Here is a 111,276-nt window from a genome sequence, read left to right as displayed (position 1 = left end):
GATCGAAAGGCTCTCCAGCCTACTGTATTTTGCAATGAGCTTGGCAATGCTTGCTTCGAGGTGCTGCCACTGCGCATCTATGGTCAAGCTGGTGACGTTGGGGAGGTGTGGCACGGAGCTCATCATCTCCTCCATAGCCGTCCAATTCTTCGCCTTCAGGTCCTCATTTAAGGCGTGAGGAGAAAGATTCAAAGGCATGTTTGTTGGTGTGACGGAATGTGACATGAATATTAGTTGGCTATGACAGTAAATGGTTTGGTTGCATAACAACAAAAGGAAAAACTACAGTACTAGTGGGTAAATCTTGTTTCAAGGCATTCTTGAAACTGGTTTTACACATGGAGAAGTGCTAGAGTAATTGTCCTAGATTCTACATGAAAATGTTTTGATGTTGAAAATGTTTTAATGTGGTTTCAGATTGAAAAATAAGTTTTTTCTTGAATACGTAGGAAAAGTTTTTTCTTGAAAAATAAGTTTTTTCTTGAACTCCGCCTATGCTGATTGGAAGACTCTCTCTTCTGAGTCGTCTCAGCATAGCCGGTCCCAAGCCCGGATAAAAGAGGAGGGTTGCGTTAGTTTTTGGCAAACCAGCATAAAAAATAGCCACTCTAATGGATTTGAAACCCACAAGAAACTCGTTGGGGCGTAACCCTCTTAGCGACGCGCTACACCGGAACCCGTGGTGATAAATGGGCAAGGGCCGGGTCGCCATCCCCCCAAGGGCGCGTCGTATCGTGACCTGGGTACGATGATAAGTGAGCAAGGGTCGGGTCGTCACCTGAATGGCGCGCTACATCTACGCTCGGGTGTAGTGAAAAATGAGCAAGGGTCTTCGCACTTCCCTCGACGGGTGCGAAGGGTAAGGAAGCTAGCCGAGCCAACTAGGATTTGTATAGGTAGCTGGAACGTAGGGTCCCTAACGGGTAAGTTGCGAGAGCTAGTTGATGCAGCAATTAGGAGGTGTGTAAATATTCTATGCGTTCAGGAGACTAAATGGAAGGGCCAGAAGGCGGAGGATGAGGATACTGGCTTCAAGCTTTGGTACACGGGAGCAACTCCGGGTAGGAATAATATAGGCATCTTGATTGATAGGAGTCTTAAGGATGGAGTCGTAGAGGTTAGAAGGCAAGGCGACCGGATTATCCTAATCCGGTTGGTAGTTGGAGATTCGGTTTTGAATGTGATCAGTGCCTATGCCCCTCAGGTAGGCCTTAGTGAGAGCACCAAGATGCAGTTCTGGAAAGATCTAGATAGCATGGTTAGTACCGTGCCTACCAGCGAGAAACTCTTCATAGGAGGAGATCTCAACAGCCATATGGGTGCGACTAATGTAGGGTTCGAGCGAGTGCACGGGGGTTTTTGGTACGGTAGCAGGAGTCAAGAGGGGGAGGATGTGTTGAACTTCGTGTTAGCCTACAACTTGTTGATAGCGAATACCGTGTTTAAGAAGAGGGAATCCCATCTTGTGACGTTTCGTAGTGGACAACACTCGAGCCAAATCGACTTTATCCTTACTAGGAGGGAGGATAGACATGATTACTTAGATTATAAGTTGATACCTGGGGAGTGTGTTGTCCCTCAACACAAGCTTGTGGTGGCGGACTTTCGTCTTCGGGTACGTGTCCACCGGGACAAACGTGCCAAGATTGCGAGAACAAAGTGGTGGAAGCTTTAGAGGGGAAGCGGCACAAGCGTTTAAGCAAAGGATGCTAGGTGAGGGGCCTTGGGAAGAAGGAGAAGACGCAGATGACATGTGGCTAAAGATGGCAATGTGTGTTCGGAAGGTGGCCTCAGAGGTGTTTGGCGTGAGTAGGGAAGGCAAACAGGAGGGGAAAGACACCTGGTGGTGGAACGACGAGGTGCAAAGGGCTATTAAGGAGAAGGAGGAGTGTTTCAAGCGCCTCCACCTTGACAAGAGTGCAGCCAACATCGAGGGCTATAAATTAGCGAAGAGGGTTGCAAAGCGAGCTGTGAGTTAGCAAAGGGTAAGGCGTATGATGACCTGTATCAGCGGCTAGGCATGAAAGAAGGGGAGAAGGACATTTATAGGATGGCTAGGATCCGCGAGCGGAAGACAAGGGACATCAACCAAATCAAATGCATTAAGGATGGAAAAGATCGACTGCTAGTGAAGGATGAGGAGATCATGGATAGATGGAGAGAGTACTTCGACAAGTTGTTTAATGGGGAGAGTGAGGGCTCTACCCTTGAGTTAGATGACTCTTTTGATGATCCCAACAGATATTTTGTGAGGAGAATTCAGGAGGTAGAGACCGGGGAGGCTTTGAAGAGGATGAAGGGAGGTAAAGCGATGGACCCTGATGGTATCCCCATTGAGGTGTGGAGATGCCTAGGAGATAGAGCAATAGTATGGTTAACTAAGCTTTTTAATCTCATTTTTCGGTCAAACAAGATGCCGAAAGAATGGAGGAGAAGTATATTAGTATCTATCTTCAAAAAACAAGGGCGATGTTCAAAGTTTGTACTAACTACCGTGGGATTAAGCTAATGAGCCATACGATGAAGCTTTGGGAGAGGGTTATCGAGCATCGCCTAAGAAGAGTGACAAGTGTGACCCAAAACCAATTTGGATTCATGCTTGGAAGGTCAACCATGGAGGCGATTTTCTTAATACGACAATTGATGGAGAGATATAGGGAGCAGAAGAAGGACTTGCACATGGTCTTCATTGACCTTGAGAAGACATATGACAAAGTACCAAAAAATGTCATGTGGTGAGCCTTGGAGAAGCACAAAGTCCCAATTAAGTACATTACCCTCATTAAGGATATGTACAAGGATGCGATGACGTTTGTCCGGACATGTGATGGCAACACCACTGACTTTTCTATTAATATAGGCCTACACCAGGGGTCAGCATTGAGCCCTTATTTATTTGCTTTAGTGATGGATGAGGTCACAAGGGATATACAAGGTGAGATCACTTGGTGTATGCTCTTTGCTGATGATGTGGTGCTAGTTGACGAGAGTAGGGCGGGGGTTAATAGGAAGTTAGAGCTGTGGAGACGCACGTTAGAGTCGAAAGAGTTCAGATTTAGTAGGACCAAGACCAAGTACATGATGTGCGATTTCAACGCGACTAGGCATGACGGGGGAGACGTTAGTCTAGACGGGCAAGTGGTGGTCCAGAAGGATACTTTTCGGTATTTAGGATCGGTGCTACAAAAGGATGGCAACATTGATGAATATGTTAGGCATAGAATTTCAGCTGGCTGGTTGAAATGGTGGCAAGCTTCTGGCATCCTTTGTGACAAGAGGGTGCCACAAAAGCTAAAAAGCAAATTCTATAGGACAACAATTCGTCCGGCGATGTTATACGGTGCTTAATATTGGCCTACAAAAAGGTGACATGTCCAGCAACTGAATGTAGCAGAGATGCGGATGTTGCGGTGGTTTTGCGGGCACACAAGGAGGAATAGAGTCCGGAACGAAGTTATTCGGGATAGGGTTGGGGTGGCATCAATTGAGTAGCAACTTACCCAGTATCAGCTGAGATGGTTTGGACATGTTCAACGAAGGCCTCCTGAGGCGCCGGTGCGTAATGGAGTTCTTGAGCGGGTCGATAATGTAAAGAGGGGTAGAGGTAGACCTAAACTAATGTGTGACGAGTCGGTTAAAAGAGACCTTAAGTATTAGAATATATCTAAAAAGATAGCTTTGGATAGGAGTGCTTGGAGACTAGCTATCAATGTGCCTGAACCTTGAATTTATTTCTTTCGGATTTCATCTCTAGCCTACTCCAAATTGCTTGGGAAAAAAACTATATTGTTGTAGTAGGAAAAGCTAATATATTTAAAAAATATAGAAGTTAAAAGTAAATGCATCCATGATGTACACACCACGGGTGGTGATAAGTGCACGCCGAGGTTGTTGGCGGCGGTGCAATGCTGCAGGAGCCACACGGCGCCGGCGTTGCTGTAGACGCCGGGGCGGCCGTGCGACCAGAGGAAGATCTTGTCCAGGCGCCGGACGGTCGCCGCGCCGTCGAGACGCAGGCGGTCCTGGCGGCACGCGTCCGCGCACGCCAGCGTCTCCAGCCTCGGCGCCGAGATGGTCACCGCCGCGTCGTCGGACGCCATCCTGTAGCAGCCGGCGACGTGCAGCGCCCGGAGACCCGGCGCGTCGAGCTCCAGCGCCGCCATGTCGCGGACGTGGTCAAGCCGGAGCTCCTCGAGCGCGGCGGCGGCGTGCAGGCGGAGCGCGGCGAGCCCGGCGATGTGCTCGAGCCGGAGGCGCCGCAGCCGCGGGCAGCAGGCGGCGGACAGCAGGCGGCCGAGGTTGCGCTCGTCGGCGCTGGCCGGCACGATGCGCGCGTGGCTGAGCAGGAGGTCGGCGAGCGCGTGGAAGGCGCCGGCGCTGGCGGCATGGACGGCGAGGGCGGCGTTGCCCAGGGTGAGGCTCATCGTCTCGGATCTCGCCGAGGCCGGCATCTCGGCGTAGAGCTTCCTCTCAGTCTCAGCAGGCGGCGCCGCCGCCGCAGCCGGCGTCTTCTTCACGCGCCGCGGCAGCACGGGCACGGCGAGCGTGAAGCGCCGGGTTACCCGGCGCTCGCCGAAGCGCAGCCAGGCGGCGACGTGGGCCGACGTGACGCCGGCGGCGTGGCGGTGCCGGAACAGGTACTGCCCGCCGGACGCCATGTCGATGTACCTGTTCCTGGGGGAGCTGTAGACGAAGTTGATCTCGAGCTCCTCCACGTCGCCGCCGCTGCTGGCGCGCCTCGCGAGGGCGACGTCCACGGCCGCGATGAGCCGGCGGCCGTCCTCCGTGTCCTTGAGGCCGGCGCCGGCGCCGAAAGGGTTGGTCGTGACGGCGAACCGGAAGGCCCGGGCGTGCAGGACATGGCCGTCGTCGTAGTTGAGCCCGACGATCTTGCTGGGGCTGTCAAAGTTGAGCGGCGGCGTGGACGGCGCCAATGACGGCGCCGCCGCCGATGGCTGCATGCACCAACGCTCGCAGCGGAAACGTAGGATACAGGTGATTGGAAGCGTTGGAGGTTGGATTTTGGAATGTTGCAAAGCCACATTTTCAAATTGATTTTTCGTCCGGGTGATTTGATGGCATCTCGTCCTTGATTTGTTCCACAAGAGAGTAGTATATTGATTGCTTGGTTCACAGATGTAGCACAATATGTGGGTGTTTATGGCAGTCTCAATGTTTTCTTGGATGAAATAAGAAGGTTGTGATCCTACTGATTGACAATGTATTGAAGTTCAAAAAAAAAGAAGTACAAAGACAAATGAAGAAAAGAAAATGAAAAATAAAACTAACCAAATGATCCATTTCTTGAGGGGCTTTTGGATGACGACGAGAGGTTGTTATTAGCTGCATCTAGATCCAACAACGAGAAGATGTTTATAGATCCTAAAATACTTGAGGGTTCAAGTTTCAAGTATAAGAATGTACGGACGCTGCAACAAAAATGATCTCAATCAATAAGATATTGAAAAGACATCTTAAAATTTGTCTTGAGAATACATATCTCATACGGTTTCAAGGCAAATATCTAAACTACGGTGCAAAGTCTGACTGATAATCTTTTTTGATGTGAAGCACAATGCATACACATACTTCCTCACATACTTCCTCCATCCCATAAAAAATGCAATTATGATATGATGAAAAAAATCCAACAAAAGTGCAATCCTAACAATAACTACCTCTTTTAGAAATTAACTATATACACGCTTTAACTAACTTTGTGGAAATTGGACACCTTCTATGCCCAAATCATGGGACTAAGAGAATTAATAAGGGTAATTATGGTCATTTGACAATAACATTAGTATGTCTAAAAAAAGAAGGATTATGCTCTTCATGGGATGGGTGTGTGTGTGGTGGGGGGGGGGGGGGGGGTATGCATCACACACCACCGCATTGCCGACCTTCCTCCCCCTAGTCTTTCCTCGGAAGCTGACAATTCTCAAATCCCATATCCCAATCATCAATTCTAACCCCCTAAAATCCCCATATCAAGAACCTGAACTCACCCGAGAGGCTTAATCTTGTCAAAGATGGAGAGATGGAGGCCAATCTCTCAAGAGTAGAAGAGAGGAGAGTGAAGACAAAACTGGGTACTTCCTCCGTTCCAAATTATAAGACATTCCAACAATCTTGGAGAGTCAAATTTTTTTATGTTTGACCAAATTTATATAATAGAATAAGTACAATTAGATTCTTTATTAGTTATATTTTCATAGTACATCAATTTGATATCATAAATCTTTATATTTCTCTCTATAATCTTGGTCAAACTTGAGATTGCTTTGACTCTCCAAGATTCTTGGGGTGTCTTATAATTTGGATCGGAGGCCCTAAGTGTCATATAAAAAAAATCTGGAAGGAAACCATGCGAAAAGTTATGGCGCTAGGCTACACCTCAGGAATTCAGGTTCTTGAATTATATATGGAATTTGTGATGATGTATTAACTCTGCTTAACGAAATGTATTATCACTAATAAATACCTCAGCACGCACTGTTCTTGCGAGAAAACTTACTATGGAATTACACATGACTTTGCTTGCCATCACCGACTCATCTGAACAACTAAAACAAAAGTGTGACCCCAACCAAAAAAAAAGAAGAACTATAACCTGGACAAAGCAAGACTGTCTAAATCCTCTCTATCTTCTTCCCTTTTGACCTCAGCTTCCCACTCATAGATTGTGACATTGCCATGCCCCAGAGACCGTCCAACCACAGGAGGAGCCCATTGCCCTTTGCTAGGCATGTTGAAGCCAGGGTCCTCGCTGCCATTCTGCCCCTTCGACAATGGGTCCTTGATCAACTCCACGGTCATCTTCTCGAGTGCAGGCGCACCTGTGATCATAAGCTGCACGAGGCTCTTGTGGTACATGGATGATGGAGGGCGCCGCCCCCCTCCCGCCCGTCTCCTGCGGCCGCCCCTTTTCCTGCTGCCGTCCCTCCCTCTCGCCTCTTCCTCCTGCGCCCACGCCTCGCCCATCCTCCTGTACCCAGGACTCGCCCTTTCTCTCTTGCGCCTCACCAATTCCTCCCGGGCTGCTCGAGACCGCGGCGGCCTGTGTCCCACTAGGAGGAGAGGAGCAGCCTGCGACGCCGACAAGAAAGGGGACGGACCGCCCACCCTGCCGACCAGGAAGGGGAGCTGCAGTCTACACTGGCGACAAGGGAGGGGACGAGGTTGAAGCACCGGCTGAACCCACATCGGAGGAGGTATAGGCATGTTGCTCGAGTTTCTGCCCTCATGATGAACTGATGTTTGATTACCACTAAATCTTTTCTTCTCTGAAGTAGTTTGGACTTGACTGGTTGAATGTGTTGTGCAACAAATAGATTTTTCAGGAACATACTCGCTGCATCTTTGCTTCAGTTCTTTTAATTTTAGCATTTTAATCAAACATCAGTTCATGGGCTCATGGATTTGCTTCGAATCTTTTTGTGATAGTTAGAAGAAATGTTAGAATAATTGTTAATGATTCTCTTTGATAAATTACATTGAACAGGGACAGAATAATAGTTTGTTTCTGTTGTGTGCTGTGTTTGTGATGTGTTTGCGATCCACTTTTTTTCATAGATCTTGGACAGGGGTTTATTTCTAGCACTATGTCAGTAGCTGACCATAGTTGGATGTACAATGGATGGAATGACAATGGTTGTCATTCTCAGGATTGGGTGCACAACACGAATGCTTTTCTAGACCATGCTTTTAGTGCTGATCCTAATGCTGAAAAACGTGGAGTAGGGTGGATTTACACGAGAGAGAGTCCAAGATCCAGCTGCCTTTCTCCTTCGTCCACGGGCCCCCTTGGCCCCACAGATGATGTCGGGGATGTCCGAATGCCGTCCCCTGGTGCGGTGGGCGACGTGCGCTCCGATCGTGGTGCCCCGACGCATCGCGCGTAGCAGGCTCTGACAGGACAAGCCCCCCCCCCCCCCCCCCCACTTGTCGGGTGGCGCAGACCCCATCGTGGTGGGCGACATGTGCACTGACAGAATAGGCAGTAAGCCTCGACGCGCCGGGCGGTGGGAGCTTGCCGTTATGGCCAGTCACCTCCGCGGGTCATGTCCAGTTGGGCCATCGCCTACCCCTGCATAATGATGAATCTAGACATCCGAATTTTTAGAACAAATTTGATATTTTAAAATAGATATATTTAAAATTTTATGCTAATTTTTTTTTATATTATCAAGCATATTATTACACATAAGAATAAAATGTGAAAAAAGATTCGAATCCGTATCCGATCCATATTCGAATTTTTATATCTATTATTTGAGAATATATATGATAAATTTGAGGTTTAGTTTTTATGAATCTTTATAAGATCAATGTTAAATACAAGGCTATGAATTTACATAGTAAATTCTATATTTTATTTGTCTATAATCGAAGAAAAATGACTAAAAATCTAACATTCGAATAAACATCCGAATCCATCCTTACTCCTGCACCATAGTTTTGACTCCCGATGCGACCTTCTGCGCAATGGGACTCCGAGCGCCCCTTGTCCTCGAGGCGGGCGAGGCGGGCCCTTCCCCCTAGGGGTCGAGCGAGGTGGAGCCCTCCCCTGTGGGGTGGGGCGAGATACCATGTGCCTTGTGCCTAGGCCCGCTGCTGGCCAGCTGCGGCCGTGTGGTGTCCTGGTTGGGCCAGTTGCACAGATTGGGGGGTTAACCCTGTGCTTAGCGCTCCAATAACTGTGATTGGAGTATCCATGGTATTCGCCCCTGTCACCAACATTTTTTTAGAAAATCGGTTTAGCGATCTTCATTTTTATAATTAAATGATCAAATCCTGTACCATGTCATAGTCAATCTTATTGGCCCATTCGTTTGGCTTAGTTTCATCATCTGAGACTATCTCGGTTAGGTTTGATCTTTCATTGACGTGATTAAGCTAGACTCATTGGTTTGATTCAAGGTGTTATGGCTCGAGTTGTTAATCAACTATCTTAGTTGACCACCGTCACGAGTTATGACTAAACTCTGTTATAATTAGATTCGTCGGCGTAAATTTTGTTTATTTTGTCGCCCTGGTTGTTAGCATTGTCTCGGTTCGGTCTGATCTGACTAATGGTGATGGTAATTGGGTTCACCAATCTATATGTGTTTCTTTATGATTGAGTTTGTTTTTAATTCTAGCTGTCCTATGATAATGGGCTTTATAGGCGATGATCATGTTGACGCATCAGACTAAATGGCCGATATCATTTTGTGTAACTATTCAGAACATTAGCCGATAGGTTCATTGTTAATTACTGATTAAATTTCCACATCGACACCTATTGTGCGCCTGTTTTGGGTCTGCCTGTGGGCTTGTGTTTTCTGCTCGCCCGTTTAGCCTTTACATGTTGTTTCTCCGACTCCATTTCTCCCCTAGACCCTAACCGAACAGCTCCTCCCAGCAGAGAGGTTATTTTGGGGGTGAAAATTGGTGAGTGACAGATAATGAATATCAATCAGTAGACAAGTAGACGCTTATTTTTAATTTTAATAAAATGGAAGCCATCTTTCGAACTATTCAAGTTCAAATTTGCCCGTTTCAACGATGTATCCTCGTTATCTAATTTTATAGTTGAAGGTTGGAAATTATATTTTTATGTTAATTGTGTAAACTGAATTTTTTTGCTTCCTCGCAAAATAAATAAATAAACTGGACCTTTTTCCGAGACATTTAATTTGCACCTGAGCTGCCGAACTTGGCGACAACGGAGTCCAAGTAGTCGAGCGCTCGGCCGTTGTGGCTGTGGATCGCGGCGGCGGCCGTCGTGGCCGGCGAGTCGAAGAAGGACCCGTTCTTCCTTTGGTACGCCGCGGCCGCCTGGTCCCAGTCCAGCAAGTCCCCCAAGCCTTCTCCCACGTAGGCCATGAAAGCATCTTGGCCACCTCCAGAAGCAGCAGCCATGCTGTCGAGCTCGACGTCGCGCAGCCGCAGGACGGCGTCGACGTCGGCTTGGCGGACCAGGGGGATCTCCAGCCCCATGCCGATGGCCCGCGCGACCATGCCGGGGAAGATGACGTCGAACCCGGCCGGCGCGTCGTCGTTGCGGCTGCCGTCCGTCACGCTGGACCAGTTGCGCCCGATGAAACTCAGCCCTGGAGCAACGGCGGCGGCGGCGTGTTATATTAAGACGACAACGACGACGTCATCGCCGGCGGCCGGCGGGAAAGGGATCGGATATAGACGGATACCTCTCGCGACGGCATCGCCGCCGACGCCCCACGTCGCGAGCGCGAGCACGCACGCGAGTGTGGACAAGAGCGCGTCCTTGCGCAGCGAGGGGTCATCGCCGCCGGGCCCCCACGACCCGTCGTCCCGTCGCTGGCTCTGCAGGACCCAGTCCACGCACCCCGGGTACTGCGGCGCCGGCGGGGACCCCGCCCGAGCTGGCGCCGGCACCATCGCGACCCACGCCGTGTCGTACGCCGACGGCGGCGGCGCCTCGGCGCTCAGGAGCCGCTCTCTGATCACCGCCGTCTTGTCCTCCTGCTTAGTTACCCGCTCCAGCACTCCTGCGGCGCCGCCGCGTCTTGCGGCGGCCGAGCCGGTCCGCCGCGCGCGCGGCTGCACCGCCAGCTGCGGCTTGAGGCGACAGCGGTTGCTCTGCGGCGGCGCCCGCCCGACTCCCGATCGAGGTCGACGAGGAGCAGCGGTGGCCCGGTGCCCAAAGAGGGCGAGATGCTGAGGCGCGGCGAGGGCGAGCCCCAACGGCGTCATGGCCGCCATTGCACGCACAGCTCTCGCTAGAAGTTCAGACTACGCAGCAGAGGTTGATGCTTCGAGGACGGCGAGGACGCTACGTCGTTTTATTGTTTAATTATTTAAAGAGCCGCGAGGACGGTGGCGAGGAGAGAAAATTGCGAAAGATGACGGGCAGTGGTGGTCGCGTCGTTTGTTTATTTTTTCAGCTAGTACCTGTGGCCAACAACTCGGCTCGCCAAGGACGGTACATACTGAAGTGATTGCATGCATTATTGTGGGTAGGTATGTCAATTAACTTAACTTCCACGCAAATATGAGCTCGAGTGACTACAAAATGAGGTCAATCGGCCTCCCCTAGGCTAGCCGGCCTATGATTTTTGCTGAATTTTCACCGTATTTGCTGTGGACGCTCCTTAGGGGGCCGGCCGGCCTGGTCAAGGCTGGTCGGCCTAGCTCAATCTTCCTTTTGGTCCTCTCCTTGCACTAACACAACGATCAACCAACGAGTGCATGTTTCTTCGAGAAGTCGGTTTCGAGCTTGAAGGCCGGAGTGTCGCTGCATGTGGGTCCATCCATCCATGGCTCAACCCTTTCCATGTAGGATGTATTTCTTTGATGTGTGCAAGTTGGGATGGCTTGAACTTGTTCTTGTAAGCATACTGGTAAAATTTGAGACTAAAATTCCACAGTAGCTAGGCCGGTCGGTCTGAAATTTCTCCCAAATCAGCCCAATTTTGTATAGTGATGAGCTCCCACAATCACATAAGTACCAAAACTAGTGGAACCTATTTGTTTAACTCAATTTTACTTCTTGTTGGCTTTTTAAACATGAATTCTAGAGTAATATTGGTGGTCAAAATTATCAGAAATCAACCGCCAACACACCTTCACCCATGGACCTCTCGCTCTCGCTCGCGGGCCCCGGCCATGGACAAGGATGGGAAATGTGGGGAAGAAGGCACGGGGAACCACTATTTAGGGAAATCAGCTCCAGAAAGCTCCAAAAAATGGGGACGATCAAGGATCTCGGGGAAGACCGATTCCGCCCAAGCTGTCAGAAGACCCGATCTGAGCAGACGCAAGCATGGTGGAGATGCAGTGGTCAAAAGTGGCACAGCGGATGGACACGAGTACACGACTCTGACAAGAGAGTGACGTCATCAAGAGAATCTAGGAGCCCGATTGTTTTGGACTACTGGAAAAACGCACATTTGTTCGCGGCCGTTAGTACCAGTCACAGCTTTGGCTGGTACTAACGTGCAAATTTAGTACCGGGCCAAAGGAACAGTGGCCCTGGGAGCGTATTATACCGGCTGGTGGCTCCAGCCGGTACTAAAGTCCGCCACCGACAGGCTCTGACATCCGCCACCGACAGCTAGTGACAGTTTAGTACCGGCTGGAACCACCAGCCGGTACTAAACTGTCGCGAGGAAATTTAGTACCGGCTGGTGGCTCCAGCCGGTACTAAATGTGGCGCGTTTGTACCGGCTGGAGCCACCAGCCGGTACTAATGCGCCCATTATAAATTGGCACCCTTCTTCCTCCCCGAGCCCGAGCCAGTGCCATTTCACCAGAGAAGCTCGAGCTCGGGGTTGTTCTTCCCTTAGAGAGTTGCCGCCATTTGTTCTAGTTTTAGTGAGTGTTCTAGTTATCCAAGTACGCCAAATGTTTGCAACTTCATCCTCTCTTCATTGAAAGTCTTTATTCTTCGTTTTATGCTGTATAGTTAGAGAAATTTGTGACTTTTAGAAATATTGAGGATGAGTATGATTTCTTTGATTTATGCAATGATTTGAGATATATAGAACCGATGACTTGAATGTGGGAGTAGGTTTATTGGCTAGGTTGAATATGAAAAATTTATAGACATATTTTTCAATTATTTTCTATATATTACAAATGACCATAGCACATTTTTTATTTTTAGATTCAGATGAGCATGTGGATAGTAGAAATTTTTAGAATGAGTGTAGACAAAACATGTGATTGTAGTAGATATAACCATAATGTGGATAGTTAATTTTTTTATAATGAACTAATGAAAGAATTATAATAGATTTTTTTATTATGAATTGATTATTTTGACACTCTAGTGATGTATTTATTCAGGCTCACATTGAAACTATCTATAAACTAAAAAAAATCTTTATTTCGAAACAAGTATACGTCGTTAATCTCCATCCAATAGTGATGACACTACCTTTCGGGGAAATACTATGCGCTATATGGACGTCGCGAATCGGCTGGTCTCATCACCAGCACTTCCGATTGATACGAAGACAACATTTGACGCAGTCAGCGTGGCCGTTGTTGCACTGAGAGCATATCAACGAGCACGCTGCCTGTGCCTAGTGCTGTGTTCCTATTAACCGGAAATGTTGGTGCTGCGACTGGCCGATTGGTGACATCCTTGTACCGCACCGTGTCCCCCCGAAAGGCATTGTCATCACCGCAGGATCGAGGTTACCGACATATACATTTTCCAAAATAATGTTTTTTTTCTAGATGGTTTCTGGATATTGAAAAGAGTGTTCTCCTGGAATTGAAGGGTGTCAAAATAATTAGGAGTTATAGAGATTTATTTCAATTAATTAGAGATTTCTCTCAATTAATTTATTCAGGTTTTTTTGATTGAGAATTAATGTGATTTTGCATTGTAGTTCAAAGACACTTACCAGCAAGTGTGAAATGTAAACGAAGTAGTGTTGCTATTGGGGCATTAGTCACATTGTGCCTGCTCTGTCACAGCTCTTTCTAGACCCTTCATTATGTAGATAGGGTGAGGTCAAGACCGACGAAGAATAAGGGCTTAGAGAGAGCTGTGACATAGCACGGCACACAATGATGATTAATACCTCAATAGCAACTCTAATTTCAAAACATTTCAGACTTCATTGTAAGTGCCTGTGCAATTCGAATATGAGGATATAATGATGTACATATTTACATTGTAATTGTAAGAGTTTTTTCAATCAATTTGCAAATTAATGTGATTTATTTTAATTAATTTCTTCAGATTTTATTGTAATTGTAAGAATTTATAATGTTGTAAAAAATAATAGTGTTTTCCAGTAAAATATGGCTTCAGCAGCTGGAGGGAGTGGCACCGGTGGGGGTGATCGTTGTGGAATGTATGTGTCGTGGAATAAAATGTGTATGTGTTGTGGAATCTATGTATGTGTTGTGGAATGCATCGTTTGATATTTGTTATGCATTTAGTTGCATTATTTTGGCACTCTAATTATGTATTTATTGGGGCTCATATGGAAACCATCGAGAAGTTTAAAAAATGTATGTTTCGGATCATGAATATGTCGTTAACCTTGATCCTTCGGTGAAAACTTTGATATTTGGGGCTAGAATCGATATCCACGATGCGGTGCGGTATATATGAGGACGCGATGATGGAGTACGGTCTTGGTCCCAATAATTAAATCCTCGATGGTTTTAGAGGAAGTGACCCTGAAACAAAGCCTTTGCAACATGTATTTATTAATTTGGACTTCTATTAATTTGGTATTTCAATGTTAAATTCGCAAAAAATGGCTTTTGTATTTCATTATGTTATGTGCCAATTTAAATGATATGAATACAAGTAAAATAATGTTGTTACTTAATTCAAAATTGTAGATCGATGGACCGACAATGGATGTACGGTGACAGGTGCACCATGGCGTGAATTAATGGTCTAAAGTCTTTTCTCGATGCGGCGGAGGCCCACAAGTCATCGAAAGGTTTTATGTGTTGTTCGTACCGCGTTTGCCAAAATAAAAAGGAATACTCTAAGAGGAGCACTCTACACACCCACATTTATGAAAAGGGTTTCATGGATAACTATACTCTTTGGACCAAGCACGGTGAACCTGGAGTTGTGATGCAAGATGGTGAAGAAGATGATGATCATAATGTTGCAGACTGGGCTCATCTATATGAAGCGGGAGCCTTTGAAGATGAACCCATGGACGATGCTGAAGAAATGGACGAGGCTGGAGAAAATGTAGCAGAAGACCAACCACCTGATGAATTAGGTCAGGTTCTAGTGGATTCACAAAGAGACTATGAAACTTTAAAGGAGTCAAAGAAGTTTGAGAAGATGTTGGAGGATCACAAAAAAATATTGTATCCAGATTGTAAGCAGGGGCTTAAAAAGTTGGGTACCACACTTGAAATGTTGTAGTGGAAAGCAGCTAATGGTGTCACCGATAAGGGATTTGAGGAGCTACTTGGAATCGTAAAGAACATGCTTCCAGAGGGAAATGAACTGCCCTCTACAACATACGAAGCAAAGAAGGTTGTTTGCCCTCTTGGATTGGAGGTACAGAAAATTCACGCATGTTCTAACGATTGTATTCTCTATCGAGGCGAAGAATATGAGAAACTGGATGCTTGTCCTGTCTGTGATGCAAAACGGTACAAGATCAGGTAAAATGATCCTGGTGAGGTCGACGGGGAGCCCGTCAAGAAAAAAGTTCCCGCTAAGGTGATGTGGTATTTCCCAGTAATACCATGCTTGAAGCGCTTTTTCAGAAATAAATCCAATGCTAAATTGATGCGGTGGCACAAAGAAGAGCGTAAGCAAGATCAGATGCCGAGACACCCTATGGATGGGTCCCAGTGGAGAAACGTGGATAGAGATTTCCCAGATTTTGATAACGACCCAAGGAACATTAGGTTCGGTTTAAGTACGGATGGAATGAATCCATTCGGCGAGTGGGGCAGCAGTCACAGTACATGGCCTGTGACCCTCTGTATGTTCAATCTTCCTTCTTGGCTATGCATGAAGTGGAAGTACATGATGATGTCGGTGCTTATCCAAGGCCCAAAATAACCGGGCAATGATATTGACGTGTACCTAAGACCGTTGGTTGATGAACTTTTGCTGGTGTGGAAGGAGGAAGGTGTACGTGTTTGGGACTAGTACAAACAGGAGAATTTTGACCTGCGAGCATTTCTTTTTGTTACCATCAACGATTGGCCTGCACTTAGCAATCTATCCGGACAGTCGAATAAGGGATACCAGGCATGCACTCATTGTCTAGAAGAAACCGACAGCTTGTATCTAAAAAATTGTATGAAGGTCATGTACATGGATCATCATCGATTCCTTCCCCTCAACCACCCCTTAAGAAGAAAAGGAAAACATTTCAAAGGGGAACCAGAAACTCGTGCTAAGCCTATATTCTGAAACGGGAAGCGTGTTTTCTCGATGGTGAAGGATGTCCATGTCGTGTTTGGAAAGGGCCGTGGAAGCAAACAAGTTCCGAATGATGAAAACGGCCAAGCCCCAATGTGGAAGAAGAAGTCCATACTATGGGAGCTCCCATATTGGGATGTCCTGGAGGTCCGCAACACAATCGATGTGATGCACTTGACGAAGAATCTTTGCGTGAACCTGCTAGGATTCCTTGGTACGTATGGGCAGTCAAAAGATACACTAGAAGCAAGACGTGATTTGAAAAAAAACAAAACAACGAGAAGACCTACGTCCTGAGAAGAGAGAAAATGGACAGCACTACTTACGTCCTGCTAGCTACACTCTCAGCAAAGAGGAGAAGGAAAGCATGTTTGATTGCTTGAACAATATGAAGGTACCGTCCGGTTACTCCTCGAATATGCAGGGAAGAATTAATATGAAAGAGAAAAAGTTCACAAACCTAAAGTCTCAAGATTGCCACGTTTTGATGACCCAATTGCTTCCAGTCGCGTTGAGGGGTATTCTACCAGAAAATGTAAGATTAGCAGTGGTGAAGCTATGTGCCTTTCTTAATGAAAATTTGCAGAAGTCAATCGATCCAAATAAGCTCACAAGGCTACAGAATGATGTGGTCTAATGTCTTGTCAGTTTTGAGATGATCTTTCCACCTTCGTTCTTTAATATTATGACCCACCTCCTGGTTCATATTGTGAAAGAGATAAACATTTTAGGCCCTGTATTCCTACACAATATGTTCCCTTTCGAGAGATACATGGCAGTCTTAAAGAAGTACGTTCGGAATCGTTCTCGGCCAGAAGGATGTATCGCCAAGGGCTATGGAACAGAGGAGGGCATTGAGTTTTGTGTTGATTTCATTGATGAACTTAGTCCGATTGGGGTCCCCATGTCACGCTATGATGGGCGATTGGAAGGAAAGGGCACACTAGGTAAGAAATCTAATATGCACATCCCTGAAAGTGAAATCCTCAAAGCAAATTTCACCGTTCTACAGAATTCATCCCTCGTGGCCCCATATATGGATGAGCACATCAATATTGTCCGATATGAAAACATAGGGAAGTCCGAGGCATGGATTACACGTCATCACATAGATAGCTTTGCGGTTTGGCTGAGAAGAAAACTCATAGGTGACAGCACGATTGATGTACAACTACAATGACTTGCTAGGGGACCATTGGCCACAATTATGCAATACCAAGGATACGAGATCAATGGATATACGTTTTACACAAGAGCCCAAGATGAAAAGAGCACGAACCAAAATAGTGGTGTGCGTATTGATGCAATAGGCCATGATGGAAATAAGGACAGCTACTTTGGTGTCATAGAGGAAATATGGGAGCTTGACTATGGCCCCTTGAAGATTCCTTTATTTCGATGCCAATGGGTGAACCGAGCAGGTGGCGGTGTAACGATAGACCGGTATGGAATGACAATAGTGGACTTCAAAAAGATAGGATATAAAGACGAACCATTCGTCCTCGCCAAGGATGTGACGTATGTTTTCTATGTGAAGGACATGGCAAGCAAACCTAAGAAAAATCAAGGCAAGTCCGACGACGAGCCAAAACGCCACATAGTTCTTCCAGGAAAAATAAAAAACGTTGGAGTGGAAGACATTTCGGACAAGTCAGAAGACTTTGATCAGTTTTACGACCGTCCTCCATTCTCTGTCGATGTTGACCCTAGCATCCTGTTGTCCAAAGAGGACGCTCCTTACTTACGCCTCGATCATGATCAAGGGACATTCGTAAAAAGAAAGGTTGTCAATGTTCCATTAAACAATGATGTGTAATCATTATGTTATACTTTCATGTTCATGTAACCAAGTGATTGATGTAATATATGGTGTATGAAATAACTTATATTTTAATTTTTTATGCATTTATATAATAGTTTGCACAGAAAACACAATTGAAACATATATAAAAAAATTTAGATTCAATGCTACGTGAAAATTTTCCCGCCAGATGGGGCAGGTTAGTACGGGGCGATGCCCTTGACCGGTACTAAATGTGGCCATTTAGTATCGGGCCGTGGCTACGCCCGGTACTAATCTGCGCTGGCGCTAGTTTAGTACCGGGCGATGCCTTGGCCCAGTACTAAAGTGGCACCCCTATATATATAACACAGCCCCGGCCATTCCCCTCACCTTCAATTCTCACCTCCGCCCAGATCGATTTCGCCGCCGCTGCTGCCGCCGGTCGCCACTCCGCCTCCGCCCTGCCGCCGCGCAGTGCCTCTGTCTCCGCGCCGACGCCCCGTCGCGCCTCTGCCTCCTCCACCGCGACGCCGGGCCCTCTCCTCCTCGGAAGCGGGCGCCCCCGATCTCCACGCCAGCCGCCGGCGCCTCCTTCGCCTCCGGCTCCTGCGCTGCCCCGGGCCGTCCGCAGCGCCACCTCCGCGCCGGCCTCCGCACGATCCGCGCGTGCGCTGACGTCCGCCGCCTCGAACGCGCCGCCCTCCTCCGTGCCCTCCGCCGTGCGCCCTCCGACGATCCTTCGCGCCGTCCGCCACTCGATCCGCGCCGTCGTCTGGGGGATCCGGAATCTCGGGCGCCGCCGCCTCCAACGCCGCCGCCGCTACTGCCGCCGTCGCCATTTGTGAGAACTGGGGCTGACGTCAGCACGAGTACATGCTGACGTCAGCAAAACTATTTAATTGTTAGAAATTTGCAGAAAATTGATGAAATTGTTAGAAATTTATTCAAATCGATGGAATGTCTATAGATATTTATGAACTTTGTGAACATTTGTTAAAATCGACGAAATTTGTGAACTTTTGTACAAATTTGTGAATATTTATAGAAAATGATGAATTGCATCAAACATTTGTGAAAATTTGTGAACATTAGTAAAAATTTATAGAAAATAGTACGAACGGTTACAATATTTTTCATGTAAAAAATTATAGTAAATTTGTCGAACATTTGTTGATATTTATACAAATGAAGTAAATAGTGGAAATTATAGATATTTTTTCAAATTATAGTAAATTTGTAGATATTTGTAAAAATTTGGTAGATATATATGTAGAAATAATAAAAATAGTGTCGATGACCAAAATTGGCAGTAACCTGAACAGACCGGTCTGACCGGTGTGTCCATGCGGTCTGACCGGTCTAGGCGTCTGTAGACGGTCGGGCATGACCAACCGGTCTGACCGGTAGGTCCGACCGGTCTAGGAGGAGTCCGAGTACAATTAGAGTTCTTAATAGATTTAGATCTGTAAATAGGATTTCTTACGGGGTAAGTCTTCCCCACCCTATAAATATAAAGGGTCACGGCCGATTGAAGGGAGAACCCAATCGAATCAATCAAAAACACATATTTTATCTTTTTACCTTTACCCTACTTTTCCAACCTCGACATGCTGTTCTTCGCTCGTCTCCATGGCATTTGAGGACGCCCTAGCTGGCCTGCCGAGCCTAGGGCAACCCTACACGCGCTTGCCACGACGGGGTCCCTCCCGGGCGAGCGTTCGTAGGATCGTCGCCGTTCTGCACGGCGACCGGTCTGACCGGTCCCTCTGACCGGTCTGACCGCTCCACGCAGGAGGTGCTGCAAGGAGCTCCTCCTCGCGTCGCGCGACCTAGCGCGATCGTGTGTTGGCCCGTAAAAGGCGTCAACAAATAGTAGAAAAATGTTAGGAATTGATACGCAATAGTGAAAATTGTAGAAATTTTAGAAAATTATAGATATTTGTGCAAATTGTACTAAATTTGTTGAAATTTGTAGAAAATGAATGGAAAATTATAGAAAATGTAGAGGAATTATGGAAAATTATGGAAAATGTGGAGAAATTATGGAAAATTTTGGAAAATGTATGAAAAATTACGGAAAATGTATGGAAAATGTAGAGAGATTACGAGAAATTATGGAAAATCATGGAAAATGTATGGAAATTTATTGCTTAGGTATATTGTACAAAAATCTTCATGTCTTTACAGCTTTATTGAAGTTATATTGCTTAGGTTGAATTGTGTATTAGTAGAAAATCTTAGAAAATTTAGGGCACATTTTATAAAATTCCAGGGCACCTTTTATATAAGATGTATATGATGTAAATTTTAGAAATTTTGATCTTGTATGCGTTGTACGGCTTTATTGAAGGTGCACTTGTAAATTTTTTATACATTGTCAATTAGTACAAAATTGCATATCAAACATATGTTGATTCACATAGGAAACGAAAGTGGAACCCTTTCACCGTGATGACGACGAGGCCTTTCTTGCGGACATAATTGGCACGGGCACGCACCACTACGAAGAGGATGCTGCCGAGGACGATGGCAGCCAATACCTTAACGATACTGGCGATGGCGATGATAACCAGACAGAACAAACGACTGTGCAAGATGATAGCGTAGAGGTATATACAATTTGTGCTTATATATATAAACATACGCATTAATTCTGTATGTAAGTACAATGCGTACTAAATACATATTTTTTAGGCATCCGGAATGACTAGGAAACCAAAACGGAAACGAGGGTCGAATAAAATCATGGAGGGGCACACTATTATCACTTCATTGAATCCTAACGGTGAACCAAAGTCTCCGAAGGATGTGAAGACGACGGTGGTGAATCATTGTGGATGTTATGTCAGGGACCACATTCCCATTAGCTTCAAGCTATGGAAGAAAAGTAAAGCCACAGATATCGATGCTGACGTCGTTTCCGAGACCGAGTAAGAAATGTTATGGGCAGATGTCAAACGGCACTTCACCTTTTCGGAGGACAAAGAACAGCTGTTTAAGGATTGGGTCATGAAGAAGATGGCTATTGCTTTTCAGACGTTCAAGAAAAATTTGAACAAAGATTATGTTAAAAAGGGACTCACGCCGGACTTTGAGAAAAACTTCAAGAATCAACGTCCTTATTGGGAGGCATTCGTGCAGTACAAGTCGTCCGAGGATAGCGAGAAGAAGACAGCCCAAGCCAAGGAGAATGCGAGCAAAAAGAAGCACTTCCATCATCTTGGGCAAGGAGGATATGCGTCGGCGATTCCGAAATGGCAGAAGATGGAAGATGATCTCGTTGCCAGAGGAATCGTACCAGTGACTTTCAACTGGCCGTTGCGAGCAAAACATTACTTCTACGCTCATGGAGGCTCATTGAATATGGAAGATGGGTCATTCGTCACTAGCGATGCCATAAGGGAAGCGGCCGGCAGGCTCGATGTGGCACTAAAGGCCGTGTCCGAAGGCAGCTTCAAGTCAGACAGAGAGAAAGACGAGCTGATGTACGCTCTTGGCACACCGGAACACACAGGCCGTGTGCGAGGCATGGGCGTAGTTCCATGGAAGCATGGCTTCAGTGGCGACATAGGGACGTATCGAAGCCGATAGAGAAGAAAGGCTGAAGTAGCAGAGAAGGTGCGTGCCCTAGAAGAATGGGTTGCTTCGATCGAAGGTGCACTTACAGCTAGCCAACAGCAGCCACCAGAAGCCAGATCAACGGCTCAGCTGGAGACTAGCCCCGTCGGCTCGCAGCGTCGTAGCAGCGTCGCTTCAACGGAACACCCAGCCGCAGATCGAGAGGAAATGGTTGCGGAACATTACCCCATGGACGACATCGCCGTGAGGACCCCCTGTGAGCTTCTATTTCCGCTAAGGAAAAAACTGAAAGTAGTCGCTCACGGGGTTGCTGAAGTCCCTGTTCAAGGCAGGACAATCCATGGCATGACGATTCCAGAAGGATATGCTAGAGTCATGGTTGACCGTGTCGAGAAAGGATGGGAAGACCTCGACCTCGAGATCCCTGGAGGCGATGGAGAAGAGGAACTAGGACAGGCCCTCCACACTTGGATCTGTTGGAAAAAACAGTACATAAAAATTGCAGGAAGGGATCCTAGCCCGTCTCCGAGGTCACCGCCAGCTGCTCAAGGGTCTCCGAGGCCCAGTGTGGATCCACCGTCACCGCCCGCAGCCCAGGACCCCAGCGTTAGTCCATCGCCATCACCGGCCGCTTCCGAGGAGCCTGGTGTTAGTCCGCCTCTGCCATCTCCTCGCCCCGCAAAGAAGAAGAAATCTGCTTGGGTGCCGCCACCGCCACCTCCAAGATATAAGAAGACCCAAGACTGAAAGAAGAAAGAGAAGCCCGCGCCAGAGAAGTCAGGTTACGAAATGACTCCAAAGGAATTGGATGCTTGGGTGCAAGAAGACGTGCGCAAGCATTTGAAGCCAAAGAAGCCTCCGCCAAAGGAACCAGTGGATCCGGCAGGGAACAAATTCTATCTATCCATGATGTGCCAACCAAAGCCTCCACTGATGTCGGACTACGACCGCTCGATTACAAAATCATGGGAGAAGAAGAGTAATCGGAGCTACAACCAAGTCCCCCAGCTCGGCGAACAACCCAAACAAAGCGTACCCCCTCTAGTAGTGCTTTCAAAAGAGGATGAAGCTACTGCTGAGTTTGTCAAGGAAACGAACCTCACAAAAGCTCAGCTCCTAGGTCAGGAAAAAATCCCGGTTCACCAAGGGGTAGGAAGAAAGCCATTTGTACTGGGGGAACCTCTGATGTGGCCAGAGTTGATTGACACCCTACCAACAAGAATGCGTGAGTTACATCAGTGGTACTTGAAAGCATGTGCAGAGGGGTATATAATGCCAACTGCTCGAATTAAACATACCCATTTCTATCGGGGAATGGATGACATTTGGATTGATTTTGACCTTTTTTGGTTTCTATTCCATCAAGACGCCCTAGACAAGTCCCTCGTCAGTGTATGGTCTATGTAAGTGTTTTCTGTCAATTGTATACTCTAGCTCTACTAAGTCGTTTAGATTTTCCATTCCCTCCTTTTATTTGTAATCGTGCAGGATGAAAATGCAAGAATGCCAGAAGAGCGGGATTTACAACGTTGGCTTCATAGATCCGAATGTTATACATGAGGAGTGTGTACGCCAATATCCTAATCGGACCGAGAATAATTTAGTCATGTCCTTGGAAGGGCAGCACAATCGCACATTCATTCTGTTGCCGTACAACTTCAAGTGAGTCCTTTCACTTTTTGAGTCACTTCAACTAGCCAATAAGTGTATATATCTAACATTTCTTGTATCCATATGTATGTATCAACAGTTTCCCCTGGATCCTACTTGTGATCGAAATCGATCGGTCCCGAGTTACTGTGTGAGACTCCTTGAATAAGCCACCAGAATTATATCAAAATCTCATAGACATCATGCAAAGGGCATGGTCTCGGTTCCTCAAAACACAATTAGGAGTCACGTCAGCACCGACTGAGCTTGAATTCAACCATAACAAGCCGGTACGAATATCGCACATCTACTTTCATTTATTCAAACAGCATGAATATTTCATAACATGTATATATATAGTGTTTGAGACAGAAACAAGGAACCAACCTCTACGGATACTACGTATGTGAGCACATGCACTTTTTTGCAGAGATACCAAGAGGGTGACACAAGAAAACTTCGAAGTACGTATAACATTAGTAACAATTTTTTGTATCTAATTTCATGCAGGTACTAAATTAAACTATTGGTGTTTATTTGTTGTTGACAGATTTGGAGAATGAAAGAGAACCTCATCGAACCGGAAAGAATCAGGGCAATTCAAGAAGCACTCTGTGGATTCCTGTTGGATGAGGTGATAAATCCAAAAGGTGAATTTCATTCCGATCCAATGATAAGTGTGGCTCGAGCTGATAAACTCAACAAACGCCGCAAGAAGGATGCCGGTGCCGGTGCCGATGACGATGCAGATGATTAGAATTATTGAAGAATTTGTCGGAAAAAACTTATGAGAATTCATACTTGTAAATATTATTGTCTTTTATCCATGTATGTATATAATTTCTAACATTTCTTTTATCCATGTATGTATATAATTTTTTTATTTGCTTTGCTCCATATACAAATACGAATTCTAGATACGAGTACGAGTACGAATACACAAACCGCTGCGAGTACGACTGTTAATACTAATTAATTGAAATTGAAAGGAAAAGAGAACAAATATAAAGCATCAAAAAGAAAAAAAATCATTTAGTACCAGTTGGTATTACCAACCGGTACTAAACTGCTCGTCCTAGCTGCTGGCGTGGCCAGCAGTTTAGTACCGGTTGGTGTTACCAACCGGTACTAAACAGGCCGTTTAGTACCGGACCAGCTGACCGGTACTAAGTGCGCGTGCACTTAGTACCGGAGGAGCGGTACCGGTCGGAAAACCGGTAAAAACCGGGGGTTCCCGACCGGTACTAATGAGAGATTTTCTAGTAGTGGTCCTTCTAAATATAGTAGTGTTTGATGATTATTTTTCTATAAAAATAATGAGATGTGGCACAATATACATACATGATATGTAGGCATATACATACATTTATCAAGGTTGAGATGATACGTGTGCCCTACTTCTCCATGTTTCTAGAAGAGATGATCTTAAATCTTGCGTGGCTGCTTGAGGTGGGAGCCAAGTTTAAGGCCATATTTGTTTCCGATTATAATTGATTTATTATAGGTGGAAATAAGCAATAACTCCACCAAACATCTCGCTTGTTTTCGCTTGTGGTTATCCGCTTCAGAGATTCGAACTATGAGAATCGAGAAGCGAGAAAACTTTTGCTTCTCTCAACCACACTTAGATTATAAGCTAAACAAGGCCTAATTTAAGCTTGAATTATTGATTAGAGATATGGCTTCTAGAAAAGAATCGATAATATATGAGATCAGTTTGAGACTAATCATGCATGCATGCGTGGCGGGCCCACACATGTCATTGTCAGACTAAGCGAACCAGGCAAGGTACGGCTGCTGGCTGGCCTGATGGTACGCGGGCTGGACCTGGAGATTAAACAATCCACGGGTTCAGAGATATAGCGAACAACGAATCACTTGGAGATTATAAAGTTGACTTGGTTGGTTCAACCGAATCCGGTCTATATAATCACTAGCAAATATATCCGTGCTTTGCAACGGACGAATAATAATTCAATATATCATTACAGTCATAACACTAAATGTGATTTTATAAAAGTGTGACTGAATATATACTTTTAGTGCTATGTTTTGAACAACTAAGAAAGAATTCGAATTTCGTAGTACAGATATTTTATATACAAATAGAAGATACAAGCAATATATCAGAAAAGATGCAACGTCGAGCACTTTGTCTATGACAAGAAGTGACTCGGTGGCATGTCGGAGACTGAATTTTTGTTACAGGTGAGCTGCTTCTCACGCATCATCAGTCTGCTTCCTCTCCCCCTATCAGTCTCTCTGCCAAAGGGGACTCACTTGTCATCTCCCACCTCAGGCTCCAGCTAAGGATCAAGATTCAAGAACGTGAGTTCAGACTTCGACCGAATGGAGCAAGCTCTGGCCAGGGAAGCTTCGTTGAGCAGCGGGCCGTGAAGTATAGCCGTGGCGCGGGTCTCAGGTGGCGAGTGGCGACCATGCTTCGAGCTGGGTAGCAGCTGCGCAGCGGCGGTGCCCGGACTCAGACGAGAGCAAACAGCTTGCGGCGTCCACCCAATTCGAACTGCGGCATCCACCCAATTCGAACTCCTGACTCCTGAGAGTCTATTCAGCAAATGGATTTCCTGGTCCATGGATTGGCACGACAATCCAATCAAGTTCCATTGCAATGAATCAGCACCGTCCCATCTGTTCATGTGGCCTCTTTGTTAGAATTGATCTCTACCAGTTGGCCCAACGGCCAACTAATCCCTTGACCAAGTGCCCTGATCGGGGGCCCAGCCCAAAATGAGGCTGATGGGCCCCCGTCGTGCAGCTCTATAAAGAGGAGGTGGAGACTGGCAGCTCATGACACGAGGTTCACGGCTGCCGCCACGTTCTCCACCTCGTACCCTAGACCGATCGAGAGGGAGGGCGGTAGGCGACGGGAAGCTCCACCGGTGCCGGTTACTGCACCACACCGCCATCGACTACGCCATCACGATGCCGGCGCCCCTGCAAATCGACATCCCCGTCCGCGACGTCTTCTCCAACTACGGAGCCATCTCGTCAACCCCCTACGGCCACGAAGGTCCTCTTACATATGTCTGTCTCTGTTCCTAGTCCTAGATCTAGGACATGTTGTAACATTTGCAAAGAAAAGAAGAGAAGGAACCCCACTGATCTATTCACTGGTGATCCTAAAGTCTAACATTGGTATCAAGAGCCGATCTAGAGAATGGATCGAGTGTGGGAAAAGTGGATTCGTGCGCGAATTGAAAGTACCAGAAAGAAAAGATAAAGAAACTCGATGCAAATCGAAGAGCGCAGATCGGATACGGCCTCGAATCGAAAGAATCAGAGAAGAGTACATCGATCTCGGATTGAAAAAGTCAAATAAATCTCAAACCCTAACACTAGCAAGAGCAAAGACCGCTGGCCGCCGCCGGCCGCCCCGGCCGAGCCACGAGCTCGCGCGGGAAAGAATCGCCGCAAGTTTTTCCCCTGCGCGCGGAATCGCACCAACGAGGAGCCCCTCGACGGTGGCGCGCCCACACTCCGGTGGATGCGCGCACCGCCGAGAGGGCCCACGCCGGCGCCAGCGCGTCCTCCGCCCAAGGGCACGGGAATGAGGCTATAGGACAGGCGCACCCGAGCTGCCGCCGTCTTGCTTGGACGTGCGCGCGGGCTTCGGGCCTGGGGCACCGTCACCGGCCCGCTCGACGGCGGCGCGCTCACCGTCCGGTGAGCGCGCGCGCTGGCGACGGAGCTGTGACAGCGCCGCCACTTCCTCTCCGGCCAACCAGTGGCCGCCGCTGCTCGGTTCGCGAGAAAGAAAGAGGAGGAGTTGAGGCTTGGAGGGCGTCAGCGAGATCCTCCGGCCGCTGCCGGCGGTCATGGCGCCGCCGCCGTTCGGTGGACAGAAAGAAAGGGAGAGGAAGGAAGTGAGCTAGGTTTTCCGGGGGAACCGGTCGCCGCCGGGTTTGATCCGCGAAAATGCGCGGACAGCCGACGGATCTCATCCGACGGCCAAGGTCGGCCGGCACCACTCGAGCTGGGCCACCGGCACAGGCGGGTGCGGAAGCGGGCCGAGCGCACCGTGTTTGGGCCGCGTGCGGGGGGCGCTGATGGGCCAGTCCGCTCGCAGGCGCGCGAGCAGGCCATGGGCCGTTTTGCTGGCCGGGCCTCTAGCACAGTAAAGAAAGTTTTAAGTGTTTTTCTATTTTTCAGAAGCATTTTGACTGATATGTTAATGATTTTGATTAGAATTTGTTCTCTATTCAATTTTGCACCAACGTGTATATTGTTTAGAGAATTAAAGTGTACAATAATATTTCTGAATGTTGAAATTTTATCCGTTTCCGCTGTAAAGTTTCAAAGTTATTGCTTTTAATTTTAATTCAAACCAACGGGAGAATTATTTTTAAGAGCATGCTTAAAGAGCTTACTTTGAGTAAGTTTTGTATAGTTTTATCTCTATTCAATTTTGAACCAATGAGATAAATTGTTTAGAGAGAAAATGAGTACAAAGTACTGTTTCAGAAAAGAAAGAAAAGTTTTCCGCTGCCATAAAGAAAGGAAAATATTTCCGCTGTTATACAGTTGCTATCTTCCAATTAAGTCGGAACCAACGAGAAGATTTAATTGGATGAATGGTCTAAAAGTCTTAAATGAGTTTTTCCCTGTGGGTATAAGATAGAAAAGCTTCCGCTGTTTAAAGTCAAAATTGAGTTTTGGCATTTTTAGGCCATTTGAAGTCTCAAAGTTGAGCATCACTGGAATCATAAATATAATTCTCAAAGAAAAAGAAATTAAAGTTAAATTATGGTATTGTTATTTTCCGACCAACGTGGATGATAACGATATTATAATTCTTATGAGTCATAGCTTAAAATTTAAAGTCTCTGGTAAATGTTGCATCAAAGTGATCATTTACAGAACTGCTCTCAAACTAGAGAAATGTATTTTCTAGTTTGCGCTGCAATAGAATTGATTGTCCTCTAATTAAATTCGAACCAACGGGAGGATTTAATTTTGAGGAGCAGATATATGGTTTTAAAGTTTATTTGAGTTTTTTATACGTTAATTTTCGTCTCTGCCCAACGGTGATATAGAATAGAACTTAAAGTATTGTTTATTGTCTTTTCAGACAAAGAGTTCCATGTTGTCCTTGAAGGACGAAAAAAATTGAACTGGGTACTTGTGACTCAGAAAGAAAGAAGGTCATTACATGAGAGAATATATTCTCTGTAAAGAACGGCTTGAAAAGAAAAGTACTCATGGATATTGATTCAAGGAAAAAAAGATAGAGCAATAAGAGATTGTTTTGAGAAATATCTCTTATGTACTCTCTATCAAGTAGAATTCATTTTGAGTTCATTCAAAGTTGTGATAAGTCATACATGTTTAATTTGATCAACGTCGGATTAAGCATGTGTGTCATGGAATATTCAGATTTATTTCTGAATTTGATATATGCTAATCCTGACATTTATGTCTGGAAAAAGTATGAAATAATATCCGCATGATGGGGTAAAGTTGGCATAGTACTAATCCTGCATGGCAGGAGAAAGTTGTGATGACTCATGTGCTGGTTTATCCCACACTGGGAGAAAAGTTTGTAGTAGTTTTGCTATTCTAGAATTGATCGGGCACTTCTATTGTGTCACAGTGATTAAGCACTCAATGAGTGTAAGAAGAATGGAAAGTTACATGCGAACCTCAAGATAAGAAAGATATGCGAGCATGCCTTGCTAAAGTACTGGTAATAAAAGACTCTATTAAGTTCGTGAAGTGAATCGAGGAAAAAGTACTGTCATATCGAATAAAGGACTCTATTGAGTTTTCAAAGTAAAATGAAAAAAAGTACTCCCATACAAAATAAGAAATTACTTGATTCTGCATGTCGTAATCATGTGGATGAAATAAGAAATAAAAGTTTTCTCATTCACGAAAGTTGAGAATAGTTTTCGAAATTGTGGAAGAAAAGTTCATGCCACATTTCGAGGGGGAGAAATGTGAGATAGTTAGAAAGATACTCCTCTGTAATGTGCATTGAAAAGCAAGAGATGATCTATTAAAATTGAATGTGACCGTCAGGGGGAGTACAACGGTCACTATACTGATACCCCTATGTAAAGAAATGGCTAAATTACAGTATTTATGCTGGACGACCCTCAAAGATAGTAAGATGGTGCTTACGGAGCACATGTAAAGTTTTTAACAGATGGAACCCAAATAAAGAGATTTACTGATACGCCATATTTACAAAAGATGGCAAAATCTGGGGGAGTATGGTATGTATTGAAGAGAAGTAGGAATGCGTGTCCACTTCAATGATTCAAGAACAAAAGTTTCTCATGCCTACTGATGTTGCATACAACATCTGTTGTTAGCTGTCAAAGAAAATGAATAATATAAAGAATGATATAGTTATGCAGGACCTTGTCATTCCGTTGCCATTTGGCAAAAGGAGCAACAGCAGCCCTATACAAAATAAAGAAAATCAAATGGAGGCTGTTCACCTCATTTGAGGAAGTCACAAAAAATTTCACGGGTTAAGACCATGGAAGAAAGAAATGATTCCTAAAAGAGCCATCACAGTAGGTTATAATGGACCTACAAAAGGCAATGTGACTCCAGAGGGAATGTTGAAAGATATAAATCAAAATTTGTGACAAAAGTTTTAGTCAAAGAGAAGAAAGAACATACGGGATACCACAATGGTAAATTTAAATAAAACAATATGAAATTTTGGGTTTTCCAAAAGATTGAGGAGGACAATAGTTTTTAAGAAAAAGTTAAAGAATGGGGAATCTAATTTCCACACCTTAAATGAAGATAACATCCTACTTTTTAGTGGTGGTGTTAATATACTGTTATAGATAAAGAATTCTTGTCCTCAAATTTTTATCTCGGTGATGAGTTTTTCATTCTACGGATTGAGACTCATCGAGATAAAAGAAAGGGGTATTATGATTATCACAAAGGCATACTCAGAAAAGATTCTAAAGAAATGAAGTATGCAAAGGAGTAAATCTACGCCTGTTCCTATCGTCAAGGGTAATGGTTTTGGAAACCTTAATGTTCCAGGAATCAATGTGAAACAGAAATAGTCCCGTATGCTTCAGCTGTTGGAAGCTTTATAAGAGCGCAAGTAAAGAACTTACCCTGACATAGTTTTGTGTATCCGGGTTATTTTGGCAAAAGTACAATCCAGAGATAGATCACTGTAATTAAAATCGAGAATGTTGGCCTCATGCTAAGTTGGAAAGATCAAGTACTCTCAAAAGATTGTGAGTACAAAAGTAGAACTTGTGAAATATGTAGCGAAATCCACAATTGTCGCTAACTTTCACATTTGGAGGTTTTGTGTGGAAAAGCTCCAAAACAAAGCAATTATGATCAATGTGATGCAAAGATATAGTATAGCATGATACGAGGCCGAGGGATAGGCAAAATGGTTAAGAGAATCTGTACCCGGAGTTGATAATGGTTGACAGCAGCAATAACCATTAAAGTAGTTTGCTCTTATGACAACGAGTCAACTGTGATGCCAAACACGTTGACACAAAGTTATACGTTGTAAAGGAGAAAGTCCGGAATCATGATAAAATGCATTGTGAGTATAGATGACAGAAAGTGTTCGCTGATCCGCTTATTAAAGGCTTACCGCCCAGTGTGTATAGAAAACACACAGTCGACATGGGTCTATGGTATAGCCTATATCTTCCGGACAATAAAGGGCCCAAAGTTAAAGGATATGTTTCAGAGCAGAAACATGTATTGTAGCTGTTGAATCTATCGGCAACTGACCGTGACGATGAGGCTGCTCTATGCATTAATCTACGACGAAATATGAAAAGAAGTAAAAAGTATAATGCTAAAAGTATAAGGTGAGATCAAGGGGGAGAATATTAGAATTGATCTCCACCAGTTGGCCCAACGGCCAACTAATCCCTTGACCAAGTGCCCTGATCGGGGGCCCAGCCCAAGATGAGGCTGGTGGGCCCCCGTCGCGCAGCCCTATAAAGAGGAGGTGGAGACTGGCAGCTCATGACACGAGGTTCACGGCTGCCGCCACGTTCTCCACCTCGTACCCTAGACCCGATCGAGAGGGAGGGCGGTAGGCGACGGGAAGCTCCACCGGTGCCGGTTACTGCACCACACCGCCATCGACTACGCCATCACGATGCCGGCGCCCCTGCAAAGCGACATCCCCGTCCGCGACGTCTTCTCCAACTACGGAGCCATCTCGTCAACCCCTACGGCCACGAAGGTCCTCTTACATATGTCTGTCTCTGTTCCGAGTCCTAGATTTAGGACATGTTGTAACATTTGCAAAGAAAAGAAGAGAAGGAACCCCACTGATCTATTCACTGGTGATCCTAAAGTAGATGTGTGCATGTGTCCCTTGTGTGCAAATTTATTATTCCTTGTCCTCGTTTTATTTTGACGAACAAGTAGATTTAGTTATTTTTTGGTCAAGTTTTCTGAAGTCATGATAAGCAAGGAGTCTTGGTACCAAGCTATAAATAGTGGACCATAGGTTTTGTAAAAGGACAATCAGCAATCAATACACATTTTCTTTCAGCGTCAGACCAAAACCCTAGGAGTAGGAGTAGAGTAGAACTCGGCGACTTGTTCGGTGAATAGGGCTTGGACTTCGGAGTGACAGGTGACAGGCTGATATCATCGCGTTTTTACTATTCCAGTTATGGTTGGATCGTCTTGTATTCTACGTGTGGTCATGGAAAGAGAACTCGTTTATATGCGCATACGTCCATTCTATTCCACGCATGCATAGAAACAATGCAGAAAACAGCTGCAAGATTTTTTTTGAAATTAAAAGTAAAATTATGCAAGATTTCTATCATGTTCCCGACTCACCTGTTAAGTCACTGTCACTGTCCCTTGGCCTTTCCAACTTTTGCAAGCGACCGTCTTCAAACTAACAGACTAGCTGCACATTTGTTCTTTAAGTGCTGAGCCAAAGATTCATATGTACTTGAAAGTGCACAATAGGAATTGGTGTGTCCCACAGTTTGTTCTAATTTATTATTATATTCCCTTTCAATTTATTCGACTACAGCCCCCCCTCCCTTTTCATTTCTTGATCTATCGTTTAGACCTTGTTCCTCGCTCCCTGTTATTCTTCATTTCTTCGTCGTCTTTCTCTGATTACTTCTTCGTCACACGTTTGCTTTGTTTAAGCTATTCTTCAACTGCAAACTACTACTTTCCATTCATATATTGGATTCGTTTTATTTTGCTTTCTCTTTGGTTTTTGCCATTATTTCTTCATGCAGAGTTGGGTACTCTTTCTCTCTCTCTCTGGTTTCAAACTCTTTCTTTTTTTCATTTTTTTTTCACTAGGAGAGGTAACAGAGGGTCTCCCCGGTGCCAACGCGGGGGATCGAAACCGGTCGCCGGCCTGGGGGCTGGCTCCAGGAGCCACTCGGGCTCACCAGCCCCACTCAAACTCTTTCTTGGACCTTTGTATCCTAAATTGCTAGCCCGTGCAGTCTGCACCTGATGATGAACTAGCTGGGATGGATGCGTGAAACACGATGTCTCATGACAAGCAGGCCTGCCCAAATATATCGGACTCGCTCCGCCGGGGCGTGGGTCTTCGTCTTCCCCGCCGCCCTCAGCGGCTCGGCCACCACCTCGTTCGCCGCGCGCATCATCTCCTTGGGCGACGCGTAGCCGTCCAGTCAATGTAGAACAGGTACGGTGCAGCACCTTGGAGATGTTCTAGAACTCCCGCCGGCACTGCCATGGCACCACGCCGCCGCCACGGCCAGCATCTGCAGTAGCTCCTGGATGTCGCGATGGCGCTCGTCACCTCCACCTTGGCGGCCTCGACGCATCCGCCGTGGTGGCGGGCCTGCAGCAGGACGCTATTGATCTTCACCTGGCCCTTCTCCGGTTCTCCTTCTCGCACGACTGGAGGTTGTCCGGGAGGCGGCCGCACATGCTCATGTGCCGCTCATGTGCCAAGAACAGTTCCAGGCCCGGACCAAGTCTTTCGGGAGCTCGAAGGACCGGGACGGATAACGAGAGATGGAGGAGTGAACGAAAGCTTTTAAAAAAAAACTGTCTCCTCATCAGATAATTTAGATATTATATTTTCTACGAACTAATATTTTAACAATACAAACAAAATATTACACATCGCGAACATTTAACTGTATAGGATGAATAATAAAAATGAATATCACGAACAAATAAATCAACATCACCGAACAATTTAATCTACGAAACCAACAAATGGTTCGGCATTGCGAACTAGTTACACACAGAAAAATGCATCTGCATCGCGAAAATAGAAAAAGAAAAAATAGAAAAAAAGATCGGTAGACACAGCATGGGCAGCCCAACGCTGGTGACTTACGCAAATACAAGATCTAAGTCACCCTAAAAGGAGAAAATCTATTTAAAAAAAATCTTCTTGATGAAAACAAGGTTTATGCTCTGAATTCAACCCGACACGTCTTTTTTCCAACCGACAAGGCGATACAAGCCGATTTGTGACAAGCTCACCCTAGGAATAGTTAGCAGAGCTCGGCGTGAAGCGGAAGCAAGAGAAAAACGATATATTGGAGCAAAACTAGCAACAATTCTACTTAACAAAGCAGGCGAAGATTCAACACTGGTAGCAAAGTTCAAAGCCAAGCGGAAGCAAACCTCAATCAAAAGTCTTACCAAAAAGATTAGAACTAATCAATATAAAAGAGTTCTCTTAATTAAGCCTGCAAAGGATACCAACAAGAACTAATAAAACACAAGTCAATTAAGAATGCAAAAGCTAATAAAGATTAGCAAAAATAAGTCCCAAGAACTAGTTATGCATGATAACACATGTAGTCATGTAGATCAATTAAGTTAACAAGATTAGTGATTAATCAGTTCTAACAAATAACTTAAGCAATATAGTGAGAAATGTGAGAAGAGAAAGTAAATAATCTGTCAAAATTGCTGACTGTGCTGTTGCTACCTCCTTGAGCATCATGCCACTGTTGCTTGGCTGCCTGCTCTGCGCACGGTGCTGTCGCCCTGCTCGCAGCTGCTGTGGGCTCACGAGCCCAAGCTTGCCCCCGGAGTGGTTTTTTTATTTTTTTTATTTTTTATTTTTGTTTTTTACAAAAATATATTTTCGATTTGGAAATTTACAGAAATATACCCGGCCGCCCCGCTGCCGGGCGGCCAGGTCCTGGCCGCCCGGCAGAGGCATTTTTGAAAAAAAAATCGCCTAGATGCCGCCTTCCCCACTACACGCCACAGACCTTCGCTGTAGAATGACAGTTCCGTCGTCCTCGCCCGAGAGACTGCTTTGAAGGTGAGCTGGTGTGGTTGCCGTGTTGTCACATCTTTTTGAAATGGTGAAAGGGCACCGCTATTGGGCTGTCGTCTTTTGTCACGTTTGTCTGGGCAAACAATGCGACATATGGGAAACCCGTGATCGCCGTACTGAGCAGTGGCAACCTGTGATCTCGTACTCGTAGCTAGATACACTATGGTCCCTATTTTGAGCTATATAAGCGTGTCACGAAGTTTACTCTGTATGCGGTAGTCGTCATCATCGCCGGCGGGATCTCGGCCGCTAACTCCTCCCGCACCTAATTTGTCCTTCATTAAATCACGGAAAAAATTCGCAAGAACTTCCCTTATTTCACGAGCATTATGGAACCCACAAACATAACAAGTTCACATCAATAATATCTATAGAAACAAATGACAAGTAAACTATCACAATCATAAACAACCATAATCCGAACAGTCGAAACAGTCCATAATAACAATAGAGAAACAAGTGCCAACAACTAACCACCCCTACCATTCCGACCTCTGTTACGTTGTGCGTGTACGTGATATGTAGGGTAGCTATGACGGTCCGGTGGCCTCACGTCTCTGGCAGGACGGCGTAACAAAGCCACAGGTGTATGCAAGCTGGGATCATCGTCCTGGGCAGGCGTAGCAAACAACCGTGTAAAGTCATCGAAGGAGGCCGCGTCGTTGTCTTCAGACCACCCTACAGATCATAAAAACAAAATTTTAAGCAACATTCAATAGGTGAATGTAATTCCGTACAAATTATACTACGTACCCTATGTTCCAGGTGGTGGTGGTGGTGGATAGGAAGAAGCTCCTTCATATCCTCCTGGTGGCGGCATAGGGTGATACGAAGACGGCCCCACTCCGGTGAACTGTTGTGATCCTGAGTATAAATAATAACGTATGAGCCTTCGACCATAAAACATAAGCAAATAAAATTATGCACCACATATTTACCTAAAGTCCCTCCAGCTGGTGGCATAGAGGTAAACTGGGTTCCTTGAAATGGAGCCCCTTGCGAGGCACCTGGCCCCCCTATAGGCTGAGAACCGGGGTACTCGTATCCTGTGTGGAGTCGTATTTAAATACTGCATATAAACATACGGATCGGTAAATATCACACCATACCTTCGTACTGTCGGTGGTATAAGGGAGGCTGCTGCCATGCGGGACCACAAGGAACCGACGTCGACGCTTGCGACGATTCGTAGGAATCCTCATACTCCGTCCGTGTACCAAAGGCCTAAAGGATGCCTCGGGCTCTATCACGTTGAGTGGTCCAGGCCTCGAGTTGTGCCAGCATGCTCATTGTAGACCCGCCATGAATCCTCATTACATTCAATGAGCAATCTAATTCAAGCAACCTACAGGCCTCGAACTGCAACCAAAAAAACTTAGTATACAAATCTTAAAAGATAGAAAATGCCGTCAGCATTTACTCACCGCCCCGGCTAATGCCTCATCCCTGTGTCGTGCATAGCAATCCTGCGAAGTCGCAACATGCGGCTATGGATGCATGTCAACATACGTCAAATGGCAACGAATCTTCGGTTCGTACCAGGTCAGGTACGCCTGAAACGAAGGTTCAGTGTGTGGACCGGTATCCTCAGCCAACTGCTCGCCTGCATCATCCAACGCAGCCACCCATGGTTGTAATGTAGTGACCCACATTGTCGAGAAAGGATGTCCAGCCCTTGATAAAACTGCACGTTAAATAGAAATTAGTTTCACATTATTAGTACATGGGGACTTATATATTTTTGTTACCTATGATCGTGGCGCTGAACACGATCCAATGCTGAAGACACAGGGAAAGACTGGCGTCGACCGAACTGCCTCATGACTCTATCCGGGCAGTGGGCCTCAATTGCAACGTCGTACACCAAAGCTGCAGTAGTCATCCATAGGCCCTGTTCCTGTGTGCACACCGAAGATATCCCAAGCGGTGCACGTGTGGCTATAGCCGAAGGACTGTATGGCTCTCACACAATGTCTTCTGGGGTCAATTGATCAAATTCGGCAACAAACTCAGGATAAGACCGTCGGGTCTGTACATGTGCCCATATTTTCTGCAAAAATAAAAATTATGTGTCCATAAGAAAGGTATTGAGGGAATAATGTATGACCATAGTATGCATAGAATATAAATTTTTATCGGGTCCATATCTGTCGAGAGTACCAAAGAGTCCCCATGGTGGGTCTGTCGTCCTCCGTGTCACCGTACATATCCGGCTTATACGGTTACTGGTCAATCATGGGACGACCGATAGCAATCCTCTCGTAAGACCAAAGCTGTAGCAGAATTGAGCACCCCGTTAGGACAGCATTCCTATCATTCTGCCGTGATGCCTTGCAGAGTCCACGATATGTGCATGCAAGAACCGCTGAACCCTAACTATATAAGGGTATGGCATCCTCATCTGCATCGGCGATCTCCAGTGCGTAGGGCAGAAGCACCCTATCCACACAGTGGCCGTGTGAGTTGTTGAACATGATGTAACCAAACAACCACAGCAGGTATGCCTCGAGTGATCTAGTCACGCTGTGCTCATCAGTATCGGCTGCCAACAGATCCGGCTACAATGAATTACGAACATTGAGAATAAGAAACACATGAGGTATTTCAAAGCCATAAAATACATCAACACATCATTTTGTACTAAATTGTACCTGAAACTGTAGGAGCCATGACTTGGAAGGGCCTTTCGACTGTGGTGCTCATTGAAATCTTCAGGATCAATCGTGGTGGCAACACCTGCAAAACGTTCCTCAAGATCCTCCAGCCACGTAGAAGTTACCACGCGGGGCCCGACAGCGTCTCCGGTGATAGAAAGACCAAGCAGTATCGCAACATCTTGCAGGGTCGGTGCCATCTCCCCACAAGGAAGGTGGAACGTGTGTGTCTCAGGTCTCCATCTGTCAACGAGAGCTGAAAGTAGAGACCTGTCTAGCTTCACCATAGCACTCTCAGCAAGACGAGCCACAGTGAGAAGACCTCCCTCGTTCAGCCTGCATCATACAGTGCACAAATGTTATTACATTATATAACGAAATGTATAACGGATAAAAACAAAAAATAGACGACATATCACCTGGGCACCCATCGTGGGTCTACAGGAACCAACTCTGCAGGTGGACGTGGACGCAGCACGTTTAGTTCCTGGTGCTGAACCTTCGCAAGGAAGGACCGGTGACCCGAGTCTATTGTTGGGTCCAGCAACGCAGGAGTAACCCCGGGCATACCTACCATGTAAGATCAAAACAATACAATACAATCACACACATCTAAATATTTCTAATAGTTCCTTATATTTCCTAAATAATTTCTAAGATTTTCTAACAATTTATAATAATTTATAATAATTTCTAATATTTTATAAATTTTCTAATATTATCTTGCAATTTTTAAGATTAATTAATTAGATTGCTAATGTACTATATCAACGCTAATCAGTACAAGTAACTACACCTAAATGTACCACTAATCAGTCCTAATAATAATTAAACTGATTGCTAATCTACTTTTTCAGCAAAATAGTTTCTATAATTTTCTACAATTTTCTAACATTTTCTACAATTTTCTAACATTCTCTACAATTTTCTAAAATTTTCTATAATTTTCTACAATTTTCTAAAATTATCTTGCATTTTTTTGATTTTCTAATACTTCTCTAACAATTTTCTAGTATTTTCTAATACTAAATCTAACACTAAATGTACTATATCAACGCTAATCACTATAAGTAACTGCACTTAAATGTACCACTAATCACTCCTAACAATAATTGAACTGATCGCTAATCTACTGTTTTAAAAAAATAATTACAACATAATCTATTTATAAAATATAGAAAATTTTAGTTACCTACAGTCGCCGGCTTGAAAATCCGGCAGGACTTCACCGCTTTGCCTCTCCCTCACCCCTCCTCTCCCTCTCTCCCTCTCTTTTCTTTTTTTCTGGATTTTTAGTGAGGCAAATGAGGGGGTGAGGGCAGCCAACACCTTATATAGGGTTGGGGGCTGGTCGCCCCGCAGGCGGGCGGCCAGGGCCCGCCGCTCCTCTGCCGGGCGGCCTGGAGGGCTGTCCGCCCCGCTGCCGGGCGTCCGGTCCTTCAGGGACCTCGGCGTAATTTTTTTCGACTTTTTTGCAAATAAGCCCTTGCCGCCCGGCAGCGGGGCGGCCGGGGTATATTCATGTAAATTTCGAACACGAACATATATTTTTGTAAAAAACAAAAATAAAAAATAAAAAAATAAAAAAAATCCCTGCCACCGCAGCCTGGCACCGGGCCTGTTGGCTGAGTCACCGGCCCAGCTGGCCTCTGTGTGCTCTGCACCGGCCCCCACACGCCGCCAGCACTAGCCGTGTTGGGCCGCCGCCGCTGGCCACGCCGCGTGCCGCGAGCCGCGCTAGAAGCTGCCTCGGAGCATGCGCCGCCGCGAGCACTCCAGAAATCTCGTGCGCAGGAACAGAGGAAGATCAAGAGGAAAGCAAATATACAAAGCGAAATTTAAATGCAAATTACTTCATCAAAATTTAATGGATCCGAACAAAATTTGAGATGTAGATCCGTAACAACTAAACTTAACACATACAATAAGAAGTTTGTGAAAAGATCGAATAAATCTTAGAATAAAAATCATAAAAACGAAAAATGCTCGGGATCCTTAGAAGAGATACAAATTAAAATCAATCTTTGAATTACTACACAATGTCCAATTACAAGTCACTACTAGCCTAATCAAAGATTGGATGGCAAAGAGCCACTCCTCTCTCCCTATTTCAAATCCTAAAAAATCTCTCTCACAAATAAATGAGAGGATCTCCACCAAAAGAGATGCAAGAGTTAGCTGCCAACAATAGCTCCTCCACATATATATAAATGCTGGACAAAGTACCAAAATATCTTTATATGAAGCACACAACCCAATTGCCTTCAGAGGTAAAACCGTCCAACTTTTTTCCGGCAGATGCATTTGAAGTCTCAATTCAGAAACCATCAACCGATTTCCATCGATGCCACATCATCATGGCACGATGGTTAGAAACTGCACAACCCAACGCAGCGTTTCTTGATGTGGACCCAACCCAATCCTTCCATCTCTTTGTTCTGAGTCATATCCTTTCCTCTCCTCTTGAGTCCGTTGGTGGGTCCCGCAAAAAGCACCAGAAGAAACGAGGAATCGCCCACAATGCGAAATCGCCGGTGTCTTCGTGCCTTGGTAGACGAGTCAATCCAGTCTTGTGCATGAGATACGATGTCTTGTGTTACTCTCTTTCCTCATTAACTCTAACTAGGCAGGTTGGCACGCTTTGCGCGACTGTAGCAAAAAATTTGATCTAAAATAATAATAAAATTATATTATCGTGTGCTACAGTTAAAACAATATTGTGTTGATATATTTTAACAACGTGTTGATGTATTGAATAAAGTCTGGTAGGTATAGTTCATGGATTGTCATACAATTATATTTTGCGAGTTTACGAAGTGGAATTAAAATCCAATAAGTAGTAGGGGCTAGCACATGTAAATGTAGTGTATGAAATATGTTTATTATTTTCATGTAAATAAATAGATAAACATATTTTGTGGGTGGATTCCAATTGAATATTATGTGGGTACCACCTGAATAGCACACAGAACCCACGTGAGTCCTGCATAAATAGTACGTATTGGAATTCATTTTGTGTATGTTAATGGATTAGCTTACACTAATTATTAATTTTGGTGGAAAGAATGATAAGTTTAGAAATGAATGTATGATTCAATTATATTTTGTGAGTTTACAAAGTGAAAACAAAATCCAATAAATAATAGAGATAAATGTAGTTTACAAAATAATAAACAGTACTTTTTATTATTTTTTTATTATGAACAGTACCTTTTATTATTTTTTTTATTATGAACAGTACCTCCGGGCCCCTCATGAACAGTACCTCCGGCCCCACGTGGGGCCGCGGCTCACGAGGGCGCGCCAATTCTTGGCGCGTTAGTATAGTTACTCAATGCCATATTAGATTTTTGATGACCTGCACCCTATTAAATGCCATAGACACTAGCTGAGGTGGAGGGTTGGGACAGCTCTCATTTGTACGCGTCCCACCTGCATACCCATAGGCAAGGGAAGTCATCAGATCAGAAGGCAACAAAGCATCAGCTGGTGAAGGGTAGGTTAGCTCTAAGGTGGTGCGGCATGGGGCTTCCTATCTATTTTATGGAAGATGGCTAATCTTTATATCTTCAAAACCCCTAACGCCCAATAATAGTAGTAGTAGTTCAGCCCATTTGTTCGACTCTACTGCAACACTGCTGATTAGCGCGCATACCCTTTTTACGCAGACCAGCAAGCTAGGCGTCTAGCACAGGCTCACAGTATAATCAAGCAGCAGCGGGACAGCAAGGCTAGCACAGGCGCACAGCATGCATGCATATGCAAAGGGACAGCGGGAGTAGCCCTTTGTTTATTTTTTATTCTTGTTTTGTTACTAATATAGTCAACATTTTGAAATGCTAAATTCAATATTATGTGGAAACTATTTCAACATTTTTATGAAAATGTTGAAATAGTGTATTCAAAATGTTGAAATGGTCTAATTGAAATGTTGATTCTTTTTAGAAAATTTAAAAATAATAAAAGTGGATCTTATTTTGTTGCATGTATTCTAAGCAATACGATGGTTCAAACAGATTTAAAATTGGATCATTGGTTTGAAAGAAAAATGCATTTGAAGTTTGCAAACAAATACAATCCAACTAGGCAACTGATGGTAGACACCTGGCGCCTGCTTGATTTCCCGCTGGCCACAGCAATAGCACAAGGTGAATTCCTGTGCTTCAATTGCATAATAGTAAGACGCCACGTGTTTGTGCTGAGATGGAAGAAAAAAAATCTTCCCAAAGGTGAATAGGTTTTCCAGTGTGGCATGTGCATCTCAATCAAAGTGAAGAGTATAGTTGGCCAAATGAGTTGGACCAAATGGGCGACTAAAAGCACGACCCAGGCACAGCCTAGCACAATTGCAACAGTGCTCGAGCTGGTCCGGCACGATCATGTGGGCCGTGCCTAACCCGTCATCTCGGCCCGTAGTGCTGACCCGGGCACAGTCCTACTAAGAGCTAGGCCCGATAACGGTTCATTAAAAACCTCCAATCTATAATTATATTCCCCATATATATACTTTCTCCAAACCATAATTTTCACCAACCTTTCTAAATATATATCTTGTGTCCTTGTGTTTACCTTCAAATTCTAGATCCGGTGATCCATCATCCATAACCAAATAATTTCCAATCTTATAATCTTAGAGTATCTCTAGGTAGGCTAGCGGTAAAACAAAAACCCCAACACACACACACGCACAAAGCCGATATATATATGCGTTGCTATGTTGAGTTGAGGGGGAATCCATGACTTGGGGACATCCAACAATCACTGGTCCATCAACATCAAAAGGCAAGGTACAGACAATCCCGCACAATAAATTCTGAAACACTTTATGAAACATCGTGATAATTATAGACGTACATCTTTATATAAAAAATGTAGAAGCCAACCCTAGAAATGTAGGAAATTGCATTTGTAATGCAACACCTAACACTTGTATCGGAAAAGCTAAAGAAGATCTTATTACTATCTCTTCATTATCAACCCTAGTTTCTATTGGAGTATCTGGAACAAGACAAATCATAAATTTCTATCTACATGGAAATAGTGTAACCTTAAAAATGACCAATCATGTAAATCATAACATAATATCAGCGCAAGATTCAAATGTTTAGCCGACTTGTTCAAACTATCAAAATATTTGTAACGTCCCGCCTCCCCGAGGCCAGGCCCGCTTACCTCTGGCAGCTCTCTAGGACATAGACTATCCTCACAGACCAACAACAGTCTTTTCTTCACACTTTGTCCTTACTCGTGCGCACCCGAAAATAACTTCCCGGTCGGTCACCCATCCTCAAATTGCTCCGGGCCAAGCACGCTTAACATCGGAGTTCTTTGCAGACCGGCTTCCGAAAAAAAGTTGCAATTTATTGATATGAGTATTCTATTAATCCTATTAAGCCCTGGGTTGGGGTGTCACATACTCACCCCCTTAAGAGACCGACGTCCCCATCGGTCAATCCCAAGCCAGGAACGTCCTCTCTTGGCCACGTCCCGTACCGTCCAGTGCCAACAGCCCAAGTGCCACGTCCGTGCGTCCAGTGCCAACGGTCCCTGTGCCACATCCGTGCGTCCAGTGCCAACGGCGCATCCTAAATGCCCGAGCACTGACCCGCCACGCGTCCGTCCACATGCCGGTGGCATCTGCCCCCCCACGGCGCCCGTGCTCATGCCCGCGCACTTATGCCCGTACGTGCCCGTGAAACCGCGAGAGTCGGCTCTAATACCATTCTGTAACGTCCCGCCTCCTCGAGACCGGTCCCGCTTACCTCTGGCAGCTCTCTAGGACATAGACTATCATCACAGACCAACAACAGTCTTTTCTGCACACTTTGTCCTCACTCGTGCGCACCCGGAAATAACTTCCCGGTCGGTCATCCATCCCCAAATTGCTCCGGACAAAGCACACTTAACCTCGGAGTTCTTTGCAGACCAGCTTCCGGAAAAGAAATTGCAACTTGTTGGTATGAGTATTCTATTAATCTTATTGCCCTGGGTCGGGGTGTCACAATATTTATGATCCAAAGAGTAGCCACTATAAGGATCTGAAGCTCCCTAATGCCAGAAACACTCGAGGTCATACAAACAAACTCATGGACAAACTTTCCTAAGAGTATGGCACTCGACTGTGCCATGTTTTTCTAGTGTCTACAATAAAACACTATGAATAAACAATTTCCCATGAGTAAGTTCGGACACAAAGAAAATAGATGGCACAACAAAAAGGAATGAGTTAACAACTTCATATCACCATAATGAAGCCATTATTCCCGAGTGTCAAATATTCAAGATTCTTATCATGTCTCCCGAGTGTTTGACAATTATAGACAAATTTCAAAGAATATTTATATTCGTACCATATGATTCCTTTTGCCATGTGTTTACAATATTTTGGCACCAAAGAACTTCCCAACAAGGTCTCCCTAAAGTTTTTTGGACATGTGACATGGAATCCACTAAAAAAGTGTCATTCTCGGATTATTTGACTTTCAAATATGTCAAAGGTGTCGGTACCCCAGAACTGGGGTACCCCCTCTTGCTGTGTCTAGGCAAGAGCCTTAGTAGTCATCCTTGACTACAACCAGACAGCCGGACCCCTGCGGTCCGAAGTCCTGTCCTCCCGACAATAGTCCGGACCCGTTCCACGGCCGGGGAAGGTTCGGGGAGAGACAGACGCTCAAACGCAAGCAGCCAGGGCTCCGGACCCCCCCGAGGAGTCCGGACCCCCGCGGGGTCCCGGACCCCTCATAGGGTCCCGGACCCCCAGCATAGCAATCGGACCCCCCTCCAAGGGAAGGTTTCGACGTCCCGCCTCAGGATGGTCCGGGGCCGACACGTGTATGAGGCCCTTGGTCTCCATATTGAGGTCCACCTACCTTCGCATTCATTGCGGTAGGTGGACGTCCGCATTGATATAGCAGAAGCCGAGGCGTTTGACTAGCCAGGGGACACTATTGATCGCGTATTACCAAGGTAGTGGGGGCACTGGCGCCGCCCACGCCGCGTCTGCCAGTCTGCCGTAACAGATGGATACGACGGCTCGGCTTCGCCCTTTATGACGCTGCATAATAGCCTCAGCAGGCCACGCCGCAAGCTACGCTACTCCAACGGGCACCTAGCTGACGGGACAAGAGAAGACCCCCCTGTGTCAGAGGAGCAGTAGTACGCATATCAGAGGAAAGATTCGCTACCACTGTAGCCACAGTCACGTTGGGCCCACCTGTCGGGGCATCAACGTTCTATGTATCCGCTCCCCCTTGATCTATAAAAGGAGGGGGCGCCGCTAGAAAACCTTAGGCTGCGCAAGAGCCAGCGCCAGCAGAGGATAGGTTGATACACACCACCAAGAACAATACATCTCCCAGTGGACGTAGGGTATTACGCTCCGGCGGCCCGAACCACTCTAAATCGCGTGTTCTTGAGTCCTTGTCCCAGCATAGATCTAGCCCCATCGCCTAGTACTTCCCCGAGTACTCCCTCACTGGGAATAGGCGGGTGCGTTCCGCCACCCGGCTGTGGGTACCCCTAGAACCCCCACAACAGATTGACACATGCAAGGATCAAATTAAAGTCAACATAGACCAATGGTTCGTATTATTAGGGTTACTTTTCCCAAATCAAGTTTGGGATTGGTATCCATGATGGGTCATTCCTAGGTGAAACTAGGCCAAATATCATCAGCGTCTGCTGGATGTTTTATTATGAACTCTTGAATCAACACACTATACATTATAATATTGTTCATGGAACGAACTTGCCAATCATTAATATGATGTATGTTTGCAGTCTCAACCTCATGTGTTGCATATGTGCAAATATGTGCAAATTAGGGTGCACCCAAGGCTAAGGGATTGCCAATAATTATGAATCCATCTGCATCATAAGGCGAAGAATTCGTCATGTCGGTACTTGGTTGTTGTGGTTTATGTTCACACACACACCGCGCGCGCATGCATACTCATGTGTGCGCCTACACCGGTGATTTATGCACATTGGTGGTCTCAACATCATGCATTGCTATGTTGAGTGAGGGCATTGCATCCAGCCAGTAAAACAAAATCATTCTGATTCACCCAATCAAGTCGTGATGCTAGCTCTTACTCCTTTCCATTTTTTCTGATCCATCACTCCCTTTCCATTTTTAGGGTTACTCTTAACCTAGTTTGGGTTTGGCCCATGCATTGTCGTTCCTAGGTAAAACTGGATCACATGTCATAGTGTCTCCTGCATTCTTCATTATGATTTATTTATTAGTCAACACACAATGCATTATATATATTGTTCACACAATGAACTTGCCAATCATTAATATAATGTATGTTTGCAATCTCAACTTTGTGCATTGCTTTATCCAATTGAGGGGTAGCCAAGGCTAAAATATCGCCAATAATTCTGAATCAATTTGCATCATAAGGCAAAGAATAGTACATATCACCCTTGTTGTTTTGGATCGTGGGTTGTTGCAATTTGTGGCATAGTTTGGAACTAGACTATATGTGGATGGATGAGGTTTAGACGTACTAATGCGCACCATGTGTGAGGATGCATGGTGGCGCACGGGTACATGGTAGGAATTTTCTGAGTGCACCAGGTAGCCAAAACGGCTCCCGAAGGCAACGTGCCGCAAGCATAGAGCTTCTAGGTGTTATTCACATTAACCGAGTATGGCCATTATTCCCGAGTGTAACACACATGAAGATAACACAATACTTCAAGTGCTTTATCATCTCCCAAATCAAAAGCTACGAGTGCTTTGATAAAACATTCGGTGAACTATCCTGGAGGAGAGCTTGGTAGATCCTGGTCTTGGATTTAGCGAAACCAATTTGCTATTGTGCATGTTGGAGTATTTTTTTCATATAAACTTGGCACATTGAAGTTAAATGAATTTCACTTATAATAAACCAAAATGTATGCAAGCAGTAGAACTTACAGCTAGTCTCACCCTCCCCGGTCTTTTTATGGTTGATGGCGTTACTGTGACTTTAACCATATAATGTGCTGATAGCACCTTACCTTGCCATGCTTGGGGACCAAGAGTCCAAGAGCATTATGCAATGGTGGAAAAAGACAAGTGATGGCAATTGCAATACCATACCATGCTGCTCCTCCACCACTAGTTAGTGTGCGTTCGTGCATGAGCAGATACTATACAGCTGTATTTAGATGAGAGACGTAAAAATGACTTCATGAAAGTGTGAACTTATGATTGCAGGGGCAAAATAGATCTGATAAAAGATGATACCGAAAAGCAAAATGTATAAAATGTACAATTGGTCCATTGTAATATGCAAGCTACATGACAATGCCCGTTCTGTCTGGAGAAGGAGGACTGTTTTCACTTGTTCCTTGCATGCCCTCGCAGCATTAGTTTCTGGAATTTCATTGGTCTTTATGTGTGAGCACCCTATCACAGCTTGTTGGAGTTGAACAGCTTTGGTTGGAGAATCCCCTTTAAACCTTGTTCGGTTATTCCCGAGATAGGATGGATTAAATCCCAAACAAGTCAAAATCCCCTCAATTCCCTCCAATCCCCTGGGGTGGAGGGGGGCTTAACCGAACAAGCCCTCAGGAATCAAACTCTAGGATCAAGAGCACCATACTGTTATGCATTCTATGGAACAGATGAAAATGCAGAAATATGAAGGTTTTTCGCCATGAGGATGGAACGAATGTAGTGATCCATAAACACTGCAATGAGGATCTAATGCTTTGGTCAAATGAGTGTTCCTCTCCTTTTGACAATTGGAAGTTTGGAGTAATTTTTCCCAACTTAGTGTCGGATTGCTTATCCGGCAAGTCCACCAGTGGGGTGCCAGGTAGTAGATTTTAGGTGGAGGATTTTAAAGTCAAGAGATTGATGGTTACATGATGATGCAAGGGTTAGATAGGTTCGGACCGCTCGGAAGTGTAATACCCTACGCCCCGTTGGTTGCTGTGTATTAGCATTTCTGGATGATGAATGATGCGATGCGTTTTTTGTGGATCCCTGCACGAGCCCCTTTAATAGCCCAGTATCCGTGGGTTACAAGTAAGGGATAAGATCTACTCGGGTTGTTTACAAGGAAGTAGGTCGGTTAATATCCCTAGATATCCAGGCATCTATGTCGAACCTTCATCTTGATCCACTGAGAAACCTCCCGTCGTCCAGCCAAGTGCCTATCTGCCGGGTAGCCTGAGCAGGGTAGGCACCTGGACACAGGGACCCTACTTGGCAAGGAGGTACCTAGGTCTACCTCCATCAAATAGATAGAAGTAGTTTTGTTTAGGTTCTCCTTTCTCTTACATCTAGCTTGCTAGCTCCTTTGTAACCTCTTCAACACCTGTCAGGCTGGGCAAATTTAACCGAGAACTGAGGACCGAACCGAACTAATCAAGAACCAGAACCAAAAGAACCAGAACCAAGAATTTTGGTTCTCTGTTCGGTTCCTAATTCTCAAGAACCAAAATTTTCGGTTCGGTTCGGTTCGGTTCCTACACTTGGTTAACCGAGGAACCGAGCCCATATGCAAATTTACCCACGAAGCCCAAATGGCCCAAACCGGCGGCCCATCTAGCAATGAATCTAACCCTAATAGCCCAAATCCCCACCAACTCTCAGTCCCCACGCACTCTCCCTGCCTGCTCACCCCCGCCGCCCCTTCCTGGCTCCACACCCCGACGGCGGCCGCCCCCTCCCTGGCTCCCTACCCTGCCGGCTCCCTCCCCCTCCCTGGCTCTCCACCCTGCTGGCCCGCCGCCCGGCTGCCCTCCCCACCCCGCGCGGAGCGCGCCCCTCCCCCTCACCGCCAGCCAGTTCGCCCGCTTCCACCGCCGGCTGGCCAGATCCCGACTGCCCCTCTCCACGACTCCACCCTCCGTGGCCGCGCCCAGCTCTCGGCGTCCGGACGCGTGCGCCGTGGCGCGGAGGCAGGGCGGCACGTGGCATGGAGGTAAGGCGGTGGCGGTCCTCGGCAGGCCAAGCACGCGGCGGTCCCCTGCAGGCTGCAGGCAAGTCTGCGGCGGCGAGGCTCTCCTCTACAGGCGCGCCAGCGGCGCTCGGCTGCGGGGGCTACGCGCACGGCGGCGGCGGTCGCCGGCACTGCAGACAAGCCACGACGAGATCCAGAATTTTTTCCCTTCTTTTCTCAACATGTGTTGATTGCTTCGGTTAGTTCGGTTAGAATCGGAACCGAACCGAACTAATCGAAACCGAAATTGCTCGGTTCTTGCCCCTAGAAAGAACCGATCGGTCTTGATTTTTGAGGAACCGAAATTCTCTGAAATATGAAGAACCGAACCGATCGGTTCGGTTAGAACCGAATGCCCAGGGCTAAACACGTGTACATTGTTGTTCACTATATGCAATAGAGTCTAGGTACTCTAAGAGCAACTCCAACCCACCTCCTATTTTTGGCCCCCTATTCCACTCATATGAGAGTCTCTCATCCTATTTCTCTCTCCTATTTCACAATGAACTCCAACAGACCTCTCATACTAACTCCTATATCTCCAACTCCCTCATTCTTTATTCATATGAAGTAAATACCATGAGCATTATTTCGAATTACCATTTTATTTTTGCATGATTTATTTCCAATTGCTATATTTGGAACTACAATATTTAGAACCCGTTTTCCAGATCGTGGTTGCCACCACCATTGCCTGCAAGCATATCGATCATCCAAGGTTCCATCTTGCTCCCTACATTATCAGATCGAACCATGTCACACAAAAATTGCAAGAACATTTTAGAAATCAATAGCTCTGTTGAAGCTACGCAAGAAAATTGGCAAGAAAATGGGCTGTTCAATTGCCCTGTTCCTCTCCTCCCCAAGCTCCCTCTCCTTCCAGTGCTAGCAGTCTAGCACAGACAATAGCACGCGGACCACAGGCGGCTAGCGCACAGTCCACCCGCGCGGCGGCCACTGGAGGCCGGCACAGCGCCCGCGCGGCGGCCGCGGGAGGCCGTCTCAACCCCCGCGCAGCAGGCCACGGGGGCCCAGCGCAGAGCCCGCCCAGCGCAGCGCCCGCGCGGCTGGCACGGGAGGCCGGCGCAGCGCCCGCGCAGAGGCCACGGGCAGCCGGCGCAGCGCCCGCGTGGCGGCCCCCGGCGGTCGCGGCAGCACCTGGCGGTGGGCCCAGCGCCCGCACGGTGCTCGCGCAAGTCCGGCCATCTCCTGGTCCTGCACGCTGCAGGGGCCTCGGCGAGTGCCGACGAGCCGCTTCAGAGCAAGGGGCCGCGCGGATCCGGCCGCATGCTGATCGATAGACCAGCCGCCGGCAGTGCCGGCCCTCCTCTCTCACCCTAGATCCACTACGTCGATTGCAAAAAAAAATGGATGGAGACGCCGGGAATGGCGTCCGAGCCGGCGCGGGAAGGGGCGACGGTTGCTCCTCCACGCAGATGAGAGTCCGGACCGGAGCGCCTAGATGTAGGAGGTCGGAGCTCGCGGATGAGAGGTCTCCTATCGCTAGGAACGTGATGAGAGATGGGTTGGAGGGGATTTTTTGGTTTCTCTCTCCTAAAACCAGAATAGGAGGTGCGAAGAGGGGTGGGTTGGAGTTGCTCTAACACTGCTAGAGAAAGAGGCTCTAGTATCGGTTAGGAGACTCCATTTAGTACCGGGTGTGTGGGGTTCGAACCCACAGCCTCCGGCCTCGCGCGAGACTTACTTACCATCCCACATGCACGTCACTTGTGACTAGACGGGAGATGCTTGCCATTTAAAATAACTCATGGAGGACCATCTAGTATCGGTCGGTAATACTACCCAGTATTTAAATCTATCATTTAGTACCGGTTGGTGTTACCATACGATACTAAATGCCTGAGATCATTTAATATTGAGCCATAACATCAACCAAGGTGGTGGTATGACCCGGTACTAAATCGTCACAAAGGGCTTCAAAATTTAGAATCGGTACTAAATGAACTCCCGAGGTTATTTTGTACCGGTTTCAAATGTGCCTGGTACTAAGGGACATGGATGAATGTCCAATTTTCTAGCTGTGTCAGGGATGTTTTAGTTTTCTTTTAAGAAAAGTTCAATTTACTCCCCTCAACTATAGCAAAAGTCTGGATAACCCTCTAAATTATAACTTGGTTCAATTAACCCCCCTAAACTATACTATTTAGTTTATTTTATCCCCTAATACAATTTATCTTTTTTGCTTCTCCATACACAAGTTGAATTTTAATTTCAATTTTTGCAGAATAGTAGTGGACATCACAATACATATTTAGAAAAAGTTTTATAATTTTTCCCCATTAGTTTCATATAATTTTGTACTCCAATGATTAATTTATTATTAAATATTCTAACCTATCAAAATAATAAAAAAATATGATCTAATTTTTCTAACATGAGTTATGGTGCGTACTATTATGCTGTAAAAAATTTCAACTCAAAACTCCAACTACGCTAGAGAAATGAAAAAAAATTATATTAGGGGTAATTTAAACCAAATGGTATATTTTGGGGGGCAAAATGAACTAAATAATAGTTCATGGGTTATCCAGACTTTGGCTATAATTGATGGGAGTAATTTAGAATATTTTATTTCTTTAAAAAACAATTGGTCCGTACAGAATCTAAATATGCCACAAAAGTGGCTCTAACAGACCCCAAAATTGAACCAAATTCATGGACACCATTAGTTCCAATCACTTGCCATCACCGGCAACCGCAAGAATTCGGGCTGGTCGGCATCGTTGGAATCTACACATGCCCCATTACCATCATGGTGTCGACATTATTAGAAAGGTCGGCATCCTCCACTCGTCCGTCAGTAACTCACTGACCGCATCTGTACTTCTGTGGGCACGCAAAGCTCGGCTGCAATGACATTGCAGGCAGGTCGTTTTCGGTGGTTCCCCACCTCCCTACCAATACCAAACCAAACCAAAGGTTTCCGCCGATGCCTAATTGGCTAGCTAATGGCTGCTTGTGCTTGTGCCAAACGGAAACCGGAGCAGGTTGGCGCCGCCTGCCGCCGCCGGATGGTGGCAGGTCACATCAAGGCCGGCACGAATTGGGTCGGCTTCCAAGTTGCAATGCAACTGCAAGGAAGCAACGGTTCAAGTTGCATAGATCGGAGCTTACTGGAGGTTTGGATTTTACTGGGTTCTAGCCTCTAGGCATGACTGTCTGCCGGACCGGACGTCTGCAGTGCCGCAGCGCGGGACCGGCTCCACTTCTTCTACACAGTAACAACTAGAAAGATCCTTTAAAAAACAATAATATGGAGGATGATTTGCTTCATCCGTTAAAGGCAGTAATAGTGAAAATTATATTAAAATTAGGGATGTAGCTCAATTGGTAGAGCACTATGATAAGCTTCTTAGAGATTTGGGGTTCAATTCTTCACATCTCCAATCTCTCTCTCTTTTTTTATTTGATTGAGGACAACTAGTATAGAATTAAAATTTCCATTCTAACTATTTTTTTATTTTGATTTGGTTGAGGATATATAACTATTATAGAATTAAAAATCTGAATCCCAATCGGAACCCAAATAGATCAATCAAAATCTCGATAGGGACACGGACAATTAATGCCTCGCACAATCACTACACGGCCTGTACAGGAAGTGAATAAACAAAGTTAATGGTAAGACTTAGGTCTATTATATTACTCGTATTAACGCATGAACACTATGCTAATCCAATATACGTATTACATTTACACTATGTTTGCGTTTGTGCCATATTTCAAAAAATATATTTTTTCCCAACTATAAGTTTAAGATTTCCCGAATCTTATAGATGGTAGATTTCCCAATAGCATAAGTGGGTTTCCGGCCGGCGGTGAGGGATTTTTTTTCTCCAGCCGCGTAGGATGGAAGCATCATCTCAACCTGCCCACGTTCGAGGGCGCGGTCGCGTGGGTGCCTTAGCCTTCTCTCTCAAATGACAAGCCAATGCTCCTGTCATCCTTAGAAGAAACTTCTGATCAACCATACGTGGGTCAAATAAACCAAAAGGCCGTATGCACGGCATTTTTCTTACTGAAAATACAGGTCTACGTCGACGACGATGTGTATGTTAGAGCCGAGTCCAAGATACGGCACGCCCTTTGCCTTTGAGTCAACTTGGGAAATTGCAAGGAAAAGCAAAGGCATTACGAGTACGTTTGCACTGGCGCGGGATCGACCTCTACACAGTAACCAGGAAGATCCTTTCAAAAAAAAAAACACCTCGAAGATGATTTGGTGAGAAGTAAAATTTGTTAAAGTGAAAATCATAATATAAATTGGGGATGTAGCTCAACTGGTAGAGCACTATGATATGCTTCTTAGAGGTTTGGGGTTCAAATCCTCACATCTCCAATTTATATATTTTTTTGGTTTGATTGAGGATAACTAGAATATTAAAATTAATTGTAGTGAAAAATATAGTAATATTGGGTTGTATCCATTTTTATTGTTTGATTGAGGATAACTAGAATATTAAAATTAATTGTAGTGAAAAATATAATAATATTGGGTTGTATCCCCGTGTGATCAGAGTTGTTGAAAAATATTATATCATATTTTAAAACAAGTAAGATTTTCACCTAAATTTTTAGTTTGCACCATCTAGTGCTCTTGACAGGTGATTTTAGTCCATCTTGTATGTAAGCCGAACCAGCTCTCCGTCCATGATTCAATCATATAGACTCCTATAAATTAACATATGTAAACTATATGTATCTGATATTTATCCGTCTCATGTCCTTGACAGGTGGATCTTAGTCCACCCGTATCAAGTTGAACCAGTCTTTAGTTCACGACTCGATCACGTATATTCTTACAAATTAATATATAAGCAACTATACGTATTTAATATTTACGCCAACTTTATCCACATCAACGCACATACTAATGAAAATGAAAAGACAAACACTCGTCACTTGTCCCGAGCTGTTTGATTGACTGACACGTAGTTTTCGTTGTCAGTGCCACATCAATTGTCATATCCTCGGTGCCAATATTAAACTAACATTTGGGTGCGAGTTTGGCATGGTAGAGACTGCAACATGGGAGATCTTATAATCCAATATTAGGCTGCCCACAATTTGCTCCAAAATTGTTCATCTATATATACTATAAAGATCGAAAATAATTGAAAACTTTTCTCATCCAGATTGGATCCACTGTACCCTTCACACTGGACCCACCTGTCAGAGACCTGGGAGATGAGAGTGGGTGGGGACCCATAAAAACTATGAGTTCGAGAGCGTTTCATCTAAAACATAATTTTTTTTTCTCACCGCGTGTTCCTTTACCCGCCGACCGAAAACACCCGCCGCGGCCTGTCATGCACCCCGGCCTGGCCTGGCTGCTTACCTCCTCCTTCCTTTCACAACTCCCCTCCGCTGCCGAATCCCACGCATGGCTCGCCTTCCTCCAGCTTGCTCTCCGACATGCCCTCGTCCATCGCGACTGTACGGTTGTTGTTCCCCAGAAAAATCCTCCCAGCCGTATCACACAGGGGATGAACATCTCGATGAAAAAAATTAATTGGAAGCATATCATTATAAATTTTAAAAATTGAAGAAATACTACTACAACTTCTAATATTAGAGATATACTACTCTCATATGTCTTTCAACACCTTGGACTCACTCATAGAGTACGTATCCCTCTGACTTTTTTGTATGGAGCATATTGTCCTTCTGTAATACGTCGCCCATCATCGACACGACACTCAGAATTGCTACTTCGCGTCCATTGCCCTAGGTGCCACCGCCGGTCGACTGAATGTGCCGCCCCTACCGCGGGCGCGCAGGCGGCAGGCTCTGCCGCGGACGGCCGCTGTTCCCTGCCGCAGGCCAGGCCAGGTCGTGCCATTGACTTTTGTGCTTGCCAGTGACGGATCATTTGTGGTGGCCCTGTTGGAGAAGAGCTCGTGTCTCAAGCCTTTCTAATCGGCTAATTGCCCTAGGAAAGGAACCAAAAGGCAGTTTCAGTGATCGACGCAACCTACGCTGAAAATCTCAACCGGCCGGGAGGCGACCAGAACTAAATCTAAGCGGAACAGGCAGAGAAATGGGATCAGGTCGGGTGGTGCCACACCTCACGCCTCGGCCGCCAGGTCGTCAGGGTGCCTCCTCACCGCGACAGGGCCTGGCCTGCGGCTGGGAACAGCGGCCGGCGTGGCAGGGGCGGCGCGTTCAGTCGATAGGCGGCGGCACGCTAGGGCAATGGACGCGACGTAGCGATCTGAGTGTCGACAATGGGATAAGCTACGTACTACAGAAGGGTAATATGGTCCATACAGAAAAGCCAGAGGGATACGTACTCTACGGGTGGGCCCAAAATATTGAAAGACGTATGAAAATAGCATATTTCCAATATTAAAAATTATAATAATGTTTCTCCAACTTTTAAAATTGTAATGGTATGCTTTCGATTAACCCATAAAAAAATCCTCCAGCTCGAGGCCTCGCGGCACTCTCCTCCAGCCGTCGGCGCCGCCCGCTCCTCCCTTCGCGACCCCCAACTTCCACCCTAGGGACAAGATCCACCGCGCATCGGGATGAAATCCAGAGCCGGATCCCCTCCTCTGCCCAAGCACTGCCAACCCTTCTCCCTATGCCGGCTCACTGCCAGGAGAAGCAATCGAGAAGTTCCATCAAATCGCCTCCCCAAGGCAACAAATTCTCCTTAACCTCGTTTTTTTCTGTAGGCAATTTTCGAGTAATCTGTTGCCTCTTGCCTAGATCGTTGTTACTCGTCGTGATGCTCTGTTTTGATCACGTATTTTCATCTAATCTCAATCGCCTATTCCCGAAGTTAGAAATATAGGCTACTGTATGTTTGATCCTTGTGCGTGTCTCATTGGACTAGGTAGCATGTTGTTATCTACCACTACCAGTAAAATTCCTCCCAGTAATGTTCATAAGGATTAAAAGATTTTATACAATCTACTTCAACCATTGTAGTTGTCCATAACTAAAAATACCTATCTGCCCATAAAAAATAAAAATATCAATTTATGTCGCTTCCTCCTCTTTCTCTCCCTCTCACCTTCTTTTTCTCCAATGTCACCTCACTGCCAGGGACGGCTCTAGGGGGTGGGCAGCTGGTGCGACCCTCGGGGCCCATGGAGCTTGGGGGGGGGGGGGGGGGGGGCAACATCATATATGTACCAGTAGTATTAATAGGTATAATAAGCCTTTAATTGAAAGCCCATCAGATCAAACCAGTCATTCAGGTCTAGCCCATGCATGACCATGAGGCCATACGTGAGGGTGAGGTTCCGAGGCTGTAGGGTTCCAACATTTCATTTTCTACCACCGGCCGCCACGAGTGTCAAGTCGCGAGAGTTGCCCCTACCCAGCGTGGCTGCGCCCCTGCGAGCCTGTGACGATCTGCGAGCTGTGACCTTGCCCTGTAGCCCTGCTAGAGAGTGGAGACTGGAGAGGACTAGAGGAGACGACGCTCTGAAATCGCCACGCGCTCAGGGATGGCTGCAATCTGATTCGCTCCACACCTGGCGACCAGCAAGGCGGCAACGCGATCACAAGCAACACACCAACACCCATGATTGATTAGTACTTTCCCAATGTTTTTCCTATTTTTTCAACACTCAACAGTTATAGGGTTATAAATTTCTAAGTCAATGTATTTAGGCAGCGTTTAGTTCCCAAAAAAGTTTGCGCAGTACCCGTCACATCGAATTTTCGGACATACGCATGAAGCATTAAATGCAGTTGAAAAAAATAACTAATTATACAGTTTAACTGATTCATACGAGATGAATCTAATGACACTAATTAATTCATGATTAGAAATTAATTGTCAAGTAACAACGAAACATGCTACAGTACCCAAAACCCAAACTTTTTCACCAACTAAACATGCTATTATTTGTTTATATTAGATGTTGCCTAAGAAGCATTTGTCAGGTGCTCAACTGAAAGAAGTTTCTCCATATTGGAACTATTGAGAAATTATTTAAAATCAACTATGTTACAAGAAAGATGGAATGGCTTGTCTATATGTAGCATTGAGAAGAATATTTTGGATGACATTAATCTTGATACAGTTCTGAAAGATGTTGCATCAAAAAATGCCTGAAGATGATTTTTTTAAAAAATTGAAGCATTATATTTTTTATTTGAGGTAATCATAATAGTTATTGTTAATTTTGTTACACTATTGTTATGTTTTATGAGCTATACATATATTGCACAGTAATTTTATTATTCATAGTATATAATGTAATTTTGACACTAAAAATCAGTTCAACGGGCCCTTGTCTTCTTGCTCGCTCAGGGATCCTTAAAATTATAGAGCTGGCCCTGCTCACTGCTACTTGCTTTTACGATGAATATTGTGGTGCAATAGCTATAGCCTAATGTGAATGGAGCTCACGACTAAAAACTACTTGGTCCATATACATTGGTGTTGCCCTTACGCCAGGTCTGTGTTTGTACCGTATTTAGAAAAAAAATTGTTTCCCTACTATAAGTTTTAGATTTTTCGAATCTTATAGACGGTATTCCCAATCGCATGAGTGGGTTCTCCGGTCGGTGGTTATGGATGTTTTTTTCCAGTCGGCGTAGGATGGAAATTCCAATTGATCGTGACCATTATCTATTAAATTGTTGGGACTAGAAGCATGATCTCAACATCTGATCAATCATTGGTTCACTTTGCAGGTGCAGAAGCTGCGAAGCACACCTGCCCGCGTTCGGTCACGCGGGTGCAACTTCTCTCTTAAATGACGAGGCCAATTCTCCTTAAATCTTAAAAAAACATCCGATCAACCATACGTGGGTCAAACTAGAAGGCTGTATGTACGTTATGTTTCTTATTGGAAATTCAGGTCTTAGTGAAAGTATCATCGGCACAGTTAATAACAAGTCTGCGAACTACAAGTTGCTCTTTATATATTTTTAGTTTAAAATTATATAAAATTAGAATCTGGCCTTTAGATAATATAAGTCAAATTTTATAGGCCTTTACCACCCCTACGTAGAAGATTATAATAAAATTATTTATAGTGAAATTCAAAACTAGAGTTGGGGATGTAGCTCAATTGGTAGGGCACTATGTTATGCTTTGTAGAGGTTTGGGGGTTCAATTCCTCACATCTCCAATCTAACTTTTTTTATTTTGGTTTTACTGAGGATAACTAGAATATTTGCAAGGAAACAACGGTTCAAATTGCATTGACCACAGGATCGGAGCTTAGTGGAGGTTTGGGTTTTGGGTGGGTCGTTGTGGGTTTTAGCCTCTAGGCATGACTGGATTTTACTAGAGCCCTGTTTGGTTTGAGGGACTTTTGTAGAAGTCCCTAGGACTTTAGGGACTTTTAACCCAAACAGGGTGGGACTTTTAGGGACTTTTTTGGGGGTAAAGACTTTTTTGGAGAAAACCCTCTTGAGGAGCTTTTTTGAGACTTTTGGGCTATATTCCCACCTACTACCCCTACCCTACCCCTGGTCTGCCCCTCCCCCACCCCGACGCGCCCTCCCCCATGCACATCCTCTGGCCCTCTCGCCCTCTCCCCTACCCGTGCCCTTCTCCGCCGCCGCTACCCCCGCCGCCCGCTGTAGCCCCCACCGGCGGCGCAGCGCATCCCTCCGCCGCCCGCGTGTTCCTAGGCCGCCCAATCTAGTCCCCGCCGGCGCCCGCGCAAGGCCCCGCCACCGCCCGCGCATCCCCCCGCCTCTATACCCGCTTGACCCGCCTATGACCGCGGATCTCGCCGAAGCCCGCACAAGGCGACCCCAGCTCGCTTCTCCCGCCGCCGCCCGCGCATCCCCCGGCGGCCGCGCATCTCGGCGTGGCGACCCGCGCGTCCACCATGGCGGGCAACGAGGACGACACGTTTGATTTCTTCCCCCAAGCAGACTCCCATCACCGGCGAATCGACACCGACACCGGCGACTTCGACTTCTCCCAGGCTTCCTCTCCGCCGCCTGCGCATGCCTCGCCGCCGGCTCCTCCTGCGCGGGACGGAGGCGGCGCGCACGTGGTTCCGGCACGTGTGGCCGCGGCGGGCGGCGCGGAGCGGCCACGGCTGGGCAGCAGCGGCGAGCGCGCGTGCGGCTGTAGCAGGGGCGAACGCGCGCGGCCTCCCTCTCCGGCGAGTCGGCGGCGGCGGCCCGGCCTCCGGCGCCGGCGAACGGCCCCTCCGGCAACGGAAAGCAAATGCCCCTCATTTACTGTGCATGCAGGGGTATTTTTGTACTTTGTCAACTTCATTAAATGACTTTTAGTCCCTCTAGTCTCTGAAACCAAACTGGGTGGGACTTAAGTTTAGCTCTGGAGACTTTTGGAGAGTCTAGAGACTTTTGTGAACCAAACAGGGTCTAGGTTCTAGCCTCTCGGCTCCACCACCACTTGACAGTAACAACCAGGAAGATCTTCCCTTCAAAAAAACAACAACCTGGAAGATGATTTACTCCATCTTTTAGCGTGGCATGCAGAAGATTACAATAAAACTATTTGTAGTGCAATCAAAATTAAAGTTGGTGATGTAGCTCAATTGGTAGAGCACTATGTTATGCTTTGTAGAGGTTTGGGGTTCAATTCCTCACTTCTCCATCTAATAACTTTTTTTATTTTGATTTGATTGAGGATAACTAAGATATTAAAATTAATAGCAACAAAATTATAATAAAAATTGGGGATGTAGCTCAATTGGTAGAGCACTATGTTACGCTTCGTATAGGTTTGGGGTTCAATTCCTCACATCTCCAATTTATTTTTTTATTTTGGTTTGATTGAGGATAACTAGAATATCAAAATTAATTGTAGCAAAAATTATAATAAAAGTTGGAGATGTAGCCCAAATCCCATATGCGGAGAGAGACACACTTGTTTTTTCGTCACTCCCCTCCCCCCGCATTTTTCCTGCACAAAAGTACATTTTTTTAGCTTTAAGTCCACACATTATAAATCGTGCTACGCATCATTTTTCACATTTATAGCTCGGCGTGTTCAGATTTGGTTGAAAATATTAGTACAAATGAAAAACAAACGTTCGTGACTTGTACCAAGCAGTTTGATTGACCAATTGACACGTTATTTTTGTTGTCAGTACCACAACAATTGCATTCCTCAGATACAATCTTAACCTAACATTTGGGCGCGAGTTTGGCATAAGTAGCGGCTGCAATGTGGGTGATTTTGTTATCTAGCACCATTTTGAAAAAAAAGAGTAAATTGGACCCACGGTACAACAACTTGTATAGTCGTATCACTTTGGTCTAGCAAGTTGCAAAATGTGCAAATTGATACATGAACTTATGAAATACGTGCATTCATGATTACCGAGCATATTATATAGTGGACAGGTAAGAGGACTATAGCTTATTTTGTTATTGTAATGGGCTTAACATGTCATGTGTGCATATCTCATGAATATTTATCCCGCTTCAATTCTGAATTATATTATTCTTTGTTGTTGATTTTGGCTATCAATCGAATAAGTCCAATGTATGTTGTTCAGCATTTGATTGTACGCAATATTCAAAAAGTATCCAAACTAAAGTTTTGTAGATGATTTATCATGATCCAACACAAATTATATCATATTGATCCTTACTTGTCCTAAGTTGTTGTTCTCTTCCTGTATTATAATCACACAATAAAATATGATTAATTCTAATACATTCACAAAGACATGTTTATTGGACTCACACCATAAGCAATAGTCAATGTGGTCATCACCATGGTAAAATACGTACATGTGACTATACTTGCGCACATTTGACAACTTCATGTATATGTTTGCACGTTTTGCAGCTTGTTAGACTAAAGTGATACGATCATGCAAGTTTTTTTTATGGTGAGTGTAATTTATTCGAAAAATAATGATTTTCCTACTGTATGTTTTAGATTTCCTGAATCTTATGGTAGATTTTCCAATCTGCGATGAATGTTTTCTTTTCCAACGAGGCAGGATGGGAAATCTAATCGTGACCATTACCTATTAAATTGTTGGTGCTAGAAAGCACAATCTCAACAGGTTATTGGTTTGCTTCGCAGGTGCAGAAGACAACATGCCCACTTTCAAGGGTGCGGTTGCGCGGGTGCCTCGTCTTCTCTCTTAGAGCGAGCAAGCATTATAATAAGCTGTAAGCAGATTGAATGTTGAAGTGGAGAATAGAGAAGAAGCGAGTTGTAAGCTTATAGTTGGACTACGTATTAATGGTGAAGAGCTAAAAACTATTGTATGATTGGGCCGAGAGATGTGCTAATGCTCTATCCATCTTTTGGCCTCATTTGGTTTTTTAAGTAGCTGTCACATTGAATGTTTGGATGTCGATTTAATTTAAAAATAATTGCATAAGCTACGATTACGACTCTAGACGAATCTATTAAGTTAATTAATGCACGATTAGCGGATGGTTGCCGTAGCAATTAGTGGTCAAATTATGGACTAATTAGGCTTAATAGATTCGTCTCGTGATTAAATCATGACTTATGAAATTAATTTTGTAATAAGTCTATGTTTAATGCTCATAATTGATGTCTAAACATACGATGCGGCGGGACTTATGACTCAACTGGAAAAAAACCAAACCAGCCCTTAAAAGAAAAAACATCTGATCAACCATACGTGGGTCAAACCTGAAGGCCGTATGCACGGCATTTTTCTGACTGAAAATCCAGGTCTGCGTCGACGACGACGTGTACGTTAGAGCCGAGTCCAGGACACGGTACGCCCTTTGCCTTTGAGTCAACTTGGGAAATTGCAAGGAAAAGCGAAGCCACTTCATTCAATTCAATTCATGATGGCCAGGCCGGCCAAGGTGGGGTGTGCGAAGCGGGGAAAGCGAGCGAGCGAGCGAAAAGGACGCCCGCTTTGGAGTTTGGGCCGCTGCCCTGCCGGGCCCCACACCAGATCCACCGAATCCCAACACCATCTGGTCCAAATGTCATTTATTATTATATTATTATAATCCCCCTCAAAAAAATATTATATTATTATAATGGAAAAAGAAATTAAAAGGAGAGGGAAAAGTCGTATAAAGACACCGCCGCGACCGCGTCGTCGCTTCCCCAACCAAGCCAAGCCGCCGGGATCCCTCCCTCCCCCGATCCCGCCGCCGCCGCCGCCGCCCCCGCCACCGCCCCTCCCCCGCCGCCGGCCGCCGCGGCATTCTCCGGAGCGCGCGCCTCGGTCCGGATCCAGGTACACTCGCCTCCCCGAGTCGGACGCCGGCCCTCCTGCTGCTATTCTCCCCTCCCCTCGCTCGCGCGCCCGCCGCCGGCCGCGGGCGTCCTCCTCCTCGCCTGCCGCGGCGGCGCCGCCCGGGCGTCGAGCGCGCCTCGGTGATCCTGCCGCCCGCTGCTCCCATCGGGCGCGCCCCTGCAACGGTGGGCTGCCTCGTTTCGGTCCCTCCTGCGAAACCGTTCCAAGTCCCCGCGCCCGCGAGCCGTGGGTGGGGAGCCCGGCTTTCTCAGGTAGCCACAGCGGCGGCGGCGGCGGCGAGTAACCGAAATGTGTCTGTGTCTGTTCCTGCTTCGGTCCTGCAGTGATTCCTGAACCGGCTCTGCTTGCTTCCGTGAACAGGGCCTCGGAGAGTCGGGCGAGCCTTGCCCCTGGGTGCGGCGCATCTATCTCATGGTGAGTCTGGTTGCCTGGTGCTTGGTTAGCCACCTCATGTGCTTGCACACCTGTGTTTGGCAGCTTGCCTGTTGCTTGCGGTGCGCGTGGCTCCCGTTTCTCACATGTTCGATCGTGCCGACAGGGTGAAGAGGCCGTTGAGTTCAGCGTGGAGAAGGTTGTCGCCGGGGACTGCAAGCAGAGCGCGGTGGACGTCGGCGGCAGGACGGTGAGCTGGACGGATTAACTTGCTCCAATTAGCTTCAGCTGCCCCGTGCCATGCTGTGTGCTACCGGCAAAAGACGGGCGCGCTAAACGTGCCGTGATTTTGATGGCCTCGCCTTTCTAGAGTCCTAGAAATGCAAGCTAACTTTTTAGATATACCTTGTGAGTGTGTGCCCTTAGTTAGGATTCGAGTGGCAACAGTATACCTCCTCTCCCTTTTCTCTTTCAAAAAGCACGCATGATCTGACCTGCTCCTTTTCTCGTTAAAATGCGAAAGGCAGTGTAGTACCAGACTCCTACAAACAGAGGACACTGCATGAGCTCTCTTTATCTGCTTATAATTAGCTAAGATTCTGGACGTATATAGCTTTGCTAATTTGCATAAAAATTGACATAGCTTGTGCAGTTGTATTGTCTGTTCACGTTTATCTTACCAGGGCATAATATGAACCAGCTGAACCTTAACAAAGTTTTTCTTGCTTTTGCAGTATGTTATCGGCAGATCAGATGATGACTCCAAGTCATCCATTATCGTTAAAATTCTGGACAAACTAACTCAGACTTGGTATTGCACTTCACCATTTCATTTTGTGTGCTGCCCTTGCCCTCTACATTTTTCGTAGCTATTCAATCCCGTTATTTATCTTATGACAGGGTTGTACCCACAGTACTTGGGACACAGCCTACTCTGACCAAGTCACAGTCTGCTATTCCTGTAAATGATGAGAAGATATTGGTTATCGAGAAGGGTGTTCCCTTGAATGAGTCCGTCTGGTTCCTTGAGGTATGTACTGCAAATTGATATACTATTGTTTAATCGATATTGGGTTTACAATACACCAGATGCTAGCAAAGGGGGCTTAGTATTTTTAATTCCTATCTTCTTTCCTGCAAGCTAAAATTATAGTTTCTTGTGTAGTCTTTTAGTTATATATACAGAACCAACCTAACTAAGTTGACATTCTTCTATATCCTTTATTTCAGATTGACACCCCCTTTGTTAAGCAGCAGCGGAAAATCAAGGGCACAGAAGTTGTTTCTTGGAGCAAGGGAGTAATTGGTGTGGGCCAAAAACCAGTTGTGATTAGTGGGCCTTCTGGTGTTGGTAAAGGGACATTGATTGCAAAGTTGATGAAAGACTATCCATCAAAGTTCGGATTCTCTGTTAGCCACACTACAAGGTCTCCAAGGGAGAAGGAAATAGATGGGGTTCACTACCATTTTACAGAGCGGAGCAAAATAGAGAAAGATATAAGCGAGGGCAAGTTTCTTGAGTTTGCTCATGTTCATGGAAATGTTTATGGCACAAGTATTGAAGCAGTTGAATCTGTTACTGATGAGGGGAAGGTAAGACTACTACAATCTTTTCGTACAAGTTTCTGAAAGGTGAACTGCTTCATCTTTCCCTTGCTTTCTCATTGAAGAGGTGTATTCTCGACATTGATGTCCAAGGAGCTCGATCTGTGAGGGCTTCTTCTCTTGAAGCAATATTCATCTTTGTATGCCCTCCATCGTTCGAGGAACTAGAGAAGCGCCTTCGGGCACGGTATATTTGTAGTTTATGGAATGCAGTGTTTGGCTAAGCTCATGTGATGAATTATTTAATTTTTAGCGAGAGAACTAGATGACATGCTCGATTTATTCTCTGCTCAATTGGTTATACAGGGGAACAGAAACTGAGGAGCAGATACAAAAACGACTCAGAAATGCTCGGGCTGAACTTGATCAGTCCAATTCACCAGGTCTCTTTGATCATCTTTTGGTAAATGATGACCTTGAAACTTGCTATGAGAAATTGAAGGTAATTCACCAAGATCATTGCTACCTTGCCTTACTCTTTTACAATTTAAGACTTCAATTAGGATCTTCAACTTTTCTAAATAATTGCTATTGTAACCTGCAGAAGTTGCTTTCTCTGGATGATGATCAGGAGGATTCAGATTATCTTTGTAAGTTTCATAAACTTTGCTGCTTACAGTTTGGACTGATGCTTCGATGTGTGTTTTCTTATAGTAAATTTCGTTATTATCAGTTATCAAGGATGGTAAACAATCCGCAAGTTATTGTATTGTGTCCAAACATGACTCAAAAATTTTGTTGCAACCTGAGACTATTGAAGCCAAAAATGGAGCTACAAGCTTGTATGTCATCTTGCCCTTATTTTTTTAGTACAATTCCATGCTATGAGCTGATGGGTTGGTGCTTACACTTGTTTCTGTATCTGAACTTCTCCACAGACTAGCCCTTGATTTGTCGTCTCTCTCGGGAGGTGCACCTGGACGAACAAGGGGCCTTAAGATATGCTCGATTAACTCCTTTTGACAAGCTTATATGGGTGTTTTAGATGACCCAAAGCATTCTTCCAAGACTGCAGAAGTGCTGACATGAATTTTAGATCAATCCGCACGAATGAAAGCTTCAGAAACACCTTAGTTAGGACAAAAAGGAAACAAACATGGAATTTATTTCCATTTGTTATTCATTTGTGCCAGAATGAGGCAAAATCATAGTGAAGGATTGTACCTTATTTTTTGAGGGATTGTGTACTTTACTGCTGTTGAGAGATGTTTGTTCATCAAACAATGAGAATTATGCAAGCCTATCTAATTACCTTCTCACAGTCAATGGCGAAGAATTTCTGTTGTCTTAAACACCCTTTGATCCAATTGCTTGTTTGTTTTGTGCTTTTTTTTCTTGGCTGCATTATGTTCTGCTTCTCTTCTCTTGAGTCTTGACTCTTCTGAATGTTGTGTTCAGAGGATATTGCAGTTGATACAGATTTGACACCACTTAATTTGGATATGTTTTGCCGGTTACGTATTGCAGCTACAGATGATTCGGGATGCAATTTCATGACTGGATTCTGCAGTTGAAAAGATAACATATATTATATATTCAGGTTCGTTTGGATCGAGTGTGTGGATCCATATCCATATCCTCGAACTAAATCCTAAGAATATCCGGAGCAATCCAAGCACCTGGACCTGATACTGCAAAAATTGTAGAGGAAGTTTTACCCTTGTTTTCCTTCGAGATTCTTGTGATTGTATTTCCCTGTGTGTTTCCTCCTGATTTTCAGATACCCTGAGCACAAAGGCTTTGCATGCCACTGTGCAGGTGATGGGGGCTTCAACTACGAGCAAGGTAGGCTCAGAGATGATACCATCCTCGACACCCCAATCACTGCATATGGATACTATTTGCTTTCAGATCACATCTTATGAAGAATAACACTCCATCTGCAGGTACAGAACAAACAGACCACAAGCTTTTGCAAACGCAGGGAGTGCTGTTGGTCGCTTTAACCATCTGGCAAAAGGGTGACTAAAACTTTGATATCTTTCATTTGATTGGTAGATGACCATGATACAATGCAAAGATTTAATAATGGACTGAATGGACTTTTCGTTGGTCGGCATTAGTAGCTATCCTGTTCTAGAGGTAGTTCCTGTTAGGATGGTTTCCTTTAGTGGAAGTCTCAAAAGTAAATACACATGATTAGCCAAAAGAAGTGCAAGAAGCCAAGAACAGGTAGGATACTAGGAAGAGCTGTTTAAAAGAAAAGGGGCACACGGGTATTATCCCAAGAGGAAAAGAACCTGGATCGTACCTTCCACCAAACCGAGCCATCTGTTTTAGGCTTACCCAGATCTTTACAACATGGCTTGCTCTGAATCCAAATCCAATCTATAAAACCATGCTGAGCTCCTTTTCGGTGTTCAAATCCAACAGAGGCCAGGCTTGTTCATGGACAAAGACAGATGCCAAGCATGAAAACTAGATCTAGATTATGACACCATACATTGCTGAAAAGTGAAAACTCAGTGATCTAATCTGGACAACACTGCTTCTTTCATCTCTAAGTCAATGGTCTATACATGTTTCTGGGCTGGGAAACACACTAGAGCAGCTGGAAAGCTACCTGCAAACCCCAAATCTTTCTGTGCACCTGTTTTCAATAATGTCTGACTTGATTCAGAGTTTCAGACATGCATTAGTATAACTGACCATCCTTCATACTGTGAGGAGTTAAGAAGTTTCAGAGGTTTGGAAGTGCAGCTGGCTACATGGTGACAGAGGCTGCAAGTTTCCCATCTGATTGGCCCGCTGAAATGGACTTGTCATGCCAGGATTTTCAACCTGGTTAAATTCCGAGATAGGGATGGTACAAAGGAGGTGTCTCCCAACTGGTTGATTCATCTGCTGAAAAGAACCTGGCATGCAGGTTTTCTCGCTGAAATGGATGGGTGAAAGTAAGAGGAATCCAAGAAAATTCAGATAGTTGATGGAGATGGTAGAGCAAAGGAGCAGTTTGCCACCGTCTTATCTGATGACTGAACCCGTCTAGTTAGCATACAGGTTTCCAAATAATCATCGCAGCCAACTTTTCTATTTAAAAATTGTCCACTGATTTTTCACAAATACCATATGTATGGCTTCACTAAATGTTTTAACTGTTGAGTTAAGAGTCTGGATAGCAAATGTGTCACTTGAAAATGGGTGTAGTACTGCTAACTTTATTTTTGTGTGTGTGTGTGAAATGTAAACAATTCGGACACCGGCACGATCAAATGGGTGTAGTACTCCATAGTGTAACTGTGTACAGGAGGTCACAGGAATCAAATTTGTTTTTGCTAAAAGTTCAGGTCGGAATTGGACATTCCAATCTCCAAGAACTCGCAGATTAATTTCTCCAACACAGATATAAGTCAGGTGGGACAATTCCTATGTAAAACTGTGAACAAAAATATAGTGAAAGTTTAAGCAGTAGAAGCCAAGGAGGACAATTATTTGGAAACAGAGAGCTTGTAGATTCTTGAGACGAGGACAAGAAAAAAAATATTTTTATCCCACACGTAATTTACCCGTCCAGATAAATGCCACGCACTGCACCTTGTCAGTTCCATGCCGTAAATTCCATCAGGCAGCAGAGGTTAATGACTTAATGGTCCTTAACGATAGGTGCAGGCGTGCCGGAGCAGGTTGCGCTCAGGGAGGGATGTGAGATCCTGCACTGCACGAGCGGCCGTGCTGTTAAGTTCCTGTGCCGTCTCATCCGTCGTGCTGGGTAAATGCTTGGGAAACTTTGGCGACTTGACATCAATGAGCTCCCAATATATAGGTTTCAACGGCAGAGCGGTGAATCTTATTTAATTTTTTTGGCAGAAAAGTAATGTGAGGGTATGGTTTTTGTCTGAGTTTAGAATACGACTATCATGTAACTTGGGTCATGAGTTCATGAGTTGAGACTTCAAATATATTTTTGTATATTCATATATCTCTCTCTCTCTTAATTAAGTTGTTTCGACCCTTCGTCTCAAAATGCTAGCAGCCAAGCTGCTGCGTATCTCTTCCTCCCTCTATATTTTCATATCTCCTCCATCTTTATTCATATATGTAGAGGTATTTTTTAAGAAATCTGAGAGTTCATGTCTAAGGACAGTCTCAGTACACTGAAGACTTGATAACTGTATCTGCTGCGGGTCATGTGGATAAAATATCTCTCTCATGTGATGAAACTACTCTCTTCTCTTTTCTCATAATGACTTCATCAAGTCAGCGAATAGCAATTTTGCTAATGTGGTATGAAATTTAATACCCATAGAATTTTCCGTTGAGACTGTTCTAAGACAAGTGAAAATTAGGAAATATGCATAAAAATTGATATAGCTTGTGCAGTTTTGTCTTGTCTGTTTGCATTTATCTTATCATGGAGTACTATGAACCAGCTGAACCTTAACAAGGTTTCCCTTGCTTTTGCAGTATGTTATCGGAAGGTCAGATGATGACTCCAAGTCATCCATTATCGTTAAAATTCTGGACAAACCAAATTCAGACTTGGTATTGCTCTTTACCGTTTCATTTGTATGCTTGCATAACTCATGTCATAGCTAGCTGCAGCTGGTTGACCCAGAACACCAGCTTCCCACCGTAAATCTGTTGGAGAAGATTCAGCAGGTGGTGATGGGGAATTGCCAACAACCTTCATCAAATGTCAGGCTTGACGACCGGGCAACGAATGTGACAGTTCAGCTAAACAAGCACTGTAGTTAAGACCTTGTTTTTCCTAGGCTTATCCGAGCAATTGGGCGGAAGGTCGGCTCTAGCCCTCAGGCGTTGACCGACTTACATGGCTTGCCTGCTCCTTCCGCCTATTCTTCCACCGCAAACTCACACCCATTTCATATCCTCCTCCTCAACGAACACCATTCAACGCTGGTGCTATCTCATCCTTCCATCATTACCATCATGGCTATGGCTTGAAGTTGAAGCTACACACAAGGTATGGTTTTCTCCTCATGAGTTCCCCAGATTATATATGGTTTTCTCTTCATGAGTTCCCCAGATCCTGCAAGCAGCAGAGAAAGGTTTTGCATGGATCCTTAAGGTTCCTGTCTTCAAATCAGCTCGACTTAAACCGGATTATTGATTGGTGCAGAGAAAATTATGATGTGTGCTTATTCGTCTTCAGAAAATCTGCGATTTCGCCTCTGTTGCTCCCATATATATATTTCACTGCGCTCTTTCGGCGGGACTATATGTTATATGTATGCAATTTAATAATCGATATTTTAAAGTAGCTAAGAAATTTTACAAAAATGATGAGATCTTTGTGAATATTTCTGAACCAGGCTGAATGTAACACTATATTTATCCTTTTCTTAGAAATAGCTTCTACAGAGGAAAGCTTATTAGGATCCTTATAACACAACAAATCATAGTTGGTAATCTATGAGGTACTTATTTCCAAAACCTATGGTCGTGTGCTTATCTTTTTTGTTCGGACTTTAGGAACCTGTAAACATAAGTACTCTTTTTTATTGCACTGTCGTTTGGAAGAAATAAGAAATTCTAGCAACCCAGTTTACTTAAAAAGTCTTCTGCCAGCATCTCTTAGAAAGAACAGTTCCGTCCAGATAAAACTGCAGTACATTTGAATGATTTCAAAGATTCCTCTTTCTGGTGATGGGCTTTGCATGCTATTTTATCCAACGCAGAAGCACAAAGGTATCACTAAATAGTTTTGTAAGCAAGAATAAGCAAGTATTGTGATTGAAAAGTCTGGACATTTGGCTTAACTTAAATTTAAAAGGTAGCCTTACCTTCCTGGTTTCCCCCCCTGTAACTGGTAAACGTAAGGCAATAAGCTTACTCAAGTTCTATTTACTGGGATAAAAAGAAATAGAGCCCAACAAAAAAAAATCAAATTTAATTTTAGAATTCGAGTTCAATAAATTAGAAAATCACCCCCCCTCTCCCTCTTGTCGAAATGGCCACTTCTACATAAATACCCTGTTAAAGTCATTCTATTTTCATGCTCCGTGGATGGATGATGCTTGTCAAAATTGTCACTTCTACTCTGATAGATAATTACCCATGCTCATGCTTGTTTTTTCCATGCCTAGTAGTAGTAGTAGCACTAGCTTGTACTCAGTCAAGCCTGCCATTTACTCTTGGGCGGCAAAGGACTGTTGTGCATAGTAACTGCTGCAAGTTGCAGCATAGTAGCAGTAGATGGCTGTACATGTAATAGTCATGGCTGCATTGTATTGTAGAGCCATGCCTTGTAAATTCTCACCTTGACCGGTGTGTCTATAAAGAGGAGAGCAGCTGCAGCTCAAAGTCTTAAGCAGCTCCACTTCGTGTGCTCTTCCTGAGTCATTCTTCTTCCTCTCATCTTCTTCCTCCAGCTGCAAGCAAGAGGGTATTGTGTGTGTGTGAGGAAGTGCCAACAAGTGATATCAGAGCTTGAGTGTTCGAGCTTGGTGGCCATGACTTCCCTGAATCGTGAGCATGGGCGCGGGCGTTCTCAGGAGCGTGGCCGTGGGCGCCAGACGACGTATGTCATGAAGAAGACAGTGCGGGACGCCGGCAACGCGTAGTACCCCATGTTCACTCGCACGAACTATGCCGAGTGGGTGGTGCTGATGAAGGTGATGCTCAAGGCGAGGCGCCTGTGGACGGCGGTGACCGTGGGCACCGCTGACGAAGAAGACGACCAGTCGGCCATGGAGGCCATCCTCAAATCCGTGCCGGCAGAGTACGTCGTCCCGCTCGGCGCCAAGGACTCCGCCAAGGAGGCGTGGGAAAGCCTGGAGACGATGCGGCTGGGCGGCGACCATGTGCTCAAGGCGAAGGCGCAGCAGCTCAGGCGGGAGTACGAGGCGATCGCGTTCCACGATGGAGAGGCCATCGAGGACTTCGCACTGCGGCTCACCTCACTGGTAAGCCAGCTAGCGCAGGTTGGCGTCGACATCGGAGAGGAGGAAGCGGTGGCCAAGTACCTGCGGGTCGTGCCGCCCCGGTTCCCGCAGATTGCGCTCTCAATCGAGACACTGCTCGACATGAGCACGCTCTCGATCGAGGATGTCACCGGGCGGCTCAAGGCGGTCGAGGACCGCGCGGAGGTCCCCGCCCGCACGACTGCTGGCGGCCAGCTACTGCTCATGGAGGAGCAGTGGGCAACGCGCCTGCATGAGAGGAAGCAGGGGCAGGTCATGCCGGCGGAAGGCGGAGGGCGCCGGCAAGGACGGCGGAGATCGTGCCGCCGACAAGGATCGTTGCCGCAATTGCTACAAGATCGGGCACTGGGCCCGCGACTGCAAGGAGCCGCGGCGCCAGGAGCGGGCGCACCTCACCCAGGATGACGAGGAAGAGCCTGCGCTGCTCATGGCGCAGGTCTGCGCCATCAACACCGAGGCAGAGGACCGCGGCGGGCGCGTCGAGCTCGACAAGCCGCGCGAGGGTCAACCTCAGGCGAGCAGAGGAGGAAGTAGAGGAGATGTGGTACCTCAACACCGGTGAAAAGCCACATGACCGGGAACCGCGCGGCCTTCTCCGAGCTCGACACCGGAGTCGTCGGCACCATGAAGTTCGGGGACAACTCCGGCGTCGACATCCAGGGGCGCGGCACGGTCGTGTTCCAGTGCAAAAATGGCGAGCACAAGGCGCTGACGGATGTGTACTACATCCCCAAGCTCCGGAGCAACATCATCAGCATTGTCTAGCTCGACAAGCGAGGCTGCCAGGTGCTGATCGATGGCGGCGTGCTCCGGATTAGGGACCGCGAGCGGAAGCTGCTCGCCAAGGTCGAGTGCGGCAGGAATCGCCTCTACATCTTGGCGCTGCGCATTGCGCGCCCGGTGTGCTTGGCGGCAAGGTGCGACGATGCGGTGTGGCGCTGGCACGCGCGCTTCGGCCATTTGAGGTTCGATGCTCTAGCCAGGATGGAGCGGCAAGGCATGGTGCGAGGGCTGCCACTGATCGAGCATGCCGGCGAGCTGTGCGACAGCTGCCTTGCTGGGAAGCAGAGGAGGCTGCCGTTCCACAAGAAGGTGAGCTACCGTGCTGGCGACATCCTCGAGCTCGTCCACGACGACCTCTGCGGGCCAATCACGCTGGCAACGCATGGCGGACGGTGCTATTTCCTGCTCCTGGTGGACGACTGCAACCGCTACATGTGGCTGCACCTGCTGTCGAGAAAGGACGAGGCGCCAGCGGTGATCAAGGAGTTCCAGGCGCAGGTGGAGACGGAGACGGGGAAGAAGCTACGCGTGCTGCGGACGGATCGCGGCGGCGAGTTCACCTCGGTCGAGTTCGGCCTCTACTGTACGGGACAGGGCGTTGAACGCCACCTCACGGCGCCGTACTCGCCGCAGCAGAAATGTGTCATGGAGAGAAGGAATCAGACGGTGGTCGGCATGGCTAGGAGCATGCTGAAGGCCAAGAAGATGCCGGCGGCGTTCTGGGGCGAGGCGATGAGCGTGGCGGTGTTCATCCTAAACCGCGTGCCCACCAAGAGCCTGAAGGGCACGACGCCATTCGAGGCTTGGCACGGGAGGAAGCCGGACGTGTCCTTCCTCAGGACATTCCGCTGCGTCGGGCACGTGAAGAAGACGAAGCCCAACCTCGCCAAGCTGGAAGATAGGAGCACTCCCATGGTGTTCCTAGGGTACGAGCGCGGGAGCAAGGCTTATCGGCTCTATGACCCGGCCAGCAGCAAGGTAGTCGTGTCCCGCGACGTCGTCTTCGACGAGGCGGCGTGCTGGGGCTGGGAGTCCGGCGATGGGGAAGTTACGCCAGGCGGCCTGAGCAGCTCTTTCACCATCGAGTACATGGTGTACTCCGGTACGGGGGAGCTAGCTCACTACGAAGGGGAAGCAACACCCTCGAGCAAGTTGCAGGGGACACCCTTGAGTACGACACATGGGGCACCCTCGAGCGAGTCGCAGGGGACACCCTTGAGAGCGGCACAGGGAGCACCCTCGAGCGAGTCGCAGGGGACATCCTCAAGTGCGACACAGGGGTCACCCTCGAGCGAGTCGCAGGGGACACCCTCGAGAGCGGCACAGGTGACACCCTCGAGCGAGGCGCAGGTGACACCCTCGAGAGCGGGGCAGGGGACTCCGATCTCCGCTGCAACGAGCACCATTTCGCCGATTCTCTTTGTCACGCCTCCGCCGAGCGCCTCCTCGAACATCGACTCCGATTACTTCGGCGAGCCACTCTGATTCCGTCTGGTGGATGACATCGTTGGCATGGGGAGTCCGCCCGGGCAGGCGGCCCATGTGTTGGACGACCTCGAGCTGCATCTGGGCAGCGCAGAGGAGCCACCAAACTTCGCCGTAGCAGAACAGGAGGCACGCTGGCGGGCGGCAATGCTGGAGGAGATGGCGGTGGTGGAGGAGAACCGCACGTGGGAGCTGGTGGATCCGCCGGCCGGTTACCGGCCAATTGGGCTCAAGTGGGTGTTCAAGGTGAAGTGAAACGAGCGCGGCGAGGTGGAGCGGCACAAGGCGCGGCTCGTCGCCAAGGGATTCGTGCAGCATGAGGGCATCGACTTCGAGGAAGTCTTTGCGCCGGTGCCGTGCATGGAGTCCGCGCGCTTGCTGTTGGCGCTGGCGGCGGTGAGGTGCTGGAAGGTCCATCACCTGGACGTGAAATCGGCATTCCTCAACGGAGAGCTCGCCGAGAAGGTGTACGTGTAGCAGCCGCCGAGATTTGTCATCGCTGGCGCGGAGCACAGGGTGCTCCGCCTGCGCAAGGCCCTATATGGGCTGCGTCAGGCACCGCGCGCGCGGAACATCAAGCTCGATGCCAGCCTCGCGTCGCTCGGCTTCACCAAGTGCGCCACCGAGCACGCCCTCTACACACGGCGGTCGAAGGGACATCGTCACCGGAGCTGAGCAGCAGGACATCAACGTGTTCAAGGAGAAGATGAAGTCGATGTTCCGCATGTCAGACCTCGGTCTGCTCACCTACTACCTCGGCATTGAGGTGGAGCAGACCTCAATGCCGAGGTGGAGCACGCCATCACGCTCTGCCAGAGCGCCTACGCGAGGAAGCTGCTGGAGCGGAGCGGATTGGGCGAGTGCAGGGCGTGCCAGACGCCCATGGAGGAGAAGGTGAAGCTGTCAAAGGACAACACTGCCCCCATGGTGGACGCCACGAGCTACCGGAGCATCGTCGGCGCACTGCGTTACCTCACGCACACGCGGCCGGACATTGGGTTCACTGTGGGGTACGTGAGCCGGTTCATGGCGGAGCCGTGGGAGGATCACCTCACCGCGGTCAAGCATCTGCTCCGCTATGTGGCAGGGACGCACGACTACGGGCTCGTCTACCCAAGGAGGAGCAGAGGAGAGCTGGAGCTGATTGGGTTCAGCGACAGCGACATGGCGGGCGATGTTGATGGACGAAGGAGCACGACTGGTGTGCTCTTCTTCCTTGGAGCGTGCCCGATCTCCTGGCAATCAATGAAACAGAAGATTGTTGCGCTGAGCACTTGCGAGGCAGAGTACATTGCGGCGGCGGCGGCATGTTGCCAAGGAGTTTGGCTGGGGTGGCTGCTGGCAGAGCTCACCGGAGAAGAAGCTCGGACACCTGTCCTGATGGTGGACAACCAGTCCGCCATCGCCTTAGCAAAGAACCCTGTCCACCACGACCGGAGCAAGCACATCGACACCAAGTATCACTTCATCCATGATTGCGTCGATGGTGGACAGATCAGGCTCGAGTATGTCGAGACAGCTCGACAGATCAGGGACATCCTCACCAAACCACTTTGGCGCATTCGACTCACAGAGTTGAGGACCAAGATTGGAGTTGAGGAGATCAAGCAAGAGCAGTGCAATTAGGGGAAGAATTGATAGATAATTACCCATGCTCATGTTTGCTTTTTCCATGCCTAGTAGCAGTAGTAGCACTAGCTTGTACTCAGTCAAGCCTGCCATTTACTCTTGGGCGGCAAAGGACTGTTGTGCATAGTAGCCGCTGCAAGTTGCAGCATGGTAGCAGTAAATGATTGTATATGTAATAGTCATGGTTGTCTTGTACTGTAGAGCCATGCCTTGTAAATTCTCACCTAGACCGGTGTGTCTATAAAGAGGAGAGCAACTGCAGCTCAAAGTCTTAAACAGCTCCACTTTGTGTGCTCTTTCTGAGTCCTTCTTCTTCCTCTCATCTTCTTCCTCCACCTGCAAGCAAGAGGGTGTTGTGTGTGTGAGGGAGTGCCAACATACTCTAGTGCCCTGTTGAAATCATTCTATTTTCATATCCGTGGATGTATGTCAGTTGAATGTATGATGCTTGAGATACTTTTTTAAAATTACTTTTGTATGTCCTTATTTTAGAGTGTCAGTGTACTTCAATATTTTTCTGTCGTCGCAAATATCTCTCTTATGAATCTTCTCCATCTCTATTCTATCTACGTGTCATACTGTGGATACATATTGAAAGCTTGAAGTGCTAGTTACACATTTTGATCATGAATTTGTTTACTGCTGTGTGTAGGTGGATATGGAACCAGTGCAGTCAGTCACCGAAATATAGAATATAAATGAGTTCACCAATATTCTCGGGCCTATGGTATATATAACTCTGTACGAAAGGTAAGAATATACTACTTCTTTGCCTATGTTGGGCATCGAGTGAAACATCAGCATACCTTCATAGTTCATACCTGTTCTGCTATTTCTGTGCTCTTGTCTCAGAAGAAACATTATCTTACTGCCTAATAGAATATATCATGAGCATTTAGTTTCTTCATGTTTTAGGAGAAAAATATAGCCTGAAAATGAGAACAATGAGTAACGACATGTATCTTATCTTTTGACTTATATGTGGTGTTTAACAGGCATTTTTACCCACTTAACTCTGTTTTAAAATTACCTGCAGGACGAGTTAAGTAGCTGAAGTCCAGAACAATGGCAGAAGGTTTGATACTAGTTGTGCTTCAAAAAATTGCAACTACATTAGGAGGAGCTGCACTGAGTGTAATTAAGTCAAAATTAGGGAAAGGCGCCAACATTTTACTTGAGGCAGAGAACAGCATGAAAGAAATTGAGAGTGAGTTCGAAATAATGCAAGCCTACATAAGTCAAGTAGACCCATACAGTGAAAATGACCAAATTCTTAAATCCTGGTTGAAGAATGTAAGAAAGATAGCATCTGAAGTTGAGGATATCATCGACGAATATGCATTTCTTCTTGGAAAAATGGACAGCGCAGAAAATTTTATCAAGAGAGCGTTCCACCATTCGAGATATATCACTGCATGGAGTGATATTTCTGCTCAGTTGAAGCAAGTGAAAGCACGCCTTCAGAACCTAACAAGTATGAAAGATAGATATGGTATCACAGTAGCTGGGCTTGGTGGTGGATCATCAAGCCATAATATCACTCGTCAGATTTACCTGTCTGATTCTTCCTACTTGAATGATCATGATGATCTGATCATAGGAAATGAAGATGAAGCACAGAAGTTGACACAATGCATAAATGATCATGATAAGGAACGTGCAATTATCTCCATCTGCGGAATGGGAGGCTCAGGCAAAACAACTCTTATTAGCTGCATCTATAGGAAACGAGAAGTTACAAAGAACTTTGATTGCTGTGCCTGGATCACGGTATCTCCAAATTATCACGTCGAAGACCTTTTGAATAAAGTCGTAAAGCAACTTCATATATCAGATGAGCATGGTATAACTGATCGTACATATTTGGTCGAGAGGATCCATAGTCATCTCAGGGACAAGAGGTACCTTATTGTTTTGGATGACATGTGGAACAGAGATTCTTGGTTATTTTTTGATCGAGCATTTGTTAAGAATATGTGTGGAAGTAGAGTCGTCATTACTACTCGAATGGAACCTGTTGCGTCAATAGCTCAGCAGAACCACACCATCAGAATCGGCTTTCTTTCACAAAGAGAATCATGGGAGCTCTTCAGCAAAAAGGCATTCTCAAAGCTCGACAAGGAAACAGCAACATATCCTCAAGGTCTTGTTCACTGGGCAAACAAAATTTTGGAGAAGTGTCAAGGTTTGCCTCTTGCTATTGTAGCTATAGGGAGCCTTCTATCCTACAGAGAAATGGAGGAGCAAGAGTGGAGACTATTCTATAATCAACTGAATTGGCAACTAACAAACAACCCGGAACTCTACTGGGTCTCGAGTGTCCTGAAGTTAAGTTTGAATGACCTTCCGAGCCACTTGAGGAATTGCTTCCTGTACTGTGGCTTATTCCCTGAAGATTACCAAATACGGCGCAAGTGGATAATCAGATTGTGGGTAGCTGAAGGTTTTGTGGAAGACCGAGGAACAGAGACAACATTGGAGGAAATAGCTGAGGAGTACCTGAAGGAACTTACTCAGCGCTCATTGGTTCAAGTAAAAGAAAGGAATGAATTTGGACGACCCAAAAGGTTTCAGTTGCACGACCTTGTCAGAGAAATGACACTGACTATATCAAGGAAGGAGAGGTTTGGTCATATCTGTCATCAGCCAGATATAACAGACATTGGCGATGTAGCAAACCGTATATCTGTGCACAGTGGAGGCCAAATCTATCAGGCAGGCCCATCTTCAAAGCATCTGCGCTCATTTTTGTTGTTTGACAAACACGTGCCGGTTTCCTGGATCAATACTGCTTCATCGAATTTCAAACTGTTAAGAGTCCTGTGCCTCAGATATTCTCGCCTCGAGGATATTCCAGACGCCATAACTGGTTTGTTCAATCTGCACTGCCTTGATTTCTCGCGTACTAGAGTGAAGAAGATACCAAAATCATTGGCAAAGCTGAAAAAACTACAGACACTGCATCTCAGGTTTGCCCGTGTGAGGGAGTTGCCGTCTGAAATAACAATGCTCACAACCTTACGGCACTTGTCTGTGAGTAATGATTTGTATGGCACATCGATATTTGGGAATATCCGTAGTCTCAAAAACTTGCAAACTCTTCGTGAGGTGAAAGCCAACAAAGTTTTAGCCAACGATCTTGGATACATGACACAACTAAGAAGCTTGGGTGTTACAGCAGTCCAACAAAGCTACAACACAGATCTCTGGGCTTCCATCAGGAAGATGACGGTCCTTACAAAGTTGGCAGTCGCAACTTCTGGTGAGAAAGAAGTCCTTAATTTGCAAAATCTTAGCTCACTCAAGAATCTGGAGAAGTTCTACTTGACTGGCAAATTGGCAGAAGGGGCGCTTTTCCCAACATCTCATGGTTTTGAAAAGCTTAAGGTCCTAACACTGCGCTGGTCTGGGCTAATACAAGACCCTCTGAGTTCCTTGTATCAAATAGTAAATCTTGTTTACCTTAACCTTTATTGTGCATACGATGGGAAATCCTTGGTATTCTGTTCTGGATGGTTTCCAAAGCTCAAGCAACTCTACCTAGGAAAGCTGGAGAATTTGAGCTCAATTCAGATAAGTGATGGTGCCATTGCAAACTTAACATACCTTGAAGTTTATGAGCTGTGGAATTTGAAAGATGTTCCTGAAGGCCTTACATACGTTAGGTTCCTTCAGCACTTGTATGCCCGAATGATGCCAGGGGACTTCGTGGAGAAACTGGAGGGAAGTAGTCGAAGCTTTGTACAGCACATTGCCAACATTGAATGTGTGTGATACGCTCTCTTCAGTCCTTGTAATAATTGTCTTTGGTTTCTATTTTGTTGTAATAATCAGTATACTTTTCTGGGAATATTTTCTCTAGTATTCTCCAAACAACAAAGAAATAGTTAGTCACACTTTGCCCCTGTAATTTGTTTTGAGTTGTAAAAATGAGAGGAGTGACCACCAGTACAAATGGCTGGAACAAGTCGGAAACGATGTCCGGACACTCCGGACATATACCCGAAGTATCCGGTGAAAGTCAGCTTTAGTACCAGGTGAAATTACCACCCGGTACCAAAGGCACTCCTTTGGTACCGGGTAGTTTTTGCACTCGGTACCAGTTTGTCTTTCCACCTAGTACCATAAGCTACCTTTTTATTTTTGTTTTGTTTTCTTTTCCCTTTCTTGTTCTCTTCTAAATCTATTAATTGGCTAATAAATCAAATATTTCTTCAAAATATTTGTCAAAAATCAAATATAATTTCAGAAAATTCACAAATATCCGGGAGAGAGAGAGAGAGAGTGTCTGTGACTGAGTGTGTGTTTTCTTATCTTTTTCCCAAAAATTATTCTATGAGAGACTATTTTTATATCTAGGTTACAATAAGACTCTATACAGTCCTCACAAATAATATAACAAATATTTCAAATGATGAGTACAAATAGTAAATATTGATGAGAAATATTACAAGAGATGATCATTCAACTAATGGAATATTAATGATGGTTCGCTTTACAATTGTCCCTTCATTGTGATCATGGCGCGCGTAGGGAGCCTCCTCTTGGGCTAAAAGGATACTTGTGTCGACCTCCACAACAAACGGGTCGGAGTCATGTCTTCAACCTTGTTCTATTCATCTTCATCTGTGACATCGTCGACTCCCACAATTTTTCATTTACCTGCTAGAACAATATGACGCTTTGGCTCAACTCCATGTGACTTGTCCTTTCCAGACTTATCTAGACTCGAAAGCCAAGCTCTTTGATGTCTACTGTTGTCATTCCGTACTCGTCGATATTGACACCTTTTCCAGTCAGCTTCACCCATTGGCAATGAAATAGAGGAATCTTCAGTGGCCCATAGTCAAGTTCCCAGATCTTCTCAATGTAACCAAAATATAAGTTTGTTTGGCCACTAGAGTCTGTGGCATCTATACGGACACCACTATTTTGATTGGTGCTCTTATTATCTTGGGCTCTTATGTAAAATGGGTATCCATTAATTTCATATCCTTGGTACGTCAAGATTCTAGCCAGCCAGGCTAGCTGCTCATGAATTTCATCACTGCCCATGAGTTCCTTCTGCAACCAGGTGGCGAACGTATCATTATGATGATTTGTAATCCATGTTTCAGATTTTGAAGGGTACCTGCTTCGCACTATTTTTTTGTGCTCCTCCATATATGGAGCTACCAAGACTGATTGTTGCAGAACTGTAAGATGTGCTTTGCTCAACGTAGCATGATCATTGGCATTTACTGATTTCCTCCCAAGTGTTCCCTTTCCAATCAACCTCCCCTCATGTCGTTATACTAGAACCCCAATCGGGCAAAGTTCATCCACATAGTGAACGCAAAGCTCAATGACCTTCTCTGTCACTTAACCCTTCGCAATGCTTCCTTCCGGACGAGCCTGATTACGAACCTATTTCTTTAGGTTTTGCGGAGAATCTTTCAAAAGGGAACATATTATGAAGGAAAACATGACCAAGAATACCAATCTCTTTCCGGCCTCTGAAGTGAGTAAAGCATCTTGTGAATGAGTGTCGTGTTTCCAATTTGCTTCACACCTAGGGAACTAATCTCATTCACAAGAATATTCAATCGTGAGTACATAGATTGGGCATCCTCATCATTAAGTTGCTTAAAATTATTAAGCTTATAAATGAGAACATGATATCTTTCATTGGCAACATCCCCTGAGCCTTCATGATTCTCTTTGATTGTCTTCCATAGCTCATTAGCATTTTCACAAGTAAAAACACGATTGAACACACTATCACCTAGAGAAGACAAAATTATATTTTTTGCAATAACATCATTTTGCTTCTATTGTTATTTTCATGCCTTCACTAACTACTCTCCAAATATTTAGGCCCGTTGCTTGGAGATGGGCTTGCATAAGAACCTTCCAATGTGAGTATTTCTAAAGGGATCCATCCCTTCCCCCAAAGATCTAACTCACTAGGCGGTGAAGCCTAACCGATATAATGAGCTGGTAAACATAAATTGCCAATGGAATTGGATTTTTTTGTGAAAGAAGTGAGTCCCGGTTCTGATACCAATTGAAGGTGATCGGGTCGTCTAGCCTAAGAGGGAGAGGGGGTGAATTAGACAACTTAAAAATCTTAACATATGGCTCCAACTAGTTTGCACAAAACCTAAACTAAGTCAAGCTATAAAGATGTACAACTATGATTCAACTAGTGTAAAACCCTCATCCCAAAGACAGTTTAACAACCTGTAACCAATCCTATCAAAATACTATTTTATGAAAGTAAAGGCACACAAGTTGCAATATGAAATGTGGAAACGTAAATGAAGTATAAGAGGAAGTAAACTCTCAACACGAGGATTTATCCAGTGGTTCGGTTTGCCACAAAGGCACATCAACATCCATGTTGTTGAAGCACTCACGAAGAGTATCGCTTCCTGGCAATCAAGTCTCTTCCGTGGACACAACCATGGTCACCTTAATCCCGCTTTCCACTAAGAAGCTTGCTCATGAAGGATGGGGGTCTCCACATCCCCCACACAAAGTTGTCAATGCCGCTCCACACCAAGCCGGAGGGTCTTTGACTTGCTGGCGAGCCACCAATGCTCCAAGGGGTCAGTGCACCGAGATACTATATTTGGTTCACTCTAGAACCATGCACAAGGTAGAAACACCTCGCTTTCTCACTCACTTAAGAGCTAACCTAGCACTAATACTCTTAAAAATGTGCTAAGGACTAAAGATTTGATCACTAAGCTCTGGGATGGCTTGGAGACGTTCTTGGGTGTGGGTGTGACTTCTAGCAACTCTAGCAAGTTTCAAATGATTAGGGTAACCCATATATAAAGGCCACCAACTCAAAGTATCCATTGCAAGCCGTTGTGCCTTTTTCTGTGAAGGCATCAGTTGAACCGATGGGGGTGCATCGGTTAAACCGGTCACTCTTGACCAAATAGTAGTGTCGGGTACAATAATCATGGGGCACCCTAACCCAGGGCTAAAGCACCCTCAACACATGCAAATGGGATTTGGCACCCGGACCGGATCCTTCCCAAACTTGGGCGTCCAAAGCCTCTTCAGGTGTGGAAAGCCCAAGTCACGCTCGGCCCACGGCCCAGCACCACGGTACGGCCCCTCTGAGGCCTCACTGGCTGCGGAGACATCTCCGCCTCGCTCGAGGGTTCCCCGTTGGGTACCCTCAAGGCGGAGGCAAACTCCGACTCGCTCGAGGGTCACCCGCTGGGACCCCTCGATGCGGGACGGGTTCCGCCTCGCTCGAGGCCCCCTCAGCCGAGCCCTCTACAAGGCCTCAGCACAGGGGCGATCTCCGCCTCGTTCGAGACCGCCCTCGGCAGGCTAGAGCTACGGCACAACCACCTGACGGGACGGGGCACATTTACTCGCCAACCACTCAATGGCATGGGGCGGGGGTCATGCTGTGTCAGGCGGCGTCAGCTGGCGTCAACCGCCACGCCGCACAGCGGATGTGACCGGCGTCTCCTCAACCTGCGCCCGCCACTGTGCCGCTATTCCCGGCACGGGGCAAGACCGCGGAGCTCTGTGTGGACTTGCCTGACACCTCTCACCACTGTGCTGCCCACTCCTTGTACCTTCCTCCCTTGCAGGACCCTCGGCGGACATGGGCAACGACCCTCGAACAACAGTACGGCTTTTGACCGGGGGAAGACCTGCCCCGCGGCACCCTCGACGTCCCACTTCATCCGACTTAAGGCACCGCGCGCCCAATCGTCATCGCCACGCCGTCAACTGGCGCTACAGGACGCGGACACGCCCTGGGCCCAGTCAAAGGACACAAGGACGACGCCCACGCCTGACACCGCGCTCCCCAGTGCTCGGCGACAGGGAAGACCAACTGTTCTTCCTCGGACCGGGGAAACAAGAGGCAACCCGTAGATATCCTACACGTGTAACTCTCCTCTCCTTGGTCTATAAAAGGAGGAGGCAGAGCCTCATATGGGACGGACAGAGCATGCACCGGCTCACGCCCACCACACCTCTCGACATTGGCACTTGACCCAATCGATCCTAGCGCACAAGGGACCTGGGAGCTTTCCTCGCTTTCTCGCACAAGCTTGTATCCCCTACTACAAGCACTCCGGTGCAAGTAATACAGTGCAAACTCCTCTGCTGGACGTACGGCCTCATTGGCCGGAACCAGGATAAACCCGGTGTCATTGTGTTTCTTCTTGCATCAACCATCTGGAGACAGGGACACGCAGCACATTTACTAGTTGGAGCCGGGCCGCGGGGTCAGGACACCGACAGTTGGCGCGCCAGGTAGGGGCCGCTGCGTGACAATCATCTCTTGTTCCCGCTTGTTTTCCAGATGGCGGGCACATCCAACCCGTTTCCCATGGGAGCATCGGATCCGTTTCTAGCGGGATACGTGATCTGGTTCGAGAGTCTTGAGTTCAGGGCAACCGACAACGGTTACCTCATGGAGCTCCTCTCGCCAAGGATCAACCCCGACGTTCCGGCACCACAGCCTCGACGCTAGAGGCGCTTGGGACGCCGCGCGTGGCAAGCGTACATGGAGCGGCGCGAAGTGGCGCACGCTGGCTCCCCCACGTGGGTCGAGGCTAGCGTGCCACGAAGCGATGCCAGGGTGGGCCACACCACCTTTTCACCACCGAACACGACAACAATGCCGACAGAAGGGCCCGCGGCTAGGCCTCTGCGCTACCCTTACGGGATGCGGGCTTCTGCCGCAGTCTATGCGTCCTTTGTCAGCACCAACATGAGCGCGTACGAGGACTTGCCTGGGCATCACTTGCTCTCGGCTCACAGTCTCATCGCATCCACACCAGATACTTCATACCCCGACTCCGCGGACAAAGGGTCTGTCCTCACGCAAGATCGCATGAACCCGGAGTAGGACTACTCTGGGGTCCTCGACCTCGGAGGTTTCTTGTCATTTCAGGCTGCGGCGGATTACTGCCTCACCTGTTCCGACGACTCTAGCATGGGGGACTACGACCCAACACGGGAATGCTTCGTTGCTGAGGTTGGGGATCCTAGCGATACCGATGACGATGTTGCTGTGGCAGACACGGCTCACACTGCAACAGCCGCAGTAGGAGCAACTGCAGCAGTTGCACCACCCGTCCCGTCTGATGCAGTGGAGCAACAAGCTCAGCTGGCGCAACTCCGAGAGCTTGGAGTCAAGCTCGACGAGGAGCGTTGGCAAATGCAGAAATTGTGTCTCACCCTCGAGCAAGAGCGTGCCGGCCGTGGTACGAAAGCTCGAGAGGCGGGACACGTCGCTCAGCAGCAGATCCTGGCGGACGGCCACGAGGGAAGTCCTCTGGGTTTGCCCAGGGCCAGCCAGAAGATCACTGCGGCAGTGCTTCTGATCCGTGCCATGCTCGAACCATCGACGCCCGAGGGACACAACCTGTGCAAAGAGGCACATGCGCTTCTCGAGGATGCTGTGGTCCAGCAAGCCAAGAGATCTGCGTCTCGTCGGCGCACGGTGGCCTCGGCAAAAACTGGCGGGGCAGCACAGCAGGACCGCGAGGCCTCTGTACACACCCCATCAGCGGCGAACGGCGCGAAGGCACCCTCGGTGCATGATCGTGTCAAGCTGACTCCTGCAAAGGATCAACTTCGGGACACGTGCGGCAATGCCTACGACCACGACGCCCGCAACGTCCTGAACCAGAAGAAGGAGGACGGTGCCGCTCACGGCTACCACCCTCGACGTGGTGGACGCTACGATCACAAGGCGGATAGGAGTCCATCACCGGAGCCTCCGGGCACCCGTGTGTTCAGCCAGGAAATCCGCGCTGCTCCATTCCCCCCACGCTTTCGGCAGCCCACCACGCTCACCAAGTACTCGGGAGAGACGGATCCCGGGCTCTTGCTCAGCGACTACCGCCTAGCGTGTCAGCTGGGCGGCACAACCGACGATGCTATCATCATCCGCAACCTTCCCCTGCACCTTGCGGACTCAGCACGTACCTGACTTGAGCATCTCCCTGCCAACCAGATCCACGACTGGTCTGACCTGGTCAGGACCTTCGTGGGCAATTTCCAGGGCACATACGTGTGCCCTGGCAACTCTTGGGATCTTCGAGGGTGCCGTCAGCAACCTAACGAGCCCTTGCGAGACTACATCCGGTGTTTCACCAAGCAGTGCACTGAGCTCCCTAGCGTGAAGGACTCCGAGGTCATCAATGCCTTTCATTTGGGCACCACGTGTAGGGATCTCGTGCGCGAGCTGGGACGGAACCCTCCCACTAGCACGAACGAGCTGTTCGACATAGCGACCAACTTCGCCTCTGGCGAAGAGGCAGTTGGAGCTATCTTCAACAGCGAAAGGGGCAAACGCAAGGTGGACGCGCCCGCAGAGGGCAGCAAAGCCAGGAAACCCCAAAGAAACCCAAGCGGGGCAAGAGAGGCAAGAAGGGCCCGCCAAACCAGCGCGGTCAGGGGCGAGATGAGGACTCAGATGAGGCCCTCATCGTCACCCCCGACGGCAAAGGTCCTCGAGGCCCCCCTCGTGGTGGCGGCCTATTCGACGATATGCTCAAGAAGTCATGCTCTTATCACAAGGGTAAGGTCAATCACACCCTCGAAGAGTGTGACATGCTCCGCAAGTACTTCAACCGCCTCGGCCGCAAGGACGAGACCAAGAAGGAAAAGGACGAAGAAGGAAAGGGCGGCGACAGCTACCCTCGGGTGGAGAACGTGTTCTTCATCTTTGGCGGGCCTACGGCGAACATGACCGCTCGACAGCGCAAGCGCGAGCATCGAGAAGTTTTCTCCGTCACCAAGGCTACGCCATCCTACCTCGACTGGTCGGAGGACATGATCTCCTTCAGCCGCGAGGACCACCCCGACTACATCCCAAATCCGGGACTGTACCCACTCGTTGTCAACTCCATCATCGGCAACACTCGGTTCTCCAAGGTGCTCATGGATGGGGGCAGCAGCCTCAACATACTGTACGCCCACACCCTCGAGCTCATGGGGATCGGCTTGGACAAGCTACGCCCCAGCGTGTCGCAATTTCATGGCATTGCGCCGGGAAAGCGAGTTCAACCCCTCGGGCAGATCGACTTGCCCGTCTGCTTCGGTACGTCCACGAATTTCTGCAAGGAAGTACTCACCTTCGAGGTGGTGGGGTTTCGTGGGGCATACCACGCCATACTAGGGAGGCCATGCTACACAAAGTTCATGGCGGTCCCCAACTACACCTACCTCAAGATGAAGATGCCGGGTCCGAAGGGCGTCATCACCGTCGGCCCGTTGTTCGAGCACGCCTACGAGTGCGACGTCGAGTGCGTTGAGCGCGCGAAAGCTTAGGCGGAGGATGAGGCCCTCGCAGCCACCCTCGACAAGATGGCAAGCGAAGCCTTGGACTCCGTGCACCGGCACACAGGCAGCTTCGAACCCGCCGAGGGTATCAAGAAGGTGCCCCTCGACCCAAGCCACCCCAACCGCAAGGCGTTGCAGGTCAGCGCCACCCTCGACAGCAAATAGGAAGTGGTGCTCGTCGACTTTCTCCGCGCCAACACAGACATCTTTGCATGGAGCCCCTCGGACATGCTTGGCATACCGAGGGAGGTCGCCGAGCACTCCCTTGACATCGGACCCAACTCCAAGCCGGTGAAGCAACGCCTGCAGTGCTTCGACGACCTCAAGCGACGGGCGATCGGCGAGGAGCTGCAGAAACTTCTGGCAGCCGGATTCGTCAAGGAGGTATTCCATCCTAAGTGGCTAGCTAATCCTGTATTAGTGAAGAAAAAGAATGGGAGTTGGAGGATGTACGTAGATTACACTAATTTAAATAAAGCATGTCCGAAAGTTCCTTTTCCTTTGCCACGTATAGATCAAATCGTTGATTCAACTGCGGGATGCGAACTTTTATCCTTTCTTGATGCTTATTCTGGTTACCACCAAATCAAGATGAAAGAGTCCGACCAGCTCGTGACCTCTTTTATCACACCTTTCGGCATGTACTGCTATGTCACGATGCCCTTTGGCCTCAGAAACACCGGAGCCACATACCAGCGGTGTATGCTCCACGTGTTCGGAGACCATATTAGGCGGAATGTAGAGGCATATGTCGACGACATCATTGTAAAATCCAGGAAGGTGGACGACCTGGTCGCCGATCTCAGGATCGTGTTCGATTGTCTAAGGGCCAAAGGGGTAAAGCTCAACCCGGAAAAATGCATTTTCGGGGTGCCTCGGGGTATGCTCTTGGGCTTCATCATCTCCCAGTGAGGCATCGAGCCCAACCCTGAAAAAGTCGAGGCCATCAGACGGATGGGACCAATCCGAGACTTGAAGGGGGTACAGAGGGTCATGGGCTGCCTGGCAGTCCTTAGCCGTTTCATCTCACGCCTCGGTGAGAAAGGCTTTCCTCTATATCGACTCCTGAGGAAGACCGAGCATTTCACATGGACCCCGAGGCTCAAGAAGCCCTCGACAAGCTGAAGGCATCGCTCACTCATGCCCCCATTCTCACACCACCAATAGATAGCGAGTCCCTCTACCTATACATAGCCGCGATGACCCAAGTGGTCAGCGCTGTGATCGATGTCGAAAGACGAGAGGAGGGTCACGCTTTGCATGTCCAATGGCCGGTGTACTACATCAGTGAAGTGTTGTCCAAAACCAAGACACACTATCCGCAGATCCAGAAGCTGCTGTACGCAGTGGTCCTGGCTCAGCGCAAGCTGCGCCACTACTTTGAGGCCCATCCCATCACCGTGGTCTCGTCTTTCCCCTGGGAGAGATAGTCCGCAACAGGGAAGCCGAGGGTAGGATTGCCAAGTGGTCAGTAGAACTGATGGGAGAAACTCTCACTTACGCTCCGTGTAAAGCGATCAAATCCCAGATCCTAGCTAACTTCGTCGCTGAGTGGATCGACACCCAGCTACCCCCACCGCAGATTCAAGCTGAGTGTTGGACCTTGTACTTCGATGGTTTGGTGATGAAAACCGGCGTCGGCGCCGGCCTTCTCTTTATCTCACCCCTCGGAGGGCACATGCGCTACGTGATTCGTCTACACTTCCCAGCGTCCAACAACATGGCGGAGTACGAGGCACTTCTCAGTGGCCTCCGCATCGCCATCGAACTCGGCATCAAGCGCCTCGACATACGCGGTGACTCTCAACTCGTCATCGACCAAGTGATAAAGGAGTCTAGCTGTCACGACTCGAAAATGGAGGCATACTATAACGCAGTGTGCCGCCTAGAGGACAAGTTCGACGGCCTAGAACTCAACCACGTCCCGCACAAGTACAACGAGGATGCCGACGAATTAGCCAAAATCGCGTCGGGGCAGACCACTATCCCCCCCGAACATCTTTGCTCATGACATCGCCAAGCCCTCCGTCGATTTCAAGGATCCAGCAAGGCCGGGCCCCTCGACCGCCAAGCTGTCCGACGGGAACCCCTCTGCGGATGAGGCCGAGCCCATGGAAACAGAAACCGAGATCTCCTCAGTGGACGAGGGTGAGGCAATGCAGATTGACGAGGCTCCACCCTTGCAAGACAGGCCCGACCAGTACCTCGGCTGGATCAACCGAGGGGTGCTACCCTCGGATCGCGCTCAAGCACGACGCGTTGCCAGGCGAGCCAAGTCTTTCGTCGTGATCGACAGAGAGCTATACAAGCGCAGCCCCTCGGGGGTCCTGCAACGATGCATCCCTATCCCCGAGGGTAGGGAGCTGCTTCGAGACATCCATGCCGAAGTATGTGGCCATCACGCGGCGCCACGCACCCTCGTGGGCAACGCGTTTCGACAGGGTTTCTACTGGCCAACCGCAGTCGATGATGCCACAGAGATCGTGCGGACCTGCGAGGGCTGCCAGTTCTACGCCTGTCAAACACACCTCCCTGCTCATGCCCTGTAGACCATCCCCATTACATGGCCCTTCGCCATGTGGGGACTGGACCTCATTGGTCCTCTGCAGAGAGCGCCCGGGGGCTACACCCACTTGTTGGTGGCAGTGGACAAATTCTTCAAGTGGATCGAGGCTCGACCCATCACCAAGATTAAGTCCGAGCGATTGGTACAATTCTTCAACGACATTGTCTACAGATTCAGGGTCCCGAATTCGATCATCACGGATAATGGCACCCAGTTCACAGGCAAAAAGTTCTTGAAGTTCTGCGATGACTTCCACATACGCGTGGATTGGTTGTTGGTGGCGCACCCACAGACGAACGGCCAAGTAGAACGTGCCAACGGCATGATCCTACAAGGCCTCAAGCCAAGAATCTTCAATAAGCTGAACAAGTTTGGCCGAAGAAGGCTAACGGAGCTACCATCGGTCATTTGGAGCCTAAGAACAACTCCGAGTCGAGCCACGGGGTTCAGTCTATTCTTCCTGGTCTATGGCACCGAGGCCATCCTCCCCACTGACTTGGAGTATGGATCCCCAAGGCTCAAAGCCTACCAAGAGCACCAGAACTAGCAAGCCCGTGAGGACTCGCTGGATCAGGTGGACGAGGCTCGAGATGTGGCGCTTCTACACTCGGCACGCTACCAGCAGTCCCTGCGATGATACCAGGCGCAGAGGGTCCGCCGTCGAGACCTCAACAAGGCAGACTTCGTGTTGAGACTGTGGCAAGATAGCCGAGGGCGCCACAAGCTCACCCCGCCATGGGAAGGCCCGTACATAGTCGTGGCAGTCTTGAAGCCCGTCACCTACAAGCTAGCCAACGAGAAGGGCGAAGTCTTCACCAACGCTTGGAACATTCAGTAGCTACGTCGCTTCTATCCCTGAAATTCCAAGTCATTCGTACATACTTTGTACTCGTATCTTAAACTTCCCAAGACAATAAAGAAGTATGCTTTACTTTTAAATTTCTCAGAAGTCGTTCGAACCCTCGGGGGCTCGAATACGCGCACAACACTGAGTGAGCCTCGGCTTTGCCCTCGGCAAAGCCGAGCCTCCCTCAGGGGCTACAATGGGGGGAACCCCCAAAACATCCCCAAAAGTGTCACGTTTTTTTCGAAAGTTTTTTCGTATTTCGCACCCAAGTATCTCGAACAATGTAGCCAGTCGATGATGTAGTGCGTCGAGACTACGCCGAGGGCCTTTTGGATGCCAAGGCGGAGGGCACCTTTGAGCCGCTCGATCATCCGGCCACCCAATAATCTCAGGCGACTGACCAGCGAGCTGCCCGACTCGCCGCCCTCACCCTCGACACCCTGGCACGCGGCTATGGCGGCTTCCTCCAAGTCGTCGTAGTCCTCTGCAGGGACACGTACACGGCCTGGAGAGCCTCATTCGCCACGGTCTTCTTCGTCACCTCCTTCCGCAGCCCTGAGCAGAAAACAAAGATAAGTCTCGCCAAAATTAAGCAAAACTAAACTTAATCTTGGTACTTACCCGCGATGCATTTCCTCCCCTCTTCTATCTCCGTGTTCGCGACTGTGAGGGTCGTCTCGGTGGTGAGGAGGGCGTTCCTCTGCCCCTCAATGAGGGCCTCCTTCTCCGTGAGGGAGGTCGCATGCGCCTCGCGGGCCTCCTCCAGCTGCGCCACCCTCGCCGTGAGGTCCTCCACATTCCCACGCAGGGCGGCGATCTACTGCTGGGCCTCCTGGGCCCTCTGCTCGGCAGAAGCTCTCTGCAGCTCGACCTCTTGGGCCTTCTGCTCTGCCGCGGCCCTCTGGGCGTTGCGCTCCTCGACGGCTCGGGCCAACTCCTCCTGCCGCGCGCGGTCTTGCGCCCCCAGGTTGGCCACCAAGGTGTTGGCCTCGCCCAGTCGCTCGATCAGAGTGGCGTTCTGCCACTCGAGCCACCGCACCTCGGAGTGTTGCTGGGCCAGCTCGGCGCTCTTGTCACGCGAGATTTGCCTCAGCTGCTGCGGGTGGAGGGTGTAAGCGGAAGTTACACAAATAAGATCAAAGATGGACGAGTTCCGAGGAAAGGATACTTACACTGCTGATTTCGAAATTTGTCGTCTTATGGAGCCGAAGGGCGCGTACGAGGGCGGCCTGGATCTGGGACCCAACCTCATACTGCGCCTTCCAAACCTCCTCCTCCTCCCGCTCGTTGCGACTAAAACCCGGGGTGCCCCCGTGTTGGACCATCGCCCACTCGGCTCCCACGGGGGGGCCTTGCCCGGCATCGACGCCGGCCGCTTGGGGGCGGTGCTCTGGGCAACCTGCCTCGGGTGCTCGGATTGCCCCAGCACCACCACCTTCGACTCATCTTCCCCCGTAACTGGAGTGTCAGGCCCCCGGCACGGACGGGCCTCCTCACCCCTACCGAGACGGGATCGGTGTGGAGCTCGCCTCGGAAGAGGTGTCTCCACAAGTCCCAGTGGACTGGCATCCCCAAGTAGCCCTCGCAGACGGTAATGAAGACCGCCGCCTGCGAGATGACGTTGGGGGCGAAGTTGTGTAGCTCCACCCCGTAGTGGTGGCAGAGCGCGCGGATGAACTTGCCGGTGGGGACGCCAAAGCCCCGCTCGTGCAGCCGCGCCAAACTGATGATGTAGCCACTCGGAGGGTTCGGCGTCGTCGCCAACCCCAGCTCAATCCACACCGGGCGCACCAGATCCGTGTTCGGCGCGAGCAGGCCGATGGCGACCAGCGACACCAGATGCTGCCGGTCGGCGGTGGACCGGCCCCACGGCACCGGGTCGACGAACTGCACGTTCGCCATCACGACGATGGACGGCAACAGTTAAAAAGGGGGCTCGAAGAAGGGGGAGGTGCGCCTGCTCTCTCTCTCTCTCTATCTCTCTCTCTCTCTGTGTGTGTGTGTCTCTCTCTCTCTCTTTCTCTTTCGTCTGTTTGCTCGAGCGAAGCACGGCGAGAGGAGGAAGAAGGCAATGGCATGGTAAGCCGAACCACCCTACTCGTGCCTCCCTATTTAACCGTAGCAGCAAGGTGGATTCCCTGCGGCGGTTCCAAATCTACCGCATTCAATGCGGTAGATACCGCTGACACCGACAGCCGGGCCCCACAATCGCGGATGCGCGCGCGCGTGTGCAGTAATTGCAGCGGGGTAGTTTTCGAAGCGGCGCAGGCGCACTATGGATGGCATCCCATCACTCTATAGCCGCCCGCGCCATTCCATCTGCCCAAGAATGCCTCCTCAAAAGGCGCGCCCGCCCTGCACGCATCAGGCCGCGACGCACATTACTCCCCGACTCCGTGCGCCACGCCGAAAACTGTGACGGAATATTCCCCTTCGGGGGGGGTTCCTTATCAATGAAGGAACCATTATTCCGAGCCCTACTGATCAGGGGTTCGAAGGCTGGCCCATCGAGGGTTCGACAGCCGCCCCAGATCAATAGAGTCAGGGACAACTCGGGCATGCTCATACAAAGCCTAAGCCTCAAACGCGGAGTTCGAGATGCCCTACGTTGTGTTTGAGGCCAGACAGAGGGGGCTAGAACGAGGGATCCCATCGAGGGAGAGCACCAAGCCCTCGGACCCAACCAAACGGGTCCGAGCCCTACCTAGCGAACCTCTGCAAGCGCTCCATGAACGTGTCTCCGGACCGCGAGCCGACCCCTACCGAACGGGGCACTGACGTTCACTCGAACTACCCGCTAACAGCTCATCGAAACATCCATGAATCGCGGCCCGGACAAGGGTAGCATGGTTTGTTTCACCCCTCCTCCTTGTGGAAAGGCAGACTGAAGGTTGTAACAGTAAGACAAGGGTTCCCTTGATCGTCCTCACACAGGCTGGGGCTCGGGGGCTCCTCGCATGTCTAGGCAAAGAGCAACACCGTCGAACGAACTGGTCATCGCCCGATGGTGAAGTCCTGCGTATCGAACTAACCCCCCTGCACGCTCAACGAGCTGTTTGGATTGGTCCAGAAAGGACACGAGTCGCGCTTCCAGCTAAATGCCGATGCCAGCTGAAATAATGCTGAGGCCGGCTGAAACAAACGCTGAGAGGCCCTGACACCCGACCGACCAAACGAACATTATGCTCATAGCCCTTAGACGAGTGACTCCACTCCTCCAAGGCCTCGGGGGCTACACCCGCGAGTGCACTGACGCGCCCCCACGGAAAGAACTTCACCAGTTCGAGGGACAAACCCTCTAGTGATCAAGCAGGAAGCAAACCACACGAAGGAAATGAGGACTTCATTACTTCTTGCAAACAAATATTACAAAAGGTTACCAGCTCGAAGCCGTCGAAAGATACAAATGCGTTGCCACTCGCGTGGCAATCTTTTCTATCTTAGGGAGGAGCGAGTGCTGATGAAGAGCACCGAGCCCTTGGCCGACATTACGACCAGGCTGCTCGGGATTGCGAGAAGCAGCCCCTAGACCGCACGGGTCCTAAGGGATGCCCTTCTCGCAAGCTTTATTCTGGATTTTCCTCCACCAAAGACCTTGCGGGGGGTCAAGCTGGCGGACAGCACCCTCTGCACCACCTCCCCGAGAGCGACCTTGTCGCCGAGAGGGATGGTGCGAAGAATGGCCGCCAAACCTAGCGCCGACGCCATGGTCAGGCGTCTCAACGCCCCTTCAGGCTCAGGGACATCACAGAAGCAGGACCCCGTGGGCCCGATGTTCTTTTGCTGATTCCACTGAAGCCGAGGGATGGTAAGCACGCCCTCTCCAGCATTCGCCCGACGCTCGCAATCATTCTTCTAGCCTCAAGCCTAAGGACGTCGAACCACCCAGTCCGGGGGCCGACCACGAAAGGCAAAATGAAATATTACAAGATTTAGGCGAAGCTAGAAGTAAGAGTAGGGAGAGTTGGAGAAGAAAGGGAGTCCCAGGACCCCTATTTATAGCCACATCGGGCGCCAGGCCTTAGCCTGCCGCAGGGGCAAGGTTTGGGCCGCCCGTGATGGTGCGGCACCCACGAACGAAAGATGCTCTCGGTCACCGTGCCGAGGCGTGACCGGACAGGGTAAAGCCAAGCCCCTGGGTTCCGAACAGTGCAGCATCGGCCCTGGCCAATTGCCCTCAAACGGCGTGTCGCGAGGCGACCGGGCGAGACAGAGCTGAGACCCTGTGCGCTGGATTGCGCGGCGTCAGTGCTGGCCGCAGAGCGGCAGGCGCCATCATGGCCCTGGCCCGCTCAGTGCGCCGACGCGCATCGTCACCACAACAAATAAGAAGGCGCACGTGCCCCGGGGTGCTTTCTCTGTAGGCGCATTACCCTGACACGTGAGTCGTCGCATCGCGCAGGCGAGCACCTAGGCGCGCCCAGCGGAGGCGATGCGCCGATCAATCACGTCAAGGAGCAAAATCGCCAAAACACCCTCTGGCCGAGTCCCCGACTCGACCAAAGGCTCGGGGGCTACTGCAGGGAACCATAATCATGGGGCACCCTAACCCAGGACTAAAGCACCCTCAACACACGCAAATGGAATTTGGCACCCGGGCCGGATCCTTCCCAAACTTGGGCGTCCAAAGCCTCTACAGGTGTGGAAAGCCCAAGTCACGCTCGGCCCATAGCCCAGCACCACGGTACGGCCCCTCTGAGGCCTCACTGGCTGTGGAGACATCTCCGCCTCGCTCGAGGGTTCCCCGTTGGGTACCCTCGAGGCGGAGGCAAACTCCAACTCACTCGAGGGTCGCCCACCGAGGCCCCTCGATGCGGGACGGGTTCCGCCTCGCTCGAGGCCCCCTCAGCCGAGCCCTCTACGAGGCCTCGGCGCAGGGGCGATCTCCGCCTCGTTCGAGACTGCCCTTGGCAGGCTGGAGCTACGGCACAACCACCTGACTGGACGGGGCACATTTACTTGCCAACCACTCCACGGCATGGGGCGGGGGTCAAGCGGTGTCAGGCGGCGTCAGCTGGCGTCAACCGCCACGCCGCACAGCGGATGTGACCGACGTCTCCTCAACCTACACCCACCACTGTGCTACTATTCCCAGCACGGGACAGGACTGCGGAGCTCTGTGCGGACTTGCCTGACACCTCCTGCCACTGTGCTGCCCACTCCTTGTACCTTCCTCCATTGCAGGACCCACGGCGGACATGGGCAATGACCGTCGAACAACAGTACGGCTCTTGACCAGGGGAAGACCTGCCCCGCGGAACCCTTGACGTCCCACTTCATCCGACGTAAGGCACCGCGCGCCCAATCGTCATCGCCACGCCGTCAACTAGCGCTACAGGACACGGACACGACCTGGGCCCAGTCAAACGATGCACAAGGACGACGCCCATGCCTGACGCCGTGCTCCCCAGTGCTCGGCGACAGGGAAGACCAACTGTTCTCCCTCGGACCGGGGGAACAAGAGGCAACCCGTAGATATCCTACACGTGTAACTCTCCCCTCCTTGGTCTATAAAAGGAGGAGGCAGAGCCTCATACAGGACGGACAGAGCACGAACCGGCTCACGCCCACCACACCTCTCGACATTGGCACTTGACCCAATCGATCCTAGCCAACAAGGGACCTGGGAGCTTTCCTCCCTCTCTCGCACAAGCTTGTATCCCCTACTACAAGCACTCTGGTGCAAGTAATACAGTGCAAACTCCTCTGCTGGATGTACGGCCTCATTGGCCGGAACCAGGATAAACACGGTGTCATTGTGTTTCTTCTTACATCAACCATTTGGAGACAGGGACACGCAACACATTTACTAGTTGGTGCCGGGCTACGGGGTCAGGACACCGACAAGTAGCCATTGGAGAACCGACACACTTGTGCAGGCTTGCGTCATTCGGTTAAACTAGTTCTAAAGGATGTTTTGGTTCCACCAAAATATCATCTTTGAGTAACATACTGAATGCACCGATGCCTTTCTTGAGGCTGTCGGTTGCAGTAAGCATTGACAGATTTAGTCTGTCAATAGACCGATGCTTTTTTATTTCTCTATCGGTTCAACAGGTCTCTTCTTATGCTCATGCTCTCTGGACAATACCCTGACGAATGCACCGATGCCTCAATTTATGACCATCAGTTCAACCGGTCACACTGGCATTTCTTCACTTGACTCGGCACAGCTTGGGCTATTGCTCCGATTTAGTCTGTCAATTAACGAGTTTAGTCTGTCAATTGACTGATTTAGTTTGTCAACGCTTCTGCTTGTTTTGCTTTGTTTCTTTTCATATTTGATCATTTGAATGACTTCATTACATCCTCGGAACCTAATAACCACCTTCAAAGTATATCTTGATAAAATGTTAGTCCCATTGAGTGCGTTGTCATTCGATCACTAAAATCACTCGAAATGGCCTAAATGGGGCCATGTTCGTTCCAGCAGTTCAGCCTTCACCCTGCAAAGCACCTCGGAGTCATACATGACTCCTCAAGGTCTTTGTAGTTGGGAACATCAGTTTCTCGCTTAGATAGTCAAGTGCAAAAGAAGCAGAAATGATGTTTGCTCTAACCGTGGGGTTATAAAGAGTTGTGACCTTAGTTCCTTTGATGAAGCATCGAATGGTCAAGGAAGGCGGAAGGGAATCGAATCTGAATTGCTTCGGAAGAAAGTTCCCCTTCCAGCAGCCATTCACAACTCATAATAGAAGTTGAACCCTGGATGGTCTCTTTTAGGGAAGCCTTATCGAGACGATCAGCAGGGTCTACTAGAACTGGACATCTCCTTTTAGAGGGGGTATATCGAGGTATTTCCAAAATATTGAAATATGTCCGTCTCGGTATTGAAAGGGAACTCTGGAGGTTGAATTTATTCTTCCTCTAAGGTTTTTGCGCAAAAAGGAACTCTAGAATGCGATCTAGAGGTGACTCTCCTTTGGCTGTGGTTTTATGCGCAAAAGATGCTCCAGCAGTAATGTCAAGGTGTAAGGCAGACTCCTTGCTAAGCCCTAACCAGAAGTGTTGAAGCAACACATGGTCTAGGATAGACAAATCCAGACAAGCATGGGTGTTGCCGCCTACCAGCGTCACCACCGGAAAAACAGCGATGACGCCCACAGACGCCAATTGGAGTGGCAGGTATTTCATGAACCACGAATAAATCCACAAGCGCACAGAATACCGCTGTAGCATTTTACCTGGGAGTATACCAGGGTGTCATTTATATTTCTGCAGGGAAGGCGGTGAATGAAGAGATATAGACTAGTTGATGAACTTTATCTAGATTGGGTATTCTCTTGCATAAACAGGGGTAAGATAGATAACATAGTAGGAGGTAGTGTGGCACACACACAAACTACCCTCTAGATAAATAAATAAAAGAAATGAAAAGATGCTTTAGGCTGGGAGCAAGGTAGAAGTTAGAGCTCGAGTCAACTATGCTAGGCTAGCTATATCTATGCCATCTTATGGTTAGATCGTCAGAGATTTAACTATACAACAGGGAGACCGCTATCGAAGCAACGGGAGGAGCCCGTACACCCCGGCGGCTTTATGCACCCCCTACCCCCCATACCGAATGTGGAGGATTACTAGGGCTCGAACAGGGCTGTCACCACCTGCCAGCTACCTCTACAAACCGCGGGTATAGTTGACATCCAGCAACTCTTAGCTAATCTAGACACCATGTCTATACTAGTAAGCGATACTCTAGTGTCCCGCGCGGAGCCCCCACCCTCCGGATGGACAGACATCACACTAGAGCAAACATACGAATACTGGAGCAGTTGATAGAGTTCTAAGGCCGATATGTTAACCATCGCAAGCACAGGGCGATCATACAATGCAAGCATTGAACAATAACGCAACCAGACCAAGAAGCATATATCCGATAACTCAGACAATACTTCGAGCAGATATCGATAACCATAGTCTAATTCTATTACAAACAACCGAATATTACAAGAGAGTTAGAGATGAACCCATACCAGAACTCTCGAGCAACTCCGGTGACTCAATGACTCCTAGACTTCTCCTAAACTCCACTAAGCCTAAAGACTATGCAAGAGGTGTGTGTGTGTGTGTGTGTGTGTGTGTGTGTGTGTGTGTGTGTGTGTGTGTGTTCTAATCTCTCCCCTCCCCTTGTATTCATAGCAGGGAGCCACGGAGTGAGACTCTCCAAACCGACCTAAAGTACCAGCCAAGAGATGACACGTGGCTTGGTTAAGGCAGTGGGACCCACGGGTCAACTCGGCCGACTAGGGTGGTCGGCCGGCCTGCCCGAGGCTCCATCCACCCCCAACTTCCTCTGGTGGGATGTCCTGGGCTGCCTTGTTTGGTCCACGCTGGTCTTGGTCTGTCTTGAGTGGGTTTGGGATGGTTCTTGGGCTACACTTGGTCCAATTGAGCCTGAATTGGTGCTCTGATAATTTCTATGATTTTATGTCGGGCCAAACTGTGCTTGCAACCTACATATTAGCTCAAAAAAACAACTTGCATTTTTTAGAAGGTGAAGTGTGGTTTAGGGACTTTATTGGATAAAGATGCGTGTAAGAAATGCAAACTCTCATGATTTTCTGATCAAGTTGATGCTTGGAAATGGTCGTTAGTGAGCATCAACAAGATCCCCCCAAGCTGTCCTTTGCTCGTCCCGAGCAAAGTAGGATGAATCAGGTTGTTGATCAGAAAATCACTTTGACTTATACCTTACCTGTTATGTCATAGTCTGAAGCGCTGATGTTCATCTATAAGCTTAAATAAGTTAGCTATCATACCTTTGCACAATTACCTTACTCCTTCATGGGGCTTCTTAGCAGTCTCCTTGTCTTGGGCTGTTAAGAGTTAGAACGGTGCATAGAGTAGTACTTACTTGCTCATAGATCTGCAATCCATCTGGAGATACTTTTTTTTGAAAGATTTTTTGAAAACATGGCAAAGTTCCCAGGATGACTCCCTCGAGGCACTCAACTTTTATCATCCTCGCCAGGGCAGTATCTGCCTTCGGTCTTTCCTACTGCTAAAAAGCCTTTGTGGAGCTCAAGGTAGGATAAGTACATGGCATACTTGCATTCCATATATTGTAAAGTCAAAGAGAGAATCCCTGGAGAAATAAGTCATGCAATCTCAATCAAAAGGTGCAAGTGTATGAGTGGATGGGTGGATGGATGAATGGATATGATCTACTCCTTAAGGCATTGGTTTTCTCTCTCGAATCATCCCTATCTCTTTTTTTTGAGACATGGCTACCCCTTTCTTTCTCTCTTTTTTTTGGGTCATGTTTCTTTGGCATGCCATCTTTTCTCTTTTTGGGGCAACCATAATCTGACTTTATTTTATTTCAGGGATGTTCTACGAGAGAGTTTAAAGATATGAAGCATTTATTAATGGGAAATGGATGGATGATGGTGCTCAATTCCCAATGTAAAAATGTAGCAAATGGATGGGTCGTGTACGTGCTTATGATCGAGAAAGTATGAAAAGCATCTCACTAGGGTCACACAATTTGACAAAACTCAACAGAACATCAAGCAGCATATGTGTAAGGTTTTTCGCGGAATATGACATATGGCTCTAGTAGGACTTTGCTTATCACCGAAGAACTTGCCTTTTTAGATCTTTTTTGAAAAAACAACTCCATATTTCAAACATCACTAGAACAAACTTGTACAACTTTATTTACCATATCTATACTCACAACAACTTAGATTTGGATCAAGCATATGCAACCCACGGAACTTTTAGGTTCATTGGCAAGGTATTTACATAACCAACAGATTTAAACTCAAGAGAACTCTTATTTCCAAACTAAGTACATCAGGCATGGTAGAGCAAAGCAAAACTCATCCTTTGAACTTTCATAAGGAGTTAAAATATTCTTATCGCGCATGATAAAAAGGGAAATAAAGCAGTAAATATTTATTTTGTTTTGGAGGTTTTTATCAAATTTTATTGAAAAAGCAAATAAATGATACAGTTGACTTAAGGGAGGGAACCTCCCCCAAGCTAGCTCTTGGTTTAGGGTCCGAAAAGCAGGACCTTTCTCCATACCTGATCAGGTTGAGGTCGTTTCGTCCGTACCTGGAGAAGTAGTAGCGGTCGATGACGTCTTGTTCTTCTTGTGCCATATTTTCTTATTCTTCTTTGGTGGTGTAGGCGGTGCAGGAACAGGATCCTAGGATGTAGGATAGACGGTCTCCAAATCTTCTCATACTGTATTGGTGATAAAATAGGGGATCTTCTTATCGTATTCCACTGGCTCGGTTGGGGGTGTATGAATCTCCCAATCCTCCCAAGCTGGCTTGGATGGGGAGTGATAATCTTGATCATCCCAACCGGGTTCTGCCCATAACCCCTATTTTTCACTATCCTTATGGATCAGGAATACTTTCCTCTTGTTTTGAAATTTGAACTTCATGGTCTTTCCCATGATACAGAGGCTGATTCTTCCTGTCCCTACATCAATTCTGGCATTTGTATCCTTGAGAAACAGGCGTCCAAGTATGAGCGGGATCCCAAGATCTCCTTCCATATCGAGGACTACGAAGTCCACTAATATGTAGGTATTCTTGACTTTTACCATAAGATTTTCCTCAACTCCTTCAGGATATCTCACAGTGGAATCCGCCAGCTGAACACACATAGCAGTAGGGGAAATTGATGGATGGCCTAACTTCTCAAATGTTACCTTGGGCATAATGTTGACGCTGGCTCCAAGGTCATATAGAGCGTGATCAAACTCATAATCAAATATTGAGCAATTGATTACTGGGGTTCCAGAATCTTCTCGTACTGTAGCTGCTAACTCGCCCCACGCACCTCTTCTTGGGTGTGTGAGCTTCTCTGTGTAGCTGAAGGGTGTCCTGCTATGTGGCTCTTTCCACATAGCATTTATGACATTGACGCTCTCTAGAGTTGATTCGAGTTGCCCCGGAATCTTCCCTAATTCAGCAGCAGGTGTGGCAGCAGCTAGCTGAGCCAATTGAGTTTCGAGCATCTTGTTGAAACTCAGCTGGTTCTTGATAGCAGTGGAGAATCCGTCCATCTTGGCATGGATCGTCTCCATAGATTTGTATGTAGCGGCCAACTTCTTCTGAAGAGACTCATTGATCTTTGCTTGGCTGTAGACAAGATCTCTCAAGGTAGGTTGGTTAGGATTGAAAGAATTTGAATTGCCATTACCTCCTTAATAATATGGGCATGGTTGATTCCACCCCTGAGCTCCTTGTGGACGAAAGCCATTGTTGTCACCATTGAGATATAGTGCTTCTTCTTGGGTTTCTGGGCAGTTGTCGCCCGAATGTCTAACATTCCCGCAGACCTCACATGTCATGTGAGTTTCCAAGGCTTGAAGTGTTTGCATTATCTTGGGAATAATCCTGAATTTCTTGAGGAGGAGATCAATCTTCATAGCGCGCATGTCGGCCTCCTTGACGGAGTGCATGCCTCGCTGGCGTGGTTCGAGGCGATCATCGCTCAACCTTGATTGGACACCATCTTCTCGATTAATGATGTAGCTCTTTCAATGGTCAGCGAGAAGAAAGCTCCACCTGCAGTGGCATCCACATGATCACGAGATGACTGCGTCAAACCATTGTAGAAGTTTTGAAGAAGGAGCCAATTGTCTATTCCATGGAGCGGACATGCTAGAATGTACTCCTGAAGTCTCTCCCAAACTTCAGGAATTGACTCATTTGATGTCTGCTGGAAGTTCGAAATCCATCCACGAAGAGCATTGGTTTTGCCCATCAGGAAGAACTTCGCGAGGAACGCCTTGGCACATTTGTCTCAAGTGTCCACAACACCCTTGTTAGCATAAAACCATTGCTTCGCTCTCCCCAAGAGAGGGAACGGAAACAGACAGAGCCAGATTGCATCTTGCGATACACCCTTGATAACAAAAGTACTGCAGAGCTCCAGAAACTGCTGGAGATGAGTGCTGGCATCCTCATTGGCCTTGCCAGAGAATGGCCTGGCCTGCACCATCGTAATGAGACCCGTCTTGATTTCGAAATTTTCCCCTCTGGTATTAACCTCGGGCCCGGTGGGGACCTGGTTAGCCGACGGAGCAGAGTAATCACGGAGTGTCTCCTGGGCCATAGCTCGAGGAGCTGATGATGATGCGATGACTAGTTTGGCTGCCGAGAGTGAGATTTGAGGAGGTACGACACGAGGACGAACTCTTCTCAGAAGTGACTCTGGATTGGAATGAAAGTTTTGCGGCAAGTCGAAACCGGTCATACACTACCCTATTTAAATATAGACAAAGACAAGAAAACAAAGCCAAGTTAGCATGTTTAGCAAGCGAATACCAATTTCGATTTTGTTCATAACTTTATCTATATACTTCAATCTGTGCCTTCCCCGGCAACGGCGCCAAAAATTGCTTGTTGGCGCCTACCAGCGTCGCCACCGGGAAAACAGCGATAACGCCCGCAGACGCCAATTGGAGTGGAAGGTATTTCATGAACCACGAATAAATCTGCAAGCGCACGGAATACCGCTGTAGCATTTTACCTGGGATTATACCGCGGTGTCATTTATATTTCCTCAGGGAAGACGGTGAATGAAGAGATATAGACTAGTTGATGAATTTTATCTAGATTGGGTATTCTCTTGCATAAACAGGGGTAAGATAGATAATGTGGTAGGAGATAGTGTGACACACACATAAACCACCCTCTTGATAAATAAATAAAAGAAACGAAAAGATGCTTTAGGCCGGGAGCAAGATAGAAGTTATAGCTCGAGTCAACTGTGCTAGGCTAGCTATATCTATGTCATCTTATGATTAGATCGTCAGAGATTAAACTATACAACAGAGAGACCGCTATCGAAGCAACGGGAGGAGCCCGTACACTCCGACGGCTTTATGCACCTCCTACCCCCCATACCGAACGCGGAGAATTACTAGGGCCGAACAGGGCTGTCACCACCTGCCGGCTACCTCTACAAACCATGGGTATAGTTGACATCCAGCAACTCTTAGCTAATCTAGACACCATGTCTACACTAGTAAGCGATACTCTAATGTCCCGCGCGGAGCCCCCACCCTCTGGATGGACAGACATCACACTAGAGCAAACATACGAATACTGGAGCAGTTGATAGAGTTCAAAGGCCGATATGTTAACCATCACAAGCACAGGGCGGTCATACAATGCAAGCATTCAACAATAACGCAACCAGATCAAGAAGCATATATCTGATAACTCAGAGCATACTTCGAGCAGATATCGATAACCATAGTCTAATTCTATTACAAACAACCGAATATTACAAGAGAGAGCTAGAGATGAACCTATACTAGAACTCTCGAGCAACTCCGACGACTCGATGACTCCTAGACTTCTCCTAAACTCCACTAAGCCTAAAGACTATGCAAGAGGTGAGTGTTGTGAGATGTGTGAGTGTGTGTGTGTTCTAATCTCTACCCCCTTGTATTTATAGCAGCGAGCCACGGGGTGAGATTCTCCAAACCGACCTAAAGGACCATCCAGGAGACGACACGTGGCTTGGTTAAGGCGGTGGGGCCCACGGGCCAGCTTGGCCGACCAGGGTGGTCGGCTGGCCTGCCCGAGGCTCCAACTGCCCCCAACTTTCTCTGGTGGGCTGTCCTGGGCTGCCTTGTCTGGTCCACACTGGTCTTGGTCTATCTTGAGTGGGTTTGAGTTGGCTTTTGGGCTACACTTGGTCCAATTGAGCCTGAATCAGTGCTCTGATAATTTCTGGGGTTTTATGTCAGGCCAAAGTGTGCTTGCAACCTGCATATTAGCTCAAAAACACAACTTGCATTTTCTAGAAGGTGAAGTGTGGTTTAGAGATTTTATTGGATAAAGATGCGTGTAAGAAATACAAACTCTCATGATTTTCTGATCAAGTTGACGCCTGAAAATTGTCGTTAGTGAGCGTCAACAATGGGTTAATTGTGAAAAACTCACTATTAGAAAAAGAGACATTCGTCCACCTCCAGTTAGTACCAGTTGCTTTAAAGCCGGTACTAATGCCAATTTAGTATCGGTTCTACAGCACAGTACCCCCGGAGCCATTTAGTACTAGTTTTTAACATCATCCGGTACTAAATGCTATCATTTAGTACCGATTGGTGTTATGATCCAGTATTAAATGGCTCCCGAGGGGCCCAGCCATTTAGTACCGGTTTTTAACACCATCCAGTAATAAATGGTGGCATTTAGTAGTATCGGGTGGTGTTATGGCGTGGTATTAAATGATTATGGTCCGATACTAAATGGTCCACCTGGGTTACTTAAAAAGGATATCATCTCCTATGTACTCACATGTGCTGTGTGGATGGAATAGTAGAGAAGACTATGCGCGAGCCCACAAGTCATGGGTTCGAACTCCAGCGCATGTACATTTATCGGGCACACGTTTATAACGTGGGGCCAACACCAGATCAAGGTACAAGTTGACAAAGGGGGAGGCTGCTACACTTGCGAGTGCAGGAAGTGGGAGCATACAGGTACTGCTAAAAATGAAGTTTTCGAAATATAAGAATAAATGTATGGATATGCAATCATGACAGTTGAATTGTCCACAAACATTTTAGGTCTTTTCTGCGTGCACCTGTTGCGAACTTTCATACAAATCCAAGTTCAAAGAATACCGGAGACTTATATTTTGAGACGTTACACAAAATTTGCAAGACGAGATTTGGAGTTCGATAGGCATGGCAAGGTTCTAGAAGGAGAAGATAGCAACACGCGGATGTACAGGTCAAAATGAATTCCACCTTAAGATGAATTCCATCTGGTAGCAAATGAAGTATAATCAATACTCCCTCCATACTCGTAAAGGAAGTTGTTTAGGATAAAATTTGAGTCAAATCTTAGAAATATAAATCATGAATAACTCTCAAGTTGTTGAGTTTGAAAATGTGAAAATTATATGAATAGATTTGTCTTGGAAAATATTTTCATAAAAGTATACATATATCACATTTTTATAAATATTTTTTATAAAAACAAAAAATCAAAATTGTGTTTTGAAGATCGTGACGCTGTCCAAAATGACTATAATTTTGCATTCATTGACCTATGCAGATACACAGAGCGCGACCTGTATGCCTACCCAGTATTTTTGCATATGTGTATCTGGTGGCTATTACTGCTGGAAGATATATATGTTTGGTTGCATACATGCGAATTAAAATAAAAAAGGCGTGGGGTATTTTTTATTATAAACACGTACTGTGTAACCCACAAAATAGTTTATTTGTAATTAGATAAAGTTAATTGAACGTCAAAGTTAAGTTTGCATTATTTAGACTGAGATGGTAGAGAACGACGTATGCTTGAAATCGAAAGATGGAATTTCTAGGAAGGTTCATAACAAGCTTACATCATACTATTATTTATTTATTTATATATATTTATTTATTTAGCCCGCCGCGTAAACGTAATGTATTACGTCCTACTCTAGCGATGGTTGTTCACTTGTTTGACGTATGCCCCGTGATAGAGACTACTGAGCTGACTCGCGCTGCAAATCAGTAGTATAATCCTACGCTGAGTCTTTAGGATGTGTCAGAGGTTGTTGCTATGACTAGGAAATGAGTAATGAAAAACATTCAGACTGTATTTTCAAAACAAAAGAAAAACATTCAGACTGCACATGGGTAGGTGCCCACACACCCACGTCGTTAGGCTCCGTTAGGATGTGTCAGAGGTTGCTATGACTTGAGATGGAAATTTATCTTATTAAGATCTAAAATGCCTAGAATTATACATGCTTGACAACTAACCATTTTACTCCCAATAAGTATGTTGTCGTTAAATCACTATGAAATCAAACAATGGCCTTGCCATTTCCCTTAGATTATTGACTTCAAGTCAGTCAGCTAGGTCCAAATTACGTGCGTTTCCGTTTTCTTATCTTAATTTGAGTTTAAGAGTTGAGCGATATTCCTTAAAACTTGAGGAATGAGAGTACTCTATCCTGCTTGTGATGAGTAAATTGTCAACCGTGCGGTATGATCGTGCACTTGGTCTTTGGATTGCAGGTACACGGGCGTCGAATGTCGACGGAGAGCTGCCGTGGAGGAGCTCAGGCCGGGCGGCAGCTGTGGCGTCCATTCCTGGATCGAGGGCGCAAGCGGCGACGGAAGGCGGGTTTCTTGGTTTGCGCCACAAAACCAAGCAGGCGGACGACGGTTGAAGACGCCAAGTCGTGGAGGCACAGGCGTCGGTCTCGGGACTGACGGATGCGACGGGCGTCGACGGCGTCTAGGGCCTCGCTGCGGGCGAGGAGGTGACGGGCGTCGGGCGGCGTCTAGGGCCGTCAGAAGGCCGAGGTGGGAACGGCGTCTAGGGCCACAGCGTGGAGGCGGGAATCTTCCCGCGCGTGAAGTTTTGGCGGTTTTCTCAAAACCGGCCACCTACCCGGGTTTCGCGGACCCTCCAAAACCGCGGACCGGAACTTCGTCGACGTGGCGGCATCGCAGCAAAGACTTCGAGTTGAAGAAAGAAACTCCGCCGTCGATTGAGTCTGTACAGCGGGCTGCTGCAGACCCGACCGGTCTGACCGGTCCCATGGACAGGTCTGACCGGTCTGGCCGCAGCAGCTGGGTATAAATACCCCCACCAGCCCGTGGCTGGTTGAGTCTCTTGAGTCTTTTTGTATTCTCTTCGTTTTTCCTTCTCCCTGCCCCTGCTTCAGGTTAGGACCAAGGACTCCAAAGCAAAAGAGGGTTAGGGTTTAGCTAATCTCTCAAATTAGTGGGTAGGATGATGGGCGGATGGCTCTAGCCTTTGTATAGGTGAATTCCTCTGAAATTTATGAATGAAATCTTGTTGAAATCATCTATGTGTGCAGAGTATTCGTCCTCTCCTTTCTTTCTTACGTTTTGGGTTTGAATTCTCCTCTTTTGGTGTGTTTTGTGTTTGGAGGAGACAACCCTTTGAATTCTTGTTTTGTTGAACTCTTTGTGACGATTCCGATGCATCTAGCCTAGTGCTAAACCCCCTGGAATCGTGAGTTCTCACGAATTGGAGTTTTTGTGTTCATGGGAAAACCCCAATCCACTTTGATCTTCCCCCGAATTCACAAGATTCTTTAATCTTTTGGGAGAGATCTCTTGAGGATATGTTCATGGGACAGGTGTGAAGGTATCCTCCAAGTTTCGTTGGATTTAGATTTTGTTTGCTCGAGTTTTGCCATTTGAAGCTTTGGTTGCGGGCTGTCTGGGAGCGACCGGTCTGACCGGTCTGGGTAACCGGCCTGACCGGTCTGGAAATTCAATTTCCAGCCCAACCGGTCTGTGCTAGTGGTCAGACCGGTCTGACTCAGTAGTGCTGCTGATTGGGGAGTTTTTCCCGTTTTGCTTCCGCGAAGTTTCCTAGGGTGTGCTTCTGTGAGATAGTTTGTCCATAGCTATTCTCACGTACCTTAGGTAGAGGGTTTGCGGTGAATTTTGGGATATAGGCCGACGGATCGATTTCGAGAGAAATTTTGATCGGCTTCCATTCACCCCTCTTTTGTCGCCAGTATCGGTCCCTCAAAACTTACTTCACGCGTGAACTGGTCACTGAGTGACTTCTTATCCATAATGAGATGCGTGTGGACCCCTGTTAAGGAAATTACGGAGCTATTACATCTTCACGTCTATCGTCATATCACGGTTTCGCCATCAAGAAAAAAAGATGACGACGGTTTCCAACAGCCAATTTGGTGGCTGCTTTTCGCAAAAAACAAGTGGCTTGCGTGCTGTTCTATTCTATTGTCCGAGACGTTAACAGAACGAAAGCTAGCTGCTTGTTGCATGAGAATCTTTCTGTTTCATTATTAGTATACACCGATCCCCACCCACGCAACTTTATGCACAGCCGCAGCTGCTCCAAAAATCACAAGCAAACATTCTTTCTTCCAAAAAAAAGAGAAAAATTCCACAAGCATTAGAACGAAGTTTGGATGTCTCGCTTGTCGATGGCCATACTGGTCTGTCTTGCGCTGCTGATGATTTCATGCCAACTTTGTTCTGCCAGAAATGACCCAGGAAGCAGAGGCCATCCGCCTGCGGGCGCGCACCTTCCTCCTCGATGCAAGCTGTGCTTCGTGGTGGCGCTCCCGGTCGCCGGCGTCCTTGTTGCAGCTGCGGCGGTAGCCCTCGTGACCTGCCTCCTCCGCCGCAGAAACAGGAACGCCGCGGCTGTGTCGTCCGTGCCCAATAAGCTGCAGGGCCATCGTCGCCACAGTAACCAGCAGTCATCGTCGGCTGGCGTCGCGGATAAAGGCTCCACCCCGGCGGCGGCGGCGGGATCGACCGGTGACTCGTCGTGGAACGTGAGGTACTACGACAACCCGATGTCCATCAACCCGACCATGGTGCGGAGTCCGGTACAGTTTTGGTTATCCCACGGCTCCTCGCCCTCGCACCACCCCTCGACCTCGAGTACGAACCACCACCGCTCGCCCGCGCGATCTGCTGCTGGTTCTCCGCTGCGGCGGCCAGGTCTGCCGCCGGTTCCGGGGCGTGCAAAGCCGGAGGAGAGGGCTGTGACGGGGGATCCCCTCGCCATGTACTCGCCTTCCATCTCTGTGTTGCTCAAGGAATTTGACTACGAGCAGCTGCACTTGGCAACCAACAACTTCGGGAGGAAGTCCCTGCTTGGCCGGCGTGGTGGGCCCTGGGTCGTGTTCAAAGGGACCAAATTTGTCAAGGACGAAGGCCTGCCCGCCACGGTGGCCATCAAGAGGTTCCGCACCACATTCACCGATGAGCAGTGCAAGCGTATCCGCGGAGATCTCAAGTCCAAGTTCAAGTTCACCCTGCGGCACAAGAACCTCGTCAACCTACTCGGTGAGTGTCCTTTTTCAGTGCTGGTAGTTTTAGTCAATAAATTTGGGAATTGTATGTACTACTATCATGCATGTCTCCTTATTACTACAATGCCGATTTCTCCTTTTTTTCTAATTGGTTTAGTGATTTCTCTCCTATCTTTAGCTATGTGACAGGAAGTGGGAAACATCAAAGTGAATTAGATAAATCAGAATGTGGAGTTATAGCATTGCACAATACCAAGTTTGTCGTCGGGTTCAGCTAGAGTGTCATTTGTCTAACTGTGCCTATGAAACTCCCACTCAGACTGGCGTAATTAACTGATGCAAAACACCTCGGTCATCGCTGCCCTTTTCGATCTTTCGTCGGACATGTGTGAGCGCCATGTCATGGATAGTTTCTTTTTATATAAATAGATCGATAACACTTTCATGGTTTTTCTTTTAATCTAGCGATTTTGATAAATAATAATCGTTGCATTGTTAACTCTCTCTAGCAAAACTGAATCGACACTAATAGTAAATCGTTGCGTTGATAACACTTGCAGGTTACAGCTTTGGCAAAGGACGGTTCCATCTCGTGTACGACTACATGACCAACGGCAGCCTAGAGCAGCATCTCTTCCCTGAGGCCAACAGAGGGTCGACACTAAGCTGGTCGCTCCGCCACAGCATTGTCAAGGACGTCGCCCAGGGGCTGTACCAGCTGCACGTGACCGGCGCGCCCCACGGATCGATCGGGGCGTCCAGCATCATGCTTGACCACGACTCCACCGCGCATCTCGACGACCACTTCGGCTACCGCCCCGAGAGAATCGCCAGCGGCGGCGGCGGCGACGCATCAGCTCTGGCGGACAGGGACGCCGCCTTGCAGGAGGACATCGCGGACCTCGGCGCCCTTGTCATGGAGCTCGTGTCCGGCCGGCGGCGTCATAGCACCGCCGTCGTGGTGGGTAACGCAACGACGACGATGCCCCTGGACCACTGGGTCAGGACGCTGCACGGCGAAGGCTGCCTTCTCGACGCCGTCGACCCGGCGCTGGAGGGAGAGTTTAATCAAGCCCAGGCATCCAAGCTCCTGCACCTCGGCCTCGTTTGCAGGCAGCAGCCAGACCCCCCGCAGAGGCCGAGCATCCACGATGTGCGCATGGTCTTGCTAGACATGAAGCCGATGCCCGAGGTCCTTTCTTTATCAAAACCGGCCTCGGACACGGACAGGCCGGATGGTTAGAGCATGAGCATCCATGGCACCTACTTTTCGTACAAAGCCCAGGGCAACTGGGGAAGGAATCTACCATGTAGCAGTCGCTTATACAAAGTTCCATTTCCGATTTTCCGTTCCTCACATGCATGGGTCGTCCAGTCCATGTACATGTTGACCCTAATGAAGCATGTGTATTAATTATATTTGTGTTCCTCTTATTGCTGGCCACTATATTATAGATATCGAGTGCGTATAAATAGTAAAATGTCTTCATTCTCCTCTATCAATGAAATATCACTCTATTCGCTGCAACCAGCCAACAGTGTTTTTCTCTCACACCAAACTAGCACCAGCCACCAGCCAGCCAACAGTACTTTTCTCTCACAACAAATCAGCACCAGCCACTAGTAAAATGTCTTCATTCTCCTCTATCAATGAAATATCACTCTATTCGCTGCAACCAGCCAACAGTGTTTTTCTCTCACACCAAACTAGCACCAGCCACCAGCCAGCCAACAGTACTTTTCTCTCACAACAAATCAGCACCAGCCACAGCACAGCGAACAGAGTGCATATAGGTACAATCTCGCCTAGCCGTTCGTTAAAAAAAGAGGATATTTTTGTTAGGATTGATTCAGCATGTAGTAGATTTCGCCCTTTAATCGCTTTGATCCACTATTGGTACTTTGTAACGTCACGAATAAAATCCGCAAGTGTACGAATACCGCTGTAGCTTTCACCCAAGAGTATTCCAGAGTATCGTATCCACTGATGAACGTGAGTACATTATCTACGGGTTCAGGCTGTCCAAGAACACACACTGGTGTAGGAGGATAAGAAAGAGAGGACTTTCTAACATCTAGAATCTATGCCTAGAAGAAGAGATCACGTCGCCGTTATACTTCGAGCTACCGGTTTCGACTGGCTTATTCAAGCCAATAGCTCCAGTAATAGTGCTCTATCCAATATCCGAATGTGGAGAATTAATAGGGCTCGAACAGGACTATCACCACCTGCCGGCTACCTCTACAAACCGTGGGACTATCGAACAACTGAGTGGTATAGTCCAGCCTAGACACCACGTCTACGCCTTTCCCTACTAACTCTAGAGACGTACAGGGTTATCCTTTTCTATCCGGAGCCCAACTTTAGAGTCAAATGCTACTCTCTAAACATACACATCAATTAATATAAGGCAGAGATGATAACTTACGATCTAGACTCTAGTTCTAAATAAACAAAGAAAGTCTCGAACACTTACAATCGAATAAGTATCCGTCGAGGTACAAGCGGAGAAGAGCGCCGACAAGCCCGGCACTTCCCCCGACTCCTCCTCACTGTCGTGTAGAGGTACAAATTGGAGAAGAGCGCCGTTACCGGCGCCCCTCCCGAGTACCTCTACTCTTAACTCCCTAAGACAACTCTCACTCAAGTGAGAACTCAAGAGAAGGTGTGATGTGATGAGTGTGGTGTGTGTGTCTTCATTTGAGCCCCCTCGCCTCATATATATATAGGGGGGAGCCACCAGCCATTTGCTCGAGAACCGACCCAAAGCGCCATGGAGGACCAATAGCACCTTTCCATGTGTCATCTGCAAGTCGGTGGGGCCCGTGGGCCATCACCACATGGTCGGCCGACCACCAGTTTGGCCCGGTCTTCGGTCAGATGGCTGCTAGGTGGGCCCCCATGTCATATATATGGGTAAGGGCCTGTCTTAAGTCGGTTTGGTAGCTCTGGTGGACCCGTAGATCCTCGTGAACGCGTCTAATTCGTCGAGAAGTTGTTGCCTTGGATCCATGGCGTGTCACCTTGCTTTTGGGCTGCATTCTCCTCTCATTTCCAAGCATAAGCAACCTGCACATAAATATATACCAATACTTTGTGGAATTTGTTAGTCTCCTACCACTAGTGTTGACACTCGTCTTTCCTACACTCATGCAGGAGCTGATAGCTTGCTCTGATGTAGGGTTTGTATCTTGACGCTTGAAGCCTGTGTTACCAGCATTTCTGCCCGAATTCCGATATAGCAATATTTCTAAGAGGAAACGTGGAATTGGCTCTTTCTGGATAACATCAGCAGGTATAAGACTTTATTCTCCTGATTTCAGGCTCTAGGTGACACTTGAAATGAGTCGTTAGCGAGCGTCAACATCCACTCATAAACATACATTTGTCTCTTTCTAATCTCACTGAAACATCAGATATTTGGAATGCACTCAGCATTAGCAGGCCCAACACATATCCGTACTACTAACTCCTTGTTCCATTGTTAAGAGGATTGATGCAACAGTAGTGAGCTCACCTTCAGGCACAGGTGGAGATGAAAACGGATTGGATATACAAATGGATACATACAATTAAGAATGTAGATATCTATTTTTACTCGGATTCAGATATGAATTATTGTCAAATTAATATGGCGGATATTGATACCCATCATATTAGCACATCATATATCCCACTTGAATATTTGAATACAGATATGATATGGATATTGAATACTCGGTATAGATACGGTCTATACCGTTTAGTCTCTGAACCCTTTTGGTCGGACAGTCGGACGAAAGTACCCATACCGATTTCATCCCTACCTTCAGATCATTGGGCATTTGGACAATTGGGAGAATTGGGTGACAGGGTGCATCAAGAAACCATCTGATCCTTTGTAGTTCGGATTTCATCTCCATTACCCACCCGCCAAAGGATGCCACGATCAAGCTATAAGGAGGCTATTTTTCCAACACCAAGCTTCACCACATAGAAGAACTCGACCCTGTGGGACCCGAATCCATGAAGGAGCAGTTTGGATAGTACA

The 111,276-nt window shown here is 47.4% G+C and overlaps 4 protein-coding genes and 1 non-coding gene across 6 annotated transcripts; 4 read left to right on the top strand and 1 right to left on the bottom strand.

Moving 5' to 3' along the window:
• Positions 1 to 7,474: 7,474 nt before the first annotated feature.
• On the bottom strand, positions 7,475 to 10,917 carry LOC120699630 (dolabradiene synthase KSL4, chloroplastic-like). 2 transcript variants are annotated; one of them, XM_039983643.1, is made up of 3 exons: positions 10,194 to 10,916; positions 9,687 to 10,097; positions 7,475 to 8,105 (listed from the first exon to the last, which is right to left on the bottom strand). In XM_039983643.1, the coding sequence occupies exons 1-3, from the start codon at positions 10,726 to 10,728 to the stop codon at positions 8,062 to 8,064; spliced, it is 990 nt and encodes a 329-aa protein (XP_039839577.1). In that variant the 5' UTR covers positions 10,729 to 10,916; the 3' UTR covers positions 7,475 to 8,061. The 2 variants fall into 2 exon arrangements, with proteins under 2 accessions (XP_039839577.1, XP_039839575.1); XM_039983641.1 differs by lacking the exon at positions 7,475 to 8,105 and adding an exon at positions 8,308 to 8,729 and having other exon boundaries at positions 10,194 to 10,917.
• Positions 10,918 to 60,808: 49,891 nt separating this feature from the next.
• Positions 60,809 to 64,262, top strand: LOC120699629 (guanylate kinase 1-like). The gene is made up of 11 exons (XM_039983640.1): positions 60,809 to 60,972; positions 61,354 to 61,407; positions 61,532 to 61,615; positions 62,100 to 62,176; positions 62,266 to 62,395; positions 62,596 to 62,958; positions 63,036 to 63,157; positions 63,277 to 63,412; positions 63,515 to 63,560; positions 63,644 to 63,752; positions 63,849 to 64,262. The coding sequence occupies exons 2-11, from the start codon at positions 61,405 to 61,407 to the stop codon at positions 63,931 to 63,933; spliced, it is 1,155 nt and encodes a 384-aa protein (XP_039839574.1). The 5' UTR covers positions 60,809 to 60,972; positions 61,354 to 61,404; the 3' UTR covers positions 63,934 to 64,262.
• Positions 64,263 to 67,383: 3,121 nt separating this feature from the next.
• Positions 67,384 to 77,661, top strand: LOC120699628 (disease resistance protein RPM1-like). The gene is made up of 3 exons (XM_039983639.1): positions 67,384 to 67,894; positions 74,404 to 74,501; positions 74,788 to 77,661. Exon 3 carries the CDS (start codon positions 74,817 to 74,819, stop codon positions 77,523 to 77,525), a length of 2,709 nt encoding a protein of 902 aa, XP_039839573.1. The 5' UTR covers positions 67,384 to 67,894; positions 74,404 to 74,501; positions 74,788 to 74,816; the 3' UTR covers positions 77,526 to 77,661.
• Positions 77,662 to 100,088: 22,427 nt separating this feature from the next.
• On the top strand, positions 100,089 to 100,195 carry LOC120701617. Its single transcript, XR_005686182.1, has one exon. It is a non-coding gene; the product is annotated as a small nucleolar RNA R71 (small nucleolar RNA).
• Positions 100,196 to 106,242: 6,047 nt separating this feature from the next.
• LOC120699627 (probable L-type lectin-domain containing receptor kinase I.6) lies at positions 106,243 to 108,726 on the top strand. Its single transcript, XM_039983638.1, has 2 exons — positions 106,243 to 107,279; positions 107,806 to 108,726. The coding sequence occupies exons 1-2, from the start codon at positions 106,391 to 106,393 to the stop codon at positions 108,486 to 108,488; spliced, it is 1,572 nt and encodes a 523-aa protein (XP_039839572.1). The 5' UTR covers positions 106,243 to 106,390; the 3' UTR covers positions 108,489 to 108,726.
• Positions 108,727 to 111,276: the final 2,550 nt, after the last annotated feature.

This window comes from Panicum virgatum, chromosome 3K (assembly GCF_016808335.1).
Source record: "Panicum virgatum strain AP13 chromosome 3K, P.virgatum_v5, whole genome shotgun sequence".
Lineage (NCBI taxonomy): Eukaryota > Viridiplantae > Streptophyta > Magnoliopsida > Poales > Poaceae > Panicum > Panicum virgatum.
The sequence above is the reverse complement of the archived record's forward strand: the minus strand, read 5'-3'. Positions and strand labels throughout refer to the sequence as shown.

What these genes read in the sequence shown, in the direction of transcription:
- LOC120699629 (XM_039983640.1), top strand. An exon ending in GACAAACTAACTCAGACTTG is followed by an intron (nt 62,177 to 62,265) that starts GTATTGCACTTC and finishes ATCTTATGACAG; the next exon opens with GGTTGTACCCACAGTACTTG. An exon ending in GGAGGATTCAGATTATCTTT is followed by an intron (nt 63,561 to 63,643) that starts GTAAGTTTCATA and finishes CGTTATTATCAG; the next exon opens with TTATCAAGGATGGTAAACAA.
- LOC120699627 (XM_039983638.1), top strand. Translation starts at nt 106,391, where the DNA reads ATGTCTCGCTTGTCGATGGCCATACTGGTCTGTCTTGCGCTGCTGATG. An exon ending in GAACCTCGTCAACCTACTCG is followed by an intron (nt 107,280 to 107,805) that starts GTGAGTGTCCTT and finishes TAACACTTGCAG; the next exon opens with GTTACAGCTTTGGCAAAGGA.
- LOC120699628 (XM_039983639.1), top strand. Translation starts at nt 74,817, where the DNA reads ATGGCAGAAGGTTTGATACTAGTTGTGCTTCAAAAAATTGCAACTACA.
- LOC120699630 (XM_039983641.1), bottom strand. Translation starts at nt 10,728, where the DNA reads ATGGCGGCCATGACGCCGTTGGGGCTCGCCCTCGCCGCGCCTCAGCAT. An exon ending in CGGCGATGCCGTCGCGAGAG is followed by an intron (nt 10,098 to 10,193) that starts GTATCCGTCTAT and finishes CCGTTGCTCCAG; the next exon opens with GGCTGAGTTTCATCGGGCGC. An exon ending in CGCCAAGTTCGGCAGCTCAG is followed by an intron (nt 8,730 to 9,686) that starts GTGCAAATTAAA and finishes TGTTGGTGACAG; the next exon opens with GGGCGAATACCATGGATACT.